This window comes from Nerophis ophidion, linkage group LG14 (genome assembly GCF_033978795.1).
Source record: "Nerophis ophidion isolate RoL-2023_Sa linkage group LG14, RoL_Noph_v1.0, whole genome shotgun sequence".
Taxonomy (NCBI): domain Eukaryota; kingdom Metazoa; phylum Chordata; class Actinopteri; order Syngnathiformes; family Syngnathidae; genus Nerophis; species Nerophis ophidion.
In genome coordinates this window covers 17,250,609-17,394,787 of record NC_084624.1, presented here as the reverse complement: position 1 = coordinate 17,394,787, position 144,179 = coordinate 17,250,609, and the positions used below count along the sequence as shown (strand labels likewise).

The following is a 144,179-nucleotide window of genomic DNA, read 5'->3' as shown; positions in this document are numbered from 1 at the left end:
CAAAGAGTTCCACATTTGTCTCATCACTCCATAGAACAGTTTCCCAAAACCTTTGGGGTTTGTCCAGATGATTTTTGGCATACTGGAGTCTATTTTCCTTGTGCCTGGTAGTCAGAAGTGGGGTGCGCCTGGGAGTTCTGCCATGGAGGCCTTCATCTCGTAGTGCGCGCCTTATTGTCTGGGACGAAACCTGCGTTCCCCCCTCTGCAATGTCCTGTTGTAGTTCCTCAGCTGTTACCCGGGGGTTTTTCACCACTGTACGCACACAGCATCCTCTTTCTACCACACCCAGGTAGTGTTTCCACTGTGCCTTTAGCTTTAAACTTGCGAATTATGCTCCCAACTGTGTCATTTGGAATGTGTAATGTCTTTGCTATTTTCTTATATCCATATCCTTTCCTATGAAAATAAATTACCTCCTCTCTTGACTTCTTTGACCACTCCCTGGACTTCACCATGTTCCAAATACACCATTGACCATCTACAAGAAGCTGAGCGTCACTGTCTTTTTCAATCAGTTTATTTGTTGCTCGTTATGGTTCTAATCACATCTACAGATGTTTTCAACACCTGATTGAAAAGACCTTATTCAAATTCTGTTCTTAAGAGTTATGATCTTCAAGGGGTTGAAAAATGTTGTCAATGAGATATTAAGAAAAATGTCCTTTTTTGGTATTTTGTAAAATACAGTGTTACAATTTAAGTTGCTTTTGTCTATTTGACACATCTTTATTTGATATGACTATAAACAAAATACGGAATAAATGTCCAACTTGTTAAATCACCAAAATTGTGTGGGGGTTGAATAATTTTGATCACAACTGTAGGTGTGTGTGTGTGTGTGTGTGTGTGTGTGTGTGTACATACTCTGCTTGTCCCAGCTGGACCTGCTTGTGTTGTTCTGCGAGGATCTCTGCCAGTTGTGAATTGCACTGCGCCACGAAATGCAGCACCAAGTCTCCAGCACCGTTGTAAAACATACCAGTTGAAGCAGACGACAGGCCGAGTGTCTGATACAAAAAAAAACACATTATCTTTTATTAAAATCTATTTGTGTCTGAAAACAAAATCAAAACACTTATCGTTGACACTATGTGTCAAAACGATGGTGGAAAGCATTTGAATGCGGTGTGACTACTTTCAACACATTTTGAATACATCAGAGCTCGCCGAAAGGCCCCACAGTCCATTACAACAAGGTGCATGTTATAGAAAAATGGATAATCTTGCTCAATATATTTACCATGCTCAGCTACTGCTGGGCAAGACGCAAGAGTCATTGCTGTTTGCAGGTATGATAGCTCAAGTTGAGGAATCAGAAAAGCAACAACAGTGGCAACGAAGAGGAAAAGACAGAAGGATCTGTTGGCTGCTAAGATCTATATTTGGTCAAAGTGAAAACTTCTTGGCAAAACTGAATGAAGATGTTAGTAAGTTCAGAAATTTCACAAGGGTAGATCAAAATGACGGACTCATCAAGGCACCTGGCATCAACCGCAGTGCCACCGTGATATCTCCATTTTAATTCCGCCACCTCCGTGAAGTTACTGTGTGTACGTAACTACACTACAGGGAATGGGAGGAAGATATGACCGTCAGAACATGTCAGTGATAACACAGTATTATCACAGATGTTGCAGCACAAAGACAGAGGCTGCTGTTTGTTACACTGTGAAAAGTTTTTTTTAACACTTCGGCAGAGTCACATACTGTACATAAACTTTGTTAAGACTTTTACGTACTCTATAGTCAATTTTGATGTCTTGTTAGCGGAGCGCCAGCGAAGAGGACCTCACTGAACAAACCAAACTCTACTGTGTTTATCAGAGTGGCCTAACCTTTTTGGAGGGGTGAAGAACTTCAAATGTGTTCTCCTTTTTTTTCACTTTAATGAAAAACGGTGTTACTTTAGTAATACAGCCAGTTGGTATACACTACTGTCAACACAATCTGTTTATTTGTCTCTTAAAAAAACATATTTAACTCGACTGATTGTCGACAACGGGCTAAATCTAACAAATGTGATTTTTCCATGAAAATCCTTATTCAAAGGCAACCCTAGACTTTATTACACATTTTGTATGTAATAAAAGGGCATAAGAAAATAATTACAATAATTAATTGATAACTTACATCGGAATCCAGTGTTTTTGTCTGATTATAAATGAGATCAAACTGTAATCACCCAATGATATGAAGTATAAGTATTAGCATTAATTATTATGACCAATACTGCCCCTGAACTACTTGGTATTGAATCAATTTCTATATTTGTAATATTGCCCAAAACTAAAGTAAAGTATCTAGGGCTGGGCGATATGGCCTTTTTTTGATATCTCGATGTTTTTAGGCCATATTGCGATGCACAATACACATCTCAATATTTTGCATTAGCCTTGAATGAACACTTGATGCATATAATCACAGCAGTATGATGATTATATGTGTCTACATTAAAACATTCCTGTTCATACTGCATAAATATATGCTCATTTTAAACTTTATTGCAGGGAAAGAAATCACAACTAAGTCAATTGACCAAAACTGTATTTATCCATCCATCCATCCATCCATCTTCTTCCGCTTATCCGAGGTTGGGTCGCGGGGGCAGCAGCCTAAGTGAAGTGAAGTGAAGTGAATTATATCTATATAGCGCTTTTCTCTAGTGACTCAAAGCGCTTTACATAGTGAAACCCAATATCTAAGTTACATTTAAACCAGTGTGGGTGGCACTGGGAGCAGGTGGGTAAAGTGTCTTGCCCAAGGACACAACGGCAGTGACTAGGATGGCGGAAGCGGGAATTGAACCTGCAACCCTCAAGTTGCTGGCACGGCCGCTCTACACACCGAGCTATGCCGCCCGCAGTGAAGCCTAGACTTCCAACTCCCCAGCCACTTCGTCCGGCTCCTCCCGGGGGATCCTGAGGTGTTCCCAGGCCAGCCGGGAGAGATAGTCTTCCCAACGTGTCCTGGGTCTTCCCCGTGGCCTCCTACCGGTCGGACGTGCCCGAAAAACCTCCCTTGGGAGGCGTTCGGGTGGCATCCTGACCAGATGCCCGAACCACCTCATCTGGCTCCTCTCGATGTGGAGGAGCAGTGGCTTTACTTTGAGCTCCTCCCGGATGACAGAGCTTCTCACCCTATTTCTAAGGGAGAGTCCCGCCACCCGATGGAGGAAACTCATTTTGGCCGCTTGTACCCATGATCTTGTTCTTTTGGTCATGACCCAAAGCTCATGACCATAGGTGAGGATGGGAACGTAGATCGACCGGTAAATTGAGAGCTTTGCCTTCCGGCTCAGCGCCTTCTTCACCACAACGGATCGATACAGCGTCCGCATTACTGAAGACGCCGCACCGATCCGCCTGTCAATCTCACAATCCACTCTTCCCTCACTCGTGAACAAGACTCCGAGGTAGTTGAACTCATCCACTTGGAGCAAGATCTCCTCTCCAACCCGGAGATGGCACTCCACCCTTTTCCAGGCGAGATGAGATGACTCTCATCCCAGTCGCTTCACACTCGGCTGTGAACCCATCCAATGAGAGTCTAAGATCTTGGCCAGATGAAGCCATCAGAACCAAATCATCTGCAAATAACAGAGATCTAATCCTGTAGCCACCAAACCAGATACCCTCAACGCCCTGACTGTGCCTAGAAATTCTGTCCATAAAAGTTATGAACAGAATCGGTGACAAAGGACAGCCTTGGTATAGTCCAACCCTCACTGGAAACGGGTCCGACTCACTGCCGGCAATGCGGACCAAGCTCTGACACTGATCATACAGGGAGTGGACCGCCACATTAAGACAGTCCATTACCCCATACTCTCTGAGGACTCCCTACAGGACTTCCCGGGGTACACGGTCGAATGCCTTCTCCAAGTTCACAAAGCACATGTAGACTGCTTGGGCAAACTCCCATGCTCCCTCAAAGACCCTGGTGAGAGTATAGAGCTGGTCCACAGTTCCACGACCAGGACAAAACCACACTGTTCCTCCTGAATCCGAGGTTCAACTATCTGGCGTAGCCTCTTCTCCAGTACACCTGAATAAACCTTACCGGGAAGGCTGAGGAGTGTGATTCCATGATAGTTGGAACACACCCTTCGGTTCCCCTTCTTAAAGAGAGGAACCACCATCCCGGTCTGCCAATCCAGAGGTACAGCCCCCGATGTCCACGCGATGTTGCAGAGTCTTGTCAACCAAGGCAGCCCCACAGCATCCAGAGCCTGAAGGAACTCCGGGCGGGTCTCATTCACCCCCGGGGCCTTGCCACCGATGAGCTTTTTAACTAACTCAGCAACCTCAGAAATAGGAGAGCCCACCACAGATTCCCCAGGCACTGCTTCCTCATAGGAAGACGTGCTGCTAGGATTGAGGATGTCTTCGAAGTATTCCCTCCACCGATCCACAACATCCGCAGTCGAGGTCGAGAAATAAAACTGTATTTATTAAACAGTTATTAAGCAGTGGCACAAACATTCATGTCATTTCCAAAATGAAAATGCAAGATTGTCACAGACATTTTAAAACAAGCGATTGGTGCACTTTAGTGCACGATGTCACTAAGATGACATATCAAAATAACACTAAATTAAAGTGCACTTTTTGTATGGAACGCCACTACAATATTTTAAAACAAATAAAGTGTACTGTTGTGCATGTTGTGCATCACCGAATGGAGATACTGACATGCGGAGTAAGCACTCTTCATTGTGCTTACTCATGACTTCATGACTTTTCAAATTATGCTACATATTAGCAGTAATGCTACTTTTTGCAGCAACGCTTTAGCACCCCACTTGACAATTACGGTTGTCTGTTCGACATATTCCCACTTGAAGCCAAACCACCGCCAGACGATGGAGCCCCCGCTGTTTTTCTTGGGAATTAATTCTTCCTTCATTTGTTACCAGATTTGCACCTTCTTTCTCTCGTATTACCACTAGCATCACAGCTAACGTTACCCATGCCGCTACCTCTCTGATCCTCGAGGGCGTAAACGTATGTGACGTATGACATGACTGTGTGACATACTGTATGTAAGAAGGTGCATTTGCTGTCTGTGAGAAGGAGAGACAAGAAAGAGTGGGAAGAGCCTGGAGTGTAATGCCAGCAGCTAAAAGCAACTGCGTGAGAATGTATAATCGAATATCATGATATAATCATTTTCTATATCGCGCAGAGGAAAACCCGTGGTATCCCCCAGCCCTAAAAGTATCCAAACAACAGAAGAATAAGCGCTTGCTACATTTTAACAGAAGTTTAGATACAACCATGTTACAACAAAATATATAACCAGATAATAGTCAATTAACAAGTAGATTATAACAAGTAGATACAGATTATGCAACGGGAAATTACGCAATGCGTTACTACAGACTTCCATCCATCCATTTAAACCGTTTGTCCCTTTCAAGGTCGCTGGAGCCTATCTCAGCTTCATTCGAGCAGAAGATGGTGTACACCCTGGACAAGTCGCCACCTCATCACAGGGCCAACACAGATAGACAACATTCACACTCACATTCACACACTAGGGACAATTTAGTATTGGCAATCAACCTATCCCCAGGTGCATGTCTTTGAAGGTGGGAGTACCCGGAGGGAACCCACGCATTCACGGGGAGAACATGCAAACTCCACATAAAAAGATCCCGAGCCCTGGATTGAACCCAGGTCTACTCAGGACCTTCAACAACTAAATTAGCAAATTTTGTAACACATTTTGAAATGGTTCTATTATTAAAGGGGAACATTATCACCAGACCTATGTAAGCGTCAATATATATCTTGATGTTGCAGAAAAAAGACCATATGTTTTTTTAACCGATTTCCGAACTCGAAAAGGGTGAATTTGGCAATTTAAACGCCTTTCAATTGTTCGCCTGTCGGAGCAATGACCTTTCACCTTCACATCGTGAAGCGACCCGCCATTTTCTCAAACACATTAAACACACCAAGTCAAATCAGCTCTGTTATTTTCCGTTTTTTCGACCTTGGAGACATCATGCCTCGTCGTTGTGTTGTCGGAGGGTGTAACAACACGAACAGAGACGTTTTTAAGTTGCACCAGTGGTCAAGAGATGCCAAAAAACCCTTGTTTGTTCTGCACACAGTACCGACGGCAGCTATGCTACGACAGAGATGGCAAGAATGTGTGGATATCCTGCGACACTCAAAGCAGATGCATTTCCAACGATAAAGTCAACGAAATCACAAAGGTGAGTTTTGTTGATGTTATTGACTTATGTGGAGTGTGCTAATCAGACATATTTGGTCACGACATGACTCCAAGCTAATCCATGCTAACATGCTATTTAGGCTAGCTGTATGGACATATTGCATCATTAAGCCTCATTTATAGCTATATTTGCATCCAGCCTTTCCCTCCACCCACATTTAATGCCAAACAAACACATACCAATCGTTGGTTAGAAGGCGATCGCCGAATTCGTCCGCGCTTTCTCCCGTGCCGCTGTCTGTCGTGATATGGCTCAATAGCTCCAGTTTCTTCTTCAATTTTGTTTTCGGTACCAGCTTCCACACTCCAACCATCCGTTTCAGTACATGTGTAATCTGTTGAATCGCTTACGGCGCTGAACTCCGAGTCTGAATCCAAGCTACTATGCTATACCTTTCTGTGCTATCCGCCATGTTTGTTTCTGGTGGCTTCACGCAGTGACGTCACAGGACAATAGACGGGTGGATATAACGATGGTGTAAATCAGGCACTTTGAAGCCTTTTTTCGGAATATCGCGTGATGGGTCAAATTTTGAGAAAAACTTTGAAAAATAAAATAAGCCACTGGGAACTGATTTTTATTGTTTTTAATCCTTCATAAATTGTGATAATGTTCCCCTTTAAAATATATTGTGATATATATCTTTATCACAAGAAGCTGCATTATATACAGCGCCATGCATTTCTGGTCGCATTGCTCATCTTAATTTAAAACTATTTCCCCTAAAAGTATATGTACTTAGGCTATAAAGTGTGCTTTATTCAAATAATCTAATTATTTGATCGATTAACTAATAACTAAAATGATCAAGAGCTAACGCCCTATTTCCGATACTCACTTCAGCACCAGCCGCGATGGCCTCAATGGTCCAGCCATGCTGCGGGACAAACTCCAAAGCAGCGCCAAGGATTCGGGCTTGAAGCTGCTCTTCTGATTCGTACTGCTCACCGTCCTCATCAGTCTGATCCTGGTAGCTAACACACACATTTCATTCAGTGCTGACTTTTACATATTTTACTTCACTTTTCATCGACCGACCTAGTGTTTGGTCTGCTAGACTCTTCAGCGTCTGGGTTGGATGTGGAGTCTTTAAGGGTAGTCCCTGCAGTCAGGTCCTGATCAGAGTGTTTACTGGATTTGGACTCATCCTGAAGAATAAATGCTGTACGGTGGAAGCCTGTTTTATGACTGACACACGGAGGTTTTGCTGCTGGTGCTGCCAGACCTGGAAAGAAAATTATTGTTAGCTGAGACATATCTGTGCATATATTTGTGTATGTATTTTTACGTATGGAACATTGGGTTCGGTACAATGGTGTAACAATTTCCAGGCAGTTAGTCAGACTGCCAGAAGGCAGCAGACTTGAGGGATATTGTCATCAAAGACATGAGTATGATGCCCGTAAGAAAGTTGGCAAAAGTTTTTTTTTCCATTTTCATCGTTACCGGTTGCCATATTGTAAAATATCAAACGTGTGCCTCTGTTGGCCATCTAATACCGAGGTACGTCCCGAACTGGGATTATGGTGCAGCATAAGGATGTCACAATAACAGAACTTTATCGATACATTTACCTCCGAATTTCCACAATTCTCAATACTTATTTATTACTATGGTAAAGAAAAAAAAACTGAATCCACATACTTCTGCTGAAAATTCACTACTTTATCAAAAATAGTTTCAAAGTGAAGTATTTAACAAGAAGCAACGTTACATTAAAAAAAACAGCATCTCTATCCTCCTTCAAAACCGCTCTAAAATAACACCTCCAGGCAACTTCAACCCTTTACTAATACCCTCCTCCCTTCACATCCCACCTCCCTGGATTGTAAATAATCAAATGTATTTCTAATGTATATACTTGCACTTATGATATCTGAACTCACTATGTTCTCTGCTCGCTGTACATATCCTACTAAGTCAGACCTACACTGTTTCAATGTCCATTTCTCCGTTGATGCAATTGTTGATGACTGAAGTACTGATATCAACCAAAGCTCCCCATGCCACCCCCCGGATTGTAAATAATTCAATGTATATACTCTGATGATTAACCTGTGTAATGACTGTATTATGCTGATAGTATATATTTGTACCATCATTTGATTAACATGGACCCCGACTTAAACAAGTTGAATAACTTATTCAAGTGTTACCATTTAGTGGTCAATTGTGCGGAATATGTACTGAACTGTGCAATCTACTAATAAAAGTTTCAATCAATCAATCCAAAAAAGCAGTGTTATATAACCTCCCAGTAAATCAAAACAATCAATATTATGCTTATGAATATGCTTACAAAAAAAAACAACAATAGATAAACCATTTACATTATAAAAATATCAGCAGAGGTGGGGAGCCTTTAAGAATATAAAACAAACAATATTGTTTTGAATATTCTTTCAATATAGTGGAAATGTGACGCCATGTCATTAGAAATGACATAGGATAATAAAAAGACTAAAACATTGTTGTGGTTTTAGTCATTATTAGTATCAATAGTTCAGTCTTTTTGCCATTACATTGGGTCTGTTCTTTGTTTCATTTTTGTTTATTTTATCTTTACAATGTGCGGTAAAAAAGAGATGCATTCAGCACACAGTGCCTTCCCCAAAAAAATGAGTGTGGCCTAACGACAGAAAGTGTCTCTAAGCTGCTTTCTAAGAACTTATAAAAGTGATAAAGGTTGGGTTGCACACTTCCTGAGGTTTTTTGCACTCACGGCTTTAGAACCTCATGCAGCTCTTGGTGGCTCCGTGGAGCTTTTTCAAAAATGTATGGAAATGGGATAAAAATGGGGTGAACAATATGTTTTTTGTTGTAATATGTTTTCTGTAGGAGGACAAACACGACACAAACCTTCCTAATTGTTAGAAAGCCCAATGCTTTACTGATGAGAGTATTTGACAAGTGCCGTTTTTTCCTACTAATGACAGCGGCACCTGAACTCAAAGTTGTGTGGACTGTGACTCAACAGTTTGTTTACATGTATAACTTTCTCTGACGCTGCCACAGAAAGACGTGTTTTATGCCACTCCTTCTCCGTCTCATTTTGTCCACCAAACGTTTTATGCTGTGCGTGAATGCACAAAGGTGAGCTTTGTTGATGTTATTGACTTGTTGGAGTGCTATTTAGGCATATTTGGTCACTACATGACTGCAAGCTAATCAATGCTAACATGCTATTTAGACTAGCTGTATGTACATATTGCATCATTATGCCTCGTTTGTAGGTATTTTTTAGTTCATGTAATTTCCTTTACTTCTGTCCTCTGTATATTTAATCTATATTTGCATGTCTCATGACACATTATCTGTATGTAACATTGGCTGCATTTCTGATAGTTGTGTGTGTGCCATGTTGTTCCAGACCACAGCAAACGTTGCCCAGCTTGCAAAAACTGTAGTAAATCTGTTTCCTTTAACTTAGACACACACTTCTATACATTTGGCCATTCTAAAACAGTCATTTCCAGGAGTCATCTAACCCTCCGAGAAGTTTTACTAATGTTTTCCAATGTTGTAAAAATGTATAAAATAAATATTACATTTCAGCATTTCTGTCAACAAAGTTTTGCGTCAGCCTACGACACGTAGTCATTTTGATAGTAGGCTAATGTAGCTAATTAGTCACTTACATCACGTATTGCCATCATTATGACACATATAAGTCTTATGTTTTTTTGCGGTTCTAGACCGATTTCTTCTTTGTATTTATGGCTCTTTCAACATTTTGGGTTGCCGACCCCTGCCCTATACTTTTGTGACCACTTCTATTAGATTACGGAGTAAGGGCATGACACAAGATACACCTCTTTTTCCCTTTGAATGCATACTTCTACCTGCTAAATATAGCGACAAAGTGACTAAAATGTTTTACAAATAATTTCTGCAACATCATATTCTCTGGCAAACCAGGCGCGTATGATGTGTGTTATGAAGCCCAGTTACACCCACACCTACAGTGATGCTACACTGACACACTTCCATTATCATTTCTTTAAAAGCGAGGGCCAACCGGAAGCGTCAAATCAGCATTTGTGACAGACTTCCACTTATGAATAGATTTTATGAGGAGGAAATTAGAGCTTGGCGATGTATCGATATACTCGATATAACGTGGGTTTGTCTCTGTGCGATATAGAAAACGACTATATCATGATATTCCAGTATACGTTCTCACGCAGTTGCTTTTAGCTGCTGGCATTACACTACAGGCTCTTCCCACTCTTTGTTGTCTCTCCTTCTCACAGACAGCAAGCACACCTTCTTACATACGTCACATACGTATACACCCTCGCGGAAGTGCGAATCTGGTAACAAATGAAGGAAAAATTAATTCCCAAGAAAAAAAGCAAGGGGTCTATCGTCTGGCGGTGGTTTGGCTTTAAGACGGAAAATGTCAAACAGACAACCATAATTTGTCAAGTGTGGGACAAAAGCGTTGCTAATAGAGATGCGCCGTTTGCGGTCTCATCCGCGGAGTCCTCGGATAAACCGCGGGTCGGGCGGTTGACATGACGAAAAAACAGATTTTAATTAGATTCGGGCGGGTGGCGGTTGAACTATCCGGAAATATTTGATATACATGGTTCTGTGATCGGTATCCTTTGCCATTCAAAGTGCCATTTAAGACCCGTGTCATAAAGCGAATAAGACAATAAGAGACGCTATTATTCTCCTGAATGACTGACGGTAGTAAACCAGATAATAAGTATTAGGGCGTGCTATGAAGCCATCGGCTTTGTTGCCTACTACAACATGTACGATCTGCTTGTCAGTCTAGCATTATGTTGTGTGTGGCTTCCGCGGCAACACGCACACGACTGCAAGGCATACTGGGTGACACAGAGTACACTAATGGTTGTGATATAAACAATTTTAACACTCTTGGTAATATGCGCCACGCTGTGAAGCCACACCAATTAAGAACGACAAACACATTTCGGGAGAACATCCTCACAGTAACACAAGATAAACGCAACACAACAAATACCCATAATCCTTTGTATTCATGACAATTCCTGACTATTTTATACATCCCGCTAGCAGCAATATGGCCTAAATATATCGAGATATTAAAAAAAGGCCATATCGTCCAGCCCTTGAGGAAATGCCTTCTTTACGCTCACTCAGTGCTTATGTGATGCGATTTTGTGTGCAAAGAGGGTACAGTTCTGACTACTGATCATACTAAATAAAACAGGTATACAAGTATTTTGGTATCGAATTGGCATCGAAATACCGATACTTTTAACATCCCTAGCACACCGTTACACCCATTACCACTGTAGTTGATCAAATGTACACCCGATAACACATTTACTTAGACTTAGACAAACTTTATCTATCCACAACGAAAATTGTTCCACACAGCAGCTCAGTTACAAAGGATGGAAAGGATAATGCAGGTATAAAGTAGACAAAAAATGTACCATAGTAGCAATATAAAATATAACATATGTAATATTTACATATACTGATATATTATATACAATATATAACAAATCCTAATTACGATGTACAATATTACAGTATTGGCTCCTCCACATCGAGAGGAGCCAGATGAGGTGGTTTGGGCATCTGGTCAGGATGCCACCCCAACGCCTCCCTAGGGAGGTGTTTAGGGCACGTCTGACCAGTAAGAGGCCACGGGGAAGACCCAGGACACGTTGGGAAGACTATGTCTCCCGACTGGCCTGGGAGCGCCTCGGGATTCTCCGGGAAAAGATGGACGAAGTGGAAGTCTGGGATTCCCTGCTTAGGCTGCTGCTCCCGAAACCCGACCTCGGACTAGTGGAAGAAGATGGATGGATGGATGAATATTACAGTATGTGTAACAGCTGCAGCAAAAAAGAGGGCAGCATAATATAGACCAGGGGTCTCAAACTCAATTTAACTGGGGGCCACAGGATGCAGAAACTGGGTGAGGCTGGGCCGTAAGAAAAGATTTGTTAAAAAATCTAACATGCACTTTTTAATGAATTCACCTTCTATGAATGGCTTTCCCGCCCTAGCAACATAATTGCCAATCCTCACGATTTTTCCGGGAGACTCCTGAATTTCAATGCACCTCCCGACAATCTACCGGTGCAACCATTCTCCCGAATTGTTCCCAATTTTCACCCGGCCGACATTATTAAGGGCTGCCGTGACTGCACTGCCTTTAACGTCCTCTTCAACAGTGGTTCTCAGCCTTTTTTCAGTGATGTACTCCCTGTGAACATTTTTTTTAATTCAAGTACCCCCTAATCAGAGCAAAGCATTTTTGGTTGAAAAAAAGAGCTAAAGAAGTAAAATACAGCACTATGTCATCAGTTTCTGATTTATTGAATTGTATACCAGTGCAAAATAGTGCTCATTTGTAGTGGTCTTTCTTGAACTATTTGGAAAAAAATATATAAAATAACTAAAAAACAAGAGATTCAATTATAAATAAAGATTTCTACACATAGAAGTAATCATTAACTTAAAGTGCCCTCTTTGGGGATTGTAATAGAGATCCATCTGGATTCATGAACTTAATTCTAAACATTTCTTCACAAAACAAGAAATCTTTAACATCAATATTTATGGAACATGTCCACAAAAAGTCTAGCTGTCAACACTGAATGTTGGATTGTTGTAATTTTTTTCCAAAGTTTATGAACTTACATTCATACTTCATTGAAGTATTATTCAATAAATATATGTATAAAGGATTTATGAATTGCAGCTCTTTTTTAGAATGTTTTTAATAAATCTCACTCGTCCCTTGGCATACCTTCAAGTACCTCCAGGGGTCCTTGCACCCCAAAAAGAAGACTACTGCTCCATTACATGTCATCGCGCACGCTTTTATATCACCCAACCAATGTGCCGGCTCTATATCATGTTGTGTGAGACTTGAGCAGAACAACGCAAGACGTACTTGTTCGACAGCCATACAGGTCCCACTGAGGGTGCCGTATAAACAACTTTAATACTGTTAAAAAATATGCGCCACACTGTCAACTCACACCAAACAAGAATGACAAATCCTTTTTGGGAGAATTTCCGCACCCTAACACAACTTAAACACAAGAGAACAAATACCCAGAACACCTTGCAGGACTACAATATACAACACCTCAACCGACGCAAGTAGGGAGGGTGGGGTCGTGGGGGGTTAGTGGTAGCAGGGGTGTGTATATTGTAGCCCGGAGAGTTAGGTCTGCATGGGATTTTGGGTAATTGTTTTGGTGTGTTTATGTTGTATTACGGTGCGGATGTTCTCCCGAAATGTGTTAGTCATTCTTCTTTGGTGTGGATTGATAGTCTGGTACATATTTGTAACAGTGTTAAGAGTTTTTTTACGGCCACCCTTAGTGTGACGTGTGTAGCTGTTGCTCAAATATATCTTGCATTATCACACGTGCGTTTCACATGGCCAATTGCAACATACAACTGGGCTTCCAAGCTGTCAGTTCAGGATGTAGGGGGTGTTAAAGTGCCATTGTGGCACTTCCTGAATATTGTTGATCTGTTAAAAATTGACACGGGGTTCTAGAAAATTGGTGCCCTGAAATTCAGGGGTCACTTGGGAAAATTGGGGACGTTGGCAAGCATGACCTATCAAGCGCCTTTCATATTAAACTTGCGGGCCGCACCAACATTAAAGGGGAACATTATCACCAGACCTATGTAAGCGTCAATATATACCTTGATGGTGCAGAAAAAAGACCATATTTTTTTAACCGATTTCCGAACTCTAAATGGGTGAATTTTGGCGAATTAAACGCCTTTCTGTTTATCGCTCTGGAGGCGATGACGTCAGAATGTGACGTCGCCGAGGTAATACAGCCGCCATTTTCATTTTCAACACATTGTAAACATTGGGTTTCAGCTCTGTTATTTTCCGTTTTTTCTACTATTTTTTGGAACCTTAGAGACATCATGCCTCGTCGGTGTGTTGTCGGAGGGTGTAACAACACTTACAGGGAGGGATTCAAGTTGCACCACTGGCCCGAAGATGCGAAAGTGTCTGCCGCCAGACCCCCATTGAATGTGCCAGAGTGTCTCCACATTTTACCGGCGATGACAGACATGGCACAGAGATGTATGGATAACCTGCAGATGCATTTGCAACGATAAAGTCAACGAATTCACAAAGGTGAGTTTTGTTGATGTTGACTTATGTGCTATTCTAACATGTTTGGTCGCGGCGTGATTGCCAGCTAATCGATGCTAACATGCTACGCTAATCGACGCTAACATGCTATTTACCGGCGGTGATAAAGCAGACATGGCACAGAGATGTATGGATAACCTGCAGATGCATTTGCAACTATATTACGTTTCCTTCCACCCACATTTAATGCGAAAAAAACACTTACCAATCGACGGATTTAAGTTGCTCCAGTGTCACAAGATGCGAAAGTCCTGATCGTTTGGTCCGCACATTTTACCGGCGATGCTAAGGCAGTGTCACGACAAATTTCTTCTCCCTACAAAAACCTTCCCCCTCCCATTTACTTCCGGGGTCATGATTAATACAGATGTTTTGTTAGCGCTATATTATAAAAATATAACGCTATATTATAAAAATACAGACGTTTTGTTAACGCTATATTATAAAAAATTTAAAAAAACAATTTACAAACACAAGCTATGTGATGACATAAGAGGAAACGTGACCCCGGAAGTAAATGCGTCATCCCATAGCTTGTGTTTGTAAATTATTTTTTATAATATAGTGTTAACAAAACGTCTGTATTTTTATAATATAGCGTTAACATAACGTCTGTATTAATCATGGCCCCGGAAGTAAATGGGGGGTGGGGGGGGGGGGTGTAGGGGGGAAGAAATTTGGCGTGACAGCAGCTATTCGGCCATGCTATGGCTATGAATAGCTTCAGTTTCTTCTTCAATACTTTCATACTCCAACCATCTGTTTCAATACATGCGTAATCTGTTGAATCGCTTAAACCGCTGAAATCCGAGTCTGAATCCGAGCTAATGTCACTATATCTTGCTGTGGTATTCCCATTGTTTGTTTACATTGGCAGCACTGTATGACGTCACAGGAAAATGGATAGTGGTTTTGAAAATAGCTAAAATAAGGCACTTTAAAGCTTTATTCAGGGATATTCCGAAACCAGTAAAATTTTGAAAAAAATTCAAAAAATACAACAAGCCACTGGAAACTTATTTTTATTGTTCTGAACCCTTTTGAAATGGTGATAATGTTCCCCTTTAAATTGTCATATCAAAGCGTGGGCCGCATAATGTCTCGCGGGCCGCAATTGGCCCGCGGGCCGCATGTTTGAGACCCCTGATATAGACAGCTAAGAATTCGGCAATTCGTTTGTTGGAGTTATGTTTTTGTATCAGTGAAAGATAATTGTTGGTTCATAAAGCAACTCTCAGCTGTTAAAATACAGAGGCGATGTTTACATTATCAGGGAGCAGACCTCCGTCGTGGTTACAGCAAATTACCAGTCTTAGCATGTATTACCTTTAGGAGTTGATAAATATGTTCAATAAAAAAAAACATCTTTGCAAGGCACAGGTAGCTAAATGTTTGATAAGAATGTCCTTCGCGATCACCTTCCCTGATATGTGACAGTGCGTTGTTAGCAAGTACTCGGAGCGACCGAGCACCGAAATAACACGTTTTGTTTCTAACGCGGTTTCCCGTCACATTTAAAGAAATGCTGGCCGTGGTCGATAATTACCGCTCCCGAGCCCCCGCAGTGCCCTTCCAGCACGTAGAGCTCGAAACAGCGCCGCCATTTTGCTTGTTTTCTTTCTTTTTCTTCCTTGACTTTCACGGCGGTTGATGGCCATGCTTACGGGTGTGACACCGCCCCCTTCTGCTCCGGAGTGAGGGTCAAACAGTATTATTTTGTTTTACCTTCTTAAAAAGTGCCCTCTGCCTGTGCGTGTTTTTTTTTTCTTTAAACAACATTCATAAATTCCTGTTAGGGATGTAAAAAAAACAAAAAACAAAAAAAAAAAAACAGCGGTACAAAAACTCCACGTTTTCTTGTAATACCGGGTTGTTTGAGCCTGTGCTTCCGCCAGAGAGAGAGAGAGAGAGAGAGGGCGAGTGAGTGAGTAAGTGAAAGGAGAGAGAGCTGTCACGCCAAAAAAATTTCCCCCCTACACCCCCCCCCCCACCCACCACCATGCCAATACCAAGTTATATGACTCTTAAGGGTTACAGCTGCAAAATTAGCAAAGCAAAAATAGCTTGAAAGGTTAGCATGCTGGAATGCTAATATTTTTTCCTCACCGTTAAGGGTTACACCTGCAAAATTAGTGAAACAAAAATAGCTTGAAAGGTTAGCATGGTGAAATGCAAATATTTTTTCCTCACCGTTAAGGGTGACAGCTGCAAAATTAGCAAAGCAAAAATAGCTTGAAAGGTTAGCATGCTGGAATGCTAATATTTTTTCCTCACCGTTAAGGGTTACAGCTGCAAAATTAGCGAAACAAAGATAGCTTGAAAGGTTAGCATGGTGAAATGCTAATATTTTTTCCTCACCGTTAAGGGTGACAGCTGCAAAATTAGCGAAACAAAAATAGCTTGAAAGGTTAGCATGCTGAAATGCTAATATTTTTTCCTCACCGTTATTTTTCACCTATGACAATCAGCCAATTATAATGCTTTTAAAACAGGCAGCTGTGTGGGCTGACTTAAGGTCCTTCCACCCTCATTGGGGTCCTTCAAGTATTTTCTTCCAGGGGGAAGGTTTTTGTAGAGGGGAAGAAATTTGGCGTGACAGAGCCAACTGCGCCCCTGACGAGACGTGACAGTGGACCAACTTGAACCTGTGAGTTATGGTCTAGTCGCCGTCCACTTATTCAGCATCTAATATGGGTAATATTTCAGAAAAACGCTGTATTATTCTATTATTCAATGTGTCAGCCTCTGTTTTTGCGGGACGTCGGAGCACAGCGCATCAATTGAGCAAGGCACATCAATTCTGCACAGAGTAGAGCGGATCGTGCGAGACCAGAAGTAGTGTACAAAATACAAAATAAAACCCCGGGTTAATTTTCAAAATAAAATGCACTGTGTTTACGGCGGATCACATTTCTCTCACAGCAGAGGTGTAGATATAAAGTTGTCTTGCGTTTCAGTTGTTAAGCCTTAGCATTAAGTGAGAAAGACCATAAGTTACAACTTGATGGTGTTTTCATCAAGTTAAGGGAAGAAGGACAGATTTTCACATTGAAGTTTTTTCCATTTAGGTATCTATTTATTTATTTATTTGTTTTTTCGAAGTTCAAAAAAATATATAAATAGATACCTAAATGGAAAATACTTCAATGTGAAAATCTGTCCTTCAATGTTCAATGTTCAATATTAAAGTGCTTATCTTTAACAATAAATAGCCTAATAATAAACCAGTATTTTGTTGCATTTCATGTCTTCCAAGCCTATGATAATGTGAATTAACTCATTATGACAATAATTTGTTGACATAAAAGAAATGGCAATCACTTTTAGCTACAAAGGACACACAGCTAGGTAGTTAGCTTCCTATTAATAAATTTAATTTTACATTAATTTCCATATTGTGTAAAGGACCAAAAAAAAATGTCCTGCCCTTTTTCTGACTTTGAGCCCCAGCCCCTCTATAATCATGTGCTGGCACGTGCACACATAGGGCCCTATGGGTGCTTGAGCCCCTGTCCTTTTTGCCTAGTCTTAAAAAGTGCCCTCTGCCTGTGTGTGTGTGTTGTTGTTTTTTTCTTTAAACAACATTCATAAATTCCTGTTAGGGATGTAAAAAAACAAAACAAAAAAGACAGCGGTACAAAAACTCCACGTTTTCTTGTAATACCGGGTAATTTGAGCCTGCACTTCCGCCAAAGAGAGAGAGAGAGAAAGAGGGCGAGTGAGTGAGTAAGTGAAAGGATAGAGAGCCAACTGCGCCCCTGACGAGACGTGACAGTGGAGCAACTTGAACCTGTGAGTTATGGTCTAGTCGCCGTCCACTTATTCAGCATCTAATATGGGTAATATTTCAGAAAAACGCTGTATTGTTCGAGTACTCAATGTGTCAGCTTCTGTTTTTGCGGGACGTCGGAGCACGGCGCATCAATTCCGCAAAGAGTAGAGCGGATCGTGCGGGACAGGAAGTGGTGTACAAAATACAAAATAAAACACCGGGTTAATTTTCAAAATAAAATGCACTGTGTTTACGGCGGATCACATTTCTCTCACAGTAGAGGTGTAGATATAAAGTTGTATTGCGTTTCAGTTGTTTAGTCTTGAGCATTAAGTGAGAAAGACCATAATTACAACTTGATGGTGTTTTAATCAAGTTAAGGGAAGAAGGACAGATTTTCACATTGAAGTTTTTTCCATTTGGGTATCTATTTTTTATTTATTTTTTCGAAGTTCATGTTGCACTGTTCAATGTTCAATATTAAAGTGCTTATCTTTAACAATAAATAGCCTAATAATAAACCAGTGTTTTGTTGCTTTTCATGTCTTCCAAGCCTATGATAATGTGAATGAACTCATTATGACAATAATTTGTTGACACAAAAGAAATGGCAATCACTTTTAGCTACAAAGGACACACAGCTAAGTAGTTAGCTTCCTATTAACACATTTAATTTTACATTAATTTCCATATTGTGTAAAGGACCAAAAAAAAAATGTCCTGCCCTTTTCTGACTTTGAGCCCCAGCCCCTCTATAATCATGTGCTGGCACGTGCACACATAGGGCCCTATGGGTGCTTGAGCCCCTGCCCTTTTTTGCCTCGTCTTAAAAAGTGCCCTCTGCCTGTGTGTGTGTGTTTTTTTTTTTTGTTTTTTTTTCTTTAAACAACATTCATAAATTCCTGTTAGGGATGTAAAACAAAAAGAAACAGCGGTACAAATACTTCACGTTTTCTTGTAATACCGGGTTTTTTGAGCCTGCGCTTCCGCCAGAGAGAGAGAGAGAGGGCGAGTGAGTGAGTAAGTGAAAGGCGAGAGAGCCAACTGCGCCCCTGACGAGACGTGACAGTGGAGCAACTTGAACCTGTGAGTTATGGTCTAGTCGCCGTCCACTTATTCAGCATCTAATATGGGTAATATTTCAGAAAAACGCTGTATTATTCTATTATTCAATGTGTTTGTTCGAGTACTCAATGTGTCAGCTTCTGTTTTTGCGGGACGTCGGAGCACAGCGCTTCAATTCTTCTGCACAGAGTAGAGCGGATCGTGCGGGATAGGAAGTGGTGTACAAAATACAAAATAAAACACCGGGTTAATTTTCAAAATAAAATGCACTGTGTTTACGGCGGATCACATTTCTCTCACAGTAGAGGTGTAGATATAAAGTTGTATTGCGTTTCAGTTGTTTAGTCTTGAGCATTAAGTGAGAAAGACCATAATTACAACATGATGGTGTTTTCATCAAGTTAAGGGAAGAAGGACAGATTTTCACATTGAAGTTTTTTCCATTTGGGTATCTATTTTTTATTTATTTTTTCGAAGTTCATGTTGCACTGTTCAATGTTCAATATTAAAGTGCTTATCTTTAACAATAAATAGCCTAATAATAAACCAGTGTTTTGTTGCTTTTCATGTCTTCCAAGCCTATGATAATGTGAATTAACTCATTATGACAATAATTTGTTGACACAAAAGAAATGGCAATCACTTTTAGCTACAAAGGACACACAGCTAAGTAGTTAGTTTCCTATTAACAAATTTAATTTTACATTAATTTCCATATTGTGTAAAGGACCAAAAAAAAAATGTCCTGCCCTTTTCTGACTTTGAGCCCCAGCCCCTCTATAATCATGTGCTGGCACGTGCACACATAGGGCCCTATGGGTGCTTGAGCCCCTGTCCTTTTTGCCTCGTCTTAAAAAGTGCCCTCTGCCTGTGTGTGTGTGTTTTTTTTTTTCTTTAAACAACATTCATAAATTCATGTTATGGATGTAAAAAAACAAAGCAAAAAAAACAGCAGTACAAAAACTTCACGTTTTCTTGTAATACGGGTTGTTTGAGCCTGCGCTTCCGCCAGAGAGAGAGAGAGAGGGCGAGTGAGTGAGTAAGTGAAAGGAGAGAGAGCCAACTGCGCCCCTGACGAGACGTGACAGTGGATCAACTTGAACCTGTGAGTTATGGTCTAGTCGCCGTCCACTTATTCAGCATCTAATATGGGTTATATTTCAGAAAAACGCTGTATTGTTAGAGTACTCAATGTGTCAGCTTCTGTTTTTGCGGGACGTCGGAGCACGGCGCATCAATTCCGCACAGAGTAGAGCGGATCGTGCGGGACAGGAAGTGGTGTACAAAATACAAAATAAAACACTGGGTTAATTTTCAAAATAAAATGCACTGTGTTTACGGCGGATCACATTTCTCTCACAGTAGAGGTGTAGATATAAAGTTGTACTGCGTTTCAGTTGTTTAGTCTTGAGCATTAAGTGAGAAAGACCATAATTACAACTTGATGGTGTTTTCATCAAGTTAAGGGAAGAAGGACAGATTTTCACATTGAAGTTTTTTCCATTTAGGTATCTATTTTTTTTTTTTTTTTTTTTTTCGAAGTTCATGTTGCACTGTTCAATACTAAAGTGTTTATCTTTAACAATAAATAGCCTAATAATAAACCAGTGTTTTGTTGCTTTTCATGTCTTCCAAGCCTATGATAATGTGAATTAGCTCATTATGACAATAATTTGTTGACACAAAAGAAATGGCAATCACTTTTAGCTACAAAGGACACACAGCTAAGTAGTTAGCTTCCTATTAACACATTTAATTTTACATTAATTTCCATATTGTGTAAGGGACCCCAAAAAACTTTCCTGCCCTTTTTCTGACTTTGAGCCACTGCCCCTCTATAATCATGTGCAGGTCCCTGACCTAAAACAAAACAAAATGAAATTAAAATAACTATCATAAATAACCAGCCATTTACTCACACTCACCCAAACACCTCGTTTTCTTTCACACTCCTACGTCACATTCATGCGACTCATATCCGCGATACAAAAACATGCAGTCTAGAAGAGATCAAATTTAGTATTTTTTTAAATAAACGATGGTAACATTGAAATGTTTGTCAACATTATTATGCTCCAGGCAAAATGTTTTCTACATTTTATAATTGGCTTAATGGTTTACAACTATCAATCAAATCTTGGAGGATGATTAAGAGTACAAAATCTCTTAAATGTATATATTTGGTAAAAACATTTAAAGTTATTTAGGTAACCCCCTTTGTTTTTTTTTCCACATTTTTCATTATCATTATTATTTATTATTATTTAATACTATATCTGTATTTGCTTTTGTTTTCTTTCCTTGACATGTTTTTTTGCTCGATGGCAAGGCCCCAGGGGTGGATGAGATCTGCCCGGAGTTCCTCAAGGCTCTGGATGCTGTGGGGCTGTCTTGGTTGACAAGACTGATCTGCAACATCGCGTGGACATCGGGGGCGGTAGCTCTGGATTGGCAGACCAGGGTGGTGGTTCCTCTCTTTAAGAAAGGGGACCGTAGGGTGTGTTCCAACTATCGTTGGATCACACTCCTCAGCCTTCCCGGTAAGGTTTATTCAGGTGTACTGGAGAGGTGACTACGCCGGATAGTCGAACCTCGGATTCAGGAGGAACAGTGTGGTTTTCGTCCTGGTCGTGGAACTGTGGACCAGCTCTATACTCTCTGCAGGGTCCTTGAGGGTGCCCAACCAGTCTACATGTGCTTTGTGGACTTGGAGAAGGCATTCGACCGTGTCCCTCGGGAAGTCCTGTGGGGAGTGCTCAGAGAGTATGGGGTATCGGACTGTCTTATTGTGGCGGTCCGCTCCCTGTATGATCAGTGTCAGAGCTTGGTTCGCATTGCCGACAGTAAGTCGGACACATTTCCAGTGAGGGTTGTACTCCGCCAAGGCTGTCCTTTGTCACCGATTCTGTTCATCATTTTTATGGACAGAATTTCTAGGCGCAGTCAAGGCGTTGAGGGGTTCCGGTTTGGTGGCCGCGGGATTAGGTCTCTGCTTTTTGCAGATGATGTGATCCTGATGGCTTCATCAGCTCTCACTGGATCGGTTCGCAGCCGAGTGTGAAGCGACCGGAATGAGAATCGGCACCTCCAAGTCTGAGTCCATGGTTCTCGCCTGGAAAAGGGTGGAGTGCCATTTCCGGGTTGGGGAGGAGACCCTGCCCCAAGTGGAGGAGTTCAAGTACCTAGGAGTCTTGTTCACAAGTGGGGGAAGAGTGGATCGTCTTCAGTAATGCGGACGTTGTACCGATCCGTTGTGGTGAAGAAGGAGCTGAGCCACAAGGCAAAGCTCTCAATTTACCGGTCGATCTACGTTCCCATCCTCACCGATGGTCACAAGCTTTGAGTCATGACCGAAAGGATAAGATCACGGGTACAAGCGGCCGAAATGAGTTTCCTCCGCCGGGTGGCGGGGCTCTCCCTTAGAGATGGGGTGAGAAGCTCTGTCATCCGAGAGGAGCTCAAAGTAAAGCCGCTGCTCCTCCACATCGAGAGGAGCCAGATGAGGTGGCTCGGGCATCTGGTCAGGATGCCACCTGAACGCCTCCCTAGGGAGGTGTTTAGGGCACGTCCAACCGGTAGGAGGCTACGGGGAAGACCCAGGACACGTTGGGAAGACTATGTCTCCCGGCTGGCCTGGGAATGCCTTGGGATCCCCTGGGAAGAGCTAGACGAAGTGGCTGGGGAGAGGGAGGTCTGGGCTTCCCTGCTTAGGCTGCTGCCCCCGCGACCCGACCTCGGATAAGCTGAAGAAGATGGATGGATGGGATGGATCATAAATAACCAGCCATTTACCCACACTCACCCAAACACCTCGTTTTCTTTCACATTCCGACGTCACATCCATGCGACTCAGATCCGCGATACAAAAACATGCATGCAGTCAAGTTACAGAAGAGATTTTGGAAAAACAAAATTCATTATATTAAAAAACCTGTTATAATGAACAATTACAATCAGGGTGGTCTAAACTTTCTTGATTTCACTGCACTAAACAACACCCCTTTAAAAATAAGACACTACTTGAAAGACCCTACCTCAATTTGGAACTTTGTTTCTCATTATGTACTTTCTAACCTTAGAGGCCTAAAATTTTTGCTATTGTGTAATTATAACATTGATAGAATTCCTGTTGCGTTCTCAAACTTCCACAAACAAGCCCTTCTAGCATGGTCTCTTATATACAAGCACCATTTTTCACCTACCAAATTAAAGACATATGTTACAAAAGGAAATCTCATTTCCTCAACAATTGGTTCAACAATAACATTATTTTAGTGAGTCAGCTTTTCAATAAGGAAGGTCAACTTTTTAACTACCAAGAATTTCTAAACCATTTTAAGATACCTGTGACTCCCAAACAATTTGCCATCGTATTTGATGCCATTCCAATAGGTGTTTTTATGTTGTACAGGGTTTACACACCTCCTCTTTCTGTTGCAAAAATCGTGAATGATCCACTTTACACTCCTGTGGGGAAACTTTGCTTTGATCAGAAAAATAACAGGAAAAATCCACATCTTATTCCAAAATGATTGTGTGTCTGTCTCCTATGTAATTGCCCTCTGGAATAATGTTCTAAATGACAATCTGTTGGGTCAAAACGTGGTCCCTTCCTAACAGGTATTTACTTACCAACAAAGTCAAAGAGATATCTTTTAAAAGCATTCATGGTTATTACCCTGTAAAGACTGTAATGGTTAGATACAAGAAGGACATGGATGTTACCTGCATCTTTTGTAACATGCATCCAGAGACTGTTAACTACTTCTTTTGGACCTGTGAAAACACTCGATCACTATGGCAGGACATCTGTCGCTTCATCCTGGACAATATTCATGACAAATTTGTGCTTTGTTTCAAAGATGTGCTTTTTGGGTTTACATTGTATGAACAAAAATTCGAAAAGGAATTCTACCTTTGCAACCTCATTATTCTATTAGCTAAGTTTTATATTCTTAAATGTAAGTTTCTCAATACCCGACCTATCTTTTGTGCCTTTAACAAAGATTTTTAACTCTCTCTACCTCTAACAACAAAAAAGCTTTGAAAACGATGATACTTTGTTCCGAATTTAAGTTATTTAATGAATCTGAATGAGCCTATGGCTTTGCACTTAGTTTATTTTATATATATATTTTTTTGTATTCTATTTTTGTTATTTTGAATTTACAACCCCCTGGCGCTGTTTTGCACTGTTTTCATAATGTTTTATATTGTTCTTTGACTTACTGTTTGTAATTGTTGAAATTTATAAATAAACATTTAAAAAAAAAAAAAGTTATAGACGAGATCAAATTTGGTATTCTTTTTATAAACGATTGTAACATAGAAATGTTTGTCAACATTATTATGCTCCAGGTAAATTTGTTTTCTACATAATTGTTGATTTATGAAAGTAAGGCATACATTTTATAATCCATCCATCCATTTCTACTGCTTATTCCCTTTGGGGTCACAGGGGGCGCTGGCGCCTATTTCAGCAACAATCGGACAGAAGGCGGTGTACACCCTGGACAAGTCGCCACCTCATTGCAGACATTTTATAATTGTATTTATAATTACAATTATCAATCAAATCTTGGAGGATGATTAAAAGTACAAAAGCCCTTAAATTCATATATTTCTTGAAACATTTAAAGCAGGGGTCTCAGACACGCGGCCCGCAGGCCAATTGCCGCCCGTGAGACATTATTTTGCAGCCCGCACCTTAATATGAAAGTTTAATGTTAGTGCGGGCCGCAAGTTTTGTATGAATGGCGCTTGACAGCCTTGTGTTATTTGGGTCCACAATGGCTCTTTCAACGTTCTGGGTTGCCTACCCCTGCATTAGTGGAAAAGCGGAAAATGAGTGAAAGCGACAGAGACGTTGCCATGGAGACGAGGGTTTTCTTACATGCCTGGCTGCAGTCACACCACGACACCTGTCCGTCAGTAATAACAGTCCCCGATAACCTGGACCAATTCAAACCGTTATTTGTTGTTTTTATTATTTAATTTGCATTGCCTCACACGATGAACGCTACATATATTTCTATATGACGTCAGATAACACTCTGGGATCCGTCACTTTTTTAAGCTCGGTATATCCCAGTACTTTCCCGGCTATTATCCACCGACCGCCGTGTTGCTGTAGGGAGAAAAAGTGGAACGGCACACATTGCGGGAATAACATTATTCTCCGTGCGTCGGCTAAATACAAATATATTCCACAACCCCAAACATGTCTTTTTCAAAGCCTGCAGTGAAGAGAAGGGTAAGTGATGTGCAAAGATAATTCCAGGAAAAGTGGGAGATGCAATATTTCTCTGTTGAGCACAGGGGCACCCCAATGTGTCTTGTTTGCACAGAGAAAGTTGCGGTGCACAAGGTATACAATTTGAAACGTCATCATACAACTAGACATGCTGAGGAGTATGCAACATTTTTTTTTAAGCCTGCGCAGGTAAATTGAGTTTAAGACCCCTGATTTAAAGTGACTTAAGTAGCCCCATTTGCCTTTTTTGGATTTTTTTCACTTTTTTTACTATTATGATTTATTATTATTTCATACTCTATCTGTATTTGCTTTTGTTTTCTTTTCTTGACATGTTTTGTTGATGTCGTGATTTGCTCCACTTGCTGTGTAGATTGTTGGTTATGTTGACAGTGCCTTAACTTTGGTGTGCATTAGAAAAGTATGGGCTTCACGGTGGCAGAGGGGTTAGTGCGTCTGCCTCACAATACGAAGGTCCTGCAGTCCTGGGTTCAAATCCAGGCTCGGGATCTTTCTGTGTGGAGTTTGCATGTTCTCCCCGTGAATGCGTGGGTTCCCTCCAGGTACTCCGGCTTCCTTCCACTTCCAAAGACATGCACCTGGGATAGGTTGATTGGCAACACTAAATTGGCCCTAGTGTGTGAATGTGAGTGTGAATGTTGTCTGTCTATCTGTGTTGGCCCTGCGATGAGGTGGCGACTTGTCCAGGGTGTACCCTGCCTTCCGCCCGATTGTAGCTGAGATAGGCGCCAGCGCCCCCCGCGACCCCGAAAGGGAATAAGCAGTAGAAATGGATGGATGGATGGATAGAAAAGTATGTTTGGTGTTCAATTAAAAAAAACAAAAAAACAACATGTAGTCAAGTTGGTTTTAGTCCATCTGTCCATTTTCTGCTGATGATACATAACTTACACACATGGTAGATCTAAATTAAACACGACACGAGTCAATGTGGGAATATAAATATGGATACAAAAAAAACTCATCGTGTATTTTACATATTTTTCGCAAGAATTTTTGAAAAAATAAAACGGAAATGGGTCTCTTATTTTTTAAACTGAAACAGGAAGTACATCATATCGTATTTAGTTTTGCTTTGTACCTTCACACCGTCGTTCAAACCAAGGGTATGTTTGCTCATGCGACTGACTTTTCTATTATTGTTTAAAGTGTCTATTTCAATTACTGTATTAGTATAAGTGTAAAATAGCCAATTTAGTATCACACATGTATATATTTCAAATATGCGCAGGAGTTTGTGTCCGGGGGTTGGCTTGCGTCAGAAGTCGTAGTGTGTCGCATAAATATCCTTGTCATGATGATAGGAAAATATATCCATCCTTCCATTTTTCTACTGCTTGTACCATATATATTTGTTTTTATTAGCGTGTAACCCAGGGTAGAACAGTATCTGATGTATAATTTACGTTGGCTGTTGTTATCAGCAGTGCTGCCGACTCAGTAAGGAAAGTCACTATCTGCTCTGTCTGTCAGGTCACTAAATGACTAATTTGCCATTTTCTTTTTGTTATGATTCTTTCGGAGCCCACTTTCACAAACACTGTCTCCAATTTTTGTACCAGCAGTTGCTTTAAAGGCCTACTGAAACCCACTACTACCCACCATGCAGTCTGATAGTTTATATATCAATGATGAAATATTAACATTGCAACACATGTCAATACGGCCTTTTTAGTTTACTAAACTACAATTTTAAATTTCCCGGGAGTTTTGTCTTCGAAACGTCATGTAACTATGACGTGTACGCAAGAGTCACAAGTTTTTAGGAAGTATAAGCGCTGCGCACACACACAGCTAAAAGTCGTCTGCTTTAACGGCATAATTATACAGTATTTTGGACATCTGTGTTGCTGAATCTTTTGCAATTTCTTGAATTAATATTGGAGAAGTCACAGTAGAAAGATGGAGTTGGGAAGCTTTAACCTTTAGCCACACAAACACATGGTGATTCCTTGTTTAAAATTCCTGGAGGTGAAACTTTCCTATGGATCAGAGCGCGGTCAAGCCAACATGGATCCCTACCAAATGTCAACCAGCAGGCTTCGGGGAGAAAATTGTGGTTAAAAAGTCAGTTCTTACCAGAGAAAAGCTGAGCTTGTGCCGCCCATAGCTGCTGTCGACTCCCCGGAGACACTGCGCGTTAACACACCCGTGGAGACACCCTTCCGACTATCAGGTACTATTTAACTCACTAAAACACTAGCAACACAATAGAAAGATAAGGGATTTCCCAGAATTAACCTAGTGAATGTGTCTAAATACAAAGGAATTCGTCCCAATTTTTTTTTTTTACTTTTAAAAAAAAATTGTAGTCCGCCGCTATCAATATCGTCAAACACAAATCTTTCATCCTCACTCAAATTAATGGGGAAATTGTCGTTTTCTCGGTCCGAATAGCACTTTTTGTTGGAGGCTCCCATTGTGAATAACAAACAATGTGAATATGTGAGGAGCCATCACACGTGTGACGTCATCATCTGCGACTTCCGGTAGAGGCAGGGCATTTCTCTTAGCACCGAAAGTTGCGAACTTTATCGTGAATGTTCTCTACTAGATCCTTTTAGCAATAATATGGCAATATCGCGAAATGTTTAAGTATGACACATAGAATGGACCTGCTATCCCCGTTTAAATAAGTAAATCTCATTTCAGTAGGCCTTTAAGGGTGATTAATCATTAAAGCACTTGTTAAAGGCCTACTGAAATGAGATTTTCTTTTTTAAACGGGGATAGCAGGTCCATTGTGTACTATGTGTCATACTTGATCATTTTGCGATATTGCCATATTTTTGCTGACAGGATTAAGTAGAGAACATCGACGATAAAGTTCGCAACTTTTGGTGCTAAGAGAAATGCCCTGCCTCTACTGGAAGTCGCAGACGATGACGTCACCCGTGTGATGGCTCCTCACATATTCACATTGTTTTTAATGGGAGCTTCCAACAAAAAGTGCTATTTGGACCGAGAAAACAACAATTTCCCCTTTAATTTGAGCGAGGATGAAAGATTTGTGGATGATGATATTGATAGCGAAGGACTAGAAAAAAATAAAAATAATGAAATAAAATAAAAAGCGACGGCTCCGGGCGGCGGAAGTGTGAGCGTTTCAGATGTAATTAGACACATTTACTAGGATAATTCTGGAAGATCCCTTATCTGCTTATTGTTTTAACAGTGTTTTAGTGAGATTGTAAAGACAAACCTCGAGGTCGGATGGCTGCGGTGAACACGCAGTGTCTCAGAGAGAAGCCGAGGAGCCAAGCTCACAGCTGCCTTTTAAACAGCTACTGCAGGAGGACGAATAATCCAATGATGTCTCCGGTAAGATATATATCACAATTTTCCCATCCAAAAACATGCTGGTTGACGAAGAGAAACATGTTCGCTTGACCGCTCTGTGTTAAAAACAAAGAAACACCGGTTGTGTCTCGGTGCTAAAGACAGCTGCAATACACCGCTTTCCACCATCAGCATTGTTTTTTATAGTCTCCATTATTGATTGAACAAATTGCAAAAGATTCAGCAACACAGATGTCCAAAATACTGTGTAATTATGCGATGAAAAGAGACGACTTTTAGCCGTAACTAGTGCAGAGCTAATATTTCCTGACAGTCCGTGACATCACGCTCACACGTCATCATTCCGCGACGTTTTCAACAGGATACCTCGCGGGAAATTTAAAATTGCAATTTAGTAAACTAAAAAGGCCGTATTGGCATGTGTTGCAATGTTAATATTTCATCATTGATATATAAACTATCAGACTGCGTGGTCGGTAGTAGTGGGTTTCAGTAGGCCTTTAAGTTGTTGGTTTAAAAAAACAAAAAAATGTTTTGTGATTACAAATGTTGGAAGCAAGGAAGCTGTCTTTACGTTGAAGTGGAGTTCTAATTGTTTTTTTTTGTGACACCTAATGGCCACGATAATTCATTAAAATAAGCTCATGGTGCTCTATTACTCAGACACTTTTGTTACTGGATAGTTTATAATCAGGGCTGCATGAGTTTGAGAAATACATCTCATTGTGACGTTTCCATTCAAAATTGAGATTGCTATTCGATATGTTTTTTAATTAGAGCAACTGATAATGTCTTTTTTGCCGATATTCCGATATTGTCCAACTCTTAAAGGACTACTGAAATGAGATTTTCTTATTTAAACGGGGATAGCAGGTCCATTCTATGTGTATTCTTGATCATTTCGCGATATTGCCATATTTTTGCTGAAAGGATTCAGTAGAGAACATCGACGATAAAGTTAGCAACTTTTGGTCGCTAATAAAAAAGCCTTGCCTGTACCGGAAGTCGCAGACGATGACGTCACAAGGGTAAGGGCTTCTCACGTCCTCACATTGTTTTTAATGGGAGCCTCCAGCAGCAAGAGCTATTCGGACCGAGAAAACGACAATTTCCCCAATAGTTTTGAGTGAGGATGAAAGATTCCTGGATGATGGTATTGATAGCGAAGGACTAGAAACAAACAAAAAAAAAAGTCGATTGAATTGGGACGGATTCAGATGTTTTTAGACACATTTACTAGGATAATTCTGGGAAATCCCTTATCTGTCTATTGTGTTGCTAGTGTTTTAGTGAGATTAAATAGTACTTGATAGTCGGAGGGGTGTGTCCACGGGTGTCTTGACGCCAGTCTCTGAGGGAAGTCGACGGCAGCTGCATGGACGGCACAAGCTCAGCTGATCTCCGATAAAAGACGACTTTTTACCACAATTTTCTCACTGAAACCTGCCGGTTTACAAGTGGTCAGGAACCATGTTCGCTTGAGCGCTCTGATCCATAGTAAAGCTTCCGGGAATTTTAATCAAGCAAACACCGTGTTTGTGTGGCTAAAGGCTAAAGCTTCCCACCTCCATCTTTCTACTTTGACTTTTCCATTATTAATTGAACAAATTGAAAAAGATTCAGCAACACAGATGTCCAGAATAGTGTTTAATTGCGCGATGAAAAGAGACGACTTTTAGCTGCAAATGGTGCTGCCCTAATATGTCCCCTGCAACCCGGGACGCTAGCGCACGCGTCATCATTCCGCGACGTTTTCAACAAGAAACTCCGCGGGAAATTTAGAATTGTAATTTAGTAAACTAAACTGGGCGTATTGGCATGTGTTGCAATGTTAATATTTAATCATTGATATATAAACTATCAGACTGCGTGCTCGGTAGTGGTGGGTTTCAGTAGGCCTTTAATTACCGATTCCGATATCAACCGATACCGATATATACACTCGTGGAATTAACACATTATTATGCCCAAGTTTTGTTGTGATGCCTCACTGGATGCATTACACAATGTAACTTTACCATGAATTGATTAACGAGGGGGCGACTTGTCCAGGGTGTACACCGCCTTCCGCCGGAATGCAGCTAAGATAGGCTCCAGCAACCCCCCGCGACCCCAAGAAGGATAAGCAGTAGAAACATGGATGGATGGATGGATGACTAACGTGGACCCCGACTTAAATAAGTTGAAAAACTTATACGGGTATTACCATTTAGTGGTCAATTGTACGGAATATGTACTGTACTCTGCGATCTACTAATACAAGTTTCAATCAATAAATCCAAAACGAGGTTCTTCAAAATAATCAGAATCAGAATCAGACATACTTTATTAATCCCAGAGGGGAAAATTTAAATTTTCAGCACAATCCCATTCAAGATCAGACAAACATTACTTGGAGACAGAACAGGATTGCTGACGGGTATGCCAACTTCCGGCGCCCCTTACAAAAAAGGTGAGATACAGGTAAACAAGTCGGGGGAAATAATAACAAAAAAAAAAATAAGAGAACAACTTCAACTCCAGTTATGGAAAAACGTGCCAACATGGTACTGCCATATTTATTATTAAAGTCACAAACTGCATTATTTTTTTAAAAGTGCCTCAAAACCGCAGCTTGGAATTTGGGACATGCACTCCCTGTGATAATCCTAATACCCACTACAACTATGGGAAATACTATACTTTGACTGATTGTAGCTGAGATAGGCTCCAGCGCCCCCCGCAACCCTGAAGGGAATAAGCGGTAGAAAATGAATGGATGGATGGACTTTCAAATTTTCAAAGTTCATTATTTTATTTATTTTTTAAACATGCCTCACAATACGAAGTTCCTGCAGTCCTGGGTTCAAATCCAGGCTCGGGAACTTTCTGTGTGGAGTTTGCATGTTCTCCCCGTGAATGCGTGGGTTCCCTCCGGGTACTCCGGCTTCCTCCCACTTCCAAAGACATGCACCTGGGGATAGGTTGATTGGCAACACTAAATTTGGCCCTAGTGTTTGAATGTGAGTGTGAATGTTGTCTGTCTATCTGTGTTGGCCCTGCGATGAGGTGGCGACTTGTCCAGGGTGTACCCCGCCTTCCGCTCGATTGTAGCTGAGATAGGCGCCAGCACCCCCCGCGACCCCAAAAGGGAATAAGCGGTAGAAAATGGATGGATGGATGGCCTCAAAACAACAGCTACAAAAACAATGAAGGCACACAGCTTCAGTCCAGAGTATATTAGAGCAGTGGTTCTCAAATGGGGGTACGCGTACCCCTGGGGGTACTTGAAGGTATGCCAAGGGGTACGTGAGATCTTTTTTAAATATTCTAAAAATAGCAATAATTCAAAAATCCTTTATAAATACATTTATTGAATAATACTTCTACAAAATATGAATGTAAGTTCATAAACTCTGAAAAGAAATGCAACAATGCAATATTCAGTGTTGACAGCTAGATTTTTTGTGGACATGTTACATAAATATTGATGTTAAAGATTTCTTTTTTTGTGAAGAAATGTTCAGAATTAATTTCATAAATCTAGATGGATCTCTATTACAATCCCCAAAGAGGGCACTTTAAGTTGATGATTTCTTCTATGTGTAGAAATCTTTATTAGGGACCGATGTCCCTTTGGGACAGAGGACCCTATTGAATTTCTATTGTTTTATTATTATTCTTTATTATTATTATACCGCTGCCTCTTTGAGCTGTAATTTATAATTGAATCACTTGTTTATTTTTCAACAAGTTTTTTGTTATTTTTATGTTTTATTACAAGTAGTTCAAGAAAGAACACTAAAAATGAGCAATATTTTGCACTGTTATACAATTTAATCAGAAACTGATGATATAGTGCTGTATTTTACTTCTTTATCTCTTTTCAACCAAAAATGCTTTTCTCTGATTAGGGGGTACTTGAATATATAAAATGTTTACAGGGGGTACGTCACTGAAAAAAGGTTGAGAACCACTGTACAAAGAATACTTGCCAACTTTGAGACCTCCGAATTCGGGAGATGGGGGTGGGGCACGGTTTGGTGGTAGCAGGCGGTGTATAATGTAGCGTCCCAACAGAGTTAGTGCTGCAAAGGGTTCTGGGTAGTTGTCCTATTGTGTTTATGTTGTGTTATGGTGCGGATGTTCTCCCGAAATGTGTTTGTCATTCTTGTTTGGTGTGGGTTCCACAGTGTGGCGCATAATTGTAACAGTGTTAAAGTTGTTTATACGGCCACCCATCCAGGATTATATGTGATATGTCATTTTTGTATAATTTGCTTGTTATATTTGGGCCAAAGTAAAACAAAGAAAACAATCTGAAGTTGTCGTTGTTATATTTTTTAAGTTATTATGCAATTAATTAACCCGTCTGGGCCACGTAGGAATAGATGTTTCTCCATGCGGCCCCTGAGCTAAGAAGAGTTTGACACCTCTGCATTAGAACAATATGTAGTAATTAATAGATAAAATATTTGGCTTTATGCAGACAGACTCAGCGCTTCTGTCTCCATCATGCTGTTGAACTAAAGAAATAACTGCTAAAAACATAACTTTTTTAGAATTCTATGAGACATTGTGACTTTTGGTATTAGTGTTCCTGGAAAAAAAAGGGCCGCAAACACACATACTGTACAGCAGATTTTTACAGCTAAATGTGTATATATAATTTATTAAGTTAAAGTTAATTTACCAACGATTGTCACACACACTAGGTGTGGCGAAATGTATCCTCTGCATTTGACCCATCCCTTGAGAGTGCGGAAATACGACCATATCACACCAATTGTCAAATCCCTTCACTGGCTTCCTGTTCCACTCAGGTTTGAATACAAAGTCTCCCTACTAACCCACCAGTGCTTCAATGGAAATGCCCCCCAGTACCTCAAAGAACTACTCACCCCCAAATCCTCCACACAACACCTCTGCTCCAAACAGGCTAACCACCTCCAACCTCCAAGGACAATGCTACAAACTAGCTACAAACCACTCTGTGCAACTCTCTCCCTGACCATCTGAGGGAATCACAGACTGTGGATGCTTTTAGAAAAGGCTTAAAAACCCTTCTTAAAAAAAAAAAAAAAAACTCTATAGATATATGCATACTAGTTCTAGCTATTAGGCTTTTTTGTTTTTATTTTAATTGTCTTTTTATTATTATTATTTTTTGTTTTATTTTTTTAATACACTGTACCTTTGCTCAATGTAAAGTGCTTTTTATGAATCTATTATTATTAGTCTTACTCTTCATCCCCTGGTAGGTGAGGGGAGCAATGAGCAGCAGCGATGGCCGCGCTCGGGAGCATTTTTGGTGATCTAATCCCCAATTCCAACTCTTGATGCTGAGTGCTAAGCAGCTCAACTATAAAAATGCATTTTTATTGTCTTTGGTATGACTTGGCTGGGTTTTGAACTCACAACCTACTGATCTCAGGGCGGACGCTCTAACCACAAGGCCACTGATATTTGCCCAGCTCTGCTATAGCCTAACATTTTTTTACCGTTTTTAAATGATTTGACTATAATACACGAAAATACCAACCTTGTGAGCTTATTAGAGGACATATAGGTGTTAACTGGCTGGCCATCTTTGCACAAGTAAACATGCTGCTGGACCGCTTTAAACAGAGATATCCCCCTTTTTTTTTTTTCACATGCAAGTACACATAATCACACACTTGTTTTTGTTATGATATCAGATTGGATTAGTAGTGCCCAAGTAAAAATTAATTGATTATTAAGATATATTATTATATAATACACTTTTTATTACACTATCAGATATTAGATAACTTATATTTTGACCCACATGGCCTCTTTATGTACAAAATGTATTGAAATGTTCCCTTGTACTTTATTTTTTGTATGCTCTCAAATGGAGAAAGTATTGACACTCGTGATTTGTTCAGTCTTTCTAGGATCTCATGGCAGACCTCGGTATCAAAAGTGGGGACACGGTGCTGTTAGTGTGGGCTCAGCCCTCATCGCCTGTGGCTTTAAAAGACTTTGCAGAGGAAGTTGGCGCGGTGGTTGGTGCAGATGGCAGAGTGTCAGTGGAGAACATGGAGCGACTTTTGCTGTGTGAGTACAAAACAAATGTATTAATTTCAGACTTCAACCAATCCATTTCTGTTGATTGTGTGAAATTGTCTCTTCATTAAAGGCGGGGGAAATAATCCATTTTCAGATGCATTGCGAGTCGGACATGGACCATAAAGTCCATTATTAAACGTCGATAATCGATTTATTTATTGTAAATAAAATAATGCAGACAGTTCTAAAATTTGTCTGACAGCACCTCACCAAGACAACCGACCAGCATTTTTATTATAGGGCACTTATGTTCCAGTTGTGCACACATTTTCATTAATTTGATAAATGTGATGGAAATTTCTTACTAAAAATGCTCTTTTTTTAAAAGTTGCAAGTGATTAACGCTTATTTAGTGAAACGAAAAGTAATATAAATTGTCATCAAAATGCATGGATGCATCAATAATCGATTTTTGATCGAATCCGAGCTCGTAAATCGCAATCGAATCGTGAGGTGGCCAAAGATTCCCACCTCTACTCTTAATGCAGATGGTGCACATTAAAGCTCAGTATTAGTGATACTGCTAATGTTGGTAATGATATTACCGTATTTTCTGGACAATAGGGCACAGCGGATTATAAGGTGCACTGCCGACGAACAGGTCTATTCAGGTCTTTTTTCATACAAATGGTGCACCGGAATATTAAAGGGGTCATATTATGACCTTATCGACTACGGCAGTGGTCCCCAGCCACCGGGCCGCGGATCGATTGGTACCGATCAGCACAAGAAATAAAAATAAAAAAAATTAAAAAAAAAAAAAAAAAATTAAATCTACATAAAAAACACAATATATACATTATATATCAATATAGATCAATACAGTCTGCAGGGATACAGTCTGCAAGCACACATGACTGTATTTCTTTATGAAAAAAAAAAATACAGGCCTGTGGGACAAATTTTCAAGCTACAAAAAGGTCGGGGACCACTGAACTATGGCATCGGCACGGACTACAGTGGCGGACTTGTGCACATTTTCAGGATTTATTCATATTTCCAATACACAGCATCAGGTAAGAGGTAAGAAAAGTTGGTTTTGCTTAATATTGTGACACAAAACGCCAGATAAGGACTGCTAATGGGTGCCATTTTGCGGTCCTTATACACACACCATAGTAATACCTCTCTAACTATGGTATCTATAATGGGCCCACAATCCATCAAGCGGTGCCGCTCTAAGTTATACTAAAACATTTTCACAGATTTTTGAGTGCTGTGTGTCACATTTTTTTTTTTCAATGAAACATTTAAAGTTTTGGTGTTGTTTACTGGCGTCATATTGCAGTCTACACATATCTCTGTGTGACTGCCATCAAATTGCAGTCTACACGTATCTCTTATGTGTGACTGCCATCTACTGATCCCACTTATCATTACACCATGTAGCAAATAAAATAGCTTCGAGGTCGGTAAGCATGACCGTATTATTACGTACCTAAGGCACACCGGGTTATAAAGCGCACTGTTGAGTTTTGAGAAACTTGTAGTCGGAAAAATACGGTAAGTAGATAACATGTAACTAGCATTCATATACTTTCTATTTGACATTTTTAAGATGATTGAATGATTTTGCGTTGAATTTCTTGAGCATGATTACAATAACAATAACATTATTATTGGTATTTTAACAAAGAAATAATAATAAAACTACTACTGGCTCGCATTCAAATACTTTGAAGTTCTGTGTGAAGTTGGCCATCTATGTCATTGCAAATATTAAAATAACAGTGCCATTTGTTTGAGCTGTGAAGGTTTTTGAAGTAATTGCAACATTGCCCGTTTCCATATGAGTTGGGAAATTGTGTTCGATAAACGGAATACAATGATTTGCAAATCCTTTTCAACCCATATTCAGTTGAATATGTTACAAAGACAACATATTTGATGTTGAAACTGATAAACATTTTTTTGTTTGCAAATAATCATTAACTTTCGAATTTGATGGCAGCAACACGTGACAAAGAAATTGGGAAAGGTGGCAATACATAGTGATAAAGTTGAGGAATGCTCATCAAACACTTTAATGGAACATCCCACAGGTGTGCAGGTTAGTTGGGAACAGTTGGGTGCCATGATTGCGTATAAAAGCAGCTTCCATGAAATGCTAAGTAATTCACAAACAAGGATGGGGCGAGGGTCACCATTTTGTAAGCAAATTTTCAAACTGTTTTAGAAAAACATTTCTCAACGACCCATTGCAGGGAATTTAGGGATTTTACCATCTACGGTCCGTAATATCATCAAAAAATTCAGAGAATCTGGAGAAATCACTGCACGTAAGCGATGAAATTACGGACTTTTGATTCTTCAGGCGGTACTGCATCAAAAACCGACATCAGTGTGTAAAGGATATCACCACATGGGCTCAGGAACACTTCATAAAACCACTGTCAGTAACTACAGTTGTTCGCTACATCTGTAAGTGCAAGTTAAATCACTGCCATGTAAAGCCAAACCCATTTATCAACAATATCCTGAAACGCCGGCTGGGCCCGAGCTCACCTAAGATGGACTGATGCAAAGTGGAAAGGTGTTCTGTGGTCTGACGGGTCCACATTTCAAATTATATTTGGAAACAGAGGATGTGGTGTCCTCCAGTACAAAGAGGAAAATAACCATTGGGATTGTTATAGGCGCAAAGGTCAAAAGCCAGCATCTGTGACGGTATGAGGGTGTATTAGTGCCCAAGGCATGGGTAACTTACACATCTGTGAAGGCACTATTAATGCTGAAAGGTCCATACAGGTTTTAGAGCAACATATGTTGTCATCCAAGCAACGTTATCATGAACGCCCCTGCTTATTTCAGCAAGACAAGTGTTACAACAGCGTGGCTTTGTAAAAAAAGAGTGCGGGTACTTTCCTGGTCTGCCTGCAGTCCAGACCTGTCTTCCATCCAAAATGTGTGGCGCATTATGAAGCGTAAAATACAACAGCGGAGACCCCGGACTGTTGAACGACTGAAGCTCTACATAAAACAAGAATGGGAAAGAATTCCACTTTCAAAGCTTCAACAATTAGTTTCCTCAGTTCCCAAACGTTTATTGAGTGTTGTTAAAAGAAAAGGTGATGTAACACAGTGGTGAACATGACCCTTCCCAAATACTTTGGCATGTGTTGCAACCATGAAATTCTAAGTTAATCATTCACAAAAAAAACAAAGTTTATAAGTTTAAACATTAAATATTTTGTCTTTGTAGTGCCTTCAATTGAATATGGGTTGAAAAGGATTTGCAAATCATTGTATTCCGTTTATATTTACATCCAACACAATTTCCCAACTCATATGGAAACAGGGTTTGTATATTGGATCCACTTTGGACTGGACTCTCACTGTTAGTTGGATCCTCTATGGACTGGATTTTCACAATATCATGTTAGACCCGCTCGACATCCATTGCTTTCGGTCCCCTGGAGGGGGGGGGTTGCCCACGTATGCCGTCCTCTCCAAGGTTTCTCAAAGTCAACATTTTCACTGTCACTGACGACCCACTGGGTGTGAGTTTTTCCTTGCCCTTATGTGGGCTCGGTACCGAGGATGTCATTGTGGTTTGTGCAGCGCTTTGAGACACTTGTGATTTACGGCTATATAAATAAACATTGATTAATTGATTGACCAGATATGTCCCCCACCTTGTCCAAATCTCATCAAACTTGTCCTAAACATTTGTGCTGTCATGGTTTAAAAATAAAACCATATTTGTTCATTGTTTTTGTTTTTTCACATTTGGGACACTAGCTGCTACTATAGTTAGACCAAACATTTTTGCAGCACAAACGATCGGGAAACAGGGGTGGGGCCAACTTCACACAGTTCAGAACACCTGATTATGAAATAATTTTTTAATGGAACATATTATTTAATGAATTGTCTCGGTGCAGCTGCCCACGCAGCTTCCAGCTTCGACTTTGTGCTGTCGAGTCTGCTGGCTGATGGCGCGTCTATCCACAGCTCTGACTGTCTGGCAGAGATGGCCAGAGTGCTGAAACCTGGTGGGAAGCTAATTCTGGATGAACCTGTCACAGGTAGTAATGTTTTCTTTTCATGCACACACGTCTTTGCGTATTGTGGTGCTATTTAATGTTCATGTGTGTCCTTTGCAGAAGTAAATGTACACAACATAAGGAGTGAAGAGAAGCTGACGTCTGCTCTCAAGTTATCAGGCTTAATGTCGGTCGCACAGGTGAGTCACAACATGTTTGATTTACATGCTACCGGTGCAACGCTAGGCCATAGTCATGTTTGTTACATACCTCGAGTTCTTTCAAATGTGAAACTGCTGGCGAGTAAATAAAATAAATTGTAAATAGATGATTTGTCACCATTTGATGCATGCAATTAGAATTCAGTACTAGCGAGTATCAGTTTGTGTAATGTCAAATAGTACCATATTTTGATACCTTTTATTGCTTGTTGCTGACTCAGCACCGACTCAAGCACTTGGCTCGCAAACAAGTGTATTCGTCGCAGACTGCCTCTACGTAATGTTGTAATTTTCCACGCCAACAAAGCATGTCTGAAAGAAAACACTTAAAAGGTGAGGCTCCAATTTTCAAAATCTGTGAGCTTGATGCTATTTTACATCAGATATGCCATATAAATGCTACTGATTAGCATTAGTGATTTTACAGGGTTTTTAACACCTCCAAATTTTGTAATGAAAACCACCACTAAAATGCAAATTACAATCAAATAGTGGGTGTGTAATAAGTACAATATTTGAAATAATAATATTAATAATATGTTTTATTTGTAAAAAGCACTTTACATTGAGCAAACAACCTCAAAGTGCTACAGTGTATTAAAATAAATAGATAATAATAGCTAGTCTAATAGCTATAACTCGTATACATATATCTATAAAAAGGCATCCACAGTCTGAGGTGCCCTCAGGTGGTCAGGGAGAGCGATCCACAGACTGGGAGCGGCGGAGCAAAAAGCCCGGTCTCCCATAGTTCGTGGCTTAGTACAAACATTTTGTAGGACTCCATAATAGACGAGACTGGCATATTCAACTTAATAGCAAAGACTACTTCTTGAATACGGCAACACACACCTCGGACCGACTGAAATTAATGCATACTTCAAAATCGTTTTCATTGTGGGCCACATCAGTTGCCTTCAGAGGCCGCTTGTAACTGCGAAATGTATATAACAAAAATTATCTATTCTAGCCTCATAATATTATACATATTATTGTTGATGATTATTATCATTGCTTCACAAGAATCCCAAGTTAAGGTTACAAGCAGATTATTTTGAGAACGGTTATAATGATCTAAAACATGTAATAGCTTGTTGCATCAAAGAATAAGATAATATTCAGTTCGGAACTGCAGTGAAAACATTTCTGTCAAAATTTAAATACATTTTAGCAAGAAAGATGAAGTGTCTTATTTTTGCGGGGCTTTTGCTGGCCACATACAATTATGTACAATTCATACAATTAGTATTTATAATATATATTAATAAAATTACATTAAAAGATGTGGCCCTCAGGCCTTGAGTTTGACATTTGTGGTATACTTACAAATGATACAAAGAAGTGTAAGAAAACCAATATATTCTTAAAAATATAATGTTAATATCAAACAAATTAACACTTTTTACCACATGGGCACGCACGCGCACACGCACACGCACACACGCACACACACACACACACACACACACACACACACACACACACAGGTATACTGAAAATTGGTTCTGTTGAGTACCGGTATCGATTAGCAGGCACCGGGAAATGGTAGCATGTGAAATGTACTCATGCAAATTAATAATAATAATAAAAAAAAGAAAATCCTTGTGTCAGTAGTGATCATTAGAATTTAAAATATTATTGAGAATAATGACTCCTTCTGCAGGTGAATAAAGCACAACTGAGTCCAGAGGCTTTGAATGCCCTTCAGACATCTGCTGGTTACCATGGCAACACATTGTCGAAAGTACGCATATCTGCAACCAAACCAAACTTTGAGGTTGGTTCGACTACTTCAATCAAGCTGTCTTTCGGGAAAAGGACTTCTCAGCCAGGTACTGTACAGTGTATTATTGTACTGTACTCTGATGCAGTGTTTCTTAACCATAGGGCCAGGGCTCATTATTGGGCTGGGAAAGCCCCCTAGAGGCCCGCCAGGACATGTTTTTCTCAGCCGTGGTCTGTGTGGATCGCAGCGGTACTCTGTACAGTTACTGTTGGTATTTAACAACTAAGAAATTGACTAATTGTAGACTGCAGACATGGACAGAAGTCAGGACATCTTTTGTCATCATTTGAACCAGGGGTCACAAACTCAATTTACCTGGGGGCCACTGGACGCAGAGTCTAAGTGAGGCTGGGCCGCAAGTAAAGAGTTCTTTAAAAAAAATGTTGCACACTCCTCGGCATGTCTAGTATAATGACGTTTCAAATTGTATTCCTTGTGCACTGCAACTTTCTCTGTGCAAATAAGTCACGTCGGGGTGTCCCTGTGCTCAACAAAGAAATATTGCATCTCCCACTGTTCCTGGAATTTTCTTTGCACATCACTTACCCTTCTCTTCACTGCAGGCTTTGAAAAAGACATGTTTGGAGTTGTGGAATATATTTGTATTTAGCCGACGCACGGAGAATAACGTTATTTCCGCAATGTGTGTCGTTCTGTTTTTTCTTCCTACAACAACACAGCGGTCGGCGGATAATAGCCGGGAAAGTAGATAGCGAGCGCAAAAAAGTGACGGCTTCCGGAGTGTTATCCAGCGTCATATAGAATTATATGTAGTGTTCATCGTGTGAGGCAATGCAAATTAAATAATAATTAAAAAAAATTTAATTGGTACAGGTTATCAGGAACTGTTATTACTGATGGACAGGTGTCGCGGTGTGACTGTAAGAAAAACCTTGTATCAATGGCAACGTCTCTGTCGCTTTCACTCATTTGCCGCTTTTCCACTAATGCAGGGGTAGGCAACCCAGAATGTTGTAAGAGCCATTTTGGACCCAAATAACACAACGCTGTCAAGCGCCATTCATATAAAACTTGCGGGCCGCACTAACATTAAACTTTCATATTAAGGTAGGGGCTGCAAAATAATGTTTCACTGGCCGCAATTGGCCCGCGGGCCGCGTGTCTGAGACCCCTGATTTAAACAAACCACCATCCAAGGAGCCGACATATTCATCTATGTTGGTGAGTCTTCAGAGGCTCCACACATTTTTTGCCCTTGCTTAAAACCCTTCACAATTTATGGCGGATTATTTGTCTGCTATCTCTAATATCAATTTAGCTTCATTTGAACTAACCGCGTTTGAGTAGTTGGCTGATGTACGGCTGTTTCAGGTTTCAGAAAGAAAAAAAATTGCCACGACTACCTGTTAAGATTTTTGACTTAAAGTTTTTTGCGGACTTTGTTTTTTTAATAATTGCAAATGATAATTACAAATACCATATTTCCTTGAGTTGCCGCTGGGGCGCTAATTAATTTAAAACCTCTCCTCACCCCTGTGCTTACCAAAGGCATGCGGTAAAAGTAAGCATGCGCTAATTATTTTAAAACCTCTTCTCACTCTGGCACTTACCAAAGCCATGCAGTAAAAATTAGATGTGTGCTGTAAGCTTGGACCTTAAGTACTACTGAATAGCTCCTAATCTTCTTCCCTTTATGCGATTTTAAATTACCGGTATTGAAATCAGCCTCCTCCATTTTGAAAATGATGACAGGGGAAGTGTCACGAGTTTGACCAGGCGGTAATACTAAGCATGCGCTAAATATTTTGGGAAGCGAGTTTGACCCGGCAGTAATTCAAGGCTGGCACATACTATATACCCTGCGGCATTTCAAGGAAATACGTTATGTGCTTTCAGCAGAGAAACCCCCTCTGGATCCCAACACTGTGAAAATGTGGACGCTGTCAGCCAATGACATGAATGACGGCGATGTGGTGAGTTCCCTTACTAGTTAGGACTTGTTAATAGTATTACATTACGTTTCTCCTGACCTGTCCTACCAGGATCTAGTAGACTCTGATGCTCTGCTCGATGAGGAGGATTTCAAGAAGCCTGACCCGGCATCGCTCAAAGCTCCCACATGTGGGGAAGGAGCTGGCAAGAAGAAGAAAGCCTGCAAGAACTGGTAAAGATTATTGCGTGTTGTACAGGTGCAAACAATGTACCGTATTTTCTGGACCATAGGGCTCACCGGATTATAAGGCGCACTGCAGATGAGGCAGTCGAGTCCGGTTTTGTTGAAACACTTCCTTGTGGTCTACATAACATGAAATGGTGGTTCTTTGGTCAAAATGTCGCACATGTTATGTTTTCCAGACCCTCTTCAAGCCGCTTTCTGACAGTTGCTTCAGGATGCGCCGTTTTGTGGGCGGTCTTATTTACGTAGCTCACCTTTGACAGCGTCCTCTCCCGTCATCTTTGTTGTAGCGGTGTAGAGTGCGAGGAAAGGAGTGGAAGAAAAGTCAAAAGAAGGAGCTAACCGTCTTAATGACATTCAGACTTTACTTAAACCAACAACGGAACAGCATCTTCTTATCCGTGGCTCACTCGTGCAATAACAACGCCGGAAATGTGTCCCGTGTAAAAACGTCCGACCTCTAAAAACAAGTTCCGTGGGTGAATGGGGGGGAGGTGTATGTTGTAGCGTCCTGGAGGAGTTAGTGCTGAAAGGGATTCTGGGTATTTGTGCCGTTGTGTTTAAAGTCAAAGTACCGATGATTGTCACACACACTCTTGGTGTGGCGAAATTATTCTCTGCATTTGACCCATCACCCTTGATCACCCCCGGGGAGGTGAGGGGAGCAGTGGGCAGCAGCGGTGCTGCACCCGGGAATAATTTTTGATGATTTAACCCCCAATTCCAACCCTTGATGCTGAGTGCCAAGCAGGAAAGGAATGAGTCCCATTGTTATAGTCTTTGGTATGACTTGGCCGGGATTTGAACTCACTACCTACCGATCTCAGGGCGGACACTCTAACCACTAGGCCACTGAGTAGGTTAGGTTTATGTTGTGTTACGGTGTGGCTGTTCTCCCGAAATGTGTTTGTCATTCTTGTTTGGTGTGGGTTCACAGTGTGGCGCATATTTGTAACATTGTTAAAGTTGTTTATACGGCCACCCTCAGTGTGACCTTTATGGCTGTTGACCAAGTATGCTTTTCATTCACTAATGTGTGTGAAATCCGCATATATTTTGTAGCTTGGCCAACACTGTTTGTAGGGAGGAAAAGCGGACGTGACGAAATGTTGTAGAGGACGGTAAAGACAGTGCCTTTAAGGCACGCCGCCAATATTGTTGTCCAGGTGGAAATCAGGAGAATGGTTGGGAGATTTTCAGGAGGGGCACTGAAATTCGTGATTCTCCCGGGAAAATCGGTAGGGTTGGCAAGTATGGATATAAGTTAGAACTTTACACTACTTTATATTAGAAATGGCAACAGCGGAAGATGAATGTCACATAACAAGAAGATAGTGAAATTGAAGAAGCTTATCGACTACGGCGGACGTGCGCAAATTTTCCGGACTTATGCAGGTCTCCAATACAGGTCAGCAAGTACCTAAAACGTAAGAAAATTTGGTTTAGCATAATATTGCAACGCCAGATAATATCTGCTAATTAGTGTCATTTTTCGGTTTTTATACACACACCGTAGTAATAATTGTATCTCTCTTGCCGTAATGGGCCAGCAATCCATCAAGCGCTGCTGCTTCAAAGTCATTCTAAAACATTTTGACAAGATATTTGAGGCCGTGTGTAATGTTTTTTATTTTCAATGGAACATTTAAAGTTTTGGTGTTGTTTACTAGCGCAGTCTTTACGCATCTCTTACGTGTGACTACCATCTACTGGCCACACTTATCATTACACTATGCATCAGGTAAAATTGCTTCGAGGTCAGTGAGCACAACCAGAATTATTCTGTAGATTAGGCGCACCGGGTGATACACTGTCGATTTTTGAGAAAAGGAAACCATTTTGAGTGCGCTTTATCGTCCGAAAAATACGGTACTCCAGAGTGACCTGCAATGTTTGTTTACGCAGTACTTGTGGTCTCGCTGAGGAACTGGATCAAGACAATAAAGGACAACCGAAGACCAATCTGCCGAAGTCTGCCTGTGGAAGCGTGAGTACATTCCCATTGGTTATCATTTGGATTATTAGGCAGCAATACTGCTGCTGAGGACTGGATCGGAACAGCTGAAGAATTATTTTGACTTAGTTGATACGACACAAACGTTTGACAGGATTTGTGTAGCTTCTGGGCTGACAGCTTTTCAACTGTCATTTTTGCACACTATGTACAAAACCCAAAACCAGATAAGTTGGCGCGTTGTGTCGGTAAATAAAAACCGAATAGAATGATTTGCAAATCCTTTTGGACTTATATTCAATGGAATGGACTACAAAGACAAGATATTTAACGTTTGAACTGAGAAACTTAATTTTTTTTTGTTGCAAATAATTATTAACTTAGAATTTAATGGCAGCAACACATTGCAAAATAGTTGGCACAAGGGCATTTTTACCACTGTGTTACATGGCCTTTCCTTTTGACAACACTCAGTAAACCTTTGGGAACTGAGGAGACCAATTTTTGAAGCTTTTCAGGTGGAATTCTTTCCCATTCTTGCTTGATGTACAGCTTATGTTATTTAACAGTCCGGGGTCTCCGTTGTGGTATTTTAGGCTTCATGTTGCGCCACATATTTTCAATGGGAGACATGTCTGGACTACAGGCAGGCCGGTTTAGTACCCGCACTCTTTTACTAGATAGATAGATAGTACTTTATTGATTCCTTCAGGAGAGTTCCCTCCGGAAAATTAAAATTCCAACAGCAGTGTACAGAATTGAGATCGAATTTAAAAAGTAAATAATGGGGGTTTAAATGGGAAAAAAAATAGAAAAATATTACAATAAGAATAAAAATAAAAAGCAACAATGATAATGCAAATATAACAGTAAAATAAGAATATAACAAGAGAAACTAAGCAGTAGTGACCATGTTATGAAAAAGTGTTGCACTGTTACTTTTGCATCCCCTGTCCTCCTAGTAGCCCCCCCGCTGCCCTCCCCAGAGTGCCAAGTGGCTTGGCTTCGTCTTGCTGAAATAAGCAGGGGCGTCCATGATAACGTCGCTTGGATGGCAACATATGTTGCTCCAAAACCTGTATGTACCTTTCAGCATTAATACACAGATGTGTAAGTTACTCATGCCTTGGGCATTAATACACCCCCATACCATCACAGATGTTGGCTTTTGAACTTTGCGCTTATAACAGTCCAGATGGTTATTTTCCTCGTTGTTACGGAGGACACGACGTCCACAGTTTCCAAAAACAATTTGAAATATGGACTCGTCAGACCACAGAATATTTTTACACTTTGCATCAGTCCATCTTAGATGAGGTCAGGCCCAGCGAAGCTGGCGGCGTTTCTGGGTGTTGTTGATAAATTACTATTGCTTTGCATTGTAGAGCCTTAAGTTGTATTTACAAATGTAGCGACAAACTGTAGTTACTGACAGTGGGTTTCTGAAGTGTTCCTGAGCCCATGTGGTGATATCCTTTCCCCACTGATGTTGCTTTTTGATGCAGTACCGCCTGAGGGATCGAAGGTGCATAATATCATCGCTTACGTGCAGTGATTTCTCCAGATTCTCTGAACCTTTTGATGATATTACGGACTGTAGATGGTGAAATCCCTACATTCATTGCAATAGCTGGTTGAAAAATGTTGTTCTTAAACTGTCCGACAATTTGCTCACGCATTTGTTCACAGCGTGGTGACCCTCGCCCCATCCTTGTTCGTCAATGACTGAGCATTTCCTGGAAGCTGCTTTCATACCCAATCATGGCACTCTCACCTGTTCCCAATTAGCCCGTTCACCTGTGGGATGTTCCAAATAAGTGTTTGATGAGCATTCCTCAACTTTCTCAGTCTTTTTGCCACTTGTGCCAGCTTTTTCTTAAACATGTTGCAGATTCCAAAATCTAATTCCAAATAAGCTAAAATTCTCAGTTCGAACGTTAAATATCTTGTCTTTGCAGTCTATTCAATTGAATACAGGTTGAAAAGTTTTGCAAATCATTGTATTCTGTTTTTATTTATGTCATGATCTGTGGTCTAGATCAGTGGTTCTCAACCTTTTTTCAGTGATGTACCCCCTGTGAACATGTTTTTAATTCAAGTACCCCCTAATCAGAGCAAAGCATTTTTGGTTGAACAAAAGAGATAAAGAAGTAAAATACAGCACTATGTCAGCAGTTTCTGATTTATTAAATTGTATAACAGTGCAAAATATTGCTCATTTGTAGTGTTCTTTCTTGAACTTTTTGGATAAAAAGATATAAAAATAACTAAAAACTTGTTGAAAAATAAACAAGTGATTCAATTATGAATAAAGATTTCTACACAAAGAAGTAATCATCAACTTAAAGGGCCCTCTTTGGGGATTGTAATAGAGATCCATCCGGATTCATGGATGTCATTCCAAACATTTCTCCACAAAAAAGAAATCTTTAACATCAATAATTATGGAACATGTCCACAAAAAATGTAGCTGTCAACACTGATTTTTGCATTGTTGTATTTTTTTTTTTTTACAGTTTATGTACTTACATTCATATTTTGTTAAAGTATTATTCTATTTATAAAGGATTTTTCAATTATTGCTATTTTTAGAATATTTAAAAAAAATCTCACGTACCCCTTGGCATACGTTCAACTACCCCCAGGGGTACGCGTACCCCCATTTGAGAACCACTGGTCTAGATCATGTTTTGTTTGGTTATGTTCTGTTAGTTTTGGACTTGTTTAGTTCCTGTTTGTGAAACTCCCTGAGTTTATTTTGGTTGCTAATTATGTTCACCGGTCTCTGATTAGTGTTGGGCCGCTCACCTGCTACCCGAGCACTAATCAGAGGCATTATTTAAGCCTGCCATTGCCAGTCAGTCGGCCTGGCGTCATTGTTTCATGCAATGCCATAGTTTATGCTGTTTGCTCGTTTCATGCAGAGTCCACGTGAGTTGTATTTGCTTCATGCAACCCTGCTACGTAAGTTGTTGTTTTATGCCAAAGTTACGTGTATATTTGTTGTCCTTAGCCCATGCTAATAGTAGCATTAGCTTCGAGCGCGATTTGTTTTACGTTTTTTTGTACTACTTTGATATTTTTATGAATAAATAATGTTCCAACCTGCACGCCATGTCCGTCTGAATTTCGGGTGAACGAACCCCGCAGCAGGCATGTGATTTTTCCATTTAAAGTCTTAATTCCGTCTTTTTTAATCTCGGGGGGTAAAAAAATAATTATCTTTTGTAATCGAGACGTAGCTTATATTACGCCGTAGTTGATTGGTCGATATGTTCCTTGTGACCAATCAGGACATCTGTTATGAATGATGACGTTATTGCCGCCATTTTCCAAATGTAAACGATGTCGGTTCTCGAGAGAAAGGACGCTTCACGAGTGAAAGAAATGAATAAACGTGTCAAAAATAAGTTTCGATGGGACTGGATGGAAAGGGAAATCACTGATACTGTTGGGAAGAAGGAAGTTACGACTTTGTTCGGCGATTTTATTCGGAAAATCGATCGTCCCGGAAAAGTTTTGTGCATGTGGTGTCATGATGATATTGACTATGGATCACAAGGTTTCAAGGCTTTGGAAGTACATGCGAAACCCCAAAAACATAAACACCTTGAAGCAAAGAAAACTAACTTTTCACTAGCTGGTACTTTTGGATGTCAACCGAAAGTGAGCAAACCTTACGGATTACATTCTTTGTTTACATCGACAACTGCCGCAGACATCGAAAGGAAAGATCCACAACCCACTTCAGTTGCAGACAGGGTAGTTAATAATGAGGTAAGCTAAAAAATATTTTCTTGCGAAATACGCATGTTTGTTTTAAATATTAACCAATTATTGCTTTGCGAAATATAAATGGGTTTTTCTAAAAATAAAAAGCCACGTGAAAATATATTATGAAATTACAGAAATTCAAAGAGTTGCATTATTGATTCCAGTTAACAATTTATTTGAGATAAATTTGCATGTAATACTATTTTGTAATATTAAGTTCTTATGTAATCTCTTGAAACAATATTGTCAGTGGTGTAACAATCTTGAAGGTAAATATTTTCACACTTGTTTCATGCAATATGTCAGTGTCCTCCCATTATTATTATTTCATATTTTCAAATATGAGTAAACGATACTAAACATGTTTAATTATTTTCATAAATGTATTTTCTATTTTGGCGAATAGAATGAAACGTTTACATTTGGTATTTTGTTATACTTATAACTAAACTTGTAGGCAATTAGGCATATACATTAAAACTGTGAATTGTTATCAGTGGTTATGTATTTTACAATTAATGCTACTTTCTGATAGCATATATCATGTAATAGTCTTAACTTTAACATATGTTTTGTATAAGCATTCAACACAATGGGAGATGTCCTTCATCAAAAAGCTTGTAGAATGGATATTTCCACATACAGTGCAATCCAAACAGTAAAGTATGGCCTAAGAGCTAAAAAGAAATAATCAGTTCAAAATTTCTCACGGAAAGACATTGTAATGGACCCTGTCAACGGAAAACTGTGTCTCAAGATCACAACCTCAAGCAACAGGTACAGGGATGATCTAGAGCAGATGGAAGTGGAGAGAGAGTCCAAGAGGCAGAAGTTGGCAGTGAAATCCAAAAAAGAAGCTACAAAAGCAGAGACCAAAAGGAAAATGCAGGCTGTTTAGAAATTTGCAAGGAAAGCTCATGTTAGGGCTCTCCGAGCAAGTAAATGTGTGAAGTGAACTGAAGTAATGTGGTAATACCGTAAATAAACTGTAGATAATAACACTGATCAATGTGACACCTGTGGATGTGAAATGAACACAAGATGTAAATATTAGTGACTAAATACTGTTGGGACTGAACCATATACAGTGATTAATTAGGATAATTGGGGTATGTACAGTTGTGATCAAAATTATTCAACCCCCACACAATTTTGGTGTTATAGCAAGTTGGACATTTATTCTGTATTTTTTTTTATAGTCATATCAAATAAAGATGTGTCAAATAGACAAATGCAACTTAAATTGTAACACTGTGTTTTACAAAATACTAAAAAAGGACATTTTTCTTAATATCTCATTGACAAAATGATTCAACCCCCTAGTTACATGCATCTTTAGTACTTAGTAGAACACCCTTTGGCAGTAATGACATCCTTCAAACGTGATACATGACCGGACACAAGCTTCTTGCAACCATCTACAGGTATTTTAGCCCATTCCTCTTGGGCAAAGGCCTCCAGTTCATTCATATTCTTGGGCTTGCGTGCTGCAACTGCCTTCTTCAAGTCCCACCACAGCTTTTCTATAGGATTTAGGTCTGGCGACTGTGAAGGCCACTCCATAGTCTTCCAGCCCTTCTTCTGCAACCACTCTGATGTTGATTTGGAGGTATTCTTGGGATCGTTGTCCTGTTGGAAGGTCCAACGTCTCCCAAGCCTCAGCTTCGTCACTGACTTCATGACATTTGCAGCTAATATATCCTGGTAGGAAATAGAATTCATAATGCCTTGAACGCGCTGGAGATTTCCGGTACCTGAGGCAGAGAAACAGCCCCAGAGCATGATTGACCCCCCCACCATGCTTAACAATAGGCGAGGTGTTCTTCTCTTTGTAAGCTTCATTTTTTCTCCTCCAGACATAACGTTGATTCATAGGCCCAAAGAGTTCCACTTTTGTCTCATCACTCCATAGAACAGTTTCCCAAAACCTTTGGGGTTTGTCCAGATGATTTTTGGCATACTGGAGTCTATTTTCCTTGTGCCTGGTAGTCAGAAGTGGGGTGCGCCTGGGAGTTCTGGCATGGAGGCCTTCATCTCGTAGTGCGCGCCTTATTGTCTGGGGCGAAACCTGCGTTCCCCCCTCTGCAATGTCCTGTTGTAGTTCCTCAGCTGCTACCCGGGGGTTTTTCACCACTGTACGCTTCAAATACCGGACAGCAGTTGCACACAGCATCCTCTTTCTACCACGCCCAGGTAGTGTTTTCACTGTGTCTTTAGCTTTAAACTTGCAAATTATGCTCCCAACTGTGTCTCTTGGAATGTGTAATGTCTTTGCTATTTTCTTATATCCATATCCTTTCTTATGAACAGAAATTACCTCCTCTCTTGACTTCTTCGACCCCTCCCTGGACTTCACCATGTTGCAAATACACCATTGACCATCTACAAGAAGCTGAGCGTCACAGTCTTTTTCAATCAGTTCAATTGTTGCTCGTTATGGTTCTAATCACATCTACAGGTGTTTTCAACACCTGATTGAAAAGACCTTATTTAAATTCTGTTCTTAAGAGTTATGATCTTCAAGGGGTTGAATAATTTTGTCAAAGAGATATTAAGAAAAATGTACTTTTTTGGTATTTTGTAAAATACAGTGTTACAATTTAAGTTGCATTTGTCTATTTGACACATCTTTATTTGATATGACTATAAACCAAATACGGAATAAATGTCCAACTTGCTAAAAAAACAAAATATGTGAGGGTCGAATAATTTTGATCACAACTGTATTTTCTATTGATGATGTTTTTATGTCTTTAAACACTAAAATATTTTCTTCAAATGGTGCTGTCTTTGTTAATTTTAGCATGTTAAATTGGTGAGAAACCAGGAGCTTTGGGGGGCGTTGCCTCCCTTGTCCCCCCACCAGGGAGCCCCAGACCCCCGGAAATTTTTTCAGTCTTTTTCATTCTGGTCAAATCACATGCCTGAAGCTGCGATCCCACCCGTCACGACAATTTACGATTTACACGACGTGCCAACTTCACTGGTTTTGGGGTTTGTAAAAGCAGCAACCTCTGAAGAGCCACTGTAACCAAACTGTGTGTGGATGGCCTTGTTTGTAAAGATAATTCAAATGAAAATGTTTGTTGGGGGAAAAAAAGCAGACGTCTGATGTTTGTATGTAACATAGGTCTGATGTTTATGTGTAACAGTGTTACCTCGGCGACGCATTCCGATGTGCCAGTTGTCCTTACATTGGCATGCCGGCGTTTAAACCAGGAGAGAAGATCGTGTTGGAGAAGTTCACCTTGACGGACGCTTGAAGCTTCAATTCCTGACACACACGCTCCTCTACTTGAAAGATACTTCAGCCAACGTTCCATGGAGATGTTTTCTGTCTTTCTTTGGTTGCTAGCTCTAACAAGTGTTGTACAAACATATTTCAACTACTGTTCATTTCCATCTGTTGATAGCAACTTTACTTCCCGTAAACATTAAGTAGGGTTATAATGGAATTTCTGTCCGCATGGAAGGAATCATTGTTACCAACTTCTTAACCTATTAAAGCACAGGTGTCATCAATGAAGTAGTTCTTTCTTTTTCTATTTCGACATAAAAAAAAAAGACATGTACTGCATGCAGTTATGTCTTTTGGACTAGGCTGACCATACGTGCTCTGTTCCACGGACATTTCTTCTTTAGCGGGGGTATCCAGGCGTTTTTTTTTTTTTAAATGCGTCAAATGTCCGGCGTTTTGAATTAGGGTTGCGTGTATTTTCAATGTAGGTCCAGGGTTAAGTTACCTTATGTATATATATATATATATATATATACAGTGGGGCAAAAAAGTATTTAGTCAGTCACCGATTTTGCAAGTTCTCCCACTTAAAATGCTGACAGAGATCTGTAATTTTCATCATAGGTACACTTCAACTGTGAGAGACAGAATGTGAAAAAAAAATCTCGGAATTCACATTATTGGAATTTTAAAGAATTTGTAAATTATGGTGGAAAATAAGTATTTGGTCACTTCAAACAAGGAAGATCTCTGGCTCTCACAGACCTGTAACTTCTTCTTTAAGAAGCTCTTCTGTCCTCCACTCGTTACCTGTATTAATGGCACTTGTTTGAACTCGTTATCTGTATAAAAGACACCTGTCCACAGCCTCAAACAGTCAGACTCCAAACTCCACTATGGCCAAGACCAAAGAGCTGTCGAAGGACACCAGGAAAATAATTGGAGACCTGCACCAAACTGGGAAGAGTGAATCTACAATAAGCAATCAGCTTGGTGTTAAAAAATCAACTGTGGGAGCAATTATCAGAAAACGGAAGACCTACAAGACCACTGATAATCTCCCTCGATCTGGGGCTCCACGCAAAATCTTATCCCGTGGGGTCAAAATGATCATGAGAACGGTGAGCAAAAATCACAGAACCACACGGGGGGACCTGGTGAATGACCTGCAGAGAGCTGGCACCAAAGTAACAAAGGTTACCATTAGTAACACACTACGCCGACAGGGAATCAAATCCTGCTGTGCCAGACATGTCCCCCTGCTTAAGCCAGTGCATGTCCAGGCCCGTCTGAAGTTTGTCAGAGAGCACATGGATGATACAGCAGAGGATTGGGAGAATGTCATGTGGTCAGATGAAACCAAAATAGAACTTTTTGGGTGTCAAAAGTGTGCCAAAGAGGCCATTTGCGGCCAACAGCTAATGTATTAAAGGCCCACGGCACATTCTAAAAATACTATTAAAATAAACGAAAACATAAAAGTGAAATAAAAAAGCTTAAAGGTGAAATGTAATTTAGAAAAAGTTGCAATGTTGACTAAAAAAACAAAGCTGTATTTTTTTCTTTCAAACTGTCATTGCTCAAAACATAATATTGAATCAAAATCAATGTTATTATGAATTATTGACCTATCCAAGGTTCTCATTACTTCACATCAAATATTCCACTAAGAAAAATATTTTTCGTGGAATATTTTGCATAATAGTTTGCCATTAAAAACAGTTTTGTTTGACAAAAAAGGGCGGAAAACAAAAAAACAAACATTTTGAAATGAGGGATAGATGTGAAGTTGATGTAGACTGCAAAGATTTAAGCGTTAAATATAAAATGTATGTTTGCCCTGGCACACCTTTATCATCATTTCATGACACAAGCAAAACACTTTTATACTGAAATAAATACACCTACAACTTATTAAATAAAAACATAGGAAAAACTACCAGCTGCGGTAAAGTTCAGATCCATGAAGGAAAGAAGAAAGTGAATGAATGTTTATAACTGAATACATTTACATATATATACAAATTTGGCTACTTTTTTTATTATTATTTTTTAATGAATTAAGTAACGTTTATGACAACCTTTTTCCAAAACACAATATAGAATGTGAGATACAACAGGATAATGAATACGTTTATGATTTGTTTTCAAAACGCTTACAAAAAAGTGGTACCCCAAAAATGTATTGTGGGACCCCATTTTTATGACTTGATGGGGTCCCAGGGACCCCATTTTAAAAATCCCTAGCGCCAACACAGCAGTCAACAGAGGAGAAAAAATGCTTTATTTAAATAACTATATTATTTATAAAGCAAGTTTGAGTATCTTTGGCAAATTGTCACCTTGTCCCGGCCTTGGCACGCATATATGTGTCCTCTTTTTTGTGGGGCGGTATAGCTCGGTTGGTAGAATAGCCGTGCCAGCAACTTGAGGGTTGCAGGTTCGATTCCCGCTTCCACCATCCTAGTCACTGCCGTTGTGTCCTTGGGCAAGACACTTTACCCGGGTGCTCCCAGTGCCACCCACACTGGTTTAAATGTAACTTAGATATTGGGTTTCACTATGTAAAGCGCTTTGAGTCACTCGAGAAAAGCGCAATATAAATATAATTCACTTCACTAAATATAATTCACTTCTTTTTGGGATTTCAGAATATGGTCAGCCTACTCAATGGGGCCATAAGTAAAATTTGATTTTGGGGCCCTCTTTCTGCCAGTATTATTGATCATTCACACACTACCATAAACTCACAGTTAGTGTTATCCTACTGTTAGCCCGGCATGTATTTACATATCAATCAATCAATGTTGACATATGACATGTCATTTATAAATACATGGTGGTGGCCCAGTTAAGAAGGTAAATATTACCGATGCAAAAATAACTAATAAATACCATTAAAAGAATGATGACCAGGGTGTCGCATAAGGTTCCTAATTTCAAAATGTAGAACATTCAGCCACAAGAGTGGCCTCGGGTTGAACGTTCCAAGTGATAAACCTTTGTTTTTACAGTAAAAGTGTCATCTTGTCTCATTAGTCTTGTACATATCAGTCTAAAATTACATTTTTTTCAGGGTGGTGTTAGAATAATTCTATCTAAATTATCACAAAAACTTTGTGTTGAAATGAGTTCCGAGCGAGAAGACCAAAAGCTGTCTTTGAAACCTACCAAGAGTAAGGCTCGTAAAACTCCACTGTGTAGGGTGGGAGGCAACATGAAGGTGTTACTGTTTTCTTTCATGTATTATAATCAACAAAAAAGATATTGTTTTTTTTTTTTTAAACCAAGGACTACAAAGCAGAGAGAAGGCAGGATCTGCCCAAGTTCCAGACGACCTCTTTTTGAACCTTCCATCCATCCATTTTCTACCGCTACCGCTTATTCCCTTTCGGGGTCGTGGGGGGCGCTGGCGCCTATCTCAGCTACAATCGGGCGGAAGGCAGGCTACACCCTGGACAAGTCGCCACCTCATCGCAGGGCCAACATAGATAGACAGACAACATTCACACTCACATTCACACACTAGGGCCAATTTAGTGTTGCCAATCAACCTATCCCCAGGTGCATGTCTTTGGAAGTACGAGGAAGCCGGAGTACCCGGAGGGAACCCACGCATTCACGGGGAGAACATGCAAACTCCACACAGAAAGATCCCGAGCCTGGATTTGAACCCAGGACTGCAGGAACTTTGTATTGTGAGGCGGACGCACTAACCCCTCTTCCACCTCCTTTTTTAAAATGTTTTACGACCTTTTCTGTGAACTGTACGCAACCCTCATCCCTTAGAAACAGCTGTTGACGTGTGGTCAGAGAAACTCCAAATAAAGGGGGATAAATACAATCTTTCGCCAGAGCGTGGGTGACACTGTAAGAGGTTACAGGTCGACACGTTTCTCCTCAATTGAGCCAAATTGAATTCTGTCTCTGTTTATTTCCTTGCTTCTTGTCTTGTTTAATAGATGTCATCAGTGTTTGAACCTGACAGGTGGCCTCTGCCAAAAATAGATTCCTGCCGTGTGAGCGCGCATGCTTGCTAAAGCTGCACTGCTGGGACTTCCGTCTGTCCACAACTGATTACTACCTGTTGTACAAACACTTATTTTTGTGGTTATTTGTAACGATGTGTTTGGAATGATTTCAGCCTTTATGGTGTCCAAAAAATTAAAGATTTGGCCATTTCTATTATATTAATGGGATTGTAAAGGACTGTTAGTGATTTGATATCAATGTGTTAAAACCTCTTTCTTGTTTAAAAGCTTCATCAAATATTAGCTGTTATTCGTTAATGCATATAAATATTAATAAAGTGCTTGGATGTATTTATTAAATCAATATATTCTTGGTTTGTCTTGGGAGACCCTACCAGGGGGCATGGTCCTAGGTGAGTGATCAGACAAAGAGCAGCTCAAAGACTTCTATGGAATTACAACAAAATGAACCCAGAGTTCCCTCGCCCGGACGTGGGTCACTGGGGCCCCGCTCTGGAGCCAGGCCCGGAGTTGGGGCACGATGGCGAGCGCCTGGTGGTCGGGCCTGTCCCCATGGGGCCCGGCCGGGCACAGCCCGAAGAGGCAACGTAGGTCATCCCTCCAATGGGCTCACCACTCATAGGAGGGGCCATAGAGGTCGGGTGCATTGTGAGCTGGGCGGAAGCCGAAGGCAGGGCACTTGGCGGTCCGATCCTCGGCTACAGAAGCTAGCTCTTGGGACGTGGAACGTCACCTCACTGGGGGGGAAGGAGCCTGAGCTAGTGCGCGAGGTAGAGAAGTTCCGGCTGGATATAGTCGGACTCACCTCGACGCACAGCAAGGGCTCTGGAACCAGTTCTCTCGAGAGGGACTGGACCCTCTTCCACTCTGGCGTTGCCGGCAGTGAGAGGCGACGGGCTGGGGTGGCAATTCTCGTTGCCCCCCGGCTCAAAGCCTGCACGTTTGAGTTCAACCCAGTGGACGAGAGGGTAGCTTCCCTTCGCCTTCGGGTGGGGGGACGGGTCCTGACTGTTGTTTGTGCTTACGCACCAAACAGCAGTTCAGAATACCCACCCTTTTTGGGTACACTCGAGGGAGTACTGGAAAGTGCTCCTCAGGGTGATTCCCTTGTCCTACTGGGAGACTTCAACGCTCATGTTGGCAACGACAGTGAAACCTGGAGAGGCGTGATTGGGAAGAATGGTCGCCCGGATCTAAACCCGAGTGGTGTTTTGTTATTGGACTTTTGTGCTCGTCACGGATTGTCGATAACAAACACCATGTTCAAACATAAGGGTGTCCATATGTGCACTTGGCGCCAGGACACCCTAGGCCGCAGTTCCATGATCGACTTTGTAGTTGTGTCATCGGATTTGCGGCCTTATGTTTTGGACACTCGGGTGAAGAGAGGGGCGGAGCTTTCTACCGATCACCACCTGGTGGTGAGTTGGCTTCGATGGTGGGGGAGGATGCCGGACAGACCTGGCAGGCCCAAGCGCATTGTGAGGGTCTGCTGGGAACGTCTGGCAGAGTCTCCTGTCAGAGAGAGTTTCAATTCACACCTCCGGGAGAACTTTGAACATGTCACGAGGGAGGTGCGGGACATTGAGTCCGAGTGGACCATGTTCCGAACCTCTATTGTCGAGGCGGCTGATTGGAGCTGTGGCCGCAAGGTTGTTGGTGCCTGTCGTGGCGGTAATCCCAGAACCCGTTGGTGGACACCAGCAGTGAGGGGTGCCGTCAAGCTGAAGAAGGAGTCCTATCGGGTTCTTTTGGCTCATAGGACTCCGGAGGCAGTGGCCGGGTACCGACGGGCCAAGCGGTGTGCAGCTTTAGCGGTCGCGGAGGCAAAAACTCGGACATGGGAAGAGTTCGGGGAAGCCATGGAAAACGACTTCCGGACGGCTTCGAAGCGATTCTGGACCACCATACGGCGCCTCAGGAAGGGGAAGCAGTGCACTATCAACACCGTGTATGGTGCGGATGGTGTTCTGCTGACTTCGACTGCGGATGTTGTGGATCGGTGGAGGGAATACTTCGAAGACCTCCTCAATCCCACCAACACGTCTCTCTTTGAGGAAGCGGTGCCTGGGGAATCTGTAGTGGACTCTCCTATTTCTGGGGCTGAGGTCGCTGAGGTAGTTAAAAAGCTCCTCGGCGGCAAGGCCCCGGGGGTGGATGAGATCCGCCCGGAGTTCCTTAAGGCTCTGGATGCTGTGGGGCTGTCTTGGTTGACAAGACTCTGCAGCATCGCGTGGACATCGGGGGCGGTACCTCTGGATTGGCAGACCAGGGTGGTGGTCCCTCTCTTTAAGAAGGGGGACCGGAGGGTGTGTTCCAACTATCGTGGGATCACACTCCTCAGCCTTCCCGGTAAGGTTTATTCAGGTGTACTGGAGAGGAGGCTTCGCCGGATAGTCGAACCTCGGATTCAGGAGGAACAGTGTGGTTTTCGTCCTGGTCGTGGAACTGTGGACCAGCTCTATACTCTCGGCAGGGCTCTTGAGGGTGCATGGGAGTTTGCCCAACCAGTCTACATGTGCTTTGTGGACTTGGAGAAGGCATTCGACCGTGTCCCTCGGGAAGTCCTGTGGGGAGTGCTCAGAGAGTATGGGGTATCGGAATGTCTTATTGTGGCAGTCCGCTCCCTGTATGATCAGTGTCAGAGCTTGGTCCGCATTGCTGGCAGTAAGTCGGACACGTTTCCAGTGAGGGTTGGACTCCGCCAAGGCTGTCCTTTGTCACCGATTCTGTTCATAACTTTTATGGACAGAATTTCTAGGCGCCGCCAAGGCGTTGAGGGGTTCCGGTTTGGTGGCCACGGGATTAGGTCTCTGCTTTTTGCAGATGATGTAGTCCTGATGGCTTCATCTGGCCGGGATCTTCAGCTCTCACTGGATCGGTTCGCAGCCGAGTGTGAAGCGACCGGAATGAGAATCAGCACCTCCAAGTCCGAGTCCATGGTTCTCGCCCGGAAAAGGGTGGAGTGCCATCTCCGGGTTGGGGAGGAGACCCTGCCCCAAGTGGAGGAGTTCAAGTACCTAGGAGTCTTGTTCACAAGTGGGGGAAGAGTGGATCGTGAGATCAACAGGCGGATCGGTGCGGCGTCTTCAGTAATGCGGACGTTGCATCGATCCGTTGTGGTGAAGAAGGAGCTGAGCCGGAAGGCAAAGCTCTCAATTTACCGGTCGATCTACGTTCCCATCCTCACCTATGGTCATGAGCTTTGGGTCATGACCGAAAGGATAAGATCACGGGTACAAGCGGCCGAAATGAGTTTCCTCCGCCGGGTGGCGGGGCTCTCCCTTAGAGATAGGGTGAGAAGCTCTGCCATCCGGGAGGAGCTCAACGTAAAGCCGCTGCTCCTCCACATGGAGAGGAGCCAGATGAAGTGGTTCGGGCATCTGGTCAGGATGCCACCCGAACGCCTCCCTAGGGAGGTGTTTAGGGCACGTCCAGCTGGTAGGAGGTCACGGGGAAGACCCAGGACACGTTGGGAAGACTATGTCTCCCGGCTGGCCTGGGAACGCCTCGGGATCCCCCGGGAAGAGCTAGACGAAGTGGCTGGAGATAGGGAAGTCTGGGCTTCCCTGCTTAGGCTGCTGCCCCCGCGACCCGACCTCGGATAAGCGGAAGATGATGGATGGATGGATGGATGGATATTCTTGGTTGCCAAAAAGTGATTAAAAATAATATTTTAATATTGACACATCCCATTTGTGCGTCTCATCTAGTAATTTATGCATAGATGATATGTTTCAATATTAAAATATGACTTTTAAACAAGAAATGTTTTGGATTGATGTGTATTTCTGGTCGTCATCCTAGTCCGGACATATGCTTTACTTAACTAAAGTTGCTTTATTACAAGCAAGTATCATTATACAGGACTGCAGTTCCTGGAGGAGGTCAAGTAAACAAAATGAGGCACTCCTAATTTGGGAGAAGTTAAACCATCAATTTTAAATTCCTCCTTCCTGTCTCTGCTGAGTCAGGACATGGTAAATAGGTTGTACTTGTATAGCGCTTTTCTAGCCCTTTTTAAGGAGCCCAAAGCGCTTTGACAGTATTTCCACATTCGCCCATTCACACACTGATGGCGGGAGCTGCCATGCAAGGCGCTCACCAGGACCCATCAGGAGCAAGGGTGAAGTGTCTTGCCCAAGGACACAACGGACGTGACTAGGATGGTAGAAGGTGGGGATTGAACCAGTAACCCTCAGATTGCTGGCACAGCCACTCTCCCAACTTCGCCACGCCGTCCCCAGCACATCCTGAGGAGATGTTCGTGTGCAAGTGTCTGGAAAGACAACAGATGCAGGTCGTATTTTAAATGTTCGCCTTAAGCTAAGCATGTAGTCTCTTCTCAGGGATAGGGCCATCACCTTTGCATTGCAAGGTTTAATGTTATTGCCTTTTCTTCTGCGACAACTAATCCAATTCAAACGCAAATGTCAATACTAAAGGGCCCTATGGTAATATATGCCTAAACTTAAATACCTACCAGTGGTTTGCTTTCTCCATGATTAATATAAACATTCACCAGATGCAAAATAAATGATTATCTAGAAGTTAATTAACTCAACAACTTTTGACGCTGAATTTATGACACTCAATTTTTTCCATTCAAATTTTGTGAACTGCTTATATCAAATTATCCATTTACATAAAAAGTCGGTGTTTTAAAATTAAGTGTGTAAAAATTTGCTGCCTCAAAAAGCAATACTTACTTCCGGTAAATTAAGACTGAATCGGTTGATCCTTTCTCAGAACCAGCCAATGAGGTGTCAAGTTTGAAGTCACGTGACACGGGTCTTGCAAAACAGCATACAAAATATCAGAATCAGAAATACTTTAATAATCCCTGACAAACACTACAGGGGACAGAACAGGATCAAAAACTACAGGGAGACAGAACAGGATCACTGAGGGGTCTGCCAACTTCCGGCGCCCCTTAAAAAAAGGTGAGAAAAAGGTAACGGGAAAAAAATCTGTCTAAGCCTGGGCCCCTGGAGAGGGGTCCAGACTGAGGCCAAGGGAAAATAAACTCATAGCCATAGCACACATAATGTGTAATAGGGAAACATCAAAGAACATCAAAAGAGCAGAGCTGATGCAAGCAGCCACGTCTACAATACAGCCATAAAAGTAAAACAACAAAAAAATCCAAAACATATACACTGTGGTGGCCTCTGTGGTGTTCCACGCCATCGTCTGCTGGGCTGGGGGGAGGATGGCCAGAGACAGGAGCAGACCCAACAAAGCAACCAAGAGAGCCGACTCCAACCTCAGCCGCTCCCCAACTCTCGGCCATTGTCCAGTCCGCATGGATGAACAAGAATGCGTCCAAGGAGAACGAGGTGTCCGATACCAACTCATTCACCAAGACACTGTGAAGCCTGTCCGTCCCCGGCGCTCAGCACCAGCTCGGCAGCCCTGTCTCTTCATCCGCATCTCCTCCAGTCTCTCCAAACTGACTCTGATGTTGCAGAGACCCAGCAGCTGGTCTCCATGGCCAAAAGGCTCCCGGGTGGAAGATCCAGAAGTTCCCAAAAAAGCACCGCAGAAGTCACAAAAGTGCCACCCCTTGTCACAGTCCCAAAGGGTCCCGAACCGACCATCTATCTTTGATCATGAAGAAATCATCAATCAGACTCACACATGCAAAAAAAAAAAAGAAGTAATTGTTAATGTCCGCAGTAAGTCTAGCACGTTTCCAGTGAGGGTTGGACTCCTTTGTCACCGATTCTGTACATAACTTTTATGGACAGAATTTCTAGGCGCAGTCAAGGCATTGAGGGGTTCCGGTTTGGTGGCCGAGGGATTAGGTCTCTGCTTTTTGCAGATGATGTGGTCCTGATGGCTTCATCTGGCCGGGATCTTCAGCTCTCACTGGATCGGTTCGCCGAGTGTGAAGCGACCGGAATGAGAATCAGCACCTCCAAGTCCGAGTCCATGGTTCTCGCCCGGAAAAGGGTGTAATGCCATCTCCGGGTTGGGGAGGAGACCCTGCCCCAAGTGGAGGAGTTCAAGTACCTAAGAGTCTTGTTCCGGAGTGAGGGAGGAGTGGATCGTGCGGCGTCTTCAGTAATGCGAATGTTGTACCGATCCGTTGTGGTGAAGAAGGAGCTGGGCCGGAAGGCAAAGATCTCAATTTACCGGTCGATCTACGTTCCCATCCTCACTTATGGTCATGAGCTTTGGGTCATGACCGAAAGGATAAGATCACGGGTACAAGTGGCCGAAATGAGTTTCCTCCGCCGTGTGGCGGGGCTCTCCCTTAGAGATAGGGTGAGAAGCTCTGCCATCCGGGAGGAACTCAAAGTAAAGCCGCTGCTCCTCCACATCGAGAGGAGCCAGATGAGGTGGTTCGGGCATCTGGTCAGGATGCCACCCGAACGCCTCCCTAGGGAGGTGTTTAGGGCACGTCCAACCGGTAGGAGGCCACGAAAGACCCAGGACACGTTGGGAGGACTATGTCTCCCGGCTGGCCTGGGAACGCCTCGGGATCCCCCGGGAAGAGCTAGACAAAGTGGCTGGGGAGAGGGAAGTCTGGGCTTCCCTACTTAAGCTGCTGCCCCCGCGACCCGACCTCGGATACGCGGAATAAGATGGCCGGAATAAGGTGGCCCCCTTAGTGGCCGCGGAGCCCTAAGCAAGCACTTAGTTTGCTTATGCCTTGGGCCAGCTCTCGGCTTCACCATGAGGACCAAAACTTATATATCGATATAGTTTGGCCCATAAACTAAACCATAAATAGAAATATCCATTGTCTCAACTGAAAATATCCACCATACCATCCATCCATAAAGTACTATCTATCTATCTATCTTCCGCTTATCCGAGGTCGGGTATTTTACTTATTTTAAGCATTCATTTCATTGACAAATCACAATTTTCGCTTTTTCCTTCCACATCACTGATTGCTACTCAATGCAAACATAAATATTTACTGTACAATGTCTGCTCTCACTTGGATTCCGACTGTTACGATGCCACTATATTCCTGTTTCGATTAAGATGACCCATAGTCCTCGTGACAGGTTCAAAAGAAGGCTATGGGTGCATCTTTCGCATGCCTTTCTTGCCATCAACGGGTCTAAATTGGCTGTCAAAGTTGACCAACTTCTCAGTTCATGTGTTCATAAATTTTCTATGAAGCTGAGAGGCATGCTTTATAATTAATTTTGACAAGCTCAGAGGCGGAAAAGCAGCTTTCCTGCTGAGGATGTCAATAGAGCAGCATAGGGAAGTTTTCTGTGACCAATGTGCCGCTAAACATACGTTAATATCCTGATTACGAAATGCAAATGTAGTATTGTTGGCGCATTTAGGATTGTTATTTATTATTATTTATTATCTATATCTTTCTCTCTGGCACTGATCGACTCTCCTGCTTGTTTCTTAGTCTTGTCTTAACTTTCTTGTTGCCTCTTATTGCACTGCTCTCCAAATCTAAACAGTGGAACTATTTAACTGGCCTCAACGAAATTGACAGGATCTTGGATTTGGGGAACCTGTTTGTCGTGATGGAGCGGTTGTTGCTGGACTATTAGGAGAAAATGAGTGCCGCGTGCGTGCCGACCCTTCAGTTGAAGACGTGAAGATATCCACCTATTCAGAATTATGACAACAGGAAATCTGCTGATTGGAGTAAGCGTTGCTCTGGTTTGTTGACAAATTGGAAGTTGCTGGCAGTCTTCAAAGTACCCCAAAGCTGCCACAAATGATTGGAGGATGCAAACAGAACTCTTGTGATTTGGATAAAATCGGACTATCTGTCCCGCAGGATTTTTGAGAACCAGTCGTAGACTTTTAGAGTGAAAAGCAAATTTTATTTTCACTCGCATACAAAACATTCTAACTTGGATTGTTTCCCGGGCTTTGAGACTCTCCCGAAGGACAGTGTGGCGAATTCCAAACAAAAGTGCAGATCCCCTTTAAGAACTTTTGCCTAACTTACATCCGCAGACTGGATGGGAGAATACGAATAATACAAACATCCGTAACTTCAAGCACGTAAAAACATCTAAGCGCATTCGGGAGACTAGAGACTTGGTTTGAATAATAGTTTGTTCGCAGAAATAGTTCTTACACACAATGACTTTGTGTGTAATATGGATTAAATAATACAATGCATTTATTGTATTATTTAATACATATCACACACCATGGCTTTGTATCGTGTGTATTAAGTATTAAATATTACAATTACAGGTGAGAAGCTTTGGCTATGTCACGTTTTGATTAGGATTCAAGAGCTACAATTTGATAAAAAATCGATTATTGAGGCATCATTCATGTATTTTGATGCAGTTTTATTATTCTTTTCATTTCACTAAATAAGTGTTTATCACTTGCAACTTTTAAAAACAGTGCAATTGTAATAAGAAATTTCGGTAACACTTGAGTATGGGGAACATATTCAACATTAATTAGTTTCTTATTAACAGGCAACTTAGTAACATATTGGCTCTTACTTAGTCATTCTTAAGTACTTATTAATGCCTTATCATACAACCAGTAAGCCGGTAACGCTTAAGTATGGGGAACATATTCACCATTACTAACCCTTACCATAACCAAGTAACTCTAAATTAAGTCTTTGTTACTTAGAATGTTACCCTTGAGTCTAAATAACTCTAAATTAAGTGACTTACAGTGATTATATTTATATAACGCTTTTCTCTAGTGACTCAAAGCGCTTTTACATAGTGAAACCCAATATCTAAGTTACATTTAGCCCTGTAACACCCCTTTTTGTAAAATTACAACCTTACCTGAGCAAGACACTTCACCCTTGCTCCTGATGGGTGCTGGTTGGCGCCTTGCATGGCAGCTCCCTCCATCAGTGTGTGAATGGGTAAATGTGGAAGTAGTGTCAAAGCGCTTTGAGTACCTTGAAGGTAGAAAAGCGCTATACAAGTACAACCCATTTATTTATTTATCATTTACCTTTAACCATCCTAAAAAACTTTGTTATATATATCAATTATATATATATAATTTTTTTTTTTTACCACATTTACATAATCATTGGGTCCTATTGCTCAGTCTCACCAGGCTATTTGATTGTACATTTGTTTATAAAGTCACACCTTCTGGCCATGAACTCACACAACCTCTCAAGGTTTCCTTCAAACAATATTTATTTGTTTCATTGGACTAGATTTTCATGAAAATATAACTAACGTGTGATTATTATTAATGGTATATACTGTTATGGGGATAAGTAAGCAATCAACCCTGCAAATGAACCCTTAGTTGTTCAGGCAACGTGAGTACAAACACAGAAATTGTGATCCCATCAAAGCCTAATGTTGCAATATTAAAACATTTTTCTAAAACCATACATTAACAATTTTTTTTAAACTCTTCAATTTCTGCCTCAAATGCCTGAAAGGTCAAATGTTTTTTAAATTTTTTTTTAGGTTTTTCTATATTTGGGTCTCACAGGGTTAAACCAGTGTGGGTGGCACTGGGAGTAGGTGGATAAAGCGTCTTTCCCAAGGACACAACGGCAGTGACAAGAATGGCGGAAGCGGGGATCGAACCTGGAACCCTCAAGTTGCTGGCACGGGCACTCTACCAAAGGGGAACATTATCACAATTTCAGAAGGGTTAAAACCAATAAAAATCAGTTACCAGTGGCTTATTTTATTTTTCAAAGTTTTTTTCAAAATTTTACCCATCATGGAATATCCCAAAAAAAAGGCTTTAAAGTGCCTGATTTTCGCTACCTGTGAAGCCACTGTCCATTTTCCTGTGACGCCAATAAATGCTGGATAGCACAGCAAGATATAGCAACATTAGCTCGGATTCAGACTCCGATTTCAGCGGCTTAAGCGATTCAACAGATTACGCATGTATTGAAACGGATGGTTGGAGTATGGAGGCAGATAACGAAAACGAAATTCAAGAAGAAACTGAAGCTATTGAGCGAATAGCTATTGACGCTATTCGGCGATCGCCTTCTAACCAACGATTGAGTGCCATGTCTGCCTAAGCATCTCCGGTAAAATGTGCAGACCAAACGATCGGGACTTTTGCATCTTGTGACACTGGAGCAACTTAAATCTGTCGATTGGTAAGTGTTTGTTTGGCATTAAATGTGGGTGGAGGGAAAGGCTGGATGCAAATATAGCTACAAATGTACATACATTAATCGATGCACACTCCACGTAAGACAACTTGAATCCGTCCCTGATCGTGTTGTTACGCCCTCCGACAACACACCGACGAGGCATGATGTCTCCAAGGTACGGAAAACAGTCGAAAAAACGGAAAATAAGAGAGCGGATTTGACTTGGTGTTTGTAATGTGTTTGAGAAAATGGCGGATTGACTACCGTTGTGACGTCATCGCTCAGAGTGCAAATAATAGAAAGGCGTTTGATTCGCCAAAATTCACCCATTTAGAGTTCGGAAATCGGTTAAAAAAAAAATATGGTCTTTTTTCTGCAACATCAAGGTATATCTTGACGCTTACATAGGTCTTGTGATAATGTTCCCCTTTAAGTCTTTGTTACTTAGAATATGTTCCCCATATTAAAGTGTTACTGAAATTCCCATCACATTTATTATATTCATGGAAATGTGCGCCCTATAATAAAGGAGCTGGTTGGATCTCTCTGTGAGGTGGCGAGCTGCAGTCAGCCAAATTTTACAAATGTCTGCATTACTTTATTTACAATAAATAAATTGATTATTGAAGTTTACTTATCGACTTTATAATCGTCCATATCCATGTTGCGATACATCTAAAAATCAATTAGTTCCCCCACGTCTAATTACAATTAATTTATTTTAAGGGTGTCATCAAATTACTGATAATCCCAATCAAATGCGGAGAAATCTACAGAGCGGTGCCGTAGTCTGGGTGGGAACGTACATGAGCTGGCAGGTGCTTGTCGCTGCTTTCTTTTAAGACTTTCAGAAAGATTAATAATGTAATAATCAGGCACATTAGATGGATTTAGAAGCTCATCACATGTCACTGATTTCGATTTACTGTCTGCTCCATGCTGAAGTCCATGTTGATGTCACCTGAAGTGGGCTGAAAGGTGAACTTGTAAGACACGGCGGCACCGTCATCACCGGCTGTCTCCCATCCTGACCTGAAGAAATACACTCCTTGTTTTCTGTGGCGGCTCCACTCGCATCCGCCCTGCAAGTCACATGACATCAACATCTTCAGCTGATGACATTTGAAAGTCATCAAGACAAGAGAGTCAGTCATACCTGCTCATTGATGGGACACGTTAGACCTGTACTGACAAAGACCTCCTGGGTCAGCTGGTATTCTAACCATAGAGCGACACCATGGCAACGTCCGCCCCTAAAACAGAAAAGCTGTTACTCTCCGACAAAAGAGAACATTATTCATTTTTTTTACATTAAAGTCCACATAAGCGGTTTTGACAAAACCAATATATATATATATGTGTGAGACGCTTTTGACGTTGTCTCTTATTCAAGAGTGGCTTTACACAAGGGATGCGACAGCTGAAGCCCATATCTTGCATACGTCGGTGCGTGGTGGTTCTTGAAGCACTGACTCCAGCTGCAATCCACTCTTTGTGGATCTCCCCCACATTTTTGAATCGGTTTTGTTTGACAATCCGCTCCAGGGCGCGGTTATCCCTCTTGCTTGTACACTTTTTTCTACCACATCTTTGTCTTCCCTTCGCCTCTCTATTAATGTGCTTGGACACAGAGCTCTGGGAACATCCAGCCTCTTTGGCAATGACCTTTTGTGTCTTGCCCTCCTTCTTTAAAGTATCAACGGTCATCTTTTGGACCGTTGTCAAGTCAGCAGTCTTCCCCATGATTGTGTGTCATACAGAATCAAAACGAAAGACCAATTAAAGGCTTTTCCAGGTGTTTTGAATTAGTTAGCTAATTATAGTGTGGCACCAGGAGTCTTCAATATCTGACCTTTTCACCATATTCTAATTTTCTGAGATGTTGAATTTAGGGTTTTCATTGGTTGTCAGCTATTATCATCTCCTTTTTGGCAAAAAACACTTGAAATGTATTAGTCTGTTTAGAATGAATGTATACATTCTACAAGTTTGACTTTCTAAATGGAATTAATGAAATAAATAAACTTTTTCATGATATTCTAATAATATGACCAGCACCTGTGTATATATATATATATATATATATATATATATATATATATATATATATATATATATATATATATATATATATATATATATATATATTAGGGCTGGGCAACGATTAAAAATTTTAATCGAAGTTAATCGCACTATTTCTCCGATTAATCGCGATTAACTGCATTGTATACGCAAAGCCCAATAATGAATTCAAAAGTAGTGTGTAATGCACCTTTATTGGCATATTCTTCCACATGAACAAAAGCGCCAAAACATTTGTTGTGCAAACACAATTTAAATCAGTCCTTGTTAAACAGTAGCAGTTAAATAGCATATTTTATGAAAATCAACTCAAAAAATGTAAATACAAACATTTAAGCTTATTGCCACTGCCAGGGTATTTAAGTTATCCTGTTTGTTATGGAAAATAAATATAATCTACATACAAATCTCTGAGCCACAATCATAACATCTGAACAGGCAATTTCTGAGGTAACAGCAGAAACATTTTTTTATCAGGGATCTTATGTTTAAAAAACCTGTATTATAGGTAGTGGGCTGTTTTAGGGAATTTTTGATCAAATTATCCATAGTAGCAATATTAATAATGTTGTGTTTATTCTGCGTAGTGCACTTAAAATAATTATGACCATATCTAGGAATTGATATGATGGGAATTTTCCGATTGTTTGCTTGGTGCTTTGATAAACTGAACGCATATACATGGTACTATTTGTGATGTTATGAGCCAGGGAAAAAAAGAACTACCCTACCCAGCATTCAACAGGAGTGACGAGCATGCGCGGTAGCCCGGTATAGGTTGTGTCGCCATGACGGCATCTTGTATGTTGTGATATGCACGCTCTGAAAGCAAACGTTAAGAACTCAGCCAACACTCCTCGTCTGCACTAGTCATAAATAGACAGACAACACAAATACTCCGCTGCTTCACAGGCCGCTGGATGTAGCCGGCAAAGTATTCCCATGCTAGCTAGCCGGTCTAGCAAGCACGCGTCATTCAGTCCAAAACGGCCCGATCTATCCACATCCAGAATTGTCTGGCGGTCGTAAGTGATCCCGGAGTGACCACGCTGTAAGCCAGCCATGAAATTTGCAGAATTGTCCGGTATTTTTGCCAAATGTTCCATCTTTACCAAGAGCCCCTCGACGCCGAAGTACATCCGGGAGATGCCATCTTGTTAAGAAAAGGCGTTAACAACATAATAGATGTAAACAACATACGCAAATGTGCGATAAAATAATTGTCAGCGTTAATAGATTGATGAGTTAACGCGTAATTAACGCATTAATTTGCCCACCCCTAATATATATATATATATATATATATATAGCTGGCATGTTTTTTTCAGAAAATTAGGAGGAAAGAATGAACAAACCTGATGAACGGTAAAGATCCTTGGCAGCTGATAGGCAGTTTGGGGATGCACTGAGTAAAGTCAAAAGTCATTACGGCCGTGGACTGTGTGAGAGCTCGACATGGATACTCCCACAGAGGATGAGGCTCCGCCTCCCGGGACTCCCGGAAATCCAGAGACTTCTGAAAGGACAAAAGATCATTTTTAATCTTAGCTGCCCCCAATTTGAATCACATACTTAGCAGTAACCCATTGCTAACTTAGCAACTACACACTTTGGACATTGGCATCTGTTTTGTTCACCGTGGTTGGTCCCTATAGGATCTGCCTTCCTCAGGCCAGTTTTGAGGGGCGAGGTCATGGGGACTGGTTTGCTATAATGTGGCAGGGAAGGCGAGACTTATTGAAAAATAAAACAATATTGTAACCCCGAAACAGGCTCTCTTGGTGGTCTAAAGAACCCCCAGGAGGGCAAGCCCCACACTAACCAACAATAAATAAATAACTTCTTACCATTTACGCAACATTTTGAACAGGTGTGGTAGAAAACAGATGGATGGATTAAAAATGCACAAGAATGTTTTGTATTTTGAACATTATTTTTAACACTGTGATTACAAGTGGAATTATTCAAGCAATGTCAGCTCAGATTTACCTGAGTCAGAAGCAGTCATCAAAAGAGCCACATCTGGCTCGCGAGCCATAGGTTCTCTACCACTGGTGTACCCTATAAGGTGCACAACTGTGCAGTTGCTCACTGCTCATGCGTCTCTCCCACGCACAGCAAATCTATGTCGCGCACAAAATAAAACTCAACCAACAATACGCATACTTTAGTCCGTACGATTTTTCAATACAACTCTGTGAGTGACACTACGTGAATGACAAGCAGCCACAACATATAAAATAATGTTTGTCAAATGTTTGTAATGTCTATTTAGGAAGTTTTAAGGAGGAAAGGAGGTCCATCAATCACTTTATTGAGCAAAACTGTTTGCAGGCCGTAACCACAAAAACTTTTGAAAATAATTACTATCTAGCATAATTGGTAATTTTCTACCGTATAAACCCCACCAAAACCAACTCCTTGTCATCTGTCATATATACAGCAGCGTCGCTCTCTCTCTCACTTTCGCCAACAGACACACTCCTTAATCTTTTGATGGAGCCTACAGTTATGATCAAAATTATTCAACCCCCACACAATTTTGGTGTTTTAGCAAGTTGGACATTTATTCTGTATTTTGTTTATAGTCATATCAAATAAAGATGCATTAAATAGACAAATGCAACTTGAATTACAACATTATATTTTGTAACATACCAAACAGTGTCATTTCTCTTAATATGTCATTGACAAAATTATTCAACCCCTTGAAGATCATAACTCTTAAGAACAGAATTTGAATAAGGTGTTGAAAACACCTGTAGATGTGATTAGAACCATAACGAGCAACAATTAAACTGATTGAAAAAGACTGTGACGCAGAGTCTAGGTGAGGCAGGCCCGCGGGAAAAAAGTTAAAAAAAAAAAATGTTGCATAATCCTCAGCATGTCTAGTTGTAAGTTGTATAATAATGTTTCAAATTGTATTCCTTGTGCAACATTCTGCAAATAAGACCCGTCGGGGTGCCTCTGTCCTCCACAAAGAAATATTGCATCTCCCAGTTTTCCTGGAATTGTCTTTGCACATCACTAACCCTTCTCTTCACTGCAGGCTTTAAAAAATACATGTTTGGGGTTGTGGAATATATTTGTATTTAGCCGACGCACTGAGAATAATGTCATTTCCGCAATGTGTGTCGTTCCGCTTTTTCTCCCAACAGCAACACGGCGGTCAGTGGATCATAGCAGAAAAAGTACCGGGATAGCGAGCACAAAAAAGTATAGAAATATATGTAGTGTTCATTGTGTGAGGCAATGCAAATTAAACAATAAAAAAAAACAACGGTTTGAATTGGTCCAGGTTATCGGGGACTGTTATTACTGACGGACAGGTGTCGCGGTGTGACTGCAGCCAGGCACGTAAGAAAACCCTTGTCTCCGTGGCAACGTCTCTGTCGCTTTCACTCATTTGCCGCTTTTCCACTAATGCAGGGGTAGGCAACTCAGAACGTTGAAAGAGCCATTTTGTACCCAAATAACACAACGCTGTCAAGCGCCGTTCATATAAAACTTGTGGGCCGCACTAACATTAAACTTTCATATTAAGGTGGGGGCCGCACAATAGCGTCTCACGGGCCGCAATTGGTCTGAGACCCCTGATTTAAAGTGACCAATCAAAAGGGAGAAATGTGCAAATGTAGAGAATAGAGAAACACAACACGAGCACACACAGAGTATGTGTGTGCACAGAAAGACAAAGACAGGTTTTTATGTGCACATATTTTGGCCCTCTTGACACTATTTTTTTTGGGCTGTGCCTTGTGAGGTGTTGTTGTCTTGATTATTTTGCTTGTTTGCTCCACTCATTGGTACCTGTTTTTTTTTTGCTGTGGTAGTCTACCGTATTTTTCGGAGTATAAGTCACTCCGGAGTATAAGTCGCACCTGCCGAAAATGCATAATAAAGAAGGAAAAAAACATATATAAGTTGCACTGGAGTATAAGTCGCATTTTTGGGGGGAAAATTATTTGATAAAACCCAAATCCATGAATAGATATTTGAAAGGCAATTTAAAATAAATAAAGAATATATTCAACAGGCTGAACAAGTGTACGTTATATGACGCATAAATAATCAACTGAGAAGGTGTTTGGTATGTTAACGTAACATATTATGGTAAGAGTCATTCAAATCACTAAAACATATAGAACATGCCAAACAATCTGTCACTCCTAATTCCTAAATCCGATGAAATCTTATACGTTTGGTCTCTTACGTAAATGAGCTAAATAATATTATTTAATATTTTACGGTAATGTGTTAATAATTTCATACATAAGTCGCTCCTGAGTATGAAACTATGAAAAAAACTCAGACTTATAGTCCGAAAAATACGGTATTTTTTATTGCAGGAGGTTTGGGATTCTTTGTCTATTCTGGGCGCCCTTCACACAAACTAAGTGACACACACGCATGTCGACAAAGGTGGTCAATATTGTGTGATTTAAACCAGCATTTCACGGTTAATTGACAGCAGAAGTTAGACAAAGGCAAGGAAAATAATCCATGGAGGTAAGACAGCCCAAACACAAAAACAATGTCACAAACTCCAAATCTTTTCTTTCGCTTTCAATTGGCACAATGGGATTAAAGGATTATTATTTTTCAAAAAAAATAAAAAAGGAAGTTCAAAATCATAATGTTACCTGCACCATTTCATCCATGGGTGTGACATCGAAACCTTCACAGGTAGCACATGGAGCTCGTATCCTCCACAAGTCCTATAACACAATATATTTTACAATGTTTTATTTAACTGTCTTGTACTAAATAAACATTGTCAAATGAAAACTGTACGAAGTCCGTCTCGGAGGCCACTTTTAATTGTGTCATTTGTATTTGCCCGTCTGCATATTGCACAAATATAATGAACAAATTATTAATGAGATATACGATGAGATATTACACTAATTGCTCTATCCCATAAAGGGGACATATTATGTAAAAACAACTTTTCTTACCTATTGGTACCTGTTTTTTTGTATTTGTGATCTGCCTATGTCCCAAAAATTTTTAATCGAACCATGGGGGCATGGCGGCGATATTTATATAACAATCTTGCATTACCAAATTTGTGACATTTTTCTTCATATATGATCAAGTTGTACCCAAAAAGCTGTGTGTGAGTAGTCAAAAATTTTTTTCTTTTTTTTCTGTCATCTTGTTGTGGGGCAGACATATGGCTCTAACTTATATCTGTCATATTGAAGCGCAAAAAACTATGACATAGCTAACAGGGTAAAAACGAAGTCAAAGTGGAGGTAGAGGTACGTAAATAAGACCGCCCACAAAACGGCACATCCTATAGAGATGGTCAGAAAGCGGTTTAAAGATGGAATGTAAAACAATCTATGATAAATTTTGACCAAAGGACAACCATTAAATGTTAGGTAAACCACTACAAAGTGTTTGTTATGTAGACAAAAAATATAATATGACCCCTTAAAAGCCAAGATAGTTTAGCATGTATTATATATATAACAATGTTGTACAACCTCTGGAAAAAATTGTGTAATCACCAATCTTGGAGGTTATTCAGTTGTTTGATTTTGTAGAAAAAAATCAGAGAAGAGACATGACAAAAAACTATTAATTTTAAATGGCAACCTTCTTGCTTTAAAAACACTACAATAAATCAAGAAAATAAATTGTGATAGTCAGTAACAGTTTCATTTTTCGATCAAGCACAGTGAAAAAATGTATGGAATCAAATCTGAGGAAATAAATAAAAAATCATAAAAAAGGAACAAAAAACACACCACCACCCCTCTGACACATGGACTTAACAGTACTCTTTATTAATCTCGTTCGAACTTTCTTGGATTGCTGTTGACAGATCAGTTTAAATTTCTTCAATTTTCACCAGAAAATTTAAATTGGAATTGCAGGCCATATGTATTTTACATTAGGTTTCTTTCCAGTTTTGGCTCTCTGGTAAAATGCATTTTAATACTGAAAAAAAATTATGTCATCATCCCCTAACATCCTTTTGAGTGATAAAATAAGAAAAGTATCCACATTTTCAAAGTAAACTTGTGCATTTTTTGACAATAACAGCCATCTCCCTAGGCCACTATGTGACATGCAACCCCAGATATTTAATGACTGTAAAAATGTTCATGTTTTCTTCTGGCAGTCGTCTTCATGAAGCTCATTGGAACGGCACCCAAAAAAAGTCCCAGCTTTATCACCTTGCCCATTACAGATTTGCGATTCATTACTGAATATTACTTTCTTCCAGTCATTTACAGTGGGGAAAAAAAGTATTTAGTCAGCCACCGATTGTGCAAGTTCTCCCACTTAAAATGATGACAGAGGTCTGTAATTTTCATCATAGGTACACTTCAACTGTGAGAGACAGAATGTGAAAAAAAAATCTAGGAATTCACATTGTAGGAATTTTAAATAATTTATTTGTAAATTATGGTGGAAAATAAGTCTTTGGTCAACCATTCAAAGCTCTCACTGATGGAAGGAGGTTTTGGCTCAAAATCTCACGATACATGGCCCCAATCATTCTTTCCTTAATACGGATCAATCGTCCTGTCCCCTTACCAGAAAAACTGCCCCAAACCATGATGTTTCCACCCCCATGCTTCACAGTAGGTGTGGTGTTCTTGGGATGCAACTCAGTATTCTTTTTCCTCCAAACCCGATGAGTTGAGTTTATACCAAAAAGTTCTATTTTGGTTTCATCTGACCACATGACATTCTCCCAATCCTCTGCTGTATCATCAATGTATCCATTTTAGTATAAACTCAACTTGTCGTGTTTCCACCATAATTTACAAATAAATTCTTTAAAATTCCTACGATGTGAATTCCTGGATTTTTTTTTTACATTCTGTCTCTCACAGTTGAAGTGTACCTATGATGAAAATTACAGACCTCTGTCATCATTTTAAGTTGGAGAACTTGCACAATCGGTGGCTGATTAAATACTTTTTTGTCCCACTGTATAGCCCACAATTGCTTTTCCTTAGCCCACTGTAACCTTGTTGTTTACGTTTAGGTGTTAATGACTGCTTTGGTTTAACTTTTCCGTATTTAAATCTAATTTCCTTTAGGTACTTTCTTTGGGTTCGGTCATATTTTGCAACATTGCACAATGATTTACCTTCTTGAAGAGGTTTAATAATCATCTCTTGACATCTCCCGTGGAGGAGCCATAATTCAGGCCAATCCACCTAAAGCAAAGTGAAAACACTTTATCTTTTTATCTACAGCAGGGGTCTCAAACTCAATTTACCTGGGGCCACTGGACGCAGAGTCTAGTTGAGGCTGGGCCGTAAGAAAAGAGTTCTTAAAAAAAAATGTTGCATACTCCTCAACAAGTCGGGGTGCCCCTGTACTCAACAAAGAAATATTGCATCTTCCACTTTTCCTTGAATTGTCTTTGCACATCACTATCCCTTCTCTTCATTAGAGGCTTTGAAAAAGACATGTTTGGGGTTGTGGTACAGTTGTGATCAAAATTATTCAACCCCCACACAATTTTGGTGTTTTAGCAAGTTGGACATTTATTCCGTATTTTGTTTATAGTCATATCAAATAAAGATGCGTTAAATAGTCAAATGTAACTTGAATTACAACATATTTTTTAACATACCAAACTGTGTCATTTCTCTTAATATCTCATTGACAAAATTATTCAACTCCTTGAAGATCATAACTCTTAAGAACAGAATGTGAATAAGGTCTTTTCAATCAGGTGTTGAAAACACCTGTAGATGTGAGTAGAACCATAACGAGCAACAATTAAACTGATTGAAAAAGACTGTGACGCTCAGCTTCTTGTAGATGGTCAATGGTGTATTTGGAACATGGTGAAGTCCAGGGAGTGGTCAAAGAAGTCAAGGGAAGAGGTAATTTCATAAGAAAGGATATGGGTATAATAAAATAGCAAAGACATTACACATTCCCAGAGACACAGTTGGGAGCATAATTTGCAAGTTAAAAGCTAAAGGCACAGTGGAAACACTACCTGGGCGTGGTAGAAAGAGGATGCTGTGTGCATACAGTGGTGAAAAACCCCCGGGTAACAGCTGATGAACTACAACAGGACATTGCAGAGGGGGAACGCAGGTTTCGTCCCAGACAATAAGGCGCGCACTACGAGATGAAGGCCTCCATGACAAAACTCCCAGGCGCACCCCACTTCTGACTACCAGGCACAAGAAAAAATAGACTCCAGTATGCCAAAAATCATCTGGACAAACCCCAAAGGTTTTGGCAAACTGTTCTATGGAGTGATGAGACAAAAGTGGAACTCTTTGGGCCTATGAATCAACGTTATGACTGGAGGAGAAAAAAATGAAGCTTACAAAGAGAAGAACAACTTTCCTATTGTTAAGCATGGCGGGGGGGTCAATCATGCTCTGGGGCTGTTTCTCTGCCTCAGGTACCGGGAATCTCCAGCGCGTTCAAGGCATTATGAATTCTATTTCCTAGCAGGATATATTAGCTGCAAATGTCATGAAGTCAGTGACGAAGCTGAGGCTTGGGAGACGTTGGACCTTCCAACAGGACAACGATCCCAAGCATACCTCCAAATCAACATCATAATGGTTGCAGAAGAAGGGCTGGAAGACTCTGGAGTGGCCTTCACAGTCGCCAGACCTAAATCCTATAGAAAACCTGTGGTGGGACTTGAAGAAGGCAGTTGCAGCATGCAAGCCCAATAATATGAATGAACTGGAGGCCTTTGCCCAAGAGGAATGGGCTAAAATACCTGTAGATGGTTGCAAGAAGCTTGTGTCCGGTCATGTGTCACGTTTGAAGGATGTCATTACTGCCAAAGGGTGTTCTACTAAGTACTAAAGATGCATGTAACTAGGGGGTTGAATCATTTTGTCAATGAGATATTAAGAAAAATGTCCTTTTTGGTATTTTGTAAAATACAGTGTTACAATTTAAGTTGCATTTGTCTATTTCACACATCTTTATTTGATATGACTATAAACAAAATACGGAATAAATGTCCAATTTGCTAAAACACCAAAATTGTGTGGGGGTTGAATAATTTTGATCACAACTGTATATATTTGTATTTAGCCGACACACTGACAATAATGTTATTTCCGTAATGTGTGTCCTTCCGCTTTTTCTCCCTACAGCAACATGGCGGTCGGTGGATAATAGCCGGGAAAGTACCGGGATAGCGAGCGCAAAAAAGTGACGGCTGCCGTAGTGTTATCCAGCGTCATATAAAAAATATATGTAGTGTTCATCGTGTGAGGCAATGCAAATTAAACAATAAAAAAAAACAAATAACGGTTTGAATTGGTCCAGGTTATCGGGAATTGTTATTACTGACGAACAGGTGTCGCGTTTTGACTGCAGCCAGGCACGTAAGAAAACCCTCATCTCCATGGCAACGTCTCTGTCGCTTTCACTCATTTGCCGCTTTTCCACTAACACAGGGGTAGGCAACCCAGAACGTTGAAAGAGCCATTTTGGACCCAAATAACACAACGCTACCAAGCACCATTCATATAAAACTTGCGGGACGCACTAACATTAAGCTTTCATATTAAGGTAGGGGCCGCAAAATAACGTCCCGCGGGCCGCAATTGGCCCACAGGCTGCGTGTCTGAGACCCCTGAGCTACAGTATTCTGAACATACATTTAATCTGATGCAGGTGTTGGCTTTGGAAATGAAAATGTAGAGGGTGATTTGAGGCCTTGATTTGTTTTGGAGTTTCTCAAAGCCAAAATGTTGCAATTCGAAATGACTATAGTTCTGTGTCATGTGTTTTATCTGCCTTTTTTTCTACAAAGGATGGTGATTACATATATATTTTTTTTTTTACTAGAGGTTGTACATTCACATATACAACGAGGTCAGGAAAAATCTCAATGTAAAACACTTCCATGAAAAAACAAGACAATTTAAATCACAAATACTTAAGTATAAATGTACAAATCAAACAAACAGAGGGCAGCATAGGTCATAAGTAATTGCATGTAACAAAATAATAATGTAACAAACTTTTAATGCTAAAAGTATCAATTCTCTACCACTAGAACGTTTGACTTTTATCCACTGGTGAATATACTTTATTTTCACATTTACACTACCCATCAAAGTGTTTACTTTTATCAAACCGTGTAAAATTGTGCCATTTCTCCTACCTGAAACTCCACAGCCACTATGTGCAAAGTGGCAGAGCAGGGCAGGATGGTGGCGTCAGGCCGTAAGAAGGCAGCCAGGGTAGTTCGACAGTACCAGAAGAACAGCGCGTGCCAAGGTAGAATGCTGGTGCTGAAGTACGGTTCTCCCATCAGCACTGAAATCTGCATGAGAACAACTTGATGTATTCAAAACTCAACTACTGCAGAATTTGTCAGTCAATTATTTTGGTGTGCATGGGGACCTACATTAAATACATTATACACTTTATAGCACATTTATACACATCATATTATATACATTATACAAATGCACATTATATTACATACATTATACTTACACAAATCAAATCATATTCGTATACACATACACAGTATACTTACTAGACATATTGCATATTAGAGATGCGCGGCTTGCGGTCTCATCCGCGGAGTCCGGGCGGGTGACATGACGAAAAAATAGATTTTAATTAGATTCGGGCGGGTGGCGGTTGAACCATTCGGAAATATTTGATATACATGGTTCTGGGATCGGTATCCTTTACCATTCAAAGAGCCATTCGAGACCCGTGTCACAAAGCAAAGAAGACAACAGAAGACGGCAAACATTCTCTAGAATGACTGCCGGCAGTCACCCAGTTAATAAGTTTTAGGGCGTGCTATGAAGCCATTGGCTTTATCGCCTTCTACAGCATGTACGATCTGCTTCGCAGTCCAGCAACATGTTGTGTGTGGCTTCCGCAGACACACGCACACGACTGCACGGCATACTGGGTGACACAGAGTACACTAATGGTTGTGATATAAACAATTTTAACACTCTTAGTAATATGTGCCACGCTGTGAAGCCACACCAAACAAGAATGACAAACACATTTCGGGAGAACATCCTCCCAGTAACACAACATAAACGCAACACAACAAATACCCAGAATCCTTTGCATCCATTACACTTCCTGACTATTTTATACACCCCGCTAGCAGCAAACCCCGCCACACCCCCACCCCGTGCGTCGGTAAGGTGGGCGGGGATGCAAAGGATTGCAAGGACGGATGCAAAGGATTCTGGGTATTTGTTGTGTTGCGTTTATGTTGTGTTACTGTGAGGATCTTCTCCCGAAATGTGTTTGTCATTCTTGTTTGGTGTGGCTTCACAGCGTGGCGCATATTACTAAGTGTTAAAACTGTTTATATCACAACCATCAGTGTACTCTGTATCACCCAGTATGCCTTTCAATCTTGCACGTGAGATTGCGGAAGCTGCATACAACATGTTACTGGACTAACAATCGGTTTGAACATGTTGTTGAAGGTGTCAAAAGCAATGGTTTCACAGCAGGCCCTTATTCTTGTCATCAGGATGAACACCATTGGATATTCGCGATAACGTTAGTGGCTTCCATTGTCTTCTTTACTCTGTGAAATGGATTTAAATAGCTCTTTGAGTGGTAAAGGTGGTCGACCTCTGATGTATTTCAACGGGCGGGTGGCGGGCGGTTGCGGTTCTGGTAAAATGTTGGTTCGGGTGGACGGCGGGTGGATGACGACTTTGGTGATGCGGTTGCGGATGATATAATTGCCTATCCGCGTTGCTCTATTGCATACATTATACTTTTGATATGATATTTAATATTACATCTAATATTTAAGCGCAAGAATGGCATTTTGTTCATAGTTAACACAAGTAATCGCGATTAATCACAGGTAGATACAATTTTTCATCATTAATAAGTGTACCATAGACAGATAATTTTCTAGTTTTCAAAGCTATGACTGTACGATTTGATCTCTTTAATAAAATGTTTATTAAACATTATGCCTTTTTAAACAGTTTAACACCAAACCAAATAGAAATAAACACACTTTTAATGACAAAAAAAAAAGACCTGCAGTGTGTTGTTGTACCATCGACAGAATTTGTGTTCTTGATGTAGGAGCACTTGCATTCTGAAAAGAGGAGCAACACTTTCGCTGTTTAGGCACCAGTTTTGTGCATTAATGACACAACATGTGGTTTGTTACAGTCATGATTTGATTGTTAAAGATGTTTGGCAATGCAATCGTTGATATTTCTACCTGAATACTTGCTTCTGATATTCTGTACATAAAGTGTTGAACAAGTTATTGACATTCATATCAGTGCATGACAATGTTTTAACCTTATCTATTTATTAATAACTTGTAATATACAGCTTGCTAAACATTCTGTAATTGAGGACTATCAACCAGAACATGTTATAAAAGAATACACGCAATATTTCAGCCTTCCGGGATATTCCTCAACCGCATACTCACATTTACTTATGTAGAAATATCAAAGTTTACATTACAAAACATCTTTGACAATCAAAGCACGATTGTAATGTAAGCCATTTTTTATTTTTGGTTTGTGTAGTTGGACCATGTGTCCACAGTGCTTTTATTTTGAAGCTGGAAGTGTGTGATTTTACATGTCATGACATTTGACTTTTGATGACAATAAATGCCTCTCGACTTCCTGCCTACCGTCAATTCTTTTTGCTGAGCTTGTATCCCATCTTACAGAAATTAAAAAACCTTTGTACATTTTACAGTTAGATTCTGGTAACTGAGTTGCAAGTTGTTTTTTTTACCATAAAATATGCAGATTTTTAAAGTGCAAGCAAAAATAAATTCAAAATCAAATACATCAGTAATGTCAAGATTGCTACTGACAGATTGAATTTGTTTGTATTTTTTTACTGCGTTTAGTGTTGTTTTTTCTAATGCTCCTTTCCTCCTTTTGTTGTCACTTGTTGTGAGGAGCGCTGATGAGGCACACCTGCCTCTAAATAGTGTTAAGGACACTCACCTGCCACTGATTACTAATCAGATGGCTTTATAAGCCAGCCTCACTGCTTATTGAGGGTTGAATTGGTAATTGTTCACGGTTTCTTGGTTGATGTTGGTGTTAATGTTTGTTTCACATGGGCTTTGCTCATATGCCATGCCTTGCAAAGGGCATCATCAATCAATCAATCAATCAATGTTTACTTATATAGCCCTAAATCACAAGTGTCTCAAAGGGCTGCACAAACCACCACGACATCCTCGGTAGGCCCACATAAGGGCAAGAAAAACTCACACCCAGTGGGACATGATATTATATGCTCTACGTGTTTTTTAGGGATGAACTAAAATTCTTACTTGCACGTCGTCATGTCTCCGCATTCTGAGGTCACGCTGACTACCCCATGCCGAAACATGACAAGTAATTGTGTAATATCATGATCCATCCATCCATTTTGTAACGCTTTTCCCTTTTGGGGTCGCGGGAGGTGCTGGAGCCTATCTCAGAAGGCGGCGTACACCCTGGACAAGTCGCCACCTCATCACAGGGCCGACACAGATAGACATGCAAATCTTCATACATTTGTATTCATACATTATTCACAGTTACAAACATCTGAGGGCAGCCATAACTCCTATGGGGCTGTCAATGAAAAGAGTTTGACACCCCACTATTACAATAGGGACTGAGTGGAAAGCGAATGACTCATCCATAATTTTACACCGCATGTGCAATACACAGCATAGCAATGACCCTATAAAAGATTGCAATGTTTATTATTATTATTATTTCGTCCATTTAAATGCATTTTTGAGACCTTTAACATACACGAAAGCTCCCCAAATTTTGCAAGTGCATCCGGTTCGGTGGAAAACTGTTTATTTTGGGGGTCCCGTAAATTAAATTTCAAAATTGGCTCTCTAAATAAATAAAGAAGTAAACTGTTTTGAATTTTTTTTTTACACGTTTTTAAGCTTAAATAATGGTAAATCTGCCTAACTTTGAAGAAGCCTTCACGCCCTAGCTAACCTGTTATGAAATGCTGCATAGATAAAAAGATCCTAAATAGTGGGTTACTTAACGACTGAAAACTAACTTTTCAGTGACACAGAATGTTGGATAAAAGGTACCTGTTCTCCTCCTAAATCGTTACTGTTCAGCTGCTCAGGTCTGATCTCCAGCAGCTCAACTCCTCCTTTCAATGAATTGGATTCCAGCACCTGCAGATTCAATGACAAGGAAAATCAAACAAACTTCTGTCCAAAAATCTATTGCAAATACATCAATGTCAAAGGTCATGATTCCATATGCTTAAAGTTTTACCCTATCATGTTGTCAGATTTTATAGAGTTGGAAATGTTTGAACCCGAAACAAAAAAATATTAATTAGGGTTTTCACTAAAGATTTTCATTGTCAAATCCGATTTGTTGGATTTCACACAGTCGACCATCAAAAATGTTCTTGTATGCTAGCATGGATACTAGCGAAAGCACAGGTAATGGTGATCCCCACAAATAACTCAATCTCATTTATGACTCTTCCGGCTTAAAAAGGATTAAACACTAAACACTGCAAATATTGGATAGTTTAGTGAGGTCCTTTGATTGAGTAGACAATCACATTTGACTATCTAGAGCAGAGGTCACAAACTCAATTTAACTGTTAAGGGTGTCCCAATATGATATTAATATCGGCTATATCCCTATAATCTTCAATACAAGCAGACCTGGAGCGTGTTTATTTCTGCAATGCTGGACGGCCAGTTAACATCTAAATGCCCTCTGATAAGCACACAAGGTTGGTGTTATCTTGTATTTTAGTCAAATCATTTATATAAAGTACATTTACAAAGGTCACAGCAAAAAAGAAGAATTATGATAAACGTCATGAATTCATTGAAAATAAGATATAATCTATCTCATTAAGTGAAAAATTTCTGATTTGACTACTTATGAGAAGAACTGATGTATTTAGATATTTAGAACACATTGATGTGAATAGTGTACAAATTGAGAACAGGAACTTCCTGGACTTACAATTTTTTTTTTCGATGGAGCCATGCAACATCATGTTATGTGATATTAGAATGTTTAATAAATGTTGTGTATAAAAAATGCTTACTTAGGGTTAAAAGGGAACAATAATATATAAATGAGCAAGGGGTATATTGAAAAAAAACCCAACAACATCAGAGTATTATTGCAACATTTCATGTCATTGCAAATAATGACACAATAGTACTACCATCGTTAAAATTGTGTTTGATATACTTTGATTAAAAAAAAAAAAGTTATTTAAATAAAGTAGTTGAAAAAAGATTGTTTTATTTCCCATATAAGGCTGCTAAGCACATTGTTTATGTTTCTGTACAGTTTCATAACAAATACTGTATTCTTAAGCAACATGTGTTTTGTTTTGTATGTAATCTTTTATGTAATATATATAATTCGAAAAAAGATTACAAAATAGAGAACCATGTTAACAGTGACGGCGTGAACGAAAATAACTGCCATAAAACAAGTTTACGGAAGTGATGTGTCCGCGCATGCGTGCACCAATTGTGTCTTTCGATGCTGATCGAGTAGCAACAAACCATAAATAATTATAGTTGCATATTACTTACACATATAAAGTCTTCAAGGCAGAAGTGTATTAGAAAGTATCCCGTAACAAAAGTGTTCACATCGGTTAAATTACTGTGTCAAGAGCTAATCTTCATGAATTATTCTGACCATGAGTTGTCGCCAAAAACACTTCTCTTTAAAATTATGTCTGTCTTAAGGTTAGAGTTTTGAAGTATTCACTTTATAATAGAGATGTCCGATAATGGCTTTTTTGCCGACATCCGATATTCCGATATTGTCCATCCATCCATCTTCTTCCGCTTATCCAAAGTCGGGTCACGGGGGCAGCAGCCAAAGCCGGGAAGCCCGGATTTTCCTCTCCCCAGCCACTTTGTCTAGCTCTTCCCGGAGAATCGCGAGGCGTTCCCAGGCCAGATGGGAGACAGTCTTCCCAACGTGTCCTGGGTCTTCCCTGTGGCCTCCTACTGGTCGGACGTGCCCGAAACACCTCCCTAGGGAGGCGTTCGGGTGGCATCCTGACCAGATGCCCGAACCACCTCATCTGGCTCCTTTCGATGTGGAGGAACAGCGGCTTTACTTTGAGCTCCTCCCTAATGACAGAGCTTCTCACCCTATCTCTAAGAGAGAGCCCCGCCACCCAGCGGAGGAAACTCATTTCGGCCGCTTGTACCCGTGATCTTATTCTTTCGGTCATACCCCAAAGCTTATGACCATAGGTGAGGATGGGAACGTAGATCGACCGGTAAATTGAGAGCTTTGCCTTCCGGCTCAGATCTTTTTTCACCACAACGGATCGATACAGCGTCCGCATTACTGAAGACGCCGCACCAATCAGCTTGTGGATATCAAGATCCACTCTTCTCTCACTCGTGCACAAGACTCCGAGGTACTTCAACTCCTCCACTTGGGGCAGGATCTCCTCCCCAACACAGAGATGACACTCCACCCTTTTCCGGGCGAAAATCATGGACTCGGACTTGGAGGTGCTGATTGTCATCCCAGTCGCTTCACACTTGGCTGCGAACCAATCCGGTGAGAGCTGAAGATTCTGGCCAGATGAAGCCATCAGGACCACATCATCTGCAAAAAGCAGAGACCTAAACGCCTTGACTGCAACTAGGAATTATGTCCATAAAAGTTATGAACAGAATCGGTGACAAAGGGCAGCCTTGGCGGAGTACAACCCTCACTGGAAACGTCTCCGACTTACATACTGCCGGCAATGCGGACCAGGCTCTGCCACTGATCGTACAGGGAGCGGACCGCCACAATCAGACAGTCCGTTACCCCATACTCTTTAAGCACTGCCCACAGGACTTCCCGAGGGACACGGTCGAATGCCTTCTCCAAGTCCACAAAGCACATGTAGACTGGTTGGGCAAACTCCCATGCACCCTTAAGGACCCTCCCGAGAGTATAGATCTGGTCCACAGTTCTGCGACCAGGACGAAAACCACACTGTTCCTCCTGAATTGAGGTTTGACAATCTGGCATAGCCTCCTCTCCAGTACACCTGAATAGACCTTACCGGGAAGGCTGAGGAGTGGGATCCCACAGTAGTTGGAACACACCCTCGGGTTCCCCTTCTTAAAGAGAGGAACCACCAACCCAGCCTCGATGTCCACGCGATGCTGCAGTCTTGTCAACCAAGACAGCCCCACAGCATCCAGAGCCTCAAGGAACTCCGGGCGGTTCTCATCCACCCCCGGGGCCTTGCCACCGAGAAGCTTTTTAACTACCTCAGCAACCTCAGCCCCAGAAATACAAGGGCCCACCACAGATTCCCCAAGCACCGCTTCCTCATAGGAAGATGTGTTGGTGGGATTGAGGAGGTCTTTGAAGTATTCCCTCCACCGATCCACAACATCCGCAGTCGAAGTCAGCAAAACACCATCCGCACCATACACGGTGTTGAAAGTGCACTGCTTACCCTTCCTGAGGCGGCGGATGGTAGTCCAGAATCGCTTTGAAGACCTCCGGAAGACGTTTTCCATGGCTTCTCCGAACATCTCCCATGTCCAAGTTTTTGCCTCCGCAACCGTGAAGCCGCACACCGCTTGGCTTGTCGGTATCTGTCCGCTGCCTCCGGAGTCCCACGAGCCAAAAGAACCCGATAGGACTCTTTCTTCAGCTTGACGGCATCCCCCACCGTCGGTGTCCACCAACAGGCTCTGGGATTACCGCCACGACAGGCACCAACCACCTTGCGGCAACAAGTCAAATCAGCCGCCTGGACAATAGAGGTGCGGAACATGGTCCACTCTTGACTCAATGTCCAGCACTTCCCTCGTGACATGTTCAAAGTTCTTCCGGAGGTGGGAATTGAAACTCTCTCTGAGAGGAGACTCTGCTAGGCGTTCCCAGCAGACCTTCACAATGTGTTTGGGTCTGCCAGGTTTGTCCGGCATCATCCTCCACCATCGCAGCCAACTCACCACCAGGTGGTGATCGGTAGAAAACTCTGCCCCTCTCTTTACCCGAGTGTCCAAAACATGAGGCCGCAACTCCGATGACACAACTACAAAGTCGATCATGGAACTGCGGCCTAGGGTGTCCTGGTGCCACGTGCACATATGAATTCCACATTTTCCGGGACAAACTTTTGGATTTGAAATGAATGGACAATTTTCTAAATGACCAACTTTTTTAATCAATTCAAACCACTACCAACAGTTTTGAAAGTTCCAAAAATGTCGCTTTTTCTCGGAAATCCCAGTTTTCAATACCAATTATTTTTTCTTTCGACTGCAGTTTTCACATTTTTCTACTGAGTTCAACCATTCCATCATCAAAACTCATTACTTATTTAGAACATTCGGGCAATGTATATTTTATGTCTGAAGAATCCCTGGAATTTTCCCTTTTCCATTACACTTATTCATATGCTAACGTTAGCATTGTCACTAATTTTGCAGGTATGCCCTGGTGTGTGAATTCTTGTCTATCTGTGTTGACTCTGCTCAAGTGCAGCTAAAATAGGCTCCCCGAGAGGGACAAGCAGTAGCAAATGGATGTATAGACAGACACCTCAGTCAAAGTTTTTGGTCCTTGAGACATTATAACTGTTAGCACTCTAACATTAGCATGCTAACATTTCTAGCTCATTTTACAGGTATACACCTCAGAATATTACATTTTGGTACTTGACACTTTATAACTGTTAGCATTGCAAGCATTTCTAGCAAATTTTGCATTCACATGCCTAAGAGTCATACATTTTGGTATTTGAAGCATGTCTACTGTTTGCATGCTAACGTGATCATGCTAGCTTTTGTAGCTCAGTTCGCAGGTATACAAATTCTGTATAATATACCATCCATCCATCCATCATCTTCCGCTTATCCGAGGTCGGGTCACGGTGGCAGCAGCTAAGCAGGGAAGCCCAGACTTCCCTCTCCCCAGCCACTTTGTCTAGCTCTTCCCAGGGGATCCCGAGGCATTCCCAGGCCAGCCGGGAGACATAGTCTTCCCAACGTGTCCTGGGTCTTCCCCGTGGCCTCCTACCGGTTGGACGTGCCCTAAACAACTCCCTAGGGAGGCGTTCGGGTGGCATCCTGACCAGATGCCCGAGCCACCTCATCTGGCTCCTCTCGATGTGGAGGAGCAACGGCTTTACTTTGAGTTCCTCCCGGATGACAGAGCTTCTCACCCTATCTCTAAGGGAGAGCCCCGCCACACGGCGGAAGAAACTCATTTCCGCCGCTTGTACCCATGATCTTATCCTTTCGGTCATGACCCAAAGCTCATGACCATAGGTGAGGATGAGAACGTAGATTGACCGGTAAATTGAGAGCTTTGCCTTCCGGCTCAGCTCCTTCTTCACCACAACGGATCAATACAACGTCCGCATTACTGAAGACGCCGCACCGATCCGCCTGTCGATCTCACGATCCACTCTTCCCCCACTTGTGAACAAGACTCCTAGGTACTTGAACTCCTCCACTTGGGGCAGGATCTGCTCCCCAACCCGGAGATGGCACTCCACCCTTTTCCAGGCGAGAACCATGGACTCGGACTTGGAGGTGCTGATTCTCATTCCGGTCGCTTCACACTCGGCTGCGAACCGATCCAGTGAGAGCTGAAGATCCCGGCCAGATGAAGCCATCAGGACCACGTCATCTGCAAAAAGCAGAGACCTAATCCCGCGGCCACCAAACCGGAACCCCTCAACACTTTGACTGCGCCTAGAAATTCTGTCCATAAAAGTTATGAACAGAATCGGTGACAAAGGACAGCCTTGGCGGAGTCCAACCCTCACTGGAAACGTGTCCGACTTACTGCCAGCAATGCGGACCAAGCTCTGGCACTGATCGTACAGGGAGCGGACCGCTACAATAGGAATAAAATAAGTATAATATACATTTTACTTAATGTTTTTGTTCTGTTAAGTGAACCCACCAAAAATTATAAGGGTTTAAATGTACAACATGAACATGGGGTCAAATAATTGTTGGACCCAGTGTCCGGTGTTTACCTGCTCAATAACCTGTTTGGACATTCTTGAGTTTTCCAAACTGAAGACCTGAGACGATTTGAACCGAAAAGAGGAGATTGTGTCAATCAAGGATTGATAATGAGCTGACTGTGTAAACACGAAGGGAAACATGATCACACCAGTGTACCTTCTTGGCTCCTAGCACATGTGCAAACACGGGAAGAAGACTTGCGTCACTCACTCCGAGACAAACACTGTCCTCCTTCAGAACCTGCAAGCAGCACAGCAGTCAAAGCAGTTGTAGCCGATATGATCAGTCCAGTTTAATTCTTACACTCCGCAGTGCGCTGACGTAGCTCTCTGTGCGAACTTTGTCGTTAAGTTCACCAAACCGTGGTCGAGTCCAAACCAGGTGGGCCTGACATACACAACACGGCCGCGAGAGAAGCAGGTCGCCCTGAGGATGCGGTTGGCTGAGAAAAACAATATGCAGAAATTATGACATCTGTTTATAACCAATCACCTTTCAGGGCTTCATAAATGTAAATTATTCAGAATAAACCCAAAATTTACATTAAAAAATGCAACAAAGTAGGGCTGGGTGATATGGCCTTTTTTAATATCGCAATATTTTTAGGCCATATCGCGATACACCATATATATCGCACTATTTTGCCTTAGCCTTGAATGAACACTTGATGCATATAATCACACCAGTATGATGATTCTATGTGTCTACATTAAACATTCTTGTTCATACTGCATTAATATATGCTCATTTTAAACTTTCATGCAGAGAGGGAAATCACAACTAAGTCAATTGACAAAAACTGTATTTATCAAACAGTTATTAAGCAGTGGCACAAACATTCATGTCATTTCAAAAGAGAAAGTGCAAGATTGTCAGAGATATTTTAAAACAAGCTATTAGTGCACTTTTGTGCATGATGTCACTAAGATGACATATCAAAACAACACTAAATTAAAGCACACTTTTTGTCCAGAACGCCACTACAATAGTTTAAAACAAATAAAATGCACTTTTGTGCATGATTAGATAGTACTTTATTTGTTCCTTCAGGAAAATTTAAATTTTCAGCACAATCCCATTCTAGATCAGACAAACGTTACAGGGAGACAGAACTGGATCGCTGACGGGTCTGCCAGCTTCCAGCGCCCCTTACAAAAAAAGGTGAGATACAGGTAAACAAGTGGGGGGAATGGGAGAAAAAAATGTAAGATTAAAATAAAATAAAAAAATCGGTCTAAGCTTGGGTCCTGGAGAGGGGGTCCAGACTGAGGCAAAGGGAAAAAACAACAACAACTCATAGCCATAGTACACATCCCTCTTACATTGTGCTTAAATTCTAAGATGGCGGCGCCCGGACGGGCTGCGTCCTCGCGGAGCTCCTGCTAAAGATGAAACATTTGGCAGAAATACCGGACAATTCCACAGACTTTATGGCTGGCTCACATCGTGGTCACTCCGTGATCACGTACGACCGCCAGACACTTCTGGATGTGGACATATCGGGCCGTTTTGGACTGATAGACGCGTGCGTGCTAAACATGCTAACTAGCATGGGAATACGTCGGCGGCTACATCCAGCGGCCTGTGAAGCAGGGGAGTATAGTAGCAGCGGGGGCCGTCTACGGAGCAGACGCCAGCGGTGTGATCGGAAACGCGGATGTCGAGCGGGGCTAAAAACAAAGCAGAAGGCTAATCCCCACAGAACACCACTTCCCTCCATCCTGCAGCCAGATTTAAATGGAAAATGCGAGACCACTGGTCTAGGTAAGGAGTCAGTTAAATTAGAACACGTTTTTTCTGCTTTGAGTGTTTCAGAGTTGGACATGTGTTTTACTGAGGTGGCTAACTATGATGCGTGCAGTTTATCAAAGCAACAAACAAACAATCGGAAAATCCCCGTTACTGAGGTGGCTAACCATGATGCGTGCAGTTTATCAAAGCAACAAACAAACAATCGGAAAATTCCTGTCGTATCAATTCCTAGATATGGTCGTAACTATACTAAATGCGCTGGGCATAATAAACACAACATTATTAATATTGCTACTACGGATAATTTGATCAAAAACTCCCTAAAACAGCCCACTACCTATAATATAGGTTTTTTAAACATAAGATCATTGTCTCCCAAAACGTTATTAGTTAATGATATTATCAGAGACAACAATCTTAACGTCATCGGTCTCAGCGAAACCTGGCTTAAACCAAACGACTTTTTTGCGCTAAATGAGGCATGTCCTCCTAACTTTACACATGCGCATATTGCCCGTCCGCTTAAAAGGGGTGGGGGGGGTCGCACTAATATACAACGAAAACTTTAACCTTAGTCCTAACATAAATAATAAATATAAATCGTTTGAGGTGCTTACTATGAAGTCTGTCACACCGCTGCCTCTACAGCTGGCTGTTATCTACCGCCCCCCAGGGCCCTATTCGGACTTTATCAATGAATTCTCAGAGTTTGTTGCTTATCTAGTGACACACGCCGATAATATAATCATAATGGGGGACTTTAATATCCATATGAATACCCCATCGGACCCACCGTGCGTAGCGCTCCAGACTGTAATTGATAGCTGTGGTCTCACACAAATAATAAATGAACCCACGCATCGCAACGGTAATACGATAGACCTAGTGCTTGTCAGGGGTATCACCGTCTCCAAAGTTACGATACTCCCGTATACTAAAGTATTGTCCGATCATTACCTTATAAAATTCGAGGTTCAGACGCATGTTCGTCAAACTAATAATAATAATAACTGCTATAGCAGCCGCAACATTAATACGGCCACAACGACAACTCTTGCTGACCTACTGCCCTCGGTTATGGCACCATTCCCAAAGTATGTGGGCTCTATTGATAACCTCACTAACAACTTTAACGACACCCTGCGCGAAACCATTGATAACATAGCACCGCTAAAGTTAAAAAAGGCTCCAAAAAAGCGCACCCCGTGGTTTACAGAAGAAACTAGAGCTCAGAAATTATTATGTAGAAATCTGGAACGCAAATGGCGCACGACTAAACTTGAGGTGCACCATCAAGCATGGAGTGATGGTTTGATAACTTATAAACGCATGCTTACCTTAGCTAAAGCTAAATATTACTCAAATCTCATCCACCGTAATAAAAACGATCCTAAATTTTTGTTTAGTACGGTAGCATCGCTAACCCAACAAGGGACCCCTTCCAGTAGCTCAACCCACTCAGCTGATGACTTTATGCAATTCTTTAGTAAGAAAATTGAAGTCATTAGAAAGGAGATTAAAGACAATGCGTCCCAGCTACAACGGGGTTCTATTAACACTGATACGATGGTATATACGGCGGATACTGCCCTCCAAAATAGTTTCTCTCGTTTTGAGGAAATAACATTAGAGGAATTGTTACAACGTGTAAATGGAATAAAACAGACAACATGCTTACTTGACCCTCTTCCTGGGAAACTGATCAAGGAGCTCTTTGTATTATTAGGTCCATCAGTGCTAAATATTATAAACTTATCACTCTCCTCGGGCAGTGTTCCCCTAGCATTCAAAAAAGCGGTTATTCATCCTCTTCTTAAAAGACCTAACCTCGATCCTGACCTCATGGTAAACTACCGACCGGTGTCTCACCTTCCCTTTATTTCAAAAATCCTTGAAAAAATTGTTGCGGAGCAGTTAAATGAACACTTAGCGTCTAACAATCTATGTGAAACCTTTCAATCCGGTTTCAGGGCAAATCACTCCACGGAGAAAGCCCTCGCAAAAATGACTAATGATCTATTGCTAACGATGGATTCTGATGCGTCATCTATGTTGCTGCTCCTCGATCTTAGCGCTGCTTTCGATACCGTCGATCATAATATTTTATTAGAACGTATCAAAACACGAATTGGTATGTCAGACTTAGCCCTGTCTTGGTTTAACTCTTATCTTACTGATAGGATGCAGTGTGTCTCCCATAACAATGTGACCTCGGACTACGTTAAGGTAACGTGTGGAGTTCCCCAGGGTTCGGTCCTTGGCCCTGCACTCTTCAGCATCTACATGCTGCCGCTAGGTGACATTATACGCAAATACGGTGTTAGCTTTCACTGTTATGCTGATGACACCCAACTCTACATGCCCCTAAAGCTGACCAACACGCCGGATTGTAGTCAGCTGGAGGCGTGTCTTAATGAAATTAAACAATGGATGTCCGCTAACTTTTTGCAACTTAATGCCAAAAAAACGGAAATGCTGATTATCGGTCCTGCTAGACATCGAACTCTATTTAATAATACAACTCTAACATTTGACAACCAAACAATTAAACAAGGCGACACGGTAAAGAATCTGGGTATTATCTTCGACCCAACTCTCTCCTTTGAGGCACACATTAAAAGCGTTACTAAAACGGCCTTCTTTCATCTCCGTAATATCGCTAAAATTCGCTCCATTCTGTCCACTAAAGACGCTGAGATCATTATCCATGCGTTTGTTACGTCTCGCCTCGATTACTGTAACGTATTATTTTCGGGTCTCCCCATGTCTAGCATTAAAAGATTACAGTTGGTACAAAATGCGGCTGCTAGACTTTTGACAAGAACAAGAAAGTCTGATCACATTACGCCTGTACTGGCTCACCTGCACTGGCTTCCTGTGCACTTAAGATGTGACTTTAAGGTTTTACTACTTACGTATAAAATACTACACGGTCTAGCTCCATCCTATCTTGCCGATTGTATTGTACCATATGTCCCGGCAAGAAATCTGCGTTCAAAGGACTCCGGCTTGTTAGTGATTCCCAAAGCCCAAAAAAAGTCTGCGGGCTATAGGGCGTTTTCCGTTCGGGCTCCAGTACTCTGGAATGCCCTCCCGGTAACAGTTCGAGATGCCACCTCAGTAGAAGCATTTAAGTCTCACCTTAAAACTCATTTGTATACTCTAGCCTTTAAATAGACTCCCTTTTTAGACCAGTTGATCTGCTGTTTCTTTTCTTTTCTTTTTCTTCTATGTCCCACTCTCCCCTGTGGAGGGGGTCCGGTCCGATCCGGTGGCCATGTACTGCTTGCCTGTGTATCGGCTGGGGACATCTCTGCGCTGCTTATCCGCCTCCGCTTGGGATGGTTTCCTGCTGGCTCCGCTGTGAACGGGACTCTCGCTGCTGTGTTGGATCCGCTTTGGACTGGACTCTCGCGACTGTGTTGGATCCATTATGGATTGAACTTTCACAGTATCATGTTAGACCCGCTCGACATCCATTGCTTTCCTCCTCTCTAAGGTTCTCATAGTCATTATTGTCACCGACGTCCCACTGGGTCATTATTGTCACCGATGTCCCACTGGGTGTGAGTTTTCCTTGCCCTTATGTGGGCCTACCGAGGATGTCGTGGTGGTTTGTGCAGCCCTTTGAGACACTAGTGATTTAGGGCTATATAAGTAAACATTGATTGATTGATGTGTGTAATAGGGAAACATCAAACATCAAAGACCACAAAGGACATGAAAGACATTAAAGCAGCAGATACAACCAGCCACTTCTATATACAGCTATGAGGGATAGGTTGATTGGCAACACTAAATTGGCCCTAGTGTGTGAATGTGAGTGTGAATGTTGTCTGTCTATCTGTGTTGGCCCTGCGATGAGGTGGCGACTTGTCCAGGGTGTACCCCGCCTTCCGCCCGATTGTAGCTGAGATAGGCGCCAGCGCCCCCCGCGACCCCGAAAGGGAATAAGCGGTAGTAAATGGATGGATGGATGGATAAAAAGTAAAAAAAACATATACACTGTGGTGATGTCACACAAGATATTTCAATAAGTGTCAAATAAAAATGTGCTGCATAATAGGAAATGTTGTTGACAATTTTTTTCATACGGTGTTGAACTGGAAATGTTTGCCTTGGCATTTTGATGGTGTGGTCGTGAGATGTTGAAATGCAGAGTAAGCACTTTTCATTCTCTAACAGGTGACTTTTCAAATGATGCTACATATTAGCAGTGCAGTCCATTCAAAGTTCTCACTGATGGAAGGAGGTTTTGGCTCAAAATCTCACGATACATGGCCCCATTCATTCTTTCCTTAACACGGATCAATCGTCCTGTCCCCTTAGCAGAAAAACAGCCCCAAAAGATGATGTTTCCACCCCCATGCTTCACAGTAGATATGGTGTTCTTGGGATGCAACTCGGTATTCTTCTTCTTCCAAACACGAGTTGAGTTTATACCAAAATGGATACATGGATGATACAGCAGAGGATTGGGAGAATGTCATGTGGTCAGATGAAACCAAAATAGAACTTTTTGGTATGAACTCAACTCGTCGTGTTTGGAGGAAGAAGAATACTGAGTTGCATCCCAAGAACACCTTACCTACTGTTAAGCATGGGGGTGGAAACATCATGCTTTGGGGCTGTTTTTCTGCTAAGGGGACAGGACGATTGATCCGTGTTAAGGAAAGAATGAATGGGGCCATGTATCGTGAGATTTTGAGCCAAAACCTCCTTCCATCAGTGAGAACTTTGAATGGTTGACCAAATACTTATTTTCCACCACAATTTACAAATAAATTCTTTAAAATTCCTACAATGTGAATTCCTGGATTTTTTTTTCACATTCTGTCTCTCACAGTTGAAGTGTACCTATGATGAAAATTACAGACCTCTGTCATCATTTTAAGTGGGAGAACTTGCACAATCAGTGGCTGAATAAATACTTTTTTGCCCCATTGTACGGTTGTCTTTTTGACATATTCCCACTTGAAGCCAAACCACCGCCAGATGATGAACCCCCTGCTGTTTTCTTAGGAATTAGTTCTTCCTTCATTTGTTACCAGATTCGCACCTTTCTCCCGTATGACCACTAGCACGGCTCCGTTAGCATCATAGCTAACGTAACCCATGATGCTACCTCTCCAGGGGCGTATATGTATGTGACGTATGTAAGAAGGTGCGCTTGCTGTCTGTGAGAAGGAGAGACAACAAAGAGTGGGAAGAGCCTATAGTGTAATGCCAGCATCTAAAAGCAACTGCGTGAGAACATATAACCGAATATCACAATATAGTCATTTTCTATATCGCACAGAGACAAACCCGCGATATATCGAGTATATCGCCCAGCCCTACAACAAAGCACATTAAAGTCTGGTTTATGTCGACAATGTAGACCAATTCATCAAGTCCTGGTCCACGGCATTCTCATTATTACCAAAACAGTGACCACTTAAGTTGGCAAACCACTTGTGTCAACATAAAACGTGAGAGTCAAAAATTGTCTGTTTAGGTCAACATGTGTTGTATTATTAACTTTATTATAACTAAGCAGCAACATAACTACAGTCTAATTAATATGGCTATTAACACATACAGTATGATTAATCACCAAACATTATCACATGAATCATGTATACACAAACACAGATTAATCACACAATTTATTTTGACTGTACATGCTCCTTTACCTTAACTCTAACTGAAAGGTGTGTCGTTATACGATCAGTGATCAAGTCATTGCATAAGTCAGTGAAAAGACGGACTGGAGTGATCACTGGGTAATGTCACCCCAAAATAAACCCTGATGGTACTTAAACTCTGAGCAAGTTTTGAGCAAATAAATGACGTGTATTCAAATGAAACTTTTTTTTCCTTTGTGACATTCTGAAAATAAAAATGCATGTGTCAATATATTGGTTTGTAAGTTAATTTCAATCATGCAAGTAATTTACTGTGAACAATCATGATGAATCAACCATGAAGTGTGATTATTCGGATTAATAAGAATATAGTTTGACAACACTACAAGTTTATTAACACAACATTAAAAACCTGCACATAGTGAGTTCAGTGCAAAGAACGGTTAAAAATAAAGGCATGAAGGGCACGAGCCTCAAACAGAATTTGGATGTGAATAATGTGGCTAACATTCAAATGCGCTAAGCTCATTTTGTATCTGGTGTGTGTGGATACATTTTACCTGATGTTTTGTGATTTTTTTTTTCAAACACATTGCTAATAAACAAGGATTAGTTTTTATTTAGGCATGACAAGATGACATTCGCAAATCTCCATTGCATTCCTTACCCCACAATAAGATGAGCGTAAACACTAAACAGGGCAACCGCTTTTATTGTCAGTTGCTGTATAAACTTGGAGAAAAGATTAAGCATGAGAAGCTGACCTGAAATTATTGGAACAAATAATATAAATAATATAAGAAAATTAAGTTTTTTTTTTTATAGTTTTACTGCCGAGTACACCACATATAAATTAGTGTGTGCTTACCAGAGGTGGGTAGTAACGCGCTACATTTACTCCGTTACATCTACTTGAGTAACTTGAGGGATGAATTGTACTTCTAAGAGTAGTTTTAATGCAAGATACCTTTACTTTTACTTAAATATATTTATAGAGAAGAAACGCTACTTTTACTCCGCTCCATTTATCTACAGTCAGCTCGCTACTCGCTACTGATTTTTATCCATCTGTTAATGCACGCTTTGTTTGTTTTGGTTGTCAGACAGACATTCAAAGTAGGATCCATCGCATGCATACGTTTCACCAATCAAATGCAGTCACTGGTGACGTTTGACTCCGTTTCACCAATCAAACAGAGCCAGGCGGTCACATGACTAACTGCACACTATTTATTTTTTTATAAACCTTTAATTATAAATTTCAACATTTACAAACAGTTGAAAATAATAATCAAAGTACAAAAGCAGTACAAAACAGTATAAAAACCGTACAAAACAGCGCCAGGGGGTTGTAAATTCAAAGTAACTAAAATAGAATGCAAAAAATATATATATATAACATAAACAAAGTGCATAGCCATAGGCTCACTCAATCTCAGTAAATAACTTAAATTTGGAACACAGCATTATCGTTTTCACACAGCTTTTTGGTTGTTAGAGGTAGAGTGTTTTAATGTAAAGTTCTAAATCTGTTTTAAAGGCACAAAAAAACAGGTCGGTTATTGAGAAACTTACATTTATGAATATAAAACTTAGCCAATAGTATTAAGTTAAGTTAAAGTTAAAGTACCAATGATTGTCACACACACACTAGGTGTGGCGAAATTATTCTCTGCATTTGACCCATCACTCTTGACCACCCCCTGGCAGCGGTGGGCAGCAGTGGGCAGCAGCGGTGCCCCGCCCGGGAATCATTTTTGGTGATTTAACCCCCAATTCTCCCGTTCAAATGCAAAACCTAGTAACTCACTTCTAGCTGATTTTGAGAAAACAAAGGAAAACCAATCTATCTTCATGCTGTCTTACAAAGATCTACAAAGTCATCAAACATACAGATGTTTTCTTGAGCTTTCATTTTCTTGCCAATTGAGCCATGGATTGACTCTGCTCTTATGAACTTTCTGCAGATATTTTATCACAATCTCGGGTGGGCCCCATTCTGCGTTTGCACATCGGGCAAGAGCCGTGTATAGCGTCCAGTTTTTATTTTGACCTCCACAGTTATCTGCCCAAAAGAGTATGCAAGGGGAAGAATCTAGAACAATACATTTAATGAAAGTGCTTGCAACATCCTGGGCCAATCTTCCAAATATCCCCTCGTGCCGTAATATCACATAATCAGGTTGACCGTCGGCCCCAATTCGTGCAAATGTCTCATTAAAGACAATAAGGCGACTGACAAAGAAGCTTCGACTGGTCCCTTGAGATACTACGTTTTTCTGTTGTATCTACGCGGTTATGTGGTAGTTGCTAGGTCCTGCCATGCGCGTAACAGCTTACTTACGGAACAAATTACAATATCGCATGCACTAATGTAAAGCGTATCACCTAGGAACTCCAAAACTTATCAGCTCAGTTTTGACCAAAATTGAGTTACTGGGTTTTGCCTTTGGACGGGAGAATTCCAACCCTTATTGCTGAGTGCCAAGCAGGGAGGTAGTGGGTCCCATTTTTATAGTCTTTGGTATGACTCGGCCGGGGTTTGAACTCACGAGCTACCGATCTCAGGGCGGACACTCTAACCACTAGGCCACTGAGTAGGCATAACGAGGTTGCAAAGGTAAAATTCATTTTCACATTTTTTTTTCAAAACAGTGTAAAACCAAATACAGTATATATCATTTAATATGTATTATTGGTTTAGCTGCTTAAGAGATAATCCTGGCTCTGAATTTGTTCATTGCTATTTTTATGTTTTTGTGCATTACTTGTTGCCGTCATCATTAAACGAACGGGTTACTCATCAGTTACTCAGTACTGGAGTAGTTTTTTCACAACATACTTTTTACTTTTACTCAAGTAAATATTTGGGTGACTACTCCTTACTTTTACTTGAGTAATACATCTCTAAAGTAACAGTACTCTTACTTGAGTACAATTTCTGGCTACTCTACCCACTTCTGGTGTTACTGTATGCAATAGTATGTTTTCAATACTAAACACCTCATAGTGATCTCCTTTAATTGTGGCATTTCAGCATTTTTTGACACGGACTTATCACGGATTGTTGACTTTTACATTATAATTCCATTCACTTTCACCGCCATGTTTACAAACGCTTCCCTCCTTGATGGTTGCACAGCTGGGTACTAAACACTTTATATGTCTCCATCCACTGCTTTCAGCCGTGCATTAAATTGATCGTTCAGGAGACACATGTCAACATGTTTCACCATGTACTGGGTTAACGCATGCGCAGTGTTTATGGGCGGGATATTGGGTAAACGCATGTGCAGTGTTTATGGGCGGGAAGGGAAGGGGAGAGTGAGTGTTTCCAGTTTTTCTCTGTGCAGCAGTGCATTGAAATTTGTGAACCAGGAGCGAGTGTTTCCGTTTTTTCCTCTGTGCAGCAGTGGATTAAAAGTTGTGAACCAGAATAGACGTTGTGTTTATTCACCTACATTTAACACACAAATTGTTGAACTTTTACTTACCCATCCTATGTTAAGTTTTCTCCACTGCTATGCTAACTAAGCTGTCAACAAACACACAAAATGTGGTGCAGGGGCCATTTAATCCCGAAGCTTGTAGCTTGTAGTTGTATTGGCCCCTTATTTTAAATTTAAAATCAAACAAAAAACCTCAGGAAAAATGTAAAAAAAAAAGAACAAAAGCAGAAATGTTATAAATGACCAATAACATTACTATAAACTTTGTCTAATAATGTGTATGACTTTTAAAACGTTAAGAGCGGAGATCTTGGTTGACAAATAGATGCTGTCATTCAGATATCAAAACAAATCGAAAAATACACATAATACTGCAAATCATGTTATTGTCAGATTAAAGTCTTGGTATTTACTGTATACAAAAACAGCATATATTTGGGTCGTGGCTATTTTCATTTGCTAAAGGGAAAGCGCATGAAAAATTTTGGGAACCACTGACCTTGAGGCAGTCCGCTACGAATACACCAGTTTACCCACCAAGTTTTTGAGTCTGCAACCAGACATGACGTCACATGCAACAAAGGTACAAAATGTGGTACTATTTGATTTTAGGTGAATCAGTTATCGGTAGTAGAGACGGAATTTGGTTGGTACTTTTAAAAGAATATGAAGAATTGGGTACCTGATGTAGGGCTGGCCGATATATCGATATACTCGATATATCGCGAGTTTGTCTCAGTGCGATATCGAAAATGACTATATCGTGATATTTGAGTATACGTTCTCACGCAGTTGCTTTTAGCTGCAGGCATTACACTGCATGCGTTTCCCACTCTTTCTTGTCTCCTCTTCTCACAGACAGCAAGCGCACGCTCTTAAATACAGTACATCACATACGTATACGCCCTTGCGGAGCAGAGAGGTAGCAGCATGGGTAAAGTTAGCTGTGAAGCTAGTGGTAATACGAGAGGAAGACGGTGCAAATCTGGTAACAAATGAAGGAAGAATTAATTCCCAAGAAAAACAGCAAGGGGTCCATCGTCTGGCGGTGGTTTGGCTTTTTAGTGGGAATATGTCGAACAGACAACTGCAATTTGTCAAGTATGCGGCAAAAGCGTCGCTACCAAAAAGTAGCATTACAGCTAATTTGTAGCATCATTTGAAAAGTCACCTGCTAGAGAATGAAGAGTGCTTACTCCGCATGTCAACATCTCTATTCGGTGCCACACGCCCACACCATCAAAATGCCATGGCAAACATTTCCAGATCAACACCGTATGAAAAAAATAGTCAACAACAAAAGGAGATAATGTCCGCAGTAACTTACCACAGAGCCAAAGACAAACACTATTTGATTTCCTATTATGCAGCTCATTTTTATTTGACACTTATTGAAATATCTTGTGTGACATCATGCACAAAAGTGCACTTTATTTGTTTTAAGCTATTGTAGTGGCGTTCTGTACAAAAAGTGTGCTTTAATTTAGTGTTGTTTTGATATGTCATCATGCACAAAAGTGCACTAATAGCTTGTTTTATAATGTCTCTGACAATCGTGCGCTTTCTGTTTTGAAATGACATGAATGTTAATAACTTAATAAATGTTTAATAAATACAGTTGACTTAGTTGTGATTTCCCTCTCTGCATGAACATTTAAAAGTAGCATATATTAATGCAGTATGAACAAGAATGTTTTAATGTAGACACATAGAATCATCATACTGCTGTGATTATATGTACCAAGTGTTAATTCAATGCTAAGGCAAAATATCGAGACATATATCGTGTATCGTGAAATGGCCAACAAATATTGAGATATTAAAAAAAGGCCATATCACCCAGCCTTAACCTGATGTATGGTAACGTACCTGGGGGACTGGAGTCTGTACCACAGACTGTAGTCATCGTGGCAGACAGTCAGCCTCAGTTCCTGTCCTTCAGTCACTTTGCTTTCTCCTGGCAGGAAATACACACTCTGCATCCAGTGGTCTCGCCACTAACACACAGAGTCACAGTCATAAACAGACACTGACAATGTAACAGACAATCCTTTTACTGGCTTTGTTTACTTACGGGAGCCATCTTTGCTTGTGGATATGTCCAGCTGGGGGCCATGGTGCACACAATTGTTCCACTGGGATCCATGTCCAGGTCCCACCAGGAGAGAACAACTTGAGCCTGACCGCTTGTCTGGGCCACAAACTGAGAGGTATAGGATTGGAGGGCACTGCTGACTGGCTTACTAAAATCCACACTGAAAAAAATGACAGCGTAAGAAACAACTGACATGTTTGGTGCAAGAAGAAAATAGTGCTTTTTACCTGAACATGGTGCATAGTGGACCCAATGGGGTGAAGCTGTGAGGTGACACCTGGCTTAGCTGGATGTCACACACGGAATGCGTGCCGCTGCATTGGCCCACAGCAGGCGGTGGACACAAGCGGGTACCCTCCACCTCTACTGGTTGCAACTGAGCCCAGCTCCATAAAAGCGGCGACTCCACTAACTGGGCATAAACAGTCGCTCGGTGGGGAATTGCCTCACAACCCTCCTATTGGAAGAAGGGACATTGGATTTATTATAAACCTAACACAATGTCTTCAGGCCTGGACTGGCTGAGTCACGTTGACATAAGCAGTTGTCTTCATTCTGTCACCAAAACCCAGTCGCTGTGTGCACGTTTTAGTAATGTGTAATTAGAAAGTAGTTATGTTGTTGTTTCACTTACATCAGGGGTGGGGAACCTATGGCTCTAGAGCCAGTTGTGACTCTTTTGATGACTGCATCTGGCTCTCAGATAAATCTTAGCTGACAATGCTTAACACGATAAGTAATGAATAATTCCGCTGGTAATCACAGTGTTAAAAATAACGTTCAAATTATAAAACATTCTCATGCATTTTAATCCAACCATCCGTTTTCTACCGCACCTGCTCAAGATGTCGCATTAATGGTAAGAAGTATTATATTTATTGTTGGTTAGCTTTGGAATAACAATGTTATTAAAAAGAATAGGAAACTTATTATACTCTAAAAATGTTGGTGTTACTTAAAAATTAATGCATTTAATTGTATTCAATGTTAAAAAATATTATGTGGCTCTCATGGAAATACATTTTGAAATATTTGGCTTTCATGGCTCTCTCAGTCAAAAAGGTTCCCGACCCCTGACTTACATGATAATATTGAAGTAATTCAATCTACAATACTTGTAAAACATAGACAAACCATTTTTCATTGAAAATACCAACATTTTGGTAACGGTACCAAAATTATTTCAGTAATTTTCGGTATTTTTCTAAAGAAAGGGGACCACAAAAAAATTGCATTAGTGGCTTTATTTCAACAAAAAATCTAACAGTACATTACAAATATGTTTCTAATTGCAAGTTTGTCCTTAAATAAAATAGTGAAGTGAAGTGAATTATATTTATATAGTGCTTTTTCTCTAGTGACTCAAAGCGCTTTACATAGTGAAACCCAATATCTAAGTTACATTTAAACCAGTGTGGGTGGCACTGGGAGCAGGTGACTGCAACGGCAGTGACTGGGATGTCGGAAGCAGGGATCGAACCTGCAACCCTGAAGTTGCTGGCACGGCCGCTCTACCAACCGAGCTATACCGCCTGAACATACAAGACAACTTGTCTTTTATTAGTAAGTAAGCAAACAAAGGCTCCTAATTTAGCTGCTGACAATAACATCTGGTGTCATTTATCATTCTATAATTTTGTCAAAATTATTAATGTAAAGTGGTAGAAAATTAATTATTAATCTACCTCTTCATTTACTGTTAATATCTGCTTACTTTTTCTTTTAACATATTCTATAAACTTCTGTTTTTGATATTTTACATTAGTTTTGGATGATGCCACAAATTTGGATATCAATCCAATACCAAGTAGTGACAAGATCATACATTGGTCATATTCAAAGTCCTCATGTATCCAGGGAAATATTTCCTGAGTTTATAAACATAATATAAATTTTAAAAAAACGAAAGAAGATGTTGTGATGCCAAAAAATATCTATGTAATCATAGTGGTATCGACTAGATACGCTACTGTACTTGGTATCATTACAGTTGATGTTAGGTGTAGATCCACTAATGGCATTTGTTTACCTTTTGACACCGGTGAGCTACGGTGTGTAGTGAAGTATGTTTAGCTATTCCTCGTCCTGCAGGGATGATACTTGTAAGAAACTTACTTTATTTGTCTACATGGAAGCAAGGATTACTGATTTAGAAGTAACTAAAACACTGCAGACTGGGGCTCGACTTCAGCCGCTAGCTAGCGAGCCATGTCTTTAAAGCACCTCTTCCGGCGGGCGTTTCAGTGTTATAACTTCACCTTTGATATTAGTTTTTAAGCCAAAATGGGTCCGTTCTCCCTTTTCACCGTGATTGTGCACTGTGGAACATGCTCCTTTGCTCGTAAACCAGCAATGACACGATGTGACGACGACGGGGGTGCGTGGATGGGGGTGGCGTACTGGTACTTTTCAGAGGCGGTAAAGTACCGAATATGGTTATATATATATATATATATATATATATATACTGTATATATATATATATATATATATATATATATATATATATGTCGTATGATATGATATACCAAATATATAGTATACTAATACCGGTATACCGTACAACCCTAGAGAGCACAGTCGAAGAATGCATGAGTTTGCAGTGATCACTGTTAAAGGTTTATTTTCTATATTTTTATTATTTCCCATTTCAGTATTATCTTGATATTATTTGTATTTCTTAATCACATGTTTACGAGGAGTGTTTCAAAAAGCACCAACTTGTCGAGGCTAAATAAAAGAAAGCAAATGTGAGCAACACCTAAAACAGTTAAGCTTTTTCCAAAGGCAACAATCATAAATGAAGCTTTCAGTGCATACACAATGTTGACACTTGACATCTCTAGTTATATTTTGATAAAAACTGGGAAAATACGCTACTCGTAAACGGCGCAGGCAACAGCAACAAACATCAGTAGATGCAAAGTTAAATCATGAAATGCCACTTTAACCGAGCAAAAACGATGCATAGTTCATCCAGGAAACTCTTGATACCATATTACTTGACAAGAAGTTGTAGACTTCTATGCTTTTTCAAGTTTCCATCTGTTTTTAAAGTAGAATGGGATCTGGAGCACAATAATTTGATATGTTTGGGAACACAGTCGATGTATAATCCTTGGTACTCGCTCAATTTTGTTTGGGATAAAGCATAGGGATATATTTCATTTGCAGGAAGATTTAAGCCTCTTTTGTACTTAGATAGTTTGCACGCTGCTTGCTGTACAACAGCCATCTTGGTTTGGTTGACCACCGTTTTCACTTCCGGGAATAAGTCACATGACTTATTCCATGGGGACGGCGTGGCGCAGTGGGAGAGTGGCCGTGCGCAACCCGAGGGTCACTGGTTCAAATCCCACCTAGAACCAACCTCGTCACGTCCGTTGTGTCCTGAGCAAGACACTTCACCCTTGCTCCTGATGGGTGCTGGTTGGCGCCTTGCATGGCAGCTCCCTCCATCAGTGTGTGAATGTGTGTGTGAATGGGTAAATGTGGAAGTAGTGTCAAAGCGCTTTGAGTACCTTGAAGGTAGAAAAGCGCTATACAAGTACAACCCATTTATCATTTATGACGGAATACAAGTAATATAGAGTTATTTAGTGAAACGATTGCACTCACATGGGGAGCACGTCACACCAGAAAACCGGTGAGAAGTGTTGCCATTCAAAGTAAAAAAGTAACCTGACTCTATTTAGCACGACGGCTAGCTGTTAGTCCTGCTCGTGTGACTCCAAAGAGACAAGCATAGCATGTTGTGCATGTGTCCACACCTGTCGCCATTTATTAACGGCAGTGCAGTTTGCACTGACAGTCAGTCATACTGTCAAATTGAGTAAAAATAAAAAAAACTTGTGTCTTTGCAAACCTTACAAATAACATTTTTTTTCTAGTAAAACTCACAAATATATATTTCTCCAGGCATAATTAGCCATTTTGCATGTGTGGTTTAAGAGTTATGTTTAAACAACTGTCATATTTATGGGGCGGCATGGCGTAGTGGGTAGAGCGGCCGTGCCAGAAACCTGAGGGTTGCAGGTTCGCTTCCCACCTATTGACATCCAAATGGCTGCCGTTGTGTCCTTGGGCAAGACACTTCACCCTTGCCCCCGGTGCTGCTCACACTGGTGAATGAATGATGAATGAATGATTGGTGGTGGTCGGAGGGGCTGTAGGCGCAAACTGGCAGCCTCGCTTCCGTCAGTCTACCCCAGGGCAGCTGTGGCTACAGATGTAGCTTACCACCACCAGGTGTGAATGAATGATGGGTTCCCACTTCTCTGTGAGCACTTTGAGTATATAACAATAGAAAAGCGCGATATAAGTCTAATCCATTATTATTATCATTATTAATATATTTAGTGTGACAGTTATACTGTCATTGTGAATAAAAACCTAATTTTTGTGTTAGTAAAACCTTACCAAAACACCTGATTCTAGTTAAACTCACATAGTGATGCCCGTTGCCTTACACTCCACGGAAATAAATCAAAGTGAAACAAAGTGACTGACTGTAGAGCCCAAGAAAAGTTTGTTGATGTCGGTCGCATACTTGCCAACCTTGAGATATCTGAATTCGGGAGATGGGGGGGAAGAGGGGGTTTGGTGGTATATATTTGGGTGTATATTGTAGCTTCCCGGAAGAGTTAGTGTTGCAAGGGGTTTTGGGTATTTATTCTGTTGTGTTTATGTTGTGTTACAGTGCAGATGTTGTCCCGGAATGTGTTTGTTATTCTTGTTGGGTGTGGGTTCACAGTGTGGCGCATATTTGTAACAGTGTTAAAGCTGTTTGTACGGCCACCCACAGTGTGACCTGTATGGCTCTTGATCAAGTATGTATTGCATTCCCTTGTGCCAACCTTGAGATATCTGAATTCGGGAGATGGGGGGGAAGGGGGGTTTGGTGGTATATATTTGGGTGTATATTGTAGCTTCCCGGAAGAGTTAGTGTTGCAAGGGGTTTTGGGTATTTATTCTGTTGTGTTTATGTTGTGTTACAGTGCAGATGTTGTCCCGGAATGTGTTTGTCATTCTTGTTGGGTGTGGGTTCACAGTGTGGCGCATATTTGTAACAGTGTTAAAGCTGTTTTTACGGCCACCCTCAGTGAGACCTGTATGGCTCTTGATCAAGTATGTATTGCATTCCCTTGTGTATATAATGCGACTGTGCCGAGGCGCTCTTTGTATGGACGAAAAGCGGACGTGACGGCAGGTTGTAGAGGATGCTAAAGGCAGTCTCTTTAAGGCATTCCCCCAATATTGTAGTTCGGGTAGAAATCGGGACAAATTCGGGAGAATGGTTACCCCGGGAGATTTTCGGGAGGGGCACTGAAATTCGGGAGTCTCAGGAAAGTACAGTATGTGAAAGTGCTTGATTTGATATGCAACAGATTAAGCTTTTTATATATCGAAGTTGATCATCGTTATTTAATCGTGGTAGCCAAAACGTGATTTTGATTAAAATGTGATTATTTGTGCAGCCCTAACTAGTACAGGAAAAAAAAAAGTAAGAATATTATCTCTTTTATATTATTATTTCATTTAATTATTGTATTTTAGCTATTAATGACTGTATTTGATATGCACTTAATGTGTTCTGTGACTGACTTTATTTAGATACAATTTAGATATTAAAACTCCACTTACATCACCGTGAAAAAGTCAGCTGACTGTGTAGTAGCTGCTGTAAATACTGTATGTCTTGAGAAGTGATATTTTTTTACTGAGCTGCTTGTATGATAAAAGTTTTTTCAAGCAAAGCATAGCATCAGACATACAGTGCATCTAGAAAATCTTCACAGCGCTTCACTTTTCCCACATTTCATTAAATTACAGCCTGATTCCGAAATGGAATAAATCTATTTCTGTCTTTAAAATTCTACACACAGTACCACATTAAGATAATATGAAAGGTTTTTGTTTCATTTTTTTTAAATTCAATAAAAGTTAAAAAAAAAAAAAAAAATCACATAAACACCAATGCCTCCCATCCAACCTGATGGAGCTTAAGAGGTGCAGAAAAGAGGAAAGGGCAAACTGCCCAAAGATAGGTGTGCCAAGCTTCTGGTATCGTATTCCAAAATACTTGAGGCTGTAATTGCTGGCAAAGAAAAGGTACATCAACAAAGTATTGAGCCAAGTCTGTGATTTTTTAAAAATGTTTAATTAATTTGCAAACATTTCAAATAAAACTTTTAGCTTGTCGTTATGGGGTATTATCTGCAGGATTTTGGGGACAAAAATTGATGGAAAAATGAAGCGCTGTGAATACTTTTCAGATGCACTGTATGCAAAAAGAAAATCAAGATTATACAGACCTGAACAAGGTTTTGGTGAGCATGTTCATAGCTCGGCAGAGCCCCTTCACCAATCAGCTCTGTATCAAATAGTTCTGTGATGAGAACATTGGCCTTCATTTCCATATCTTCACCTGGAATTGATCAGATACAAACACATTTTTATTCAGCTAAATCCAATCGAATAGTGAGGTTCCATCTTGGATAACGATTCAAAATGTTACGATTTCCCCCATTCAGTCTTCCCTCGCATTATCGCACTTCCTATTTAGTGGCTTCAGTGGTTCCCGTTTTCAAAAGCAAATTTGTATGTATTTTTGGTCCAAATTAAGTCGTAAGTTTAGTCTTATTTATGTCATATGGTTTTAGATGGTTTTGCTGCAGTCCTTTGCTTTGATCCGAACTGGCATCAAAGTGTTGTCCACTGACGTTTCAATCTTCCTTTCACTCTGATCAGCATTAGTTACGATGTCCTCGTATAAAATGGATGCTTCCGGACACATGTTGAACAGGAGATCCTCTTACGACATTCCTTGCTGATGTGTCCTCGACACACACAGCCAAAACAGAAGCCATTCTCCTTCAAGAAAATCCTCTTCAAACAGTGCACACACCTCAAATGTATGTCCTCCTTGATAAGGACATGTGCTTGTTGTTGCTTGTGATCCAGTGGAAATGCTTCCAAGGTGAGGTTTTGTCTCCAGAATGTTTACAGTGATGGCGAAGCTCGTTCCTTGCATCCCAGAGTAGGCCTATGTCCTGGGTTGGTTAATATTTTCAGCGGGTGTAGATGTGGTCTGTATGTTTCCAAAGATGGGGTCAGTAAGAATAGACTTTTTTTTTTTTTTACATAATGTGCAATGTCATTGAACATTGCTCTCCTCTTGTGATCCTCCTGCAGGACGCAGAAATGACATCTCCATTTGTCCCTCATGGTTTATGGTAATGTCTTCATGTATTTTGGTGTCCCCAGGTAAAGGTATTTCACATCCTCCTTAACATTATATGCTTAGAGGTTTCTTTCATCATCTGCTTGAATAAATGGCCATGACAGGGCTCAAGGACGATTTCTGGAACTTCCACTCGGTCCTTGTGTGCATTGAGGTATTTCATAATGTTTGTAAGCCATAATCAAAATCGTAACCAAATTTGGATTATTTGTCCAGCCCTCGAATAACCCATACCTGTTTTTAGCTGATATCGGACTGATAACAATAGTGGATTGAGACACTCATATGGGTTGTATTAAGAATGGTAAAGTAATGAGGCTGTGTGTTTAAACCCTTTTGATTAGCGATTACAAACAGCTACACACTGTACCCTCCCTCCACAAACATCAGCACAAGAAATGCATTCAACACTAAACAGAAAACCGATGTGACAAAATAATAGCACGGAACGCCAACCCTGTCATTGAGGCACTGGTACTGCTGTTTTTTTCATGATACTATTTCCATGAGCACTTGTGTGGCTATGTATGTGTGTAGTGTGCATATGTATGTATATATTTATCATTTATGTATATACAAGTTCATTAAGTTTGTACATAGAGTGAACAAGGAAGTTCGAGCTCAGAGTAATTTATGATTTAAAGAAAAGGGGTGGGATTAAATAAGTGTATACTTCTTCTCACTCCTTTTAAAATATGTTAAAAAAAGAAAAAAAAGTTGAATGCTCATTTCTTTTTGTTTTTTTTATTCTCCACTGTTTTAATTTTGTTATAATAGCCGTTAAGGCTATAGCACTGTATTGGATCATGCTTGCTCTTGTTTTTTTTTTGCATATTTGAAATAAAAATATATCAATCAATCAATTAATCAATGTGGAGCCTGTCAAAAAAAAGTTAGATTGGCAACACTTTGATAAAGAAGCTGAGAACCATTTTTTTTAATATATAAGAGAGAACTTGTAGTCTTCGCCAACAAGAGTGTATAATAAAGATAAAAGTGATGTTAAATGATCATATATACATTTTATTCTTCATTTAAATATATTTCTTTTTTTTTCTGCACGTAAAACGGTGATTATTTTCTCTAAAAATTGTTTTTTCTTCATATTTCTGGCTGTCTTCAAAAGATCAATTGGATTTACATTCAAATTGTATTTGTTTTTTGTCTAACCTTTATGAACACATTTTTAATAAAAAATTATGTACTACTGTACTCGGATTAAGTTTTATCTGAGGTAAACTAATAGTAATCATAATATAATAATATGCAGATTTTCTGCAGCTGGAAAACAAAGTAAAAATTTCTATGAGTGTTTAAATGTACTGCCAACCTGGTCCAACAGTGACATCGGTGGAGTGTTTGTTGATAATCTTGATCTTGTCAGTGAAGCCATTCTTCTCCACGATGCAGCGGGCGGCGTCGGCCATTGGCTTAAACACCTGCGGCCAGAAAAAAGTGCAGTCATTAGCAGAACACAAACAAAACTTGCTGTAAATGTTTTTAAACAAATATTTGTATCAGACATGAAGTTTGATTGGATGACTTAAAAGATGAAATGATTTAAATGAATGACACTTTTACAATGAGTATATACAGACACAAATATGTAATATTCTCTTATAAATGGTGCATCTGCAATGTATTCACAGCGCTTCACTTCTTCCACATTTGAACATTGTATGTTACTGTCTGATTCCAATAGATTATTTTCTCCACAAAAACTCCCTATGATTTCAACATAATTTGTTTACATTAATGTTTGCAAATGTATTAAAACAAAAAATACAATTGTCTAAATATTTCACAATTACCAAGTTTGTTAAATAACAAAAATTTACCGGCCCGAATAAAACAATTGATGTTTAAGGACGGTCACTAACCCTGTCTCGTCGCAAGGAGCGCATGCAGACATACAAAATCAGTTCAAGAGAAGCAACTAACAATTTGCAGTGATGTTGTTAGGATAGAATATACATTCAATGACAGGCAACGGTAGCAATCCAAATCGCTGTGATTAGCTAACGACACCCAAAGCTAATGCGCATGCACGTAGTGTAAGTCATAACGTTCCAAAAGCCTTTAAAGGGCGGGATATATTTGTAAAATACTACATTGGGAAGTTAGCGCCCTCTTGGCATCTGTGTAAATGTTGCAAACAGCCCCTTTAGTAATGATATGTGCATTTTTGAGAGGAAAAAAAGTAATTGCAATTTTTCTTTCCAAAATTGAGATACGATTTTTATATTTTATATTTAAAAATGCCGTCCATCCATCTTTCGGGATCGCGGGGGGTGCTGCATTACAATGCAGTTTTTTAGAATTTTGCGTATCGTTCGCAATCAATATAAAAAACAAAACAAATGTATATTTTTTAATGCGATTAAAAGTCCGCTTACAATACAGCCTATGGGAGTCGCTCTATTCTGCCTTTAAATGTCTATAACCAGCCGTGCCTTACTTTGAGATTGTTAGTGTTCTCCTGTGTATACTGTTTTAGTTCCTGTCCTGTGCTCTGATTTTGGTGGCACTTCCTGTTGTGTTTGTGTTTTTCCGTAACCGCTTCACATCTTTCTGTAAGCATTGATCGATTCACCTGCTTTCTGTTAGCAATTAGGTCAGTTTAGTAGAGTCTGAGCCACCATCCATTTTTGGGGCGATTGCTGATTATTCTTTCTATGCAGACCTCTTTTATGGACGTACTTTGTGGACGCCGTCTGCTCCACATTCTTCATAAGTGTTTTTGCTATGTTCCAGCATTCTGTTTTGTTTTCATTAAAGCCTGTCCAGTGTATTTTTTTTCCGGTGCATAACTTTCTCCATGCTTTCAGAGCACTTCTTAGCTCTCGCCTTTTGTGTGTTCTTTTATTAAATACCTTGCTCACCTACACGCATCCCCTTCGATCGTCTGCAGATTTTAAGATCACGACAATCCTCCCTGACAATTAGCATTCAAAAGAACATCCAAACACCTCTGTATGTATGTAGTAACAGGCATATTTATAATAAAATTTAATATTTACGTATTTTGATCATTTTAAGCATAAGCGACACATTATTTAAAAATACACATCACAAGTAGAAAGTTGAATGTGCATATGAAAGAAACACAAGCATTATAAACAAAGTAATATAGTAGAAAAAGAATAATACTTTAAATACACAAAAATAAATGTGAACATTTTGCAAGATGGCACCTTATGGACATAAGACGTAACAGCACTTTTTGTCTATATAAATGAAAATAGTGTTCATATATGAGGTCTAGTCATACACAAGACTGCACGATTATGGGCAAAAAAATATTTACCATTATTTTTATCAATATTGAAATCATGATTATTAATCATGATTATTCATTATGTTCGGCAAAACAGTGTTTTGGTGTGAACGCGACACCATCACGCAATGTGTAATATCCTATAAAAATGCTCTAGATAAACATTTACTATATATTTGAAATAAAAATAAAATTGTTATTGTTCATTAATAGTATCGTGTCAGCTTTTTGATGCCTTTATCTCTTTTCTTTCATATTTTGATAGAGAGGTATTTTTTTAAGTAATGTACATACATAAAGTACTAATGTCTGTACATGTATATGCTGTATCGGGAGAGGTCCATTGAGAGTTTGAGCAGAAATATGTCATCCATCCATCCATTTCCTACCGCTTATTCCCTTATGGGGTCGCGGGGGGCGCTGGCGCCTATCTCAGCTACAATCAGGCGGAAGGCGGGGTACACCCTGGACAAGTCGCCACCTCATCGCAGAGAAATATGTCATATAGGTATTAATTTATACCGCATACAATTTTAACAAAATGCTATTTCACATGAATGGTTATTAAAGTAAATACTTTGTGGAATGAAAAAAAAACAAGAAATGTCAAAAAATTTTTTACAGTTGTGATCAATATTATTCAACCCCCACCCACTTTTGATGTTTTAGCAAGTTAAACATTTATTCTGTATTTTGTTTATAGTCATATCAAATAAAGATGTGTCAAATAGACAAATGCAACTTAAATTGTAACACTGTATTTTACAAAATACCCAAAAAGGACATTTTTCTTAATATCTCATTGACAAAATGATTCAACCCCCTAGTTACATCTTTAGTACTTAGTAGAACACCCTTTGGCAGTAATGACATCCTTCAAACGTGATACATAACCGGACACAAGCTTCTTGCAACCATCTACAGGTATTTTAGCCCATTCCTCTTGGGCAAAGGCCTCCAGTTCATTCATATTCTTGGGCTTGCGTGCTGCAACTGCCTTCTTCAAGTCCCACCACAGGTTTTCTATAGGATTTAGGTCTGGCGACTGTGAAGGCCACTCCAGAGTCTTCCAGCCCTTCTTCTGCAACCACTCTGATGTTGATTTGGAGGTATGCTTGGGATCCTTGTCCTGTTGGAAGGTCCAACGTCTCCCAAGCCTCAGCTTCGTCACTGACTTCATGACATTTGCAGCTAATATAGCCTGGTAGGAAATAGAATTCATAATGCCTTCAACGCGCTGGAGATTTCCGGTACTTGAGGCAGAGAAACAGCCCCAGAGCATGATTGACCCCCCACCATGCTTAACAGTAGGCAAGGTGTTCTTCTCTTTGTAAGCTTCATTTTTTCTCCTCCAGACATAACGTTGAGTAATAGGCCCAAAGAGTTCCAGTTTTGTCTCATCACTCCATAGAACAGTTTCCCAAAACCTTTGGGGTTTGTCCAGATGATTTTTGGCATACTGGAGTCTATTTTTCTTGTGCCTGGTAGTCAGAAGTGGGGTGCGCCTGGGAGTTCTGGCATTGAGGCCTTCATCTTGTAGTGCACGCCTTATTGTCTGGGACGAAACCTGCGTTCCCCCCTCTGCAATGTCCCATTGTAGTTCTTCAGCTGTTACCCGGGGGTTTTTCACCACTGTATGCTTCAAATACCGGACAGCAGTTGCACACAGCATCCTCTTTCTACCACGCCCAGGTAGTGTTTCCACTGTGCCTTTAGCTTTAAACTTGCGAATTATGCTCTCAACTGTGTCTATTGGAATGTGTAATGTCTTTGCTATTTTCTTATATCCATATCCTTTCTTATGAAGAGAAATTACCTCCTCTCTTGACTTCTTTGACAACTCCCTGGACTTCACCATGTTGCAAATACACCATTGACCATCTACAAGAAGCTGAGCGTCAGTCTTTTTCAATCAGTTTAATTGTTGCTGGTTATGGTTCTAATCACATCTACAGGTGTTTTCAACACCTGATTGAAAAGACCTTATTCAAATTCTGTTCTTAAGAGTTATGATCTTCAAGGGGTTGAATAATTTTGTCAATGAGATACTAAGACAAATGACACTGTTTGGTATGTTACAAAATATAATGTTGTAATTCAAGTTGCATTTGTCTATTTAATGCATCTTTATTTGATAAGACTATAAACAAAATACGGAATAAATGTCCAACTTGCTAAAACACCAAAATTGTGTGGGGGTTGAATAATTGTGATCACAACTGCACTTTTTGATATCAATATAAAACACAAATAATAAAGTTGTCTAATAAAGTTAAAGTCAAATAAACAAGCTTTGTTCTTCTCCAACAACCATGTAATTCAGTGCAAGAGTTTGGCTAACACAAAAAGCAGGAATGATAAATAATAAAGTTGGCTAATAAAGTTAAAGTCTAATAAACAAGCTTTGGTCTTCTCCAACAACCATGTACTTCAGTGCAACAGTTCGGCTAGCGTTAAAAAAAATGAGTGATACTTCACACCTCTTATACACAATCTTTGTGCCTCACTGACAACTCAGCCTGCGTTTAATTCGATGAAATGACAAAACATTTGAGCTAGTATTGATGTTATTGGAACATTATAAAAGTTAGCAGTTAAATTAGTGAGCATCCCAGTCAAACTAAAGACTTTATAAACAAGTTGTGGCAACGTTCACAACACATCACCTGCTTGCATGGTCACTCTCAGTCCCAGCAGCTGACTGAAGGACACGAGTTGCATTTTCAAAATGAAACCGCAACATCAAATATTTTTCTCCTCCAACAGCATTGCGCTCTTAAAAGCACACTGAGACTCCACGGAAGTAGAACCGAGTGGAATAAAGTGAAACGAAATGATCGGCTCCATTTACTCAGAGGAAACATTTTCAAAGTAAAGTCTGTGTAGTCACCGCCATGTTGTCTCGAGACGAACGGCTTGCTTTAGTTTTCAGGAAGTAAGCAGCGTTGCCTAAAATGCATTAAAAAACAACAGCTTTTCTGTAATTAAAAATATAAAACAGTATTACTAACCGTCTGGAATTTTACCGTGGTTCATCATTACACTGTTTACCGTTACATCCCGAGTATGGATATATATATATATACACAGACAAACATATACATTGTGTATACATACAGAGTATATGTAATGTGTATAAATATATATATATACACACACACTATATATATATATATATATTTATTTATATATATAGTGTGTGTGTGTGTGTGTGTGTGTGTATATATATATATATATATTTATACACATTACATATACTATGTATGTATATATATATATACATATATAGACCTCAATGGCACAGTGATGTGGTGTTTTCATGGCAATTAATTATTACATGTCAGAATACCACATCTAAAATAAAGACTTTCATATTTGAATATGCCATAAGTGCTGTAGTTCTATGAAAAAAGAAAAGGACAATCACCTCCACAGCATAGCAGAAGTCAGCTCCAGCAGTAACAGCCATCATGGATAATAACCCGGTTCCTGTTCCGATGTCCAGGACGATGACCTTCTTTCCTTGAGCCTGGACTCGGGTCACAGCTGCCCGGATGCCCCGGTAGTACTTTTCATTCTGCAGGCACACATATGTGGTTAGTGGTGAGGAGGCCACAATCATTTGGGTAATGTTAATTTCAATGGCAAGTTCACCAGACAAAACCAAAACAAAACATTGTTATCGCTTACACATTTGAACTTAGTCAAGAGAAACAATGTTAAATAATTTTGTTGAATTTAAAGAAAGGCTGTTTAGAACTTAACATATATAATGGCGATAAATTGCGGTGTGTTAAATTAATTAACTGGAAGGTTATAGAACAGGCTTTTTTAAATGTTTTGGCAGCTGAGACTGCAATAAGATGTTGAAGCACAGTGATCTTAAATATTTGACACGTTTCAATAAATTACTGCATGTAGAAGTATATGGGCTCATTATTTTCAAAAATGTCATCATGGTATCGCGTAAGTATCGAGAATCGTGAAAATTAGAAAAGTATTAGTACAGTATCGACTACAAAAACTCTGGTATCGTGACAGCCCCAATACATCCACTTGTATATGGTTACAGAATTGTCATGTAAAAAAAAACATGAAAGAAGTTTTGGTTTTCAACATAAGAAAAAAAAAGGCATGCAAAACAAACACATTGTCCCAGTGAAATGTTCATCAATTCTTATTTCACAACACTTACCCTGTCGTGATCATGCAGCATATCCGCATAACATGACCTGAAAACAAACATGGCTTTTCAACATTTGCATCAGTTGATTGTGTGAAAATTGCAGCCAGAAACAATACAAGCGTTTGCACTCTCCACTCAAAACGATTGTTAACATATTTCTTAAGGGTGCGTAATACTAACATTTCTTTAATTGGTTACTCAATAGCAAGTAAACACTAAATAATACATATACACTGCTGATATTGATACTTTTTATGTGACCATTTTTAAGATCATTAAATGATTTGGCCTTTCATTTTTGATCACTGGCTCTAATTCCACTCCTACCCTCCCTAAGTGTGTAAATAAATAAACAAAATATAAATATGAAAATGTAACAACGTTGACAACAAAACTAAAAACACACACATGTGAAAACAAAAATTATATAAGAGAAGCTAAAAAATATCGAACTCTATTGTATCGTGAGTGGTAGGAAATGGATGAATGGATTCGTGCAATAATTTCCCCCTCTGCACGAGCAAAAGCAACCAACATTTGGTGTGTGCAATCCAGGAGATCACTCTACACCAGAGTTGTGTTTAAAGAGTGTGGACAACTCGGTTTCAGATGATCGCCTCCATGATTGATCAAAAGGCCCATACGTGACTAAAGGGGGCCATGACTGCTACCAATTTTGAGCTGATCCTATGTGTTTGAGGTGCTTCTTTGTTAGTTTTTCGCTTTGTAAAATGCCCTGTTGTGCATCACGGGGCAGCTTCACCTGTGAGAATTGTGAAAAACTATTTACTTTTTTCCAGTAGTCCTATTCGTTATGGCTGGGCGATATATCAATATACTCGATATATTGCAGGTTTGTCTCTGTGCGATATAGAAAATGACTATATCGTGATACTGGAGTATACCTCCTCACGCAGTTGCTTTTAGCTGTGGGCGAATCTGGTAACAAATGAAGTAAGAATTAATTCACAAGAAAAACAGCACATCGTCTGGCGGTGGTTTGGCTTCAAGTGGGCAGATCTTTTACAATTATGTGGCAAAAGCGTTGCTACAAAAAGTAGCAGCACTGCTAATTTGTAGCACGAGTTGAAAAGTCACCCGCTAGAGAAATTAAGAGTGCTTGAAACTCTGCATGTCAACATCTCCAGCCGGTGCCTCAGCCAACAAAATGCCCAAGCAACCATTTCCACATGTACACTGTATAAAAAAAATAGTCTAAAACATAAGGAGATAACGTCCGCAGTAACCTACCACATACCGAATGACATACACTGTTTTGATTTCCTATTGTGCAGCTCATTTTCATTTGACACTTATTGAAAAATATTGTGTGACATCATGCACAAAAGTGCACTTATTATGTTTTAAACTATTGTAGTGGCGTTCTGTACAAAAAGTGCACTTTAATTTAGTGTTGTTTTGATATGTCATCTTAGTGACATGCACAAAAGTGCACTGATAGCTTTTTTAAAAATGTCTCTGACAATCTTGCACCATCTCTTTTGGAATTTACATGAATGTTTGTGCCCCTGCCTGATAACTGTTTAATAAATACAGTTTTGGTAAATTGACTTAGTTGTTAGTTCCCTCTCTGCATGAAAGTTTAAAATGAGCATATATCAATGCAGTATGAAGAAGAATGTTTTAATGTAGACACATAGAATCATCGTAGCTGTGATTATATGCATCAAGTGTTCATTCAAGACTAAGGCAAAATATCGAGATATATATCGTGTATCGTGACATGGCCTAAAAATACTGAGATATTAATAAAAGGCCAAACTATTGGCAAGCAGTTGGAGGCGTTTTGTGTGGGACAGGAGGACACTGGACAAACTGCTGGCCATCAAGGACAATCCTGCCCACCCACTCCATCAGACAATTGAGGGACAGCAGAGTTCATACTCTAACAGGCTCCTTCAGTATTCAAGAACTCCTTCATTCCGCATTCCATTCAGCTGTATAATCACTCGCCATACAGCAATAGATTATATCTGTCTATTACCTGACACCTTCTATGTTAGCTACTTCTCTTTGATTTTAATGTCTATTTTCTATTTTCTGCTGGATTTACGCTCTATTTTTTGCTGCAGCTATCACATATACAGTGATATTGTACATGGTTTTGATTGATAGAGCGATTGATTGATTGAAACTTTTATTAGTAGATTGCACAGTACAGTACATATTCCGTACAATTGACCACTAAATGGTAACACTCAAGTTTTTCAACTTGTTTAAGCCCGACTTAAACAAGTTGAAAAACGTATTCAGGTATTACTATTTAGTGGTCAATTGTACGGAATATGTACTGAACTGTGCAATCTACTAATAAAAGTTTCAATCAATCAATCAATCAGATAGATAGATAGATGGATGGATGGATGGATGGAGGGAGGGAGGGAGGGAGGGAGGGAGAGATGGATAGATAGATAGATAGATAGATAGATAGATAGATAGATAGATAGATAGATAGATAGATAGATAGATAGATAGATAGATAGATAGATAGATGGATAGATGGATAGATGGATAGATGGATAGATGGATAGATGGATGGATGGATGGATGGATGGATGGATGGATGGATGGATGGATGGATGGATGGATGGATGGATGGATGGATGGATGGATGGATGGATGGATGGATGGATGGATGGATGGATGGATGGATGGATGGATGGATGGATGGATGGATGGATGGATGGATGGATGGATGGATAGATAGATAGATAGATAGATAGATAGTACTTTATTGATTCCTTCAGGAGAGTTCCTTCAGGAAAATTAAAATTCCAGCAGCAGTGTACAGAGTTGAGATCAATTTAAATAAAAGTAAAAAGTAAATAATGGGGGTTTAAATGGAAACAAAATAGAGAAATATTACAATAAGAATAAAAACTAAAAAGTTTTTATTCAGGTATCAGGTACACGGAAATCCATCCATCCATCCATCAATTTTCTACCACTTGTCCCGTTCGGGGTCACTGGAGCCTATCTCAGCTGCATTCGGGCGGAAGGCGGGGTACACCCGGAACAAGTCGCCAGGGCCAACACAGATAGACAACATTCACACTCACAATCACACACTAGGGCCAATTAAGTGTTGTCAATCAACCTACCCCCAGGTGCATGTATTTGGCGGTGGGAGGAAGTCGGAGTACCCGGAGGGAACACACGCAGTCACGGGGAGAACATGCAAACTCCACACAGAAAGATCCAGAGCCCGGGATTGAACACAGGGCAACTCAGGACCTTCGTATTGTGAGGCAGACGCACTAACCCCTCTTCCACCGTGCTGCCCTCCATGTAAATCAATTCATGGTAATTGTTATATATTGAATATATATCCATTCATCCATTTTTCTACCGCTTATTCCCTTTCGGGGTCGCGGGGGGCGCTGGCGCCTATCTCAGCTACAATCGGGCGGAAGGCGGGGTACACCCTGGACAAGTCGCCACCTCATCGCAAGGCCAACACAGATAGACAGACAACTTTCACACTCACATTCACACTCTAGGGCCAATTTAGTGTTGCCAATCAACCTATCCCCAGGTGCATGTCTTTGGAAGTGGGAGGAAGCCGGAGTACCCGGAGGGAACCCACGCATTCACGGGGAGAACATGCAAACTCCACACAGAAAGATCCCGAGCCTGGTATTGAACCCAAGACTGCAGGACCTTCGTATTGTGAGGCAGACGCACTAACCCCTCTGCCACCGTGAATATATAATATAGACATAATATAATATATCAGTATATAAAATATTTGTACACATATTATGTAAATATTATGTATATATGTTATATCGCTATTTTAGTCTATTTATACCTACATTGACCTTTCTATCCTTACACTTTCCATCATTGTAACTGAGCGGAACAATTTCTCTTGTGGATCATTAAAGTTTGTCTAGGTCTAAGTCTATTCCGCCCAGCCCTACTGTTAGTTTATTTCAATGTAAAACTGCATTAAAAGACATATGATACATGGTCTGTTTTGTTTGGCTGCAGCAGATAATCCTGATTAATTTATAATCGGGTATGTCAGATAAATGCAAAATATGAAAATTTCGGTTTTGTTTTCATTTCACATTTGGCAACGCTGCTCCCTTTGAATATCAGAGATATTGGTTATTCCCTTAGAGCAGTGGTTCTTAACCTGGGTTCGATGGAACCCTAGGGGTTCGGTGAGTCGGGCTTAGGGGTTTGGTGGAGGTCAACACACACCCGACTCATCGTGTAAATAAAAACTTCTCCCTATCGGCGTATTATGGGTACGGCAACAACAGAAGTCACACTGATTTGCAGGTGTGTAATTTGTTGAGAGTTTATGCACTGTGTTGGTTTTGTTGTTTGAACAAGTTGATGTTCATGCACGGTTCATTTATTGCACCAGTAAAAACAACATGGTAACACTTTAGTAAGGTGAACATATTCACCATTAATTTGTTGTTTGCCAACATGCAAATTAGTAACATATTGGCTCTTAACTAGTCATTATTAAGTACTTATTAATGCCTTATTGAGCATGGCCTAATTATCAATCCAATCCAATCCACTTTATTTATATAGCACATTTAAACAACAATAACGTTTCCAAAGTGCTCCACAGCCATGTTAAAAACAATATTATGCTCCACCAATGACTGAATAAAACAAAAAATGAATAAAAATAAAACCAATAAAAACAATATAAAAACAAATATGATTAAAAACTATTTTAAAGGGTAAAATCAATTAAAACAGTAAAATAAAAATCAAAGTGTATAAAAAACACAGAGGACAACAGTGGACCACACAACTCACGTAGTGTTAAAAGCCAAAGAATAAAAGTGGGTCTTAAGACGAGACTTAAAACACTCCACTGTGGAAGCAGTTTGAACATGGAGCGGCAGAGTGTTCCAGAGCTTAGGGCCGACCACAGAGAAGGCCCTGTCTCCCCTGGTCTTAATTCTGGTCTTGGGCACCACGAGCTGGAGCTGGCTTTCGGACCTCAGAGCGCGCGCAGGGATGTAAATTTGGATGAGGTCCGAGATATATTGAGATATATATATATTATAACCCTAACCCTCTAACCCTGGCCCTAACCCTAACCAAATAAGTCTAAATTAAAGGCCTACTGAAACCCACTACTACCGACCGCACAGTCTGATAGTTTACATATCAATGATGAAATATTAACATTGCAACACATGCCAATACGGCCTTTTTAGTTTACTAAATTGCAATTTTAAATTACCCGCGGAGTTTCGTGTCGAAAACGTCGCGGAATGATGACGTGTGCGCGTGACGTCACGGACTGTCAGGAAATATTAGCGCAGCACCATTTGCGGCTAAAAGTCGTCTCTTTTCATCGCGCAATTCAACACTATTCTGGACATCTGTGTTGCTGAATCTTTTGCAGTTTGTTCAATTAATAATGGAGAAGTCAAATTAGAAAGATGGAGGTGGGAAGTTTTAGCCTTTAGCCACACAAACACACGGTGATTCCTTGTTTAAAATCCCCGGAGGTGAAGCTTTACTATGGATCAGAGCGGTCAAGCGAACATGGATCCCGACCACTTGTCAACCGGCAGGTTTCGGTGAGAAAATTGTGGTAAAAAGTCGCCTCTTACCGGAGCTCTGTGGAGTTTGCGCCTTCCACTGGCCTCAAGACACCCGTGGACACACCCCTCCGACTATCAGGTACTATTTAATCTCACTAAAACACTAGCAACACAATAGAAAGATAAGGGATTTCCCAGAATTATCCTAGTAAATGTGTCTAAAAACATCTGAATCCATCCCAATGGATTTTTTTTAACTTTATTATTTTTTTTTTCTAGTTTTTCTTTATCAATATCATCATCCACAAATCTTTCATCCTCGCTCAAATTAATGAGGAAATTGTCGTTTTCTCGGTCCGAATAGCTCTTGCTGCTGGAGGCTCCCATTATAAACAATGTGAGGATGTGAAGAGCCCTCACCCTTGTGACGTCATCGTCTGTGACTTCCGGTACAGGCAAGGCTTTTTTTTATCAGCACCAAAAGTTGCTAACTTTATCGTCGATGTCCTCTACTAAATCCTTTCAGCAAAAAAATGTCAATATCGCGAAATGATCAAGTATGACACATAGAGTGGACCTGCTATTCCCGTTTAAATAAGAAAATCTCATTTCAGTAGGCCTTTAAGTCTTTGTTACTTAGAATATGTTCTCCATACTAAAGTGTTACCAAAAACATATAACTTTGTCTTGAATTTGAAAAAATATATATACCGTATTTCCTTGAATTGCCGCAGGGCATATAGAATTACTGCCGGGTCAAACTCGCTTCCCAAAATAATTAGCGCATGCTTAATATTACTGCCTGGTCAAACTCGTGACGTCACGAGTGACACTTCCCCTGTCATCATTTTCAAAATGGAGGAGGCTGATTTCAATACCGGTAATTTGAAATCGCATAAAGGGAAGAAGATTAAGAGTAATTCAGTAGGATTTAAGGTCCAAGCTTACATCACACTCAATTTTTTACTGCATGCCTTTGGTAAGTGCCGGAGTGAGAAGAGGTTTTAAAATAATTAGCACATGCTTACTTTTACCGCAGGCCTTTGGTAAGCGCAGGAGTGAGAAGAGGGTTTTAAATTAATTAGCGCCCTGGCGGCAATTCAAGGAAATACGGTATATATCATTTTTGACTAAAGAAGGGTTAGGTTAATCCGTATATGAAACTGGTGGGGTTCGCCACCTCCAACAAGGTTAAGAACCACTGTTAATCAATTAAAAACTGATTTGATGGCTCTTCTGTCCTGCGTTGTTCTTCTCAAAGGAGACGTTTAAAAGACGGTATCGTTGTTTATGTTAAAAGACGGTATCGTTGTATATGATGTACTTTATAGACCGGTATCTGGCAACCCTTGGTGACAATCATCTCGATTTATGAATGGAATGTAAGTTGAACATGAATTTTGTTTTAAGGCACAGACTCGTTTCATTGCAGTGAAAACACAACATATGAAGTATTCTAGTACTATTTTTCCGTCTTTGTTCGTCAAGTTTGGAAGTTGTGTGTGTGTGCTCGATGTTGTGATGCTAGCAGCTAGCTGGATGCTACCTGGCTATCTCCTGGTGATAGTCGTACTCTTCGCTCTCCTCCACCCACTCCAAAGCTCCAGTGGTCGGGTTAGCTCGCCCACAGAAGTGCTTCATTTTTGCCAGTTAACGCCAAACAAAACGCGCACGTTTAATTTTAAACTCTGATTCTACCAATCCAGCGTTGCGACCGTGGAAGCAACCATATTTGTTGTGACGTCATTGCCTGTAAAGGCATAGGAGTGGGCGGATCAATACAATATCGACAACATCGATACCAAGGACAGTATCGCTATTAAATTGTAAATGAGTTATAGCGCTTTTCTACCTTCAGGGTACTCAAAGTGCTTTGACACTATTTCACCATTCACCCATTCACACATACATTCACACACTGATAGCGGGAGTTAGTCCCTAACCACAATCCGTCAGGAACAAGGGTGAAGTGTCTTGCTCAAGGACACAACGGACATGACGAGGTTGGTAGAAGGCGTACTTGCCAACCCCCCTGGATTTTTCGGGAGACTCCCGAAATTCAGCGCCCCTCCCGAAAACCTCCCGGAAGAAAATTTCTCCCAAAAATCTCCCGAAATTCAGATGGAGTTGGAGGCCACGCCCCCTCCAGCTCAAACATGCACAGTTCGAAGCTTGAAAAGGGGGATTGCAGGCGGATCTGACGGCATTTAAAGTCATTTTTAAAACCGACTGCTAATCCTCCTCCTTTTCGACCGGACGGCCGCGGAGAATTAAAGTAGGAACACTCCGGAGGCAGAAGTTCATTAAAGGGGACCATTATCACAATTTCAGAAGGGTTAAAACCAATAAAAATCAGTTCCCAGTGGCTTGTTTTATTTTTCGAGGTTTTTTTTCATAATTTTACCCCTCCCAGAATATCCCTAAAAAAAGCTTTAAAGTGCTTAAAATTCGCTATTTGCTTAAGCCATTGTCCATTTCATAGCGACATTAGCTCGTATTCAGACTCGGATATCAGCGGTTTAAGCGATTCAACAGATTACGCATGTATTGAAACGGATGGTTGAAGTATGGAGGCAGATAGCGAAAACAAAATTGAAGGACAAACTGAAGCTATTGAGCGAATAGCTGTTGACGCTATTCGGCCATGTATGTCTGTTAGCATCGCCGGTAAAATGTGCAGACCAACCGATCAGGACTTTCGCATTGACACTGGATCAACTTAAATCCGTCGATTGGTAAGTGTTTTTTTTCGCATTAAATGTGGGTGGAAGGAAACGCTGGATGTAAATATAGTTTCAAATGTACATACAGGTAGCCTAAATAGCATGTTAGCATCGATTAGCTGGCAGTCATGCCGCGACCAAATATGTCTGATTAGCACTAAGTCAACAACATCAACAAAACTAACCTTTGTGCTTTCGTTGACTTTATCGTTGGGAATGCATCTGCTTTGAGTGTCGCAGGATATCCAGACATTTTTGCCATCTCTCTGCCATCTCTGTCGTAGCATCGCCGGTAAAAACCAAACGATGGACTTTTGCATCTCTTGACACTGGAGCAACTTAAATCCGTCGATTGCTAAGTGTTTGTTTGGCATTAAATGTGGATGGAGGGAAAGGCTGGATGCAAATATAGCTACAAATGACGCATAATGCTGCAATATGTACACACAGCTAGCCTAAGTAGCGTAAATCAACTTGAATCCGTCCCTGATCGTGTTGTTACACCCTCTGGCAACAAAACGACGAGGCATGATGTCTCCAAGGTATCGGAAAACAGTTGAAAAAAGGGAAAATAACAGAGCTGACAGAGACGAGAATAGACGCAAACAACACAAAAAGGAACAGAGCTGACCGCGAGAGACGGCAGACACATACTGGCGCCATCTACTGGAAACTTGGAAGTGACGTTACTCAAATAGTGAAATTTAAGTGTTGTTGTTGTTTTTTTAGTAACCACTAAGCACAGTACAGTTAGTATAACAACTGTGTTTTTATTGCTGTGTATTTGATAGGTGCCGTCTGAAATGTAACTATTTCTTTTATTTATATATGTATTAAAATAAATATATATAGCTAGAATTTACTGAAAGTTAAGTATTTCATACATATATATATATGTGTATATATATATATATATATATATATATGAAATACTCGAGTTGGTGAATTGGCTGTAAATATACTCTCCTCTTAACCACGTCCCCCGCCCCAACATGCCCCCAAACACGCCTACGCCCCACCTCCCGAAATCGGAGTTCTCAAGGTTGGCAAGTATGGTAGAAGGTGGGGCTTGAACCAAGAGCCCTCAGGTTGCTGGCACGGCCACTCTCCCAACCGCGTCACCCCATCCCCAGCCAGAAAACAGTATCAAGCCCTATTGTTTTGATACTAGTTTATTATTTTAAAATTAATACATTTTGTTATATAATACAAATAAGTCAATAGTGCAAAATATGAATAGCAGAAAACAGTATCAAGCCCTATTGTTTTGATACTAGTTTTCTGCTATTCATATTTTGCACTATTGACTTATTTGTATTATATAACAAAATGTATTTATTTTAAAATTGTTTTTTGATTGATTGAAACTTTTATTAGTAGAATGTACAGTACAGTACATATTCCGTGCAATTGACCACTATAAGGCAACACCCGAAAAAGTTTTTTAACTTGTTTAAGTCGGGGTCCACGTAAATCAATTCATGTTAATGAATTGATTGTTATTATTATTAATGTTGATATTGTTACATAGTATACATTGTTACATATTGCAACATTCCAAAGAATGGATGCTCAGACAGTTTGTCTCTTGTTTATTTACACACTTGACGTTCCTCTACATCAGGGGTGTCAAACTTGTTTTATCTCAGAGGCCGCATGGAGGAAAATCTGTGCACACGCGATCCAGAATATTAAAATCATGGCATTAAAACTAGAAAATAAAGACAACTTCAGATTGTTTTCTTTGTATTACTTTGGCCAAAATAGAACAAACACATTCTGAAAGTATTACAATAAAAATATAGAAAAAAAACACCGGCAGCGGTAAAGTTTAAATCCATGACGGAAAGAAGAAAGTGAATGAATCTTTATAACTGAATTAATAAAAACATGTTTTCTTTCGCATAATTATTTTTTTAAATAATTAACATTTATGACGCACAGGCTGCTGATTCTATTCATAACTTTTATGGACAGAATTTCTAGGCGCAGTCAAGGCGTTGAGGGGATCTGGTTTGGTGACTGCAGGAGTAGGTCTCTGCTTTTTGCAGATGATGTGGTCCTGATGGCTTCATCTGGCCAGGATCTTCAGCTCTCACTGGATCGGTTCGCAGCACAGTTTGAAGCGACCGGGATGAGAATCAGCACCTCCGAGTCCGAGTCGATGGTTCTTGCCCGGAAAAGGGTGGAGTGCCATCTCCGGGTTGGGGAGGAGACCCTGCCCCAAGTGGAGGAGTTCAAGTACCTAAGAGTCTTGTTCACAAGTGAGGGAAGAGTGGATCGTGAGATCGACAGGCGGATCGGTTCGGCGTCTTCAGTAATGCGGACGCTGTATCGATCCGTTGTGGTGAAGAAGGAGCTGAGTCGGAAGGCAAAGCTCTCCATTTACCGGTCGATCTATGTTCCCATCCTCACCTATGGTCATGAGCTTTGGGTCATGACCGAAAGGACAAGATCACGGGTACAAGCGGTCGAAATGAGTTTCCTCCGCCGGGTGGCGGGACTCTCCCTTAGAGATAGGGTGAGAAGCTCTGTCATCCGGGAGGAGCTCAAAGTAAAGCTCCTCCACATCGAGAGGAGCCAGATGAGGTGGTTCGGGCATCTGGTCAGTATGCCACCCAAACGCCTCCCTAGGGAGGTGTTAAGGGCACGTCCAACTAGTTAGAGGCCACGGGGAAGACCCGGGACACGTTGGGAAGACTATGTCTCCCGGCTGGCCTGGGAACGCCTCGGGATCCCCCGGGAAGAGCTGGACGAAGTGGCTGGGGAGAGGAAAATCTGGGCTTCTCTGCTAGGGTTGCTGTCCCCGCAACCCAATCTCAGATAAGCAGAAGAAGATGGATGGATGGATAACATTTATGACAATATTTTTCCAAAACACAATATAGAATGTGAGATATAACGGTATAATGCATACACTTACCGGTTGTTTTCACAACGCTTACAAAAAAGTTGGACCCCAAAAATTTACTGTGGAACCCCCTGTCGCGATTTCGCATGGTTGCAGTATTTGTGACCCCAAGATGCAGGAACCAGGCAAACGAGGAGCAGGTAAGAGGATTTTTAATTCACTCACACAGAACAGGAAACAGTCGTGCATGTAAGGTCCAAACATAAAATTAACCCTCGAGCGTTGAGAAGCAGGCGAGGCTGGCATTAAATGGAAGCCTGCTGATTAGCATTAAGTGGGGACCGGCTGCTTTTCAACAGCAGGTGAGGGGGAAAACAGCGCTCAGCGGGACAAGCAGGAAATAGAACCAAAATAAGAGCACTCACAGGAAGTAAACACAAAACAAGGAAGCACAAACAGAAATTAGGTGACAGATCGTCACTTGTATTGCTTGATGGGGTCTCTGGGACCCCATTTTGAAAATTCCTACACTGATGGAGTATTGGTGCGTGCAAAATAGCAGCAGGCGGCTGTGCTCAATTTATCTTTAACTCTATGTTATTATTAATAATGAATGATATTTATCTTTGTGAAAACACTGATCATCTAAACGATTTCTCACAATAAATATATATTTTTGATGACATGTTTTAAATAGGTTACCATCCAATCTGCACTCTGTTAGAATATATAACAAATTGGACCAAGCTATATTTCTAAAACAGACAAATCATTATTTCTTCTAGATTTTCCAGAACAAAAATTTTAAAATAAATTCAAAAGACTTTGAAATAAGATTTAAATTTGATTGTACAGATTTTCCAGTTTTGCCAGAATAATTTTTTGGAATTTTAATATAATATGTTGGAAGAAATATTTCACAAATATTCTTCGTCGAAAAAACAGAAGCTTAAATGAAGAATTAAAATTGTTTTTATTCATTATTCTTTACAATAAAAAAATATACATTTACTTGAACATTGATTTAAATTGTCAGGAAAGAAGAGGAAGGAATTTAAAAGGTAAAAAGGTATATGGCTGGCCTGGGAACGCCTCGGGATCCCCCGGGAAGAGCTAGACGAAGTGGCTGGGGAGAGGGAAGTCTGGGCTTCCCTGCTTGAGCTGCTAACCCCGCGACCCGATCTCGGATATGCGGAAAAAGATGGATGGATGGATGGTGTTTAAAGATCCTAAAATCTTTTTTAAGGTTGTATTTTTTCTCTAAAATTGTCTTTCTGAAAGTTATAAAAAGCAAAGTAAAAAAAATAATTCAATCAATAAATTGAATTTATTCAAACAAATGAAGACCAAGTCTTTGAAATTTTTCTTGGATTTTGAAATTCTATTTGAGTTTTGTCTCTCTTAGAATTAAAAATGTTGAGCAAAGCGAGACCAGCTTACTAGTAAATAAATCAAATTTAAAAAATAGAGGCAGCTCAGTGGTAAGTGCTGCTATTTGAGCTATTTTTAGAGCAGGCCAGCGGGTGACTCATCTGGTCCTTACGAGCTACCTGGTGCCCGCGGGCACCGCGTTGGTGACCCCTGTTCTATGCCATAGTTAATGCTATTGGTTTCATGCCACAGTTTCGTGTTTGTCATATGCCATAGTTAATGCTATTGGTTTCAGGCCACAGTTTCGTGTATGTTCTATGCCATAGTTAATGCTATTAATTTCATGCCACAGTTTCGTGTATGTTCTATGCCATAGGTAATGCTATTGGTTTCATGCCACAGTTTCGTGTTTGTTATATTCCATAATTAATGCTATTGGTTTCATGCCACAGTTTAATGTTTGTTGTATGCCATAATTAATGCTATTGGTTTCATGCCACAGTTTCGTGTTTGTTCCATGCCATAGTTAATGCTATTGGTTTCTTGCCACAGTTTCATGTTTTTTCTATGCCATAGTTAATGCTATTGGTTTCATGCCACAGTTTCGTGTGTGTTTAATGCCATAGTTAATGGTATTGGTTTCATGCCACAAGATTCCTCCTTTGGCTGCTTGCCCGGACACGCCCCAGCTGGTGCTGGGGGCAGCACGCCCACACAGCGACAAGGCTGCTGACAATCACGCATCAGTGCACCTGGGCCTGACGAGAGGGAGCGGCATAAAAGACCACCAAAGCCAGGAGACCTTCGCCAGAACGTAGCCAAAATCCCCTGAGTAAGCATCACGTCTGGCACTCCCCCCTTGTTCCTTGCTCGCCATCTTGTGCTCTCCTTCGATCCCGACTTGATGTCTTTTGTGTTTTCCACAGTGTCCTGTGATCGTGTCTTGCCTCACCACCTCCTCCTGGATCTTTGCTTGCCTTCGCCGTTCCTCGACCACTGCTTGGACCCGGAAATCGTTGCTTTTCTCCAGCCCCCGACTGCTTGCTTCCCTGCTGACTGCCTCTTCACCTTCACCTTTGGATTCGACGAAAGATACATCCAACACGCACCAACAACACCCTCTGGTAAATTCCACATTGTTAATTCCACACATCGTACGCATTCATTCATTAGTCGTGGCATACACACCCCACACATTCATCAAAGGTTTTAATAAACCTTCTAAACCGCAGTTCTGCCCTGGTGTTGCCTCCTTCCCTTTGCCTAGTACACAACAGTTTCACTTGATTGTAAAATATGTCGATCGAGAGGACGGTGTGACGTTCATATGTTGTCAATATTCAATGTTTTATCCTTCATAGTTATTATTGTAAATCCCACATTCTATATTTTCATGTACATTCTGGGTATCTAATTTTAAAAAATCCATTCTGTTTTTAAGGCAGTCTGTTATAACGTTTTTAGCTTTCAATCAGACATTATTGTGAGGTTTTGTATTAGTGTTCCTGAAAATAGATATACCGGCCCCCAGACAATTATTTTTTTCTCTAAATTTGGCCCCTAATGTCAAAATAATTGCCCAGGCCTGCTTTAGGAGCTGATTAAAACTACTTGTATTGACACGTTTTGGTTTCTGTTGTTTTTTTGTTTTTCGTGTCATTTGTTTCTTTAAATTTAGGAAATATTGTTGTGGTTTGCAGAGGGGAGATGACGGCAGACTGACACCAGTAAGTTATGTAGCTCTATATATTTATTATATATATATATATATATATATATAATCAAACAATATAAATAAACTATGGAATCAATTGTGTCAAAATTCCAAGAGTGTGTATGGTATAAGACAATGTGTAAAATTTAAATGAAGTGTGTGCTACCAAGTGTTGAACGAGAGAAGAGAAAGTCCAGGGGAAGACAGAGATCCGAGTCCAAACGGGGGAAGTCAAGGATTAAGGGAGGCAGACAGACTCCAGAGGGGGATCCAGGGAAAAAGTGAGATGCATAGCTCACTTAAAAGACAACGGAGGGTACTGCGGGGACGACACAAGAAAACACGCAATGAAAACACGGATGGGCAAACACAGCGAGAGCAGGATTACGTGGAGCAGGATGTGGCTTACTGTACTCGAACAGAAGACTATTATCCGGCCCCTTCATGCCAAGTTGTGCAGGCTTATGAAGGCAGGTCTTTCATTACGGACAGGTATGCTGATTGCTGGTGAACGATTGCCGGTGAACAATTGCAGTTAGCGGCTGCTGCAGGGCATAGACGCGCACGGCGCGCTCCTGGATGTGAGCGCGTCCCGAGCCACGACAAGCAGAGCGCAAGGATGAGGGCGCATTCCAAAGCGCCCTAGCCGTGACAAATATATTTCTATAGCGACTTGTCCAGGGTGTATCCCGCCTTCCGCCCGATTGTAGCGGAGAGGCTCCAGACACCCCGAAGGGAATAAGCGGTAGAAAATAAATGGATGGATGGATATAACGATAGTATATCGCCTACAATAAAAACATCTTTCATTGTGCATTTTCTTGCGTTTCAGTCATTCCAAATGCATGAATACGGGGGTGATGCGATCCACAGCCTTGTCAGAAAGTGTCAGTGTTTTCTGTTTCGATTGCAATTGAGAAAAGGTGTTAGATTACCGTTTTAAAGTTAAAGTACCAATGATTGTCACACACATACTAGATGTGACAAAATTATTCTTTGCATTTGACCAATCAACCTTGATCACCCCCTGGGAGGTGAGGGGAGCAGTGGGCAGCAGCGGTGCCGCGCCCGGGAATCATTTATGGTGATTTAACCCCCAATTCCAACCAATTATAAAGCGCACTGCTGCTGAATGGTCTATTTTTGATATTTTTTTCATATATAAAGGGCACCGGATTATAGGGCGCATTAAAGGAGTCATCCATCTATCCATTTTCTACCACTTGTCACTTTCAGGGTCGTGGGGGGTTCTGGAGCCTATCTCAGTTGCATTCGGGCGGAAGGCGGGGTACACCCTGGACAAGTCACCATCTTATCACAGGGGCCAACACAGATAGACAACATTCACACACTAGGGCCAATTTAGTGTTGCCAATCAACCTATCCCCTGGTGCATGTTTTTGTCATATATATATATCTATATATATATATATATATATATATATATATATATATATATATGTATATATATGGATATATATATATATATGGGAAAAATCACAAGACTACTTCATCTCTACAGAACTGTTTCATGAGGGGTTCCCTCAATCATCAGGAGATTATATATATATATATATATATATATATATATATATATGTGTTTTTTCTAAATGGAAAACACTTCTTTGGGGTCTACATAACATCTAATGGTGGTTCTTTGGTCAAAAATGTTGCATAAATTATGTTTTACAGATCATTTTAGGGGGGGGGGGGTTGCCCACATATGTGGTCCTCTCCAAGGTTCTCATAGTCCTCATTGTCACCGACGTCCCACTGGGTCATCATTGTCACCGACGTCCCACTGGTTGTGAGTTTTCCTTGCCCTTATGTGAGCCTACCGAGAATGTCGTCATGGTTTGTGTTGTGGTTTGTGCAGCCCTTTGAGACACTAGTGATTTAGGGCTATATAAATGAACATTGATTGATTGATTGATCTTCAAGCCGCTTATCTGACAGTCGCTTCAGGATGCGCCGTTTTGTGGCTGGTCTTTTTTTCATAGCTCACCTTCGACAAGGTCTTCTCCCCGTCATCTTTGTTGTAGCGGTGTAGCGTGCAAGGACGGGAGTGGAAGAAATGTCAAAAGACGGAGCTAACTGTTTTAATGACATTCAGACTTTACTTTAATCAATAACGGAGCAGCATCTCCTCATCCGGAAAACAACAACACCGGAAAAGTGTCACGTGAAAAAACGAAAAAAAAACAAAAGTTCCTTGGGTGAATAATGTAAACTCACTACACCGGTATGTTTTAACGCTTTCATGTCAAAACATACAAGCAGTTCTGTCAGATAAAATTATAAAATAGCATACGAAAACTGTTTTTTTGTTTGTTTTTTAAATGGCATGCACATGTGTCATAGCGAATATGCAAAGGACACAATCACAATAGACCCCCACTAATACCTTGTAGTCCTGTGGGAAACACTAACAAATATTTTGTTTCTAAGATGGACTAAAATAGAATAGATTAAGAAATGAGGTGAAAGGTCATGAATGCAATGTTTTTAAGAGACATTTAAGAGGATCTGATTTCATGCACACTTGGTGGAGGGCAAGCAGAAGGTCATGCTTGAGGGAGGCACCAGGATGTCTATGAAGATAGGACGGTATCCGACCGGCAGGGGGTTGGCGCTCTGCTCGAGCAGGTCCAGCACTGAGCCTCTGATGTCCCTGGAGATGTCCCCTCGTATGTCCAGCAGCACAGACACTTGCTCTTCACTGCAATGTTGCAGAGAACAAAATTAATCAATCATAATCGGCTATTTTTGGAAATTGTCGAATGTTGTATTCACAATTAGAGCAGGGGTCGGCAATCCAAAACCTTGAAAGGGGCGCAAAAAATGAAAAACCATAGTTCGGTTGGTAGCCCGGCCGTGCCAGCAACTTGAGGGTTGCAGGTTCAATTCCTGCTTCCGCCATCCTAGTCACTGCCGTTGTGTCCTTGAGCAAGACACGTCACCCACCTGCTCCCTGTGCCACCCACACTGGTTTAAATGTAATGTAGATATTGGGTTTCACTATGTAAAGCGCTTTGAGTCACTAGAGAAAAGCGCTATATAAACATAATTCACTTCACTAATTCACTTCAAATGTTATCATGAAGGCAAAACATGACGTAAATGTCTTTTTTAGTTTTAATAGCCTACTTTCAAAATGACTTTAAAAGTTGTATTGAAGACCTACTGTAACCCACTACTACCGACCACGCAGTCTGATAGATTATATATCAATGATGAAATATTAACATTGCAACACATGCCGATACGGCCTTTTTAGTTTACTAAATTGCAATTTTAAATTTCGCGCGGAAGTATCATGCTAAAACGTCTCGGTATGATGACGCATGACGTCACGCATTGTAGAGGACATTTTGTTCCAGCACCGTTCACAGCTATAAGACGTCTCTTTTCATCGCATAATTCCACAGTACTATGGACATCTGTGTTGCTGAATCTTTTGCAATTTGTTCAATGAATAATGGAGACGTCAAAGAAGAAAGCTGTAGGTGGGAAGCGGTGTATTGCGGCCGCCTTTAGCAACACAAACACAGCCGGTGTTTCATTGTTTACATTCCCGAAAGATGACAGTCAAACTTTACTATGGAACAGAGCGGTCAAGCGAACACGGTTGGATTGGACCACACACACAAAGTACAGTGTATTATGTGTATTGATAAAAAACATTTTACATTCTGTATTCTGAAGGCGATATACGGTATGTTGTGTGCTACTCCAGCATCAATATGCGTCCTCCTGACCGCTACCGTCCGCGTCGGGTTTAAAGCGGTGTCGCTCTATCCCTTGTTACGGTTGGGCCTGGCCGAGTGGTACTGCCACCCCCGCGGCTGCCACGGCGCCTCTCACAGCATCTTCCCCATCTGAATCGCTCCCTCACTGCCCTCTTGTCCTTTTTTTCCTTTTTTTTTCTTGTAGTCCTTCACTCTCACTTTCCTCATCCACGGATCTTTCATCCTCGCTCAAATTAATGGGGAAATCGTCGCCTTCTCGGTCCGAATCACTCTTGTAAACAATGTTCAAATGTGAGGATCTCCACAACCCGTGACGTCACGGGCATATCGTCTGCTACTTCCGGTACAGGCAAGGCTTTTTTATTAGCGACCAAAAGTTGCGAACTTTATCGTCGATGTTCACTATTAAATCTTTTCAGCAATAATATGGCAATATCGCAAAATGATCAAGTATGACATAGAATGGACCTGCTATCCCCGTTTAAATGAGAAAATCTCATTTCAGTAGGCCTTTAAAGTGTTATAAAGAAGACAACACATGATGTACAGTAAGTGTCTACAGTAAGTGTCTGTATTAGTTATAATAGCCTACTATCAAAATGTCTATTTGTCGCAGGCGGAAGCAAATATTTGTTGACAGAAATGTTAAAAAATATATTTATTGTACACATTTTTCAACATTAGTAAATCAGAGGCTACTCAGAAGGTGTCAGGACGTGGACTTTGGTGTGATTTGTTTTCCCGTGGTGCAAATGTAACAGAGGTAATTTATGATCTCAATTGCTTACTGTCTTACTACTGTTTTTGTTTTAATGTCATTTTATTTTAATGTCATTTTATCTAATTTATTACATTCAGACATTATGTAATGTGACTCTTTATTTCGCAATTTTTATTATTCTAAGTTTAGTACTGTCATTTCCTACATTTTTATGGTCATTGAACGTCACATGTCACAGCAGACTTCCAGGCTGAGAAACATGTGTGTCGTCAGTCTGTTGTCTTCCACGTGACGGTAAGTTGCGCTCTCTGAATTAGCTTTCAGCTAACTCATTAGCAGGATAGCTGTAAGCCTAAAAGAGAAGTATTTATGTTAAGTTTTGTTTTGTTTTATTTCTGTACAGATTTATGAATGTTAAGAAGGCTGATTGGAGACTCACTATGATTGTTTTCACCAGGTACTGTGTATTATTTTGTCGTGTGTTAATGTGTTAGTCAGTCTGTTGTCTTCCACGTGACGATTTATGAATGTTAAGAAGGCTGATTGGAGACTCACTATGATTGTTTTCACCAGAATAAACCATGTTTGAGTCAGAAGAATGACTGGGTGTCGTCTTTTGGGGAAAAACACAACGCAAAGGAGTACTACATCGCTACACAAGATTAAACGTGATTTTAATCTTAAATCGAAAAAAAGGAACAAACGAAAGATGCTCTCAGCAGAGGTTCAAAACATGGCTAAGAAAACAAAACTACTACTAAGGCAACACTATGGACATAAAACAAAACTTGTAAACTATGGCATGAATGAAACTTACTTGGAAAGAGAAAAGAGCATGAAAAAGAGCAGCATGGATCATCTACATGAATAACCAGGGTGTGTAGAGGGTGATGTCGCCAGGCTGACTGCCTGGCAACTACAGGCTTAAATAGCGCTGTGGTGATTAACAGGTGCATGAGTCCAAATGAATCAGGTGCGTCACATGAGGGCAGGTGAAAAATAATAAATTGTCATGGAAACAAAGCAGGGAGTGAAAAAAGCAGGAACTGATAGAGTGCAAAAACCAAACAGAACATAGCCAAACCAAACATGATCACCAAGATATGACAGAAGGTGAGATAGCTCCTGGAAATTACTGGCCCTTGAATGGCCAAACGTATGTGTGTGATGAAGTTGAAGGAAACGGCGGGATGTCTCCTACTAATCGATTTATTACAATCTTTGGCAAGCTAGGTAACATTTGCTGTGGTCTGGAACAACATGGCACACAAACAACTATCATAAATGCAGCCAATATTACATACAGATAATGTCTCATGAGACATGCAAATATAACTTATATACAAAGAGGACATAAGTAAAGGAAACAAAATGAGCTCAACTATACCTACAAATGAGGCATAATGATGCAATATTCACATACAGCTAGACTATAGCTTGTTAGCATTGATTAGCTTGCAGTCAAGCACTAACCAAATATGCCTGATTAGCCCTCCACAAAAGTCAATAACATCAACAAAGTGCACCTTTGTGCATTCACACACAGCATAAAACGTTGGGTGGACAAAATGAAACAAAGGAGTGGAAAATTTTACATGTAACACAATGGTGAGTTCAAGGACCGCCAAATTTAGTAGGACAAAAAGATGTTCACCAAATACTCTCGTCAGTGAAGCATACATACAAACATGATAAAACAGCGGGCTTTCTAACAATTGGGAAGGTTTGTGTCATGTTTGTTCTCAAATAAAAAACATACTAAAACAAAAAAAGATATTTTTCTCCCCATCTTTTTCCATTTTCTATCCTTTTTGAAAATGCTCCAGGGAGCCACTACTGTAGGGCAGCACTAAAGAGCTGCATGCTGCTCGAGTGCTGCGGGTTGCTGACCTCCACATTAGATAGATAGATAGATAGATAGATAGATAGATAGATAGATAGATAGATAGATAGATAGATAGATAGATAGATAGATAGATAGATAGATAGATAGATGGATAGATATTGATTCCATCAGCAGAGTTCGCTCAGGAAAATAAAAATTCCAGCAGAAGTGTACAGAATTAAGATCAAATTGAGAAAGTAAAAAGTAAATAATAAATAATGGGGGTATATTAAAGTTATCGTTTGCGCTGGTAAAAAAGCTCATTCATTACTTTTTAGTTTTTCATATTTTAAAATATAAATGCGCTGCGGTTCTTCCAAACGATGTGCAGTATCAGACAGTTGCTTCCATGAGGTGTAAAACAAGTAGGAGTGGGTAGAGTAGCCAGAAATTGTACTCAAGTAAGAATACTGTTACTTTAGAGATTTATTACTCAAGTAAAAGTAAAGAATAGTCATCCAAATATTTACTTGAGTAAAAGTAAAAAGTATGTTGTGAAAAAACTACTCAAGTACTGAGTAACTGATGAGTAACCTGTTTGTTTAATGACGGCAACAAGTAATGCACAAAACATAAAAATAGCAATGAGGAAATTCAGAGCCAGGAATATCTTTTAAGCAACTAAAACTATAATATATATTAAATAATAAAACATTACAATACAAAAAATTAAGGAAAAAAGAGACAATAACTTAACAGCACCATAGGCTCAGTAGTAATTCATTGATTGATTGATTGATTGATTGATTGATTGATTGAAACTTGTATTAGTAGATTGCACAGTACCGTACATATTCAAATTATTCTTTGCATTTGACCACTTAATGGTAACACCCCAATAAGTCGTTCAACGTTAATCAATTACTTGATAAATGACCAAGTCAAGGTGATCTACCTCATATATACATATACACACATATCATATATATATATATATATATATATATATATATATATATATATATATATATATATATATATATATATATATATTTATATATACAGTATATGATATATATTTATTTATTTTGCCGTTTTGTTGACATTATACATGCATGTTTAACATATAGATTCCTATCTTTCATGAAGACAAGAATATAAGTTGGTGTATTACCTGATTCTGATAGCTGAGATAGGCGCCAGCGCCCCCCGCGACCCCGAAAGGGAATAAGCGGTAGAAAATGGATGGATGGATGATTGGAATCAGACAGAAGTGCTGATAACGTCCACGTTTTCAAATGGAGGAGAAAAAAAGTTCCTCCTTTCTGTCTAATACCACATGAAAGTCGTTGTTTTTTGGCATCTTATTTGTCTTTACAAGAAATACATTGGCGGCAAACTTTGTAGCTTGCTAGCTTGTTTGCGCTGGAGCGGCACTTTTATTGTGAAGACAGGAACTGTGCGATCAGTCTTTAGGCTTTTGACGGGAAGTACGGTTGAAATAAAAAGTGTCTTTTTTCCTTTACACTTTTGATTGATTGATTGAAACTTTTATTAGTATATTACACAGTACAGTACATATTCCGTACAATTGACCACTAAATGGTAACACCCCAATAAGCTTTTCAACTTGTTTAAGTCGGTTCATGTGACCACCTGGCTCTGTTTGATTGGTCCAACGTCACCAGTGACTGCATGTGATTGGTGAAACGCAGGCATGCGTGGATCCTACTTTGAAGGTCTGTGACAAACCAAAACAAACATTAACAGATCGATAAAAAACAGTAGCGAGTAGCGAGCTGAAACTAGATAAATGGAGCGGGGTAAAAGTAGCGTTTCTTCTCTATAAATATACTCAAGTAAAAGTATGTTGCATAAAAACTACTCTTAGAAGTACAATTTATCCCAAAGGTTACTCAAGTAGATGTAACGGAGTAAATATAGCGCGTTACTACCCACCTCTGAAAACAAGAAATGCATTGAGTGAAGAGAAGAGGACCCACTGCGGTTGGTTGGAAAGAGGGGTATCCCTAGTTGATATTTATATGAGATATTAATGCGATATCATCAAAAAAAAACTAAACAAGAATAGGATGATATGTGCTTGCATGTAAATAGTGTGATATGATCTCCAATACAAGCAGTCCTGCAGTGTTTACTTAACATCTAGATGTCCTCCAAAACAGCACACAATGTTGGTCTTTTCTTGTATTTTAGTCTCGTCATATACAAAAGGTAAACATGCTAGGCTACTAGAAGCTAGCAGCTACACAACAGCTAAGCACACACAATAAGACTACATACTACATGAACATCCAAAGTCTCAAAGGTAGAAACAGATTACAAAGTATCCAGTAGCAAACGTGTCCGCTTCGTTCAACTTAACTACGTCATGAGCTTAACTTCATGGCCACTTGGTGTTGCCAAAAAAACAAAAAGACTTCTTCACTTCAATTTAAAGATAGCATAAGTCCATTGCAGACGGTAAATATTAAATAGTTTTGTGTATTTCCTACCTACCATATCATTGCTCTCTTACCAATTCCTCTTGATGAAACATTTTCTAACATTTCACACTAACAAAGATTACAAAATGTATGATTCTTGCTGTTATTGTATTGATCATTATCCGTATCAGTCAATAGTCAAGGTGCCAATATCGGAAACGTATTGTAAGTACAGAAAAGGACAGAGCAGGCTGTACAGATTAATAGCACTGCACTACCAGGGAAACCGAAGCTCTGGTGCCATCAGTTTGGATTGCTACCCCGACTCCGGTTTCCGTTAACTATGTATGAGGTCTCAATAAGCCATGCTACTCGCTTTGAAAGGCTAGTGAACTCGCATGTAAAGAAGTGGCTCGGACTTCCAAAGTGCTTCAGCAGCGTTGGACTCTACAGCGACGGAGCCCTGTCGCTGCCAATCTCTAGGCTGGTCGAAGAGTTCAAATGTGCCAAGGTGAGGCTGGAGATGTCCCTCACTGACTCCCGGGACCTTGTAGTGAGAGTCGCCACTCCTTGCCTCGTAACAGGGCGGAAGTGGACCCCAGTCACAGCTCTGCTACAGGCCAAATCAGCTTTGCTCCATCGCGACATAGTGGGCCACGTCCAACAAGGCAGAGGAGGCTTTGGCCTTGGAACCATAACTCCTCTCTGGCAAAAGGCAACTGAACGTCGAACTATGGTTGTAGAGGAAGTGCGTCGTCTGGAGGAAACAGCCAGGCGTTCCAAAGCCGCAACACAGGCCAAACAGGGCCGATGGACAAGGTGGGAGGGTGTTGAATAGAAGAAACTCACGTGGAGCGAACTTTGGGGCATGGAATCCAACAGGCTGAGTTTCATCGTTCGAGCAACATATGATGCGCTACCATCTCCCATAAACCTGCAACAATGGTTTGGAAAGGACCCATCCTGTCCCCAGTGTACAACCCCAGCAACACTCAAGCACATAATGGTTGGCTGTAGAACCAGCCTCACTCGAGGCAGATATATGTAGAAACATAATCAGGTCCTCAGATGTCTAGCTGACAAACTTGAGTGCTGGAGGACATCCAGCAACACCCAACCCATCAACAACCAAGATGTGTGCCGACACCTAATAGTGTTTGTTCGGGAGGGGGGGGGGAAGCTGAAGACGAGACCTTCGAATCCTGATCCAAGCCTATTGAATGCAGCCAGGGACTGGCAGATGCGAGTCGACTTAGATCAGAGGCTCATTTTCACCCCGGCGATCGCAACGACCACCCTCCGTCTAGACGTAGTCCTATGGTCTGAAACCTGCCAGATTGTCTATATCATTGAACTGACAGTTCCGTGGGAGGATGCCATTGAAGAAGCGTATGAACGCAAGAAGCTGCGGTACTCCAACCTTGCAGCTAAGGCAGAGGGCAGAGGCTGTAGGGTAAGGGTGCGCCCAGTGGAGGTGGGGTGTAGGGGCTTTGTAGTTGGCACAACAGCAAAGCTCCTTAGGGAGGTTGGAGTCAGGGGGCAGGCTCACAGACAGGCCATTAAAGAGCTGGCCAACACAGCAGAGAGGACGAGCCATTGGTTGTGGTTGAGGAGTGACACCAGCTGGGCTGCTAAGGTTAACACCTAATGGGACGCACACACCCAGGGATTTGATCACCCTGGTGTGGGCCCTTCCTCGGTATCTTGTGGTAAGCCGGGCCGAAACACCCCGTGACGCTGGGGAACACAACTGAAGATGTGTCCCAATGGTGGAAAAGCCTCCCAGCAGTGTCACCTAGCCTCATTTAGGTATGCGGTCAGGTGCAAGCCTGGCTCATGCAGAGTCCCCACGGATCATACCAACTAATCCTTTCAACAACAACAAAAATCCTGAGGAAGCTGTGCTCCTTCAACATCTGTAGAAAACTTTTGTGGATGTACTACCAGTCTGTCGTTGCCAATGTTCTGTACTACATGGTAGGGTGCTGGGGGTGCAGTATACCTAAGAAGGACAGCTCCAGACTAGAGAAACTGATCAGGCGGGACGGTTCTATGATCGGAATAAAACTGGACTCACTGGTGACGGTGGCAGAGAAGAGGACTGTGGGCATCCTGGATGATGCCAGTCACCCTCTGCATAGCGTTATCAGTAGCCAGAGGAGCCTGTTCAGTGCTAGACTGCTTCATCCCAAGTGCAGGACTAATAGACTCAATAATCCTTTGGCCTACACGCCATTAGACTTTACAACTCCTCTCTGTGAATTACTTTTTCATAACATGGTCACTACTGCCTAGTTTCTCTTGTTATATTCTTATTTTACTGTTATATTTTTATTCTCATTATTTTTATTCCTATTGTAATATTTTTCTATTTTGTTTCTATTTATACCCCCCATTATTTACTTTTTGAATTCGATCTCAATTCTGTACACTGCTGCCGGAATTTAAATTTTTCTGTGGGAACTATCCTGAAGGAATCAATAAAGTACCATCTATCTATCTATGTATCTATCTATCTATCTATGTATGTATCTATCTATCTATCTATCTATCTATCTATCTATCCATCTATCTATCCATCTATCTATCAACCTATCTATATATCTAAGTGAAAAACTTGTATCAGGACCCTCCAAGTTGAAAACTTTGCTTTTCACGAACGAAACAGGTTCACATAAGTTGGTTGGTCTTGGTTATGTCACCACCATTTATGTCAACGAGAAGCAGCCAGTCTGAGGGCCGTCAACATAAACGGGTTGTACAGCATAACATGTATTCCTTGTGTAAATACTGATCAATCAATAGCATGAATTACTCGTGACTCACTAAAGCACTATATATACATACATTATATGTATAGGTAAATATATACATATTTGCATATATATGTATATAAATGTTAATGTAGATTTATATAAACTGTATGTGAATATGTATGCTTATATGTACAGTATACACCAGAGTCGGCCCGAGGCATAAGGGAACTAAGCGCTTGCTTAGGGCCCCGCGGCCACCAGGGGGCCCCCAAAAGCAATGAACAAAAAATTCAAATTTTTTTATTTTTTGCATCTACGAGTCTGACTGATGGTTTCTAAATGATCAAAGATATATTATTGTACAAAAACACAATTTTAGGTCAACAGAGTGCTGTTGCTGATCTAGGCCTAGTGCAGGGGTCGGCAACCTTTACCACTCAAAGAGCCATTTTGACCCGTTTCACTAATCAAGATGACAATGGGAGCCGCTACCATTCTCGCGAATGTCTGCTGGTGGTCACCAAGATAACAATAATAAGGGCGTGCTATGAAGCCATTGCCTTGGACGCCTTCTACAACATGTACAAACTGCTTGCCAGTCCAGAAACATGTTGTGAGTGGCTTCCGCTGATACACGTACACGACTGCAAGGCATACTGAGTGATACAGATTACACTGAAGGTTGTGATATAAACAACATTAACACTCTTACTAATATGCACCACACTGTGAACCCACACCAAACAAGAATGACAAACACATTTCGGGAGAACATCCTCACAGTAACACAACATAAACGCAACACAACAAATACCCAGAATCCTTTGCATCCATGACTATTCCTGACTACATTATACACCCCGCTAGCTAGATGGGAGTTCACTGGCCACAGAAATGGAGAACCTCCCAGAACTTCCTAAAGCACAGATGACCCCCTTTGAATTGCTCACTTACCTCTCTCAAAATTAGATCTGTGAGTTGTACCCAAATCTTTGGGTAGCTCTGCGGATAGCCTGCACTCTTCCTGTGATTGTTGCATCAGCAGAGCGGAGTTTTTCCAAGCTCAAATTAATAAAAAACTACTTGAGATCTTCCATGGCTCAAGAAAGACTGAGTGGACTGGCAGTGATTAGTATTAATAACAAAGTCGGCCATCAGATTTCTTAAAGTGATGTCATAAATGACTTTGTCTCCAGAAAAGCCAGGAAGCAGAGGTTTTAAGGAGTGGGTGGTGAAGAACAGAGGAACAAAACTGTGATGTGATGGTCAAATGTGTGAATTAAGGTAGTTTATTTTGATTTTTTTCCCCCAAAATTTTTTGCACATCATTATGTACATTTACATAGTTTTAATATGTAGTAACTTTATATTTGTTTATAAAACGTTATGTTACCTTGTTTCTGGTAACTCTGTCCATTAATATTATTTAAGTATTTGCTTGATATTTAATTTAATTATGTTGGTTTTTGTACAATTGAATTTGTTCTTTTTTATATATATTTAAGTGATTTTATTGTTGCACTTTATTGTTTTTCTTGCACTATGAATAATTTTTGCACATTGCTGTTTCAGGTTTTTGTTACCAAACATAATAAGGTGAATCAGAATCAGCATTATTGTCCAGTTATGTTTAACACACATGGAATTTAACTTCAGTAGACTGCGCTCTCGTTGTACAAAGTAAACATGAAATATGAACAATTAACTAAAAATATAAACTAGTAATGAAAGACTAATATGTACAAGACTGATGAGACAAGATGACACTTTTACTGTAAATACAAAGCTTTATCACTTGGACTGTTCAACCCCAGGCCACTCTTGTAGCTGAATGTTTTCTACATTTTAAGACTAGGAACCATATGTGCCACTCTGGACATCATTTGTTTATTCATTTGTATTATTTATGTTCTTAACTGGGCCACCCCCATATCTTTATACATGACATGTCAATTGTAAATACATGCCAGGCTGACAATGGGATAATGTAAACAACACTGCCAGAGTTTATAGTGGGTGTGTGAATGATCAACAATCAATATTATTGGCAGAAATAGAGGGCCCCAAAATCCAATTTTGCTTAGGGCCCCATGGAGGCTTGGCCTGGCACTGGTACACACACACACACACACACACACACACACACACACACACACACACATAGCATAAAAAGTCAAAAACCAGTGAAGTTGGCACCTTGTGTAAAGCGTAAATAAAAAAACTGAATACAATACATTTGCAAAACCTTTTCAACCTATATTCAATTGAATAGACTGCAAAACACCTGCTTAGTGGATTTGTGGTTAGAGTCCGCCCTGAGACCGGTAAGTCATTAGTTCAAACCCCGGCCAAGTCATACCAAAGACTATAAAAATGGGACCCAATATCTCCCTGCTTGGCACTCTGCAGCAAGGGTTGGAATCGGGGGTTAAAACACCAAAATGATTCCCGAGCGCTGCCACCGCTGCTGCTCAATGCTCCCCTCACCTCCCAGGGGGTAGAGCAAGGGGTCAAATGTAATTTCACCACACCTAGTGTTTGTGTGACTATCAGTGGTACTTTAAGACAAGATACTTAACATCCGAACTGAGAAACCATGTTATTTTTGCAAATATTAGCTCATTTGGAATTTGACGCCTGCAACATGTTTCAAAAAAGCTGGCATAAGTGGCAAAAAAGACTGAGAAAGTTGAGGAATGCTCATCAAACACTTATTTGGAACATCCCACAGGCGAACAG

General features: G+C 40.6%; 4 protein-coding genes across 10 annotated transcripts in view; 1 reads left to right on the top strand and 3 right to left on the bottom strand.

The window, feature by feature from the left end:
* Positions 1-16,100, bottom strand: part of coq9 (coenzyme Q9 homolog (S. cerevisiae)) — a 27,344-nt gene extending 11,244 nt beyond the window's left edge. Inside the window, exons 1-4 of the mRNA XM_061920006.1 lie at positions 15,943-16,100; positions 7,286-7,472; positions 7,086-7,221; positions 868-1,010 (exon numbers count right to left, since the gene is read on the bottom strand). Of these exons, the coding sequence (XP_061775990.1) occupies positions 868-1,010; positions 7,086-7,221; positions 7,286-7,472; positions 15,943-16,054 (578 nt within the window). The 5' untranslated portion in view covers positions 16,055-16,100. The remainder of the gene's footprint in view (positions 1-867; positions 1,011-7,085; positions 7,222-7,285; positions 7,473-15,942) is intronic.
* A 10,423-nt stretch (positions 16,101-26,523) lies between these two features.
* ciapin1 (cytokine induced apoptosis inhibitor 1) lies at positions 26,524-52,259 on the top strand. 4 transcript variants are annotated; one of them, XM_061919991.1, is made up of 9 exons: positions 26,524-26,613; positions 34,696-34,867; positions 38,764-38,907; positions 38,986-39,065; positions 40,750-40,918; positions 42,730-42,806; positions 42,876-42,997; positions 44,915-44,996; positions 51,048-51,516. In XM_061919991.1, exons 2-9 carry the CDS (start codon positions 34,711-34,713, stop codon positions 51,210-51,212), a joined length of 996 nt encoding a protein of 331 aa, XP_061775975.1. In that variant the 5' UTR covers positions 26,524-26,613; positions 34,696-34,710; the 3' UTR covers positions 51,213-51,516. The 4 variants fall into 4 exon arrangements, with proteins under 4 accessions (XP_061775975.1, XP_061775976.1, XP_061775978.1 ...); XM_061919992.1 differs by lacking the exon at positions 26,524-26,613 and adding an exon at positions 28,804-28,828 and having other exon boundaries at positions 42,733-42,806; XM_061919994.1 differs by lacking the exons at positions 26,524-26,613; positions 51,048-51,516 and adding an exon at positions 51,890-52,259 and having other exon boundaries at positions 42,733-42,806.
* Positions 52,260-54,242: 1,983 nt separating this feature from the next.
* prmt7 (protein arginine methyltransferase 7) lies at positions 54,243-123,041 on the bottom strand. Of its 2 annotated transcripts, XM_061919989.1 has the most exons (17): positions 122,830-123,041; positions 115,744-115,780; positions 114,976-115,125; positions 109,602-109,710; positions 107,343-107,455; positions 101,256-101,485; positions 101,008-101,188; positions 100,803-100,930; positions 88,409-88,547; positions 88,262-88,345; positions 88,114-88,161; positions 82,184-82,273; positions 78,248-78,409; positions 72,759-72,833; positions 69,468-69,628; positions 67,187-67,283; positions 54,243-67,112 (listed from the first exon to the last, which is right to left on the bottom strand). In XM_061919989.1, the coding sequence occupies exons 1-17, from the start codon at positions 122,922-122,924 to the stop codon at positions 66,939-66,941; spliced, it is 2,073 nt and encodes a 690-aa protein (XP_061775973.1). In that variant the 5' UTR covers positions 122,925-123,041; the 3' UTR covers positions 54,243-66,938. The 2 variants fall into 2 exon arrangements, with proteins under 2 accessions (XP_061775973.1, XP_061775974.1); XM_061919990.1 differs by lacking the exon at positions 115,744-115,780 and having other exon boundaries at positions 122,830-122,968.
* Positions 123,042-132,027: 8,986 nt separating this feature from the next.
* The window catches only part of exoc3l1 (exocyst complex component 3-like 1), a 115,463-nt gene continuing 103,311 nt past the window's right edge, over positions 132,028-144,179 (bottom strand). For all 3 annotated transcript variants that reach the window (XM_061919996.1, XM_061919997.1, XM_061919995.1), the window contains one exon: positions 132,028-132,661. In XM_061919996.1, the coding sequence (XP_061775980.1) occupies positions 132,475-132,661 (187 nt within the window). In that variant the 3' untranslated portion in view covers positions 132,028-132,474. The remainder of the gene's footprint in view (positions 132,662-144,179) is intronic.

Excerpts from the sequence above, each read along its gene's own strand:
- prmt7 (XM_061919989.1), bottom strand. The coding sequence starts at position 122,924 with ATGAAGCACTTCTGTGGGCGAGCTAACCCGACCACTGGAGCTTTGGAG. Across the intron at positions 101,189-101,255 it reads CCACTATGCACCATGTTCAG|TGTGGATTTTAGTAAGCCAG; the intron begins GTAAAAAGCACT and ends CATTTTTTTCAG. Across the intron at positions 88,162-88,261 it reads ATGTGCTAGGAGCCAAGAAG|GTCTTCAGTTTGGAAAACTC; the intron begins GTACACTGGTGT and ends AAATCGTCTCAG.
- ciapin1 (XM_061919991.1), top strand. The coding sequence starts at position 34,711 with ATGGCAGACCTCGGTATCAAAAGTGGGGACACGGTGCTGTTAGTGTGG. Across the intron at positions 34,868-38,763 it reads CATGGAGCGACTTTTGCTGT|CTGCCCACGCAGCTTCCAGC; the intron begins GTGAGTACAAAA and ends GTCTCGGTGCAG. Across the intron at positions 39,066-40,749 it reads GCTTAATGTCGGTCGCACAG|GTGAATAAAGCACAACTGAG; the intron begins GTGAGTCACAAC and ends CTCCTTCTGCAG.